The sequence below is a fragment of the Lampetra planeri genome, chromosome 21 (genome assembly GCF_965212315.1).
Source record: "Lampetra planeri chromosome 21, kcLamPlan1.2.h2, whole genome shotgun sequence".
NCBI classification, from domain to species: Eukaryota; Metazoa; Chordata; class Hyperoartia; order Petromyzontiformes; family Petromyzontidae; genus Lampetra; species Lampetra planeri.
The window spans coordinates 7,963,762-8,085,657 of record NC_136127.1 but is presented as its reverse complement, the minus strand read 5'-3'; the positions used below and the strand labels follow the sequence as shown (position 1 = coordinate 8,085,657).

Here is a 121,896-nt window from a genome sequence, read left to right as displayed (position 1 = left end):
CCACTGAACATACTTCCGATCAGATTTGCCATCACTTGTGACTGTTTTGAAGTTGTGTGCATATGGATCTGATTTGTTCACGTTTTACAACCAAAGAAAACATAATTTATGCTGAGCCCTGTTCATCCGTAACGGGGGTAGTGTGGGGTAATAACACTGTTCACAATGATCTCAACTGTTATATAAAGTTGTGTTGCCATGAAGGACGTACCCCATTTAAACCAGGCCAAATTGATAAAAGAAAACCCCACATTGGAATGCACTGGATATTCCACGAAAACTCAAAAAGAAACTTGTTTTTAAAGCAGTGTTATTGACAAATGTGTTGCGTTTATTATTTGTGCTTGTGCAACACTGCCAACGAATTTTCACCAAATGTTACATAATTCGCGAGTAACGCATGCTTATTCCTAACTTGTTTTCCTGTGCTATGATGGTTGCTTAGGGAGAAAATGCAATCCGCTACTTGGTTGGACTGCCCTACAGCAGCGCTTTCGCCAACTGGAAGACGTTGAACCTTCATGAACCAAGTAAGCTCCGATTAGCACGGCTGGCTACGCGTGGTGCGAAAGAAGTTGAACATACATACAAATAACAGCTGCTTTTTGCATTATTGTAAGCTACAGTATTGTTTACTTAAGTTTACTCCGCAATTTTTGTCATGTCATTTAACAAAAATGTTATTTCTAGACTTAATTTAGTAGAAGATAGCTTACGTTATAGAGTTCATAAGATTGAATCCAAGGCCACTAGAGCAATACATTTTAATTAATCTTGAACGTCCGATTAGACGTAACCAATTTTTTATTTTAAAAATGTACCCTTAGGACATTCCTTGTTCACGTATAACTGCAGGTTAACTGTAGAGTGAAGGGATGTCAGGTGACTCATTTGAAGGAAACTATGGATATACCAAAATGTTACTCTATGCCCTTGTACGGTTGCTGATGATCTTAAAATACCATTGTTTTCGAGGGTAACACTGCTGTTAGATGTTTCAGGTTTATTAAATAGCAGTCGTGTACGCCAAGTGAAGCAAATGAAGACTGCTACGTAATTAAACAAAAAAAAGTGATACCATGTTGGCAGTGGTACATAAGCACGGTAACAAAACGTGTCAATCACTGTCATGTAGAAGAAGAAAATCGAAAAGAGGTAACGTTTTGGGCAATGCCCCATATGCATAGCAGTGAGAATAGGTTTTCCCCTTTTTTATGGCAACAAAACAGGTGTTGAGATGTTAAAACACCAAACTGAAACCTTTTACAAGGAATCATGTCTGCATTAACCACTATACTTGTGGTCAGAATGCAAACACAAAAACAAACTCTGATAATATATGCATTGTCTTTGAAACTGATTGGTCCACACCAGAGACAGCTTTCTTTTGAGCCCAGTCCCAAACGGTGTTAGACCAGAGGACGCCAAAAGGCGAAAAGCACAAAGACAATGCACTATCAGAGTAATGAGGGCTCGGGGTCTAACACCGTTTGGGACTAAGACAATGCATATATTATCAGAGTATGTTTTTTGTTTGCATTCTGACCACAAGTATAGTGGTTAATGCAGACATGATTCCTTGTAAAAGGTTGCAGTTTGGTGTTTTAACATCTTAACACCTGTTTTGTTGCCAGAAAAAAGGAGAAAACCTATTCTCATATTTTGGTACTGGCAAAGGATGTCCCATGATGCAATAGCAGTGTTGTGTTTTTCTTCTTACTACTTTTATTGTGCTGCACTGTTGAGAAGACCTAATGATTGCACTACTCAAATTGATATATCTTTGTGTTGAACAGGGCCCTCTAAATTGCAATCGAGTGCTATTGCCAATAACATCTAACTCTGGCAAGGAGACCCAGGATGCTTAAACAAGTGCTGCTTGATGATATTAGTCTGAAAAGTAAATTAGGCTGAAGGACTAAAACATATTTGTATATTTGTATGGCGTTCATAACAGAATTCTGCTTGTGTAATAATTAATCATGGCTATTGCTACCTTTCTGTCCTTTGCAGGTGGTGGAGAATTATGGCAAGAGACAGCACAGGGGTCTGCTACCCAAAGCAAGCCATGAGTATAGTTTATAATAGCACACATTTGTCTGCCGAGGTTGGCAGTGGCAGAACTTCGTGGCTTGGTGGCCATTTTACCAAACAACCGCAGAGTTGGGAGGTAAAATGGCTGCCACGGCTGCGGGGATTCTGTTGGTGGGGCGCAGCCCTGTTTTTTTATTTTTTTTATTTTCAGATGTCTCTTGTTCACATATCTTTAAATACAAGTTCATGGAACATGCTGGTGCATCCCTGCCTATGTGGCGCAGAGGTAAATCTGGGAGCCAGCCATGTTTTTTTAATCTCACAAGTGCAAGAGGTCCAGGGTTCAAATCCAACACAGGCCAACAAATATATATTTCAAATTCAGTTTTTTATTGAAATCATGTTAAAAGATAACAATATTGAACAGTGATTACTTTCAAAATATGTAGCTAACATTTACCTTTGACATGAAACATCAAAACAAACATTGGCTTGTATTCAGCAGTATCGTTAGGATTATTCAAATACAATACAAACTGCACATAAGGTAAACGAAAATCACAAGCATAAGAAAACATTTTTTTATCATAGCACAGGAAATGTCATATGTTTCCAAAATTGATTTAGGCCATTTGAACTTCACTAGATGCGTATTTTATTTTAAAGTTGGCCTGATTAAAGCCAGGCATCCAAGCGGCTTGTGTTCTCCACGTCGCAACTTCAAGGGAAGAAGCTCATTATGCCCCCCCCCCCCATCCCATGATGGTCATCTTCCAGGACATCAGCGGAACTCGGTGCGAGGAGGCATCAAGAGAAGGGTCCAGCTCAAGCACGACTGGACAGAAATAACAGCACAAAGCATCGGACGCGTGATTTCCACTTTCACAGTCGCTCTGCTTACATTCTCACTTTCATTGCAGCTCCATTCACAGCACTCTCTGGTATTAAATGCTAAAGAATAATTCTCCAACACGAGCGAATGGTTCACAAATAAAAAAAGATGAGACACAGTAAAGTAGGGCGGACTGGGACGATATTGGAAACACGCACAACTCGGTTGTACTCGCGCAATGACTTCACTGCCACTCATGTCACCATTATTCATTCATTCCTTAGCGCCCTGTGTTTGTGCAAAAGAACAATTGCACCCCCCCCCCCCCCCCGAGTTCAATACTGGCCCTGTTTCTGCCGTTTTGTTACAGAGCTCTTTACCAGACAACAAAATGTCAATATATGCGAAATAATTTATTTTGCTTGAAGGTTATGGATGAAGTGCTGGGGGTAGCTGGGGAAAGCAGCAGCAGCAGCAGCATACATCTCCATGGACCCTGGGGTCACAAAGGGTCACCTCTATAGGGACGGCTAAAGGTCTCCACAGACCCACTCCCACCTCGCCCTCCATCCCATAATGCTAAATAATACGAACGAAAGCCCATGCATTATACAGCATTATAAATCCTATCTGTTTGCAGAGCACCTGACTGTGTGTAATTGTACGGCGTGACCTTGCTGCCTGATTTTTTTTCCTCTCTCTGTGTGTGCCTTTGTTGATTCAGATTTACAGTGCAGCGCCTCTTATAGATCAATAGTTATTCTGCCTTGAAATGTACACGTACTCCCTCCCAGTGTAAGGGTAATCATTAATCTGCCATGTTAAATTACAGAGAGTGGACGAGCGTCCTTATATTGAACGATGGCTGTAAGGAAACGGCGAGCGATAAATAGCATCAAACAGCTTTCATGCAATCCGTGTATTTTTTCATATGCCTTTCGGGCCGCAGCAGCATAACCAAATAGTTCAGCAATTGTAGCCCATCCAATACGAAAGGAATTTAAAAATTATACGCTGTAAAAACTTACGTGAAATATATTTGTTGAGACGTTAGTCTTTGCACACACACACAGTCTTGGTATGGTAAGGTCGGATGAGAGAAACATTTGGGAGGTATGCATACAGACAATGCAGTGCACGGTGTAGAATGTTTACAGCCCTGAGTGGAATTGCAATATAGGAAATGATTCCAATATTGAACATTATTTGGTGACACTGCGCTGGCAGTGGTGCACAAGCACAACAAAAATCACATTCGTCAAACGCTGTGGCCTTAAAAATTTTAAAGTGTAGAATATGTGACGTTTCAGGCATTGGCCCTTCACATCGCAGGCCAGAGAGGTGTGCTGTGAAGAATGGCCATTGCCCGGAAGGTCGCGTATATGTCTTCTATTTAAGGCCACAGTGTTATAGACAAAAGCGTTGGGAGTATGTGTTGCAGTATTGAAATTCGTCGCGAGTTTTACTCAAGAGCCTTGTTAAACAGTTGCGACAGCGTGCTAATCGGAGGCGCGGGAAAACCAAATTAAGTACAACTTTAAAGAGTGTCTTCTGCAAGCATTGGATGAAGGCATCCTAAAGCTGCCACCATCTCTCGCAACCCTGTGATATATTTCCATCTTGCAAATGACTTTTAAAAACTGGGTAGGGAATATTGTATTGATAATAATAACAATGTAGAGCCGTTTCTCAGTTGACTGTTGCATGATGGGTATATGATGAACTTTGGTAGCAAGTCACGTGTTTACATGTTTTAATATAATTACAATAAAGGAGAATGTGACAACTTGCAGGTGCAAATTTTGATGTCTATATGCGATATTAAGTACTGTAGTACTCTAACGTTGAGCAGTTGGTACGTAAATATTTATGTATATTTTGTTTAAATGAAAAACGAGACTTGTTTTAGTCACAAAATTATGTGCATTTGTTTAGATATAAACTTTTATAATGGATGCATCTTCAATATGAAAGAAATAAAATGAAAATATAAAGATTACATTTTTGGCCAAAATTGTTCATACTTTTTTTTCTGTTTCATTGTTGATAAAACAAAATTATGCTGCATCTCTGGAACACAAAATAAAATATGGAAAATATTATATTTTGAAAGCTGAGAATGAAAAACGGCTTGTGTTGTGTCGGCAAAACATAATTCCTCATTTAGTTTTTATCAATTTGAAATATAATGTAAATTTTAAACATTGAATACCTGCAGTGTCAATTAGCTTAAATAACGACTTAATGTTTGAGCAAGTTTTAAATTAATAATTTCGGCATGGAAAATGTGATCTTCGCAACTCATAGCTATTTCCTTTAAATTAGAACATCAAACTGCTCGTAATAGAATTGTAGCAACAACAAAAACCCCAAAGACGACATTTGCGAAAAAAACAAAAATATATTATACATTTGTGGGTACTCCCGAAGGAAATGTCAGGCACTTTGTTGATATTGCAAGGGCCAGGAGCAATCTTGAAAAGGTGTTAAGCAAAACTATACAAACCCCATTGAAAGCACAGCATGCATGGACCATTTTGCCACTATAATGATGTCACTGAATGAATTCTGAAACAGTCAAGACTTGGAATGCGCTCTGAACATTCACAGCCCAGACAAGCGAAGGTTCAGCGTTGTAATCTATTCTTTGCTAATGCCTGCCGACAAGAGTTCTCCTGTGCGGGCACGGCTTCCAAATTATTTCCGGGAAGAGGAAACTCGTTAAAAGGGTTGCTATTTTTAGACTCATTAATTTTCTGTGCATGGCGTGATTTGCGGTTGGTTGTGAGTGAGCATTAACGATGTACCTTCTGATGCTGCTGGTTGATGCTGCAGCTTGTGCTTCTGTTCGACGAAACCCCACGAGACCTTTTCGCTTTGCCATTCATTATCTGGAAAAAGGAAACACACGTTTGAGAGCATCACGTAATTGCGAACGTGTTGATAAACTGGTGCTAAAAACGGTAAAAGGTGCTGCCCTGCAATTTCTTACACATGCCGCTGTTGCCAGACGCGCCTTCACTCCCGCGAGCTCCGGAGAGCCTCCCGAGAGGGTATATTGCCACTACGATTCCACACGTGACCTGCAAATCAACTCGCTGTGGTGTACCCATTCACACCGCTGGATGGACAGACGGAGTGGGATTTTAAAACACCTGCACCGTTGTGGCAACCGCCGCGCAAGTAGATCAAAGTGGATTGCAAGTCCAGCATCCTCGCCGTTACACCAGGGGTCACATCCCAGCTTGATTACCGCGGTTTACTAAATACGGTTGCGAAATCAGTTCAACATGCGTGCATTTTGAGTGAAATGTATTTTTCATAAAATATTTAAATAACATACCATTACGTTGAGGGGCTTAGATGTCCGTAAAACATTTTTTTAAACAAAACTTCATGCAAAAATTGTCTTGCGGCCTTTGGGCGCATGCCAGTGATGAGCACCTGGACAGATGAAAACAAGGTCTCCTGCGCACGCACGGTACGGCGCGATGATGTTTGCACACAGGGTAACAACACAAGACAGCCGCAGCTGTAACTAAAACACGTCTAGACACTTCCAATTTAACGTGAAGGTGAAACCCAAAATACAATGCAGATAAAAGCTCTGTGATGTGCCGCAGTATTTTCAGTCGGTTTTATAAAAATTCCACAACGGCGGCTCCCATCGAAGTCAACAGCAGCATTTTGTTCATAATCAACGTTTTTGGGTTTAGACCGCGTTATTTATAAATGTGTCGTAACCCTCCACCACCCGACACGGCCAATCAGTAAAAAAGTGTCACGTTGACAAAAGACAAATAGTTCACTGCTTTAGCCCACCGGTGTGTTGAAGCGTGAAACCACAACATTTACAATTTGAGTACGACGTTTCGCTGGTAATTGCATCCAGCATCATCGGGCAATTCGCCAGAATGGTGAGGCTCTGCTGTGTCTCCCGTTCTTATATGGAGCAGCAGCAGGGTAACGTCATCATTAACTCATTAATTCGTCAGGTGCAAAGATTTGAGGGGGGGTTATTGTAATTATATACTAGATTAGTAATCAGGCTATTGTTACGATGCGAGTTGTAGATTAGTAATCATTTGGCATGTGCATTTTGTTGGCGGAACCGAATACGAAGAGCGCAGCACTTATTACATATTTTTTTTGGAGACGGGTGCCTACAAATATTTGCGTGCGCCACGCCACCTGACCCAGAATTCCCATCGCAATTTTGCACAAAAACGACAGCGCAGGAAGACCGTCAGTCAACCGCAAAGGCTTGCGCCGATGATTTTAATCTCAAACCTCACCTGCTCGCATCTTCGAAGGGATTTTTTTGTTGTTGCTACATATACACACACACCAAATCCTGGGCTCATGAGCATTCATGGAGATTATATTGGATAGAATAAGACAAGATATTTCATAGGCTGTTAAGACTGTAATACATTTCCAATATTGAGATGCAGTTGTATTAGAATGCGATATCAACCTGAATTGTATTTCTGCAATTTTTGATTGAGTAGAGTGGTGACATAATATAATAATTATTAAAAATAATGTATTTTTACGTGTTTATATAACGTATTTATCCAGGAGTTAAATGACTTTTTCAGAAGGATCCCACTCGATCAGGTTTTTATTTTACGATGTCTTCATACAAGTGGGAGGAATCATGATTTGAAGCTTTCGTGGAGGAAACCGGACAAGAAAATCCAAGCTCGCGATGAGGGGCGAGGGGGGGGGGAGCAACGCTCTATCCCCATACAGATGGCGATTAGTCCACTCGCTGTACCGCCTTCTCCTGGCGAGCCAGGTATGGCACCCCCCTCGACGCCCACGGGAAGGAAGTTGCGTAACATTTGTGCAGTCCACCAAACCCCCTCCACAGTGCTGGATTGCAGAACACGTGGATAGCTACGACCGCCCGGCATAGCGGTCAGCGCACCGCGATATGAACTCGGCTACGGACACTGCTAACATGATGCCTGATCCAATTCCGGGTCCCTAATCCCACCTTGTGTGGTGAAGTATAGTCAAAGAAAACCCATGACCGACTTGCCATTGGAAGGTTTTCATCCAGTAGTGGGATTTATAAGGGGACTCTAAATGAATGATATTGTCCTGCTGTGTAGTATTATTATTGTGTGGAAGAATGCAAAGTTATATCGAGGAAGTATTTTAATTAAATAGCCAGACATATAATTTAATTGCTTGCTTTATGCATGAGCCAAATTAAAATTGCAAATAGTGTCCTGTATGAATGTGAAAGCTGGACAATTACAAAGGCCCTGCAAAGCAAACTGGAAGCGACAGAAATTATTGTATTCAAGAAGGATGTCAAAAATTGGAAACGGATAGCAGGTACACGACAAGAAAATTACTGAGTTTTAATTAGAGAAAAGCCAGTTTGATTTCTTGGACACGTTAATGAGAAATTAAGGGACTGAATATGAATGTGTTTTGACTGGGACAATTCTAGGTACATGAAGCCGGGGTGAAGACAGCGAATTAAGTTAGTAACTTGAACAAGTGGGCTGCAATTGGGAGGAGTATCGAAAGCAGAATGCTCGAGTAATCTCACGGACAGAGCTAGACGGAAGACCGTGATCAGCCAACCACTTTTACTGGTAGGAACGAAGTGAACCAGCCTACAATAGATTATATCGTCCGTCCGTCCGATGTCCGATTAGGTGAAGCAACATCGCCCCCTACTGCAAACACTTGGCAGGACCCTACAAAAACCTTTAGACTCAGTGAGGCTTTCCTGGCTAAACAAGTGTAACATTCCCTTATAATTCCCTGAGATAGTTTTTTTTAATTCCCTGAGATAGTTTTTAACTAAAACATTTAAATTAAAAAAGTACTCATTCCCTGAGATAGTTTTTAATTAAAACATTTAAATTAAAAATTAACTCACAGCGGCCTAAAGCCTACAGCTAGGCCTAAAGCCTAGAACTAGGCCTCAAACTCACCCTTCGTATCGTATTTGTTCGTTCCTACCAGCCCACCCCGCAGGGACCTGTTTAAGAGAGGCCGTGGCACAAAGACTGGGAGGGAGGCGGCCGCTTGTAAAGCAACACGAGATTTCCGGCAGCACGTTCCGTTTCTGAAATTAAAATGTAGTGGGGCACAACGAGCGACGAACGTGGATGCATCAATTTAATATGGAACGCGGTTGCATTTCATTACATTTGTGATCCCGTCTCTGAGCCTTCACGAGCACCCGCCACACACAAGCCGTGCAAGACACTACAACTCGGGCAGCCGAGGAATTATATTAACGGTTAAGCTAGCCCAAGATAAATATTCTCCAAAATAGCTCTCACTCATTCAGACAGTAAAATATCACTGACAAGGCCTGAAATCGAATAACATGGTCCGACTTAAATAAGCATTTGAAGTATTTGATATTCTTTACAGGTTTACATTTTAACCCCAAAGGTAGAATAATTTACAATGTCACGCAAGGCAATGCTCGAGTAACAATTCTATGACGTATGGTTTTGTAAGAAAGTTACAAAACCAAACAAAACAAATACAGGATGAATGCCTCTGCACGCTATGGTGATACTTCACCACAATGGTCAGTGCGGGTTGGTGAAGGCTGGGGGGAGGTTTTGATATAAGTGGTTCCGAATTCAGTCGCCACTGATATTATCCATGGCCACAAACGCTACAGAAGCACAGTGCAGTGCGCTAACCACTGCACCACCAAAGGTGTCAGTTTTGTTGCCAGATAAAAGGATAAAAAAACAATTATCATATTTTTTACTGGCAAATGAGGTTCCAATGTTGTAAATGCTTACCCCGAGCTCTCATACTCTGATGGTGCATTGTCTTTGAGTTGTGCGCTTTTTGGCGTCATCTGGTCCAACACTATGTGAGACTAGGCTCTAAGGAAAGCTGTCTCGGGTGTGGACCAATCAACTTCAAGGACAGTGCATACATGATCAGAGTTATGTTTTTTTTGCATTATGACTGCAGGTATTGTGGTCTACGCAAAGGGTAAAACACCAATTATCACTGCACCACCAGTTTTTAATTGAATACATTATTTGTCAGTTGTACGATTTCACAGCAACAAAGACCAACAGACAGCGAAATGTGTTACGTTGTTTTCTGTACAAAAGGTCACCATTCACCACGAGGTGACAGCGACATGACGACAGCGTTTGTGCCAGGCTGGTTCCACTTCGTGGCGGTCACGTGGGGTGTCACTGAAGGCTCGCTGACGGGAGGTCACGGGGCAAACCCTGGCGTTTCGAGTTTAATATTTTCCAAACCTACCCATTTCAAAGTTTTTGGCTGCAAATTTTTGAAGCGAAAAATTCCATCCAAATTTGAAATTATTATAAAGCCATACGATAATTATCTTTGAAAATAGCCTTGTGACAAAAAGTGTTTAAAAGTCGACAGCGTATAAATGATGTGGTAAAAGTTTTGGCAACTGTGGAGCTCATAGGTTAACCTTACTCCGATGTCCCTTTGAATATATATAAAACTAGGCCACGTTTCTCAAACATCACACTTTATGTGGGTGGGTGTATATATACGGGAGCCCAAATCACAAGAAACACATGAGCAGTGGCAGGAAGACAGAGAAAAAAACCCTGCAATGTGAGGTCTTTCAAAGTGGGGGGTGGGTGGGGGGCATGCAAAGGGGTGGATGGGGCGCACGACACAGTAAATGTTACAACAGACTTTAAACAAATGTTAAACGCGAGAACAGAATGAGTAACGGTGCCATCCCGCTTTAGTCTCTCACGCCCTCTGCGTAGAAGAAGAGGCCTGGGGGACGCCCATCGTCGCTTCATGGACTGCAAGAAAACTCGTGTTATCCGTGACCCGCAATTACCCGTGGAAACTCCCGTTGTCCGTGGATGCCGTCGCAGAAACGTCCTGTTAAGCGGGCCCTCCTCTTCCCTCTCTCCGCAATTCATCGCGGAGGTGCTTTCTTTCATGCCCACATTTTTCACCGAAAGGAGGAATCGTCCATCAGATTGATCCAATTTTCCGCTGTTGTCCCCCCGGCCCACACCGGTACCCCCCCCTCCACCCCCACCGCGGATATGCGAGCAATTCTCGAATAAGATCCGCACCGCATCACCACGGATAAGAGGAGTTTTATGTTTGGGGGAGGGAGGGGGTGGCGCTGAGCTTTCAGACTTTCATCAGTTGGAGGGGGCCTCAGCTGGCTCCAACCCTCACCAGCCCCCCCCAACGCAACAGGAGAGATGCCACGGCTAACATCAGAGGCGCGTTCGCAATGCGCGTTCACGTGCGTGCGGGAGGAGGAACGGGGGTGGGTGGGTGGCGAAGAAGAGCTGCGCGCACGCAAAGGGTTAAGCACGAATTTCGATTTAAAGCTTTCGTGACTGCAGGGATTCATCTTCTTGGTTCTTTCGGTAAAGTCACGTAGAAGGGAAGTAATACAATAATAAAAATAAAACATAATAAAATAAAATATTTTAAAAATAAAACATAATAAAATAAAATATTTTATTATGTTTTTTTTTATTATTTTATTACTTCCCTTCTACGTGACTTTACCGAAAGAACCAAGAAGGTTAAGCACGAATTGTTGTCCATCACCGCCGACGGGCGCGTGGGGGACGTCTGGAGAGAGCGCGGGGCGTTAGCCACCGCCGCCGTCTGTGTCCCTCCGTTAACCCCGCCGGCTCAAAGCGGCGAGCGAGCGAGCGAGCCAAGCAGCCGAGTAAATAATTTGGCTGCTTTTTCTTTCAAAGGGACAGACAGAGACGTACGTGGGTGGTTGAGTTTGGTGGGTGGGCGGGCGGTTGGTGGGAGAACCCGCGCGATCTCGGACGAATGTGGTTCATCGGACATGGCTCCGGTCAACAAAAAGTAATGCGCACTTTGCATGTTTCTCAGAAAGGGAAAAAATTTTTGTTTTTGCTGTTCACCACAACTTTGTTGCGCGTCTACGGTGGGCGAGTGGCAGGGTAGTGGCGCTACAAATGCGGCGAGTTCGATTCCCCTCCAAGACCAACATCAGCGACCAATATCTGAACCGGTTTTGGGACCCTCCCACAGGTTAGCTTGGCTTCAGGCGATTCTTTTTGTTTCTTTCGGTAAAGTCACGTAGAATGGAAATAATAAAATAACAAAAATAAAACATAATTAAATATATTATTAGATCGTGTGCTGTTTCATTCAGACTCTGTCGCCTCGACGGACCTGGTTTTCACCTGAAGACGGCTGCTTGCGTTGTGGCCGAAACGTCGTGAGAATTATTTTAGTGTTTTATTTTTATTCTTTTATTACTTCCCTTCTACGTGACTTTACCGAAAGAACCAAGAAGATTATTAGATTATTTTATTATATTATTTTATGTTTTCTTTTTATTCTTTTATTATTTCCATTCTACGTGACTTTACAGAAAGAACCAAGAAGATGAATCCCTGCAGTCACGAAAGCTTCAAATCGAAACTTCAGGCGATTGTTTACCTGCTGCGGAGTGTAAACGTCAACACTGCTCGTGGCCCGTGTCGGCCTTCATCGGAGCTCGCTCACGGCACTCCTCCCGACAGCCGATTAAAGGCAACATTTTGTCATCGCTGGTCAATTTCGGAAGAAGGTTGCTGCGTCTGCCCGCGAGACAGGGCTTATTTTAGGATGGACTGCGTGCTTGCGATTTTAATGCACGTATCGATTAATTCCACCACCGTGAAATTGGGCCACGCTTTAAAATATCCTCTCGGCCGGCTTCTGCAGACCGCAAGCTCCCCCCGCTTTTACGCTTCGTGATGAGTGATGGTTGCTCCCCCCCCACCCTACCCACCTTTGTGTTCACTTAATGTCCGTCTGCACATTGTTATTGTGCTGTCTTGCGTTGCCATCGAGAAACAGGAGGCCCAACGCTGCTTGCGCCGCTCGCAATTGCTGGCCGCTGGGTTTTTCGGGGTTGTGCCACGTGTCGCTGTTCGGCAATGTCCGACGTTTCGCTCCGCATGCCGGGAGCTTCCTCAGCGACTGAATGACATCGTTCAGTTCCCACCCCCCCCCCGGAATGATTTATGTTGCTTCAAGAAACCAATATCGTTCTAAACGCTCCCTCCATCCCATCGCCAACTCGCACTGACCAGCGTGAAGTATGGATAAAATAAGACTGAAGTGGTGTGGGGGTGGATTTCATCCAGCGGTAGATTGAGAAAGGGGCTCTCCCATGTCCATAATACAAATATCATCAAAACACTCCGAGAAGCAACCTCGAGACTCAATGTAATAAAACAAAATGACAACTGTATATACACTGATAGGAATGATCACCATTGCAACATAGTGTTATACTGATAGTAGCATTGTGTACACATGATAAGCAGAGTGTTTCAGTATAACTTTCTGAAATGTAAAGTTGCTTATCATATGTCCAGAGAAGGCCCACTGGACTATATGCAGCTCTTTTTCAGAAGCGACGGGCCACAAATGATGGCTCAACGAAGTGGCTTATCACGTGGACATTTAAAGCAGCCAGATACTCTAAAACACACGTTGATTCTAAATATCGGAAAGAAACACCGGAGGACCCGGAGAAAAATCCAAACAGCCACGGGGAGAGAGACACGCAAACTCCAAATATACAGGCGACACGGTCGGGATCGAACCCACGTCCTCTTGTATACCAGGCGAGGGGGTTAAAATCTCAACACCGTGACGCTCCACTTAACCATCGACTTGCGAGAGGGGATATCGCCAGCTGTGTACGGCTCGCGTACAAACGTGATGTCCACAAGCTGCAGTGTTAAAGCTCTTGCGATATTCCCTTGCAAGGCCACCTAGGATGATGATTGATCAATGATGGAGATATTGATGATGATGATGACGACGATAACGACAATACATGACGATGGTGATGCTAGTTTGATCAAGAAAATATCACGACAAAGATTAGGGATGATGTAATGATGATGATAAAGACAATGGATGATGCTGATGTTGATGGCACAATAAAATTGACAGATTTATGGAGAAGGACACGGATGATGGTTATGATATCGATGGATTGATGATGGGAATAATAATTATGATTAGGAGAGAACACATTGCTCTTCAGTGGTAAATAAGAGAAAGCTATCATTTTCATAGTCTTCTCACAATCGTCTACTCAGAACACTAAAAGAAATAAAATTCCAAGATAATACGTAATGTGACGTTCTTTTTATATTCTCCAGGATTCGAGGACTATTCTGGTGACAAAAATTACATAAGTAGAACAAGTTGAACATTTACAGCAATTTCAAACGAACTGTGTCAATCTTCTGAATTCATATTCTTAGGTTTTTTCGGTAAAGTCACGTAGGTAAAACATCAAAATTAATGAAAATAAAATAAAACAAAAAATCACGACGTTTCGTTTCAGCTAATTAGCTGATGCAGCTAATTCGGCTGTGACGGTCCCACCTGATGACGGAGACTTGTGTTGCCTCCGAAACGTCGTGATTTTTTGTTTTATTTTATTTTCATTAATTTTGATGTTTTACCTACGTGACTTTACCGAAAAAAACTAAGAATATGATTCCTTGCAGTCACGAAAGCTTCAAATCTAGAACTTCTGAATTCATTATGGCCACCGCTTCAGTGTCACTCTCCATTCCCCGTCTTTAGAACTTCTTCCACCGTTTCAATTTTAATGCATTGTTTATATGTTACAGCGAGAAAAATCTAATAAATTTAGCCAGTTACCCAGCTAGTTTCGGTTGCAGCGGCCCGCAGCAGGCACTAACAGCAGCAGAGCTATAGTAGTAGGTAATTACCCTTTAAACTGGTACAAAACTGACACCTTTATACAAGGCATCATGTTTGCAATAACCGCAACACAAGCAGTCAAAATGCAAACAAAAAGAAACGACTCTGATAATGGTAATGATATGCACTGTCCTTGTAGTTGATTGGTCCACATTTTGACTGCTTGTGTTGCGGTTATTGCAAACATGATGCCTTGTATAAAGGTGTCAGTTTTGTACCAGTTTAAAGGGTAAAAACCTACTACTATATTTTGCCACTTGTAAAGGAGGTCTCATAGAGCTGCAGAGCTATCGTTGGGGTGGATAGAAACCCAGCCAGGATACTCGAGACCATAGATTATTTTAAATCGTCGCATGCTTGATTGACAATGATGATGATGATGATGCTGACAATTGCTCATGGTGATGACAAATATTTTAATTGAGAAGTTGCCTTTCAGTTCTTCCCATTAATTGCATCCAATTTACGGAGTTAATATCTCCGATTTAAAGCACTAAGGAAGAGCATCTTGGCAAGTATGGTGGCGCAGCTTGACGATTTAATTCAAACAGCGCTCATTTGTCGAGAACGTAGCCGAGGGAGCAACTAAAACCGAAATGCGATTTAAAAAAATACTTGCTCAATAAACCCTGAGCTGGCAACGTCAGATACTTGCCAATTTCGTCTGTACCACTCATTGTATGGCCAAGTCCTAAATGTGCCACTTCCGCACGCGTAGGTGTGAAGCGTGAACGAGATGATTGTGGAAATGTTTCTGATTAAGGGATCGTTGTGATTAATGTGTTAAAGCGTGTACAACAACTTGCAATGTCGTCGTCGTCTGCCGGCCGAGTGGCCCTTGAGACAGAGAGCCGCATAGGTCAATGAGGCTTTGCTCGGGAAACAAAACTCCTTAATTCTTCAGTGTGTCCAGTTGAGGGACGCACATAATCTCAACAAAACAAAGTCAAAGCGATCTTCTGCTCAAATAAGCATCGAGCCGTTGCTAATCTCTGTTTCACAGTCGTGCATAGCCAGTGGTGGAAATGCAGCGTTCCTATGGCAGGGTCGAGTCTCTCCATCGAACAGCCACTGACTGATGGCCTTCATCTAAGTTGTCTTGTGGTTGTTGTTGTTTGACTTGCATCCCACTGGGATTTTTGCACACAGTGTTGGTGTACGGTGCTTTTTCTGCAATATTTTGCTGTCTTTTCTTGGATTTTCTGTTTGCACATAGTCACTTTAAGATGTTTTCTTGTTCATGTTTTTGTTTTTTTGTTTGTTGCGATTGCACCCGATTCAAGAGCCGAATGGCTCGCAGGGCTATACCTAATAAATGAAACTTGAAACTTGAAGCTGGACTTCTTTGCAAAGCGGTGTTCATTTAATCGCCGCCGGAGGGGCAGTGAATGAATTCTCGAGCTTCCGTTTGTGAGCCGCTTGCTCTACAGCTGAGCCAATTGGCCAAAGGGCTTCTTCAAATCACAGCCAAACCCGGAATAAACACACCTGGCCGGTATTGCACAGCGGCGCCACGCTCGTTTTTTTCCCACGCAAACATATGTTGAACTTTACACTATGAGACCTCCTTTACCAGTGGCAAAATATAGTAGTAGGTTTTTACCCTTTAAACTGGTACAAAACTGACACCTTCATACAAGGCATCATGTTTGCAATAACCGCAACACAAGCAGTCAAATGCAAACAAAAAGAAACAACTCTGATAATGGTAATGATATGCACTGTCATATAATGGTAATGACAGTGCATATCATTACCATTTCAGAGTTGTTTCTTTTTGTTTGCATTTGACTGTTTGTGTTGCGGTTATTGCAAACATGATGCCTTGTATAAAGGTGTCAGTTTTGTACCAGTTTAAAGGGTAAAAACCTACTACTATGTTGAACTTCTTTCGCACCGTGCATAGCCAACTGTGCTAATAAAAAATAATAACTATAAACTATTTGTATTTGACCAGCTAAGGCCCATTGAGCGATATAGCTGTTTTTCAGAAACGACGTGGCAAAAAATGGCCTATCATGTGAAAATTTCCATCGGCCAAATTACTCTAAACGCATGTTTCTGACTGTGGAAGGAAAAACCGGAGGACCGAGAGAAAAATCCACACGACCACAGGAAGAACATGCAAACTCCAAATATACAGGCATCAGGGTCGGGATCGAGCCCATGACCTCCTGTACACCAGGCGAGGTAGTTAACATCTCGCCACTGCGGCTCCCATGGCTTAGCATGCTCCTAACCTGGCACTAGAACTCTCACAACATCGCTACCACTTATTGGCAAACGAAAACTGTTGTATTTGTGTGTGTACATACGTGCATGAGTGTATACAAAATATGTATGTCTGTCTATCTTCCTGTATGTATATCTGTATGTATGTGCATCTGTCTGAGCATCAGGCTAAGCATCAATTGCAACCTGCAATTGAATTGATGATGGGGGGGAGTGTGCAACTTCCACCAACGTTTAATGCTCCGCAGCCCTATTGGGGTCAACCGCTCATGCCCCAAAGTTTCTTCTCCAAGAACTCACAGAAAACCCAGCATTGTACCATATCTCGCCACCGCAATCGGAGGTGCGGGGATCTCAAAACATCGCGATTCGCGACAGCAGAGGGGTGACAACGGCACTCAAAACGTGCCCTCAAACGGGGCCCTGCCACCGTCGACCCCACCGCGGCTCAAGTCGGCCTTGAATCTTCAACCCCAAAAAAAAATTGCCCCTTCGTCTCGTCCTCCTCCTCCTCCTCTTCTCGTGCCGAGCAGCCGGCGTGGGCTTCGTGGAGCGTGTCACGTCGCCACGGAGACGGTTGCCATGACCGCCGGGTCCAGGCGGATGCGGAGAGGCTCAGGGCATCGGGGCTCATTCGGCAAAAAAAAAACGGGAGTCCACCCGGTCCGCACCGCGTGGCGGCGGCCATCAGGGCGGCTGTGGGCACGTGACGGCGGCCAGTGGCTCAGAGGGGCACCGCAGGTTGCCTGGAGGCCCCGGGGCAGAAAGTCACGAGGGGTTTCATCGTCCGCTATGCTCACACCTACATCCCAGGTTCGTTTTCGGCAAAAGGCCACTTAGTTGATATTTTGTTTTAAATATGCCTGAAATGCATGAGTGGAGTATTAAATATTAACTTAAAGCTTGCTTGTGTTGTGATCGAAACGTCGTGATGTTACTATTTTACTATATTTAAATTTTTATTTAATTTTCATTCTTTTTTCTATCTACGTGGCTTTACCGAAAGACCCAAAGAATATGAATTCCTACAGTCACGAAAGTTTTAAGTCAAAATCACGGAATGTCTTTTAAGCTGTCACCAACCCATCGACCACTATGAGTGGCCTAGTTACTTACACAAGCGGGGGGGGGGGGGGTGCAACATTGGTGCCTCATGGCCGTGTGGCTGGCAAGGGTAAATGTGCAGCGCCCTGGAATTACAGCGTTCTCAAGATTACAAAACGTTCTTGTAACTTAAGGCGCACACCAAACTGCGGGGTGAGGGTTCGTCATTACGCCCCCCGAGTGCCGAACGGTGACATCAGCATCATCACGAAATAAAAAATTAAAATCTGCAGCGTGTTCATTTACGAAGAGCTCGACGGCACAGGGTGCATCACCAGCGCCAGGCATGTGGTTTCCTCTCGTCCCCGGCGATGCGGGGGGTGGTGGAGGGGACGTTGCCAACGCGATAACGCGAACATACCCCACGGATCCTACTCCCGATACACAAAATGAACGCAACGTGAAAAATGTTCACGTCGATGATCACCAACGATTGCATAGGGGCTCCAGCGACGAGCTCCCCTCTATCCGCGAGTGTCTATCGGACATTCGCCGCCACCCCCACCGCCTCACACAATGCCCTGCCGAGAATTGTCTTCGGTGCCCCCCCACCGCTCATCCCGAGTCGAGGCGCAGGTAGGAGAGGCTCGTGAACGACCCGCTCCGCGCACTTTCTCGCGGCGCCGCGCCCTCGTCGTACTGCGTCGCAGGGACCACTCCCCTTGTCGTCGACTCGTTTCCGATTGAACCCAGTCGCTCCCCCCCCTCCACCTCCTCTCCCCTTTGCCGTCTCTTCCCCCAACTCTTCCCTTTCGCACGTTTCTGCCGGGCACGCGGACGCCGTGCGCCCCCGGCTCCGTGCGGATGATTACTTTGACAATGTAAAAGAAAAAAGAAAAAAATACAGGGCGCTTCAAAAAAATGTTAACACTTCAGAGAATTTGCAACAATGCCACGAGAAATGTGCCCCCGGGCTCTGGAGACCACGCGTTGACAATGATGGCGAACAAGTGGAGACTCTTTGACTTTTTGAAGCTATCAACATACGTTTGTTATCATGTTGCAGTGTATCATCCATTATTTTTCCATTAAAAACAATAGTCCTATGTAAGTGTTAACATTTTTATTGAAGCACCCCGTACATGGTCTTGTATGTGTGATGAACGTCTTTCGCAACGTACGTAGGCAAGTTGTCTTGCGGGGAGAGCAATTGCCCCCCACCCCCGCCCCCCAAAGCCTGCCACCGATGCTCCCTCTTACTCCGATGTAAAACTTCTTGCTCGTGCGCGGATGCAATTATCTCAAAAAGTGCAAACAGCTCGTGGTAGACGGGCTCGTAAGCCTTGCGAGGTGCATTTCACAAATCGTCCCCGTATCGTAGCAACGGCAGGAAGAGGCATGTTTTTCGGACGATTATTTGAACGTCTGCATCCGCAAATAACCATCTGAAGAGTGGCATTTTCTAAAGGTTGCCATGTTAGAGGCAATTCGGAGAAAGAAAAAAACCCGATTCATCTACGTTCTGTACGCGGCATTAGTTTTGCATCCCACGGTTGACCGCGGTTCAAGACCCCATGAAGTCGCTACCGTGAAGCTGCGTGGGACAGGGGACCCTTGAATTAAATAACACAACTCGGCTCGTGCTCAAGTGCTCCGATGGACTGTCGCATCGCAGGACCACGAGGGATGGTGGCAGCTAGGGGGAGGCCTTCGTGCAGCAGTGGAATGATCGTAGCAGCTGATGGCGGTGATGATCAAATTTACATGAGGGTGAACAGCAGGGCAGTACCGGAGCAATAGGCCAGCAGAGAGAGCGTGAGAGAGAGCGTGAGAGAGAGAGCAAAAGACAGCGGAAGAGAGCGGGAGAGAATGAACCAAAAACAATTTATTGAGTGTGCGACGTGTAGAGGTGAACGAGATGATGGGGGTGGAGGGGAGGGGGACGGGGTAGCAGAGGTGAAGGGGGTGGCAGAGAACAGGAGCGAGGGAGGGAAAACGTCGAGCCAACGCGCAGCTAAAAATACAGCGCACACGTTCATGCAAAAGTCTTGCGAGGGATACGGAGAAGCGCCAACAGGCAAATGTTTACCTTCAACCCCGCGCTTGGAGTGCTCGCAGTGTAACGTACCACGTTCGTATCACTCCTCGTGCAGCTGAACGTATTAATAATTTACATGGTTTGCTGCCACTGTGGTGTGATGACGAGCACACTGGGCTCGCAATCCAGAATCTAGAGGTCATCGGATTGATTCCATCTACCAGCGTGGCGGTTAAAACGGTGCAAGTTTCTTAAACCCACCGCCCCCATCACCACCTCCTTGCACGCAGCAGTGCATCAAGCGTCGTAAATGGGTATGGAACAACCACAGTTAGTCTGTGGTCGGCAGGTCACGTGTGGTGGTGGTGGGTTGCATTGAGCAGCGATCCTGAATCTTGACAACTCATCGAATAGTGGTGGCGGAGGTTGAGAGATAGGACATGAATAAGAAATAATTCCACGTCCTATCCCCTGAATCTCCAAGCAGGGCAAATAGGCGATGGTCTGCCCAAGGGCAGTCGGTTATCCTCGTTTGACATGGGTCGCTTAGGTCTCGTTCTGTCTCTTGACTCATAATGGCCAGCGGTAGGGACGCTTTGAAGCTGTGCTGCTGTGAATCCCCTGGTGAGCGTAGAGTAGAGCACGGCACCACCTGGCGTAACAGAGAACGTGAGCCTTTTGAAGGGGAATATATTTATAGCGCATGTAAATACTCGGCTGGTCACGCGTTGGTTGGGGGTAAACTGAGGGTGCTCCCACCTCTTCCAAGACATCTGACCAGCGTGGAAGAGTTGACCAGCGTGGAAGAGTAGGCCAACTATCGTCAGAAGCAGCTCTCTCGAGAGCTCTCTCGAGAGCTGCTTCTCGCGGAGGCCCTTCAGTCAGCAGTGGCACGAGCAGCAATTGCAGTGCTACGCCTTTAGCTTCATGAAGATGTCCAGCCCTTTGTCGGTGGCTGCGGAACAAAGGCCTCTTCCATGCCGCGCGGGTTAGTGAAGGGGGGGGGGAGGTGAGGGAGGGTGGGGGGGGTACCCATAACCAGGTGAGGTGTTAACGCTCGCCACTGATGTTGGTCGTGGCCGGGAATCGAACTCGGCTCACCGGGGAGTGGCGCTCACCACTGCGCCACCACTTCAGCCCTTGAAATTCATGATTAGGCGCAGTGTAACCACCAAGGCAATCAGCAGTTTAATTCAAGGGACATTTTAATCAGGAAGTGCTGCGACTAAAGGGCAATTTAATACACGCACAAAAGTGGCAGTCAAAATGGTGAAGAAACAAGATATTAAAACTCATAATTATAGTGTTACAGTTTTTCAAATACATTACTCATATCATGAATTCACTTATTTCCAGGATATGAATAATACATATCAGTTCAGATTGAAAATAAATGTGATATTTAGGTCAACGCGCCCTTAATAGTATCTCATTCTCTGTGATTAGACAGCTCCATGCGTCCACTTGATATTAAATTGAAGAACTGTGAGAGATCGCGGTGACTTGGGGAGGCCTTCAGCCAGCAGCGGATTGACCAAAGCTTCTGCTGAGAGTGTGAATATGTATTTTTCGATTTGATTGCAGGGATTCATCTTCTTGGTTCTTTCGGTAAAGTCACGTAGAAGGGAAATAATAAAATAATAAAAATAAAACATAATAAAATAATTCTCACTAAGTGAGGGAAATAATAAAATAATAAAAATAAAACATAATAAAATAATTCTCCCTTCTACGTGACTTTACCGAAAGAACCAAGAAGATGTGAATATGTACACAAGAATTGTATGTATGCTGCGAAAAACATGGATTTTAATTTAATCATGGAAAAGTGTCATACCATTGCGCCTGCATTGTAATATTCTACACGAGTGCCTATTCAGAATCAGAATATTTAGACGAGAGGAATCCGATGAGCTATGAAGCTCTTTTTCATGAATGTCCAATAAGGGCAGTTCATAACGTGACAACAAAAATACACATAAAACACGATAGGAGTGCAAAGTATATGAAAGATAAGCAAATCACGATTTAAAGCTTTCGTGACTGTAGGGATTCATCTTTTTGGTTCTTTCGGTAAAGTCACGTAGAAGGGAAATAATAAAATAATAAAAATAAAACGTAATAAAATAAAATTCTCACGACGTTTTGGCCACAACACAAGCAGCCGTCCTCAGGTGAAGAAACAGAGCTGTCGGAAAGACAGCGCTCCAATGAACACTGCTACGCTTGGCAGCGTATTTAAGCTGAGTGGGAGGAGAAGAGCACCTTGACAAAGGAGTTTACATATCAACAGAGGAATTTAGCATAGAAGTAGCTATGATAATGTGAGAGATTAGCATGATGTTAAAGTGAGAAATTAGCATGTAACTGCTTGTGTTGTGGCCGAAACGTCGTGAGAATTGTATTTTATTATGTTTTATTTTTATTATTTTATTATTTCCCTTCTACGTTACTTTACCAAAAGAACCAAGAAGATAAGCAAATCACTTTAAAATATACAAATACAACTAAAATATGTTTTTTTTAAATCCTTTATATTAAGTTCGCTTGCTTGCTTGCTTGCGTGCTTGCTTGCGTGCTTGCTTTCTTGCTTAGGACCGTGCAAATCTTTCGGTCGTTTTTTAACCCACTTCCCGTGATCCAATCGAGCTGACATTTTCCACACAGACTCGTTGTGCGAGACAATTAATGTTCGTGAAAAAAAATTCCCAAAATTTTACACTGTTTAGGGAAAACAAATTAAATATTTAATTACCAATTGCTTAATACTGGCAGACAATCATCTGACCCATAGGTGGCAGCCATCTCAAGCCAGAGAACGAGAAGACTCTAGCCGCCACGCATATAAAGGATTTATAGTGAAAAGCTTTGTTTTTACGGGTTTACTTGTTTTTTTATTTTACCAGGTAAGGCCCACTGAGCTATTATCGTCTTTTTCAGAAGCGACCTGGCCACAAACGACAGCTTTGACACACGAATCACGAACGCGGACAAACGACAAACAAACTTGAAAACAAACTGAAGAGCGCATGAAGTGATAACCCTTGGGAAGACACGGGGGGGGGGAGTGAAAGAGAGATGCATGTATCAGAAAACATGCAAATCAGAAGTTGTGATACTGACTGTTTAGAAACGCAAGTGGCTTAGGCAGGGCGCATCCATTGGCCTAGAAGGGATGGCAGGTGATCGACCAGACTCACTACCGTGTCACACATTTTCAGCGTGTAGACTCAAGTGGACTCAGGAGGACTCAGGGCCTTTCCTCCCTCCCCCACGCTGCTGATGAAGTTTCCGTTGCCTGACTCGGCAAGACGACCGTATAATAATAGTTATGATAATAAAACCTATATTCACACATCATTAACACCGAGGACTGAATTTCACTTAACGTAATTGCAATTTTTCGATTTAAAGCTTTCTTGACTGCAGGGATTCATCTTCTTGGTTCTTTCGGTAAAGTCTCGTAGAATGGAAATAATATGTTTAACACGTAGGCTTTCGCGACCAATATTATTCATAATCAACGTTTTTGGGTTTAGATCGCGTTATTTATAAATGTGTCGGGTGGTGGAGGGTTACGACACATTTATAAATAACGCGATCTAAACCCAAAAACGTTGATTATGGAAATAATATTTTTATTATTTTATCATTTCCATTCTACGTGACTTTACCGAAAGAACCAAGGGGTAATTGCAATTGCTATTTACAATTTAACCGCGGGTCTGCCAAGGTGGAATCTCAATGATACGCATATCCGACGAAGTGACCAACACCACCAGTATGACGTGAATCGTAGCTTGTACCCCCCCCACACACCCCCCCTCATACCCCCCAACCCCGCCGGGGTATGCGTACCACCGGATTTGAAGGCCGCTATTGTATTCGACAGATATCCATGTCCATTCACACATTCGTACAATCATCACCCGCGGTCTGCATCTCGAAGTTAAAATTGTACTCTGAACGTTTGTAAAGTAATTTGTCCGAAGCGAAATTGATTTCAGGAAATTTCTTTAAACTTAATATTGAGTTATATTTCTGCAGAATTTCCAATTTCCCTTGGAAGGCGTTTGTTGTTTTTGCTTACTCCAATTTAATTTGGTTGTTTCCACTCCGATATGTAATTGGTTGCTATTTATAAGATTTGCATCGGCCGTTTATGCTCCGATTTCAATTTGCTTCATCGTCGTACTTTTATGTCATTCTATCGCGACGCAGAATAAACCCCTCATTCGAGATCCAAACATTGCACCTCCCTGCTGTGACTTTCCTCATCCTCGCAGACACAGGTGGAACCTTCACATGCATCAGAACAACATCAACAGACCGGTGCGCGCATCTCCTTCATGAATGGAATGTTAAAGAAAATCCACAGTCGTGCGATTGTGGCCATGCGACCCAAACTATGGACCCTATGAGTAAACCCACTGTGTTCTGCGCTCCTCCTACGGAAGAGGAGGACGTGGAGGAACAGAAAAACGACGTGAACTCTCCCTCTCTGCTGAAGCCCTCTCGTCTCGACATTAGCATTGAGCTCCTGCACAGATTGCCATACGTTAATAGAATTTGATTGCTCTTTGGTACTTTCGGTAAAGTCGTTCTACGTGACTTTACCGAAAGAACCAAAGAGTCATTTTTGCAGTCACGAAAGCTTCGAATCTAGATAGAATTTGATTGCTTTGCCAGTTCGGTGGCCCAGGTCCATCTTGGCAAATCAGACTTTCCGCTGGTCTCCTCAGTGCTCACCTAGTTGAACAAAATACACCTGAAGCACTGTATGTGTGTACGTGTGTTGAACTTCTTTCGTACGTTAAGTCAAACACTGGCAATCAGAGTACAAATCTGCCCGCAACGAAAGATTCCATCTTCCCAGAGAGCCAGGATAGATTCCGACTTAAAACTTCCGTGACTGCAAGAATTCATATTCTTGGTTCTTTCGGTAAAGTCACGTAGATAGAAAAAAAAGGAATTAAATATAATAAAAAATAAATAATATAAGCAAAAAACCGACGTTTCTATCGCAACACAAGCGGTCTTCATCGGAACGTCGTGGGTTTTTTGCTTTTATTATTTTTATTATTTATTTTCTATGTTCTATCTCCGTGACTTTACCGAAAGAACCAAGAATAGGATAGATTCCGTGTCTAGGTTTCTGCGCGGCGTTCATCCCACACCAGCGCAAGCCCCACGGTCCCCCCCCCACCACTTCCATCGTTTCCACACAGCAGCTAAGGGAATAAATAACAGCGCAAGGCCCTCCGCCTGCCTTTGTGTAATTTCTCTTGCCGCCCCCCCCCCCCATGCACCGCCGCTAATCCCAACGCAATTACGATACGCGGGGCAAAAGAACCCACTTCGCGTCATGAATTCGTTTATAAAACTAAACTAGCCGAGGTGCCCTTGTGTGACGTGCCTCCAGGTAAAATATGCACGTTCAATAAAGGTCCGTCGCAGCTATTATGCCTCTTATGACCCTTAACCGCCCGTTCATTTCGTACTCGGGCTATCAGGGGAGCGCGCGAGGAGGGGGGGGGGCGGGGGACACTTGATGATTGCATCGGAGCGTTCAGGGCTTCTGCAGAGCATTACGCTTGTGACCATCTCGTCAAGAAGGCACCCAATCCTGCCAATACAGCTTGGCAAGCCCTAAGCAGTGTGTTGAGTTTGCATCGATGCTTGGATGGGTGATCGCCATGCATGACAGGCGTTGTCAGGCTGCTGCTGCTGCTGTACTTCTGTTGCTGACCTGCCTATACTGGACATCTGTGAAGAAGAGTTTCATAGCTCATCGGATTCCTACTTCAGTCGAAATAAAGTTTCAGATTCTCATTCTTCCGATACTATGCTCCGGCATCTACTTTCCCCCCCCCCCCGCTCCCCCCCCCACCACCACCGCCTTCTACGACCCACGCTGACGCGACTTACTTTTGCCTTAAAAGAGGCATTCCGCATCCATTCAATGCCACACTCATTGGGTGACCTCATCGGTTAACTTGTATTGCCGTGTGCACAGCTACGTTGAAGGCGTCCTGCAGAGAGACGGAGCGGTGAAATCCACTTGTGTGCAGGTGAAACCTCACACCATGGGACAGCGAGCGGTGGAAACGACTTGGAGAGGTCTTCGTCCAGCAGTGGACTGACCGTGGCTGACAATGATGCTATATTGCCCGGAGGCGGTGGTGGTGGCTACGCACGTGGCTGCCTGTAATCCAGTGCGGTGGAGGCAGCAGCGAGGGTTAGTAACACAAATGGCAATTAATTCTAGATTTGAAGCTTTCGTGAGTGCAAGGATTCATACTCTTAGGTCTTTTCGGTAAAGTCACGTAGGTAAAAAATAAATAATAAAAATAATATAAGAAAAAACATCATTTTATAATATTATTTTTATTATATTATCTCCAAATAATATAAGAAATAAAAAAAAATGTTATTTATTTGCATTTTTTATTTATTTCCTACGTGACTTTACCGAAAAGACCTAAGAGTATAAATGCCAATTAGTAACAAAATGCCAATTTGTTACGAGTTCAGCACTCCGGTGTGTTCGAGAGTAAACCCACCACATTTATGATTCGAGTGCGACATCTCGCCGGTAATTACAACCAGCTTCATCAGGCGACAGCCAGAATTGTGGAGCATTCCTCCTGTTTCGCTCTTAAATAGAGGGGTAAATGTGATGTCGTCACTGTGAGCTTATCAGGTGCGAAAACCCGAGGTCCGTTTGTAATTCGATTTGTCCGTAAGTCCATCTGCACCCCTGTCGATTCCAAACAAGTTGCAGGGCATGTACACTGAACACGGGGAATGGCTTTAAAAGTTGTAATATCTCCTGTAGATGCAGACGCCACTGGTAATTCACGTTCTGCAGATGTAGATGCCACCACCGCCATCTATTGCGCGGTGGTTGAACTTATGCCTCTCGATCCGAACAGGTAACTGGACAGGTTTGTTCGTATCTCTGAAAGTTCGTTAGTCGAATGTTCTTAAGTAGAGAAGTCCCCTATATATATCTTTAAATGTAGAGGCACAATTTGACCCTCGCAGAAGCCCTCTGTGGGAATTTTGCAACCGTGGGGGGCTCGGCGGAGGTTGTAGAGGGGGTCGGTATCGCGTGGTGTCACCACGAGTCACTGGCCGTGGGGGGCTCGGCGGGGGGGTGGAGGGGGTCGTTGTCACGTGGTGTCACCGCGAGTCACTGGCCGTGGGGGGCTCGGCGGGGGGGGTGGAGGGGGTCGGTGTCACGTGGTGTCACCGCGAGTCACTGGCCGTGGGGGGCTCGGCGGGGGGGTGGAGGGGGTCGGTGTCGCGTGGTGTCACCACGAGTCACTGGCCGTGGGGGGCTCGGCGGGGGGGTGGAGGGGGTCGGTGTCACGTGGTGTCACCACGAGTCACTGGCCGTGGGGGGCTCGGCGGGGGGGTGGAGGGGGTCGTTGTCACGTGGTGTCACCACGAGTCACTGGCCGTGGGGGGCTCGGCGGGGGGGGTGGAGGGGGTCGGTGTCGCGTGGTGTCACCACGAGTCACTGGCCGTGGGGGGCTCGGCGGGGGGGTGGAGGGGGTCGGTGTCACGTGGTGTCACCACGAGTCACTGGCCGTGGGGGGCTCGGCGGGGGGGTGGAGGGGGTCGTTGTCACGTGGTGTCACCACGAGTCACTGGCCGTGGGGGGCTCGGCGGGGGGGGTGGAGGGGGTCGGTGTCGCGTGGTGTCACCACGAGTCACTGGCCGTGGGGGGCTCGGCGGGGGGGGTGGAGGGGGTCGGTGTCGCGTGGTGTCACCACGAGTCACTGGCCGTGGGGGGCTCGGCGGGGGGGTGGAGGGGGTCGGTGTCACGTGGTGTCACCACGAGTCACTGGCCGTGGGGGGCTCGGCGGGGGGGTGGAGGGGGTCGTTGTCACGTGGTGTCACCGCGAGTCACTGGCCGTGGAGGGCTTGGCAGGGGGGGGGGGTTGGTCATGTGGCGGCACCGCGAGTCGCTGGCACCCCACGGCGACAATTGAACGGAGCTTTGATTGGCAAAACGAGCTGCAGTGGACGGTCTTAGGCCACCGCTCACCCGTGGTGGTGTGGCTATGATACGCAGAATTGAAAGATCGATCATCCGCCGTGCGGTTTACATTAACCCCCCCCCCCCCCCTACGGGTCACTTTTAGGAAAAAAGAAAAAAAATGAAGAGCCATGCTGACTCGATTTTCTAATGGCGGTAAAGGTGCAGCCCTGCAAACTGTCGGAAAGGCCTCCACTATATATGTACACGTATGTTGAACTTCTTTCGCACCATGTGAGGCCAACCGTGCTCATCGGGTCTTTTCTGGCCTATTCTTCTCCACACTGGCCAGCCGTCTTGGACAAAAAGCAGAAGCATCCCACGCATTACCCCTCCACACGCAGACCGGCCGATCGTAGACTAACCATGGAGTGAGCACCCGCTTACACCGCTGGCTGGGCAGAGACGGCGGAGGTCGGATTGAAGAAGAAACTTGCGTCATCGTGTCAACTTGCCACGCCGGGGAGATCGAATTGAACCGGCGACCTCCGGACCGCAGGCCCGGCGTGCAGCATCCCTCTCCCAACACGGGGAATCATCCACTTACAAACGAGTTAGGTTCCAGAGGTCTGTTTGTAAGTCGATTTGTTCGTAAGTCCAACTTTACTCCTGTCGACTCCAAACATTTTGTACAGCATGTACACTAAACACGGGGAATGGCTTTAAAAGTTGTTTAATCTCCTGTAGATGTAGATGGCACTGGTTCTTCATGTTCTGCAGATGTAGATGTCACTGGTTCTTCATGTTTTGCAGATGTAGATGCCACTGGTTCTTCATGTTCTGCAGATGTAGATGTCACTGGCTCTTTATGTTCTGCAGATGTTGATGCCACTGGTTCTTCATGTTCTGCAGATGTAGATTCCACTGGTTCTTCACGTTCTGCAGATGTAGATGCCACTGGTTCTTCATGTTCTGCAGATGTCGATGCGACTGGTTCTTCATGTTCCGCAGATGTAGATGTCACTGGTTCTTTATGTTCTGCAGATGTAGATGCTAATTCCCTTTGGTGTTCATGTTTCCTCTCGTCTCTCTTGAAAAACTTAACAAAAAATGTCTGCACAGTTTCTCTCTTCTTCTCTTCATAAATCAACTTGTAGCAGGCAACAGCATCGTGAACAGCTGCCATCACCTGAGTAAACCTTTCAGTGTTTGGGTCCCTAGAACCAAAACAAGCCAGTGCCATATCAATCATGCTGAAACCTTCAGCCGGCTGCTTGGTGTTGAACCCTTTCGGGTTTCTCAGCCTCCTGTCCCTTCTCAGTGACCTCATCGTCCACCCTGTGAGACTCCAGCTTACGACTCTCGGTCCGGACAGGCAACTGGACGTATGGACAGGTTTTTTGATATCTCTGAGAGTTCGTAAGTCGAATGTTTGCAAGTAGAGGAGTCCCTGTACAAAGATAATTGATATATATGGGACCTTTTTGCCAGTATCAAACATTATGAAAAATAAGAATAGGTTTGACCATTTCTGGAAATAAAACCGTTGTTAAGATGTTCAAAACCCCAAGTATCGGTCTGCGTGAACCGATACTTGCATCATCTTTGTACTGTTCGGACCTTTGGCGTTGTCTGCTCTAATACTGGTGAGGTAAGGCGATAAAGAAGGCGGTCGCGGGTGTAGGCCAATCAGTTTCAAAGACAATGCAGAAACTATCATATGCATTGGTTAATGCAGACTTGATGTCTTGCAAAAGGTATCTATGTGTCATTTGAACGTCTCAACACAACTCCTGTTTTATTGCCATGAAGGGTAAAACCTATTGTTGAAGAGAATGTAATTCGTCACTGGTGTGATGAGACAGGCCTTTACATATGCAAATGAAGCACCTATGGCAACGGCTTGCGCACGTCTGTGTACACACACATCGTATGCCCTGTGGCCTTTGGATAAAATAACCGTCATAATTATTGAGAGCACAATATTGCAGCGGCATATGGGTGTCACGAAACCCATGGTGGTCGCTGGGCATGGACAAAACAAGCAAAAGCTTAGGCCCCAAACAGCTAAAGGGGGGTGCTCTAACATTTGGGTCCACACACTCACATCTCAAGGGCTCTCGACTCACGACAATATATGGGTCCATGGACTAACGGCTGAAGCCCAAATCCTCATAAACATGACAAGATAATTAACTTTTAAAAAAATCTCTCTCATCGCTATGTTGAACCTATTTGGCACCGTATGTCGCCGACCGTGCTAATCGGAGGCGCGGTGTCAGCATCTCTCTTCTTTCATCTCACTTCCATATTTTGGTTTAAATTCTTCTCATCTCGCTACATTTATATCTTGTCTACACCTCGTCCGTCATCTCGCGAGGGGTTTTATAGACCCAAGAGGTAGGGCCACCCCACAGAACACTATCTTCTCAGGGCCCCCAATTGGCGAGCGCCGGGGCTGAGTTTCTCACTCGGTATTTTCCTAAACGCTACCCGGCTTGGCTTGGAGGAGAAATTATCGGCGTGAGGTACTACCACTCGAGCAAAACGTCTCTTTTATTCATAATAACCATGTTTAATTGTACCCTACATTACCAAACATTCTATGAACAGATACAAAAAAACATTCGGTGGGCAAATGAAGAAAGAATTCCCGGAACAGTGTTCCAGCTTGCTGTTCCGGGTGAAACCTAAGCACTGGGTATTGTCAAGGATCATAAACTATCACGCAAACTCCGGTCATCCTCACAGCAGCGCTTTTTGGCAAATCATCGAACAAAGACGGTCACTGCATGGCGCGCTTTCAGATGCGCTTTTAGTGGCCGTCTGGAACGGTCTTCCTGCCGATATTAGGAAGCCACTGGAGCTATGCACTTTTAAATCACCTTGATTGAAAACTAATTTCTTTAAAACTGCTTTTTGTTTAGTTTCTTGTCGTTCCCCCCACACCTCTGATTAGCACGGCTGGCTACGTACTGTGTGAAGAAAGTTCAACGTACTGTACATACATTCTCGCCCACCACACTGTACTGAGCGGGGAGTTTATCGGCAAAGCTGAAACTAGTGTGTGATTTAAAGCAAAAGGAAGAAGTTCAACATACATATGTACAATACTGCCCCAAAACATGCAGCGAGGGAGCGAGCGAGCGTGTGTGCGTCACGTGACAGCAAGGCAATATAAATAAAACGGTGAGCAATGAATAGCGGAGAGAGTTAAAATACGCGCGAAAGCAAAAGCGCGAGGAATTGTCACCAACTGGTGCGCATTTCGAGCGGATGAAACGTTTCCCGTGAATGCAATGAATGAACACGCCGTTGGTTTAATCTCATCCGGGAAGAGAGGGCACGAGGTGAGAGCCTGTCTGCCGGGGAACGCCCATCCATCACCTTCACGGCTTCTCAGAAGGAAACGTAAATTGTGGTCAGCAACTTACGAGAGAGAGAGACAGAGGGTGCTAGCGAGGTCCACTCGGCTTTCCCCCCGGGGCGACGCAATGCAACGTAACGGCGACGCACGTGCGATTGGAAGTGGAAGCACCCCCCCCCCGTCACCTCTATCTTACAGCTAACCACCGCTGGTCCAAGCGTTGCCAGAATGTTCCAAGCGTATTCAATTAAATCCAACGAGCTGCAGTCTCTAGAGAGGGGAGTGCCACTGGCAGGTGAAAGCAAAGCTGTCGCAGCCCCGGCAGCAGTTGTCAGACTGACAGCCCTTAGCACCACACAGCATTTGCCACCACGTGGCAAATGCTGTGTGTGTCCACCATTCGGCAATGCCCACCATGGGCCTCTCCAATTGGCACGGTCGGCTACGTACGGTGCAAAAGAAGTTCAACATAACATACGTAGGTCCACCACGGACATAGAGTAGCTTCCTATGTATTTTCTCATATTATTCGATGTTTTATAACACATAGCTTCTTTTTCCCAAACGATATTCTCTATCTAACACACTACGGTACAATCATTTTAATGGAATTTAACGATATGAACTTACCACAACGACCTCGCCAGCGTTCATTTACATTTGTGAAGTAGACATTAAACGTTTCATGGGCGGTACCAATAAAATCTATTTTTTGAGGCAATAGCTCAAGGAACAGCCACTCGAAAGCCTTGTGCACCTAGGGTGGCGACAGTTCGAGACCAGTGGCCACCCTGGTTAATACTGTAGGTGCATTAACTGTCCATAACGTGGCATCTGCTCCGCCGCGGATTTTAAAAGATCCCGTGACGGCATTCGACAAAAACAGCGGGCCATGTGCGCCGGTGTCACAGTTCGAAGTCGCCAAAAATTAGAACAAATCATTTGCCAATTTCATGCCGGAAGATTACTCGACGAGGGAGAGTTCGGCTCGGTCAGCAGGGTAACCACTCATCCAGGGGGGCGCTGCTTTCTGTGCGACTGTGCCACCCCCACTACACGCTGCTCGCATCTCCAAGCGGATCGGCCGCCCGATGAGTTTGTAACCGCGTCGGCTTTACTATTTCGTCATCACAAGGACCGTCAGGTTACCCGCGCGGTAGCGACATCGCCGGACATGCGAGCCTGTGCACTGGATTCACCATTACGCCTGCGTAGGGACAGCTGCCACTTAGTGTCCCCCTAAGCTAGACCGCCGCAGGGCGCCCCAAGGTCTACTGCATGGGAGGCACGGTGTAAATAATAAGCGATGATGATGAGAGGCTTTTGTTAATCCACTGCTGGATCAGGGTGTCTTCAGGCGATCGTGTGGGTCATTCATGGGGCCTTGAGTGAATATGCTCGATCAATATGAAATATGGGGGTTATTTGACCATATTTCACCACGCCTGTCAGGTGCGGATGGATGAAGGCAAAGAGCGGAAAACGTACACTCATAAAAGGAACTGGTCAAACATCCCAATGCATGACCCTCTTTAAAAAAAGTCTCGCGACTATTCCACGTGAATGCAAGTCCGCGGTTAAACATAAATAAGTGAAAGGTTGAGTTACATTGTTACTCAGTTACAAAAGGACGTCTCAATATAGTTCATTTATTGCCCACAAAGCCACAACCAAACGTACCCAAAATAAAAAGGCGGAATATTAAAATCCAGAACGGACACCTTCGCCGCGTACTTGGCCGACAGGCTTTTAGCAGGATTGATGAGTGGCCTGCTCGCTCTGACAGTCAAAGCATTTCCCTTCTCCGTTTTCAATTCAGGATTCATTATTTATATTCATCTTTTTTATTATTTTGCCACTCGTCCGACGTGGCCAAGTAAAATATTGTGAAAAAATTTTTTACACTGTATGCTAATTATCTTCTTGGTTCTTTCGGTAAAGTCACGTAGAATGGAAATAATAAAATAAAAAAAATAAAACATAATAAAATAATTCTCTGTTCTCCACCTGAGGACGGCTGCTTGCGTTGTGGCCGAAACGTCGTGAGAATTATTTTATTATGTTTTATTTTTATTATTTTATTATTTCCATTCTACGTGACTTTACCGAAATAACCAAGAAGATGAATCCCTGCAGTCACGAAAGCTTTAAATCAAAGTATGCTAATTAGTTTGCATATTTACCGATTTGGTACTTTAACCCCACATTCTTTTTATCCTAATCAGTCATGATTTATCCACTGCTGGATGAATGAAGCCCTATCTACATGAGCCATCATCACCCCTTTTTGCATGTGGAAGATCTATCACGTGAAGGGGTCTCAGAAGTGGTTCTGCAACATCTCAGAAAGCGGCCATTGTCCTGCGAGAGTTGTGAATGGAGATATTTCTTCATCGCATTGTGCACAGATGAAATGAGGAATGAGTGTGCATCCTATTTTCGGATTTATCTGAAAAATCTGAGAATCAGCCTCGGTATGAATAACCCGGATTAACTGGCAAAACATGACATCGTTTCGGATGAGAGTATGAATCAACGTCGCCTGCCAAACGTGGCATTCTTAAGCATCGTGTTGCGTTACTTTTTTGTCGGCACCAAGATACGTTTACATTCTTTCATAACGCAAACAATCTGTTAATCTGAAAAAAAGATCCAAAAGTTGCCTCAGAATCTTTTTTAAAATCTCAAAATCATTCCTATATGACAGCACAACTGGAATAAATTACAACGATTGTAAAATATAAATTCACGAGAGGACACAACTGGATCAAGGTCAGGCCTGGTCGCGTCAATTTAATTAGAGTGGTAGCACAAAAAGTACCACATCCGCCCGCCGAATAACACGTGCTGTTAAGGAAGTGCACTCCTTGGATATAATCAAATGAGAAGAGTGGAGCAAGCAATACAAAAAATGTGTCTGAGACCGTATGGCTTGGACAAGACAATCTGGATCTCTGTGGCTCACTGAAACACAGGAAGGAACACGCACTCGCGGTTCACTCAATGTGTTCCCTCGTTTTGCCGGCTTTGGGTGGAATTTAATACGCGACAAAGATCGGTGGCCAAGCGGTTTAAACGCTAGGGCGCTGGAGCCAGAACCGCTGAAATCCAGAATTCATATTCTTAGGTTTTTTTCGGTAAAGTCACGTAGGTAAAAAATAAAAATTAATAAAAGTAAAATTAAAATGAAATAAAAATAAAAATCACGACGTTTCGGAAGCAACACAAGCTTCCGTCTTCAGGTGGAACAGTCACAGCACGATAGCTGTATCAAGTGAGACTGTATTAAGTGAGACTCTCACTTGATACAGCTATCGTGCTGTGACTGTTCCACCTGAAGACGGAAGCTTGTGTTGCTTCCGAAACGTCGTGATTTTAATTTTAATTTTATTTTTATTTTACTTTTATTAATTTTAATTTTTTACCTACGTGACTTTACCGAAAAAACCTAAGAATATGAAACCTTGCAGTCACGAAAGCTGCAAATCCAGAATTCATATTTGGGTTTCAGCCGCCCGTGATTAAAGCACAGTGGAGTCGGTGATCCGAGCCCAGTCAGAATTAACTACACACAAAACTACAGGACGGCTGGCTACGTACGGATCTTTCATACCGTAGGCGCCACGATGGTGAGATGTTAACCACCTCGCCTGGTATACAGGTCGTGAGTTCAATCCCAACTCTGACGCCTGTATATTTGGAGTTTGCATGTCTCTCTCCCTGTGGTTGTGTGGGTTTTTCTCGGGGTCCTCCGGTTATTATCAACATCACGCGTTTACACTTTTTGGGTGCTATAAATATTAACACAAGTCACTTTGTTGAGCTATCATATGTGGCAAGGTCGCTTCTGAAATAAGAGCTATATAGCTTAGTGGGGCCTTACCTGGTAAAATAGTTTCGTTTTAATAATTTCGAAGTTCACCATACACACAACATACATACATCATGTTAATACAAATTTGCGCTGAATTTGGCTTCTGACAGGTGTCAGAAGCCGCCCCAGGTCTCCGCCCCCCCCCCCGGTCGCTCAATTACTCATCGCCCTCCTCACCGGCCTCACCTCACCACAATCACCTCACCACAATCAACGGCAGACGGCGGAAATCTCTAAACGAAGACTCCCAATAACGGTCCTGACGTTGCAAATTAGCGCTATAAATTAAGCACGTGGTAAACACCGTGGGGCGATTTGCATGGAAAACTAATGCATCGCTTAACCACTAACTAAAGGCCACGTGGATTGCAACTGATATTGTCGTTACTTTTGCTCCAATATGGCTTCATTCGCAATCATCCGATCTCTCCGTATCAACCGCAAATTCATTACTTGCAATTGAGGCCTAAATTCCTCACTGAATATTTTGCGGGTCGCTGGTAGACTAAAGTCGGTGTCACGTGACTGGCTGTAGACACAGCCATCGTGAGAGGTACACTTGGTGGCTGCGTGCCAGATGCGGGAATATTTTCGAGATCGCCGGACCTGGATTGACCCGTCTCAAATTAAGCCCCTGCGTATACACGTCACTTAGAAGGGTTGATGGCCAGGTCAAGGATAGTGACGGAATGGCAGCCATGGAATGGGACGCGTCTCGTGCACAAGTGCTGGGTCGCATTGTAGGATTATGGACGATGGCTCTGGCTTGAGGAAGCCTTCATTCAACAAAGGATTGACCGTGATTCATTACGATGACGATTCAGAGTCACTGATGAATCGACGCATTCATCGGGATCGCTGTACGCTGGGATAGCGGAATAATTAAGAATGTTACCTTCGCCACCCTTGCATCCATCTTGTCATCCTCCGAGGGGACACGCGCTGCAAACCGCAGGTGAGAAGAAAAAAAACACCACAGAGCTGCAATTAACGACATCGTTAGAGAGTGAATGAAATGATCCTGCATGCGAAATGAGACGCTGTCCTTCGGGAGCTTCTGTCTGGGTCTGTTCTCACAAGGAGATGGCCTGCACCAAGCGTGTTGCACCAGGCGGAGGGTGAGGATTTGCCTAACTGCCTCGGCATTTCAACACGCCTTGCCTCCCCCCATCTCGTCTCGACTATTTCGGTGCCCCATGGCGGTCCAGCATACGGGGGACCACCCAGTGGCTGCCGTCCGTACGCGGAATAACGGTGAAAGCAGCGCACGGGGGGGGGGGGCCTGCGAGTGGGCAATAAGTCCGGCAGGCACAACCGGCGATGGCGCCGCCTGCGCAGGCCTTCCCAAATAGTTCTAGATTTGAAGCTTTCGTGACTGCAAGGATTCATATTTTTAGGTTTTTTTGGTAAAGTCACGTAGATAAAAAAAATATATATAAATAATAATAAAAATAAAATAATAAATCACGACGTTTCGGAAGCAACACAAGTCTCCGTCATCAGGTGGGACCGTCACAGCTAGATTTACTCACTTGAGACAGTAAATCTGGCTGTGACGATCCCACCTGATGACGGAGACTTGTGTTGCCTTCCGGAACGTCGTGATTTATTATTTTATTTATATTATTATTTGTATTATTTATTTTTACCTACGTGACTTTACCGACAAAACCTAAGAGTATACTTCCCAAATAGGTTTTGCGAGTCCTTGTGATGATGAAATTGGAACGGCGACACGGTTGCAAACTCATCGGGAGGCCGATCCGCTTGGAGATGCGAGCGGCGTGGAGTGAGGGTGGCACAGCCGGACAGAGAGCAGCGGCGACCCTGCTGATCGAGCCGAGCGCAGCTCAACTCGGGGCCCAACGGAAAGCGAGGTTTTTTTTTTTGCCGTGGTTTGAACCCTGGCGCCCGCCCTGGTTAATACGGCGGGGCGAAGTAAACCGTAAAAACACTTTGCGCGCCGTCTGCCTCACACAGCTGGACGTGGCAAGTTCCCGTGACGTCATTCCCGATGGGTCGGCCATTGTGTTGCCGCCGTCATAGCCCGAATGCGCATAATCACCTGCGAATTACTCAATTGGCATTAAACACGAGCAGAAATCCTCGCCGCCCCCCCCCCCCCCACTGGCAGATAAATGTCCATACTCTTTGGTTCTTTCGGTAAAGTCACGAAGATAGAAAATTAATAGATCACGAGGTTTCGATCGCAACACAAGCAACCGTCATCAGGTGAGGCAAACACGGCAGGAGAACTGCTGACGTAGGAGCTGTGTTTGTCTCACCTGATGACGGTTGCTTGTGTTGCGATCGAAACGTCGTGATCTATTAATTTTCTACCTACGTGACTTTACCGAAAGAACCAAAGAGTATGGATTCCTGCAGTCACGAAAGCTTCAAATCAAGATTGAGACGAATGTCCGTTTACTTTTTTGTGTTTAGTTTGTCGTCTGTCCCCCACCCCGCACCTCAGATTAGCACGGTTGTTTACGTTCGGTGCGAAATAAGTTTAAAACATACATACTTAGTCACCTTGTGCCCCGCAGCGACAGCTGCCACTGGTGGGTACCCTTTGGAACGTGTTGAGTTTAGACGAGATGCGAGCCGCTTATTGCCTAGACGCCCCTGTATAAAGAGGAGGGCTGCTCCATCAAAAAACAAAATTCCTTTTTCAGTGGTATCATGAGCCACTTAATACGACCCACTGCCCCAGTCAGGCCCGCTCACTCACTCGACAAAGAGGGGACACGTTCGAAGAGCCAGCCTCCTGACAGGGAGAGCAGATCCAACAGCTAGGAGGGAGGGAAGAGGCAGGAGAGTGTGGAGGGGCGTAGAGTGAGATGAAAGGGGAGAGGCAGGAGCGTGTGTGGAGGGGCGTGGAGTGAGATGAAAAGGGAGAGGCAGGAGAGTGCGTGGAGGGGAGTGGGGTGAGATGAAAGGGGAGAGGTAGGAGAGTGCGTGGAGGGGAGTGGAGTGAGATGAAAGGGGAGAGGCAGGAGAGTGCGTGGAGGGGAGTGGAGTGAGATGAAAGGAGAGAGGCAGGAGAGTGTGTGGAGGGGAGTGGAGTGAGATGAAAGGGGAGAGGCAGGAAAGTGTGTGGAGGGGAGTGGATTGAGATGAAAGGGGAGAGGCAGGAGAGTGTGTGGAGGGGAGTGAAGTGAGATGAAAGGGGAGAGGCAGGAGAGTGCGTGGAGGGGAGTGGAGTGAGATGAAAGGAGAGAGGCAGGAGAGTGTGTGGAGGGGAGTGGAGTGAGATGAAAGGGGAGAGGCAGGAGAGTGTGTGGAGGGGAGTGGATTGAGATGAAAGGGGAGAGGCAGGAGAGTGTGTGGAGGGGAGTGAAGTGAGATGAAAGGGGAGAGGCAGGAGAGTGCGTGGAGGGGAGTGGAGTGAGATGAAAGGAGAGAGGCAGGAGAGTGTGTGGAGGGGAGTGGAGTGAGATGAAAGGGGAGAGGCAGGAGAGTGTGTGGAGGGGAGTGGAGTGAGATGAAAGGGGAGAGGCAGGAGAGTGTGTGGAGGGGAGTGGAGTGAGATGAAAGGGGAGAGGCAAGAGAGTGTGTGGAGGGGAGTGGAGTGAGATGAAAGGGGAGAGGCAGGAGAGTGCGTGGAGGGGAGTGGAGTGAGATGAAAGGAGAGAGGCAGGAGAGTGTGTGGAGGGGAGTGGAGTGAGATGAAAGGGGAGAGGCAGGAAAGTGTGTGGAGGGGAGTGGAGTGAGATGAAAGGGGAGAGGCAGGAGAGTGCGTGGAGGGGAGTGGAGTGAGATGAAAGGGGAGAGGCAGGAGAGTGTGTGGAGGGGAGTGGGGTGAGATGAAAGGGGAGAGGCAGGAGAGTGTGTGGAGGGGAGTGGGGTGAGATGAAAGGGGAGAGGCAGGAGAGTGTGTGGAGGGGAGTGGGGTGAGATGAAAGGGGAGAGGCAGGAGAGTGTGTGGAGGGGAGTGGGGTGAGATGAAAGGGGAGAGGTAGGAGAGTGTGTGGAGGGGAGTGGGGTGAGATGAAAGGGGAGAGGCAGGAGAGTGTGTGGAGGGGAGTGGGGTGAGATGAAAGGGGAGAGGCAGGAGAGTGTGTGGAGGGGAGTGGGGTGAGATGAAAGGGGAGAGGTAGGAGAGTGTGTGGAGGGGAGTGGGGTGAGATGAAAGGGGAGAGGCAGAAGAGTGTGTGGAGGGGAGTGGGGTGAGATGAAAGGGGAGAGGCAGGAGAGTGTGTGGAGGGGAGTGGGGTGAGATGAAAGGGGAGAGGCAGGAGAGTGCGTGGAGGGGAGTGGAGTGAAATGAAAAAAGAGAGGGAGGAGAGTGTGTGGAGGGGAGTGGAGTGAGATGAAAGGGGAGAGGCAGGAGAGTGTGTGGAGGGGAGTGGAGTGAGATGAAAGGGGAGAGGCAGGAGAGTGCGTGGAGGGGAGTGGAGTGAGATGAAAGGAGAGAGGCAGGAGAGTGTGTGGAGGGGAGTGGAGTGAGATGAAAGGGGAGAGGCAGGAAAGTGTGTGGAGGGGAGTGGAGTGAGATGAAAGGGGAGAGGCAGGAGAGTGTGTGGAGGGGAGTGGAGTGAGATGAAAGGGGAGAGGCAGGAGAGTGTGTGGAGGGGAGTGGAGTGAGATGAAAGGGGAGAAGCAGGAGAGTGCGTGGAGGGGAGTGGAGTGAGATGAAAGGAGAGAGGCAGGAGAGTGTGTGGAGGGGAGTGGAGTGAGATGAAAGGGGAGAGGCAGGAAAGTGTGTGGAGGGGAGTGGAGTGAGATGAAAGGGGAGAGGCAGGAGAGTGTGTGGAGGGGAGTGGAGTGAGATGAAAGGGGAGAGGCAGGAAAGTGTGTGGAGGGGAATGGAGTGAGATGAAAGGGGAGAAGCAGGAGAGTGTGTGTGGAGGGGCGTAAAGTGAGATGAAAGGGGAGAGGCAGGAGCCTGTGTGGAGGGGCGTGGAGTGAGATGAAAAGGGAGAGGCAGGAGAGTGCGTGGAGGGGAGTGGGGTGAGATGAAAGGGGAGAGGTAGGAGAGTGCGTGGAGGGGAGTGGAGTGAGATGAAAGGAGAGAGGCAGGAGCGTGTGTGGAGGGGCGTGGAGTGAGATGAAAAGGGAGAGGCAGGAGAGTGCGTGGAGGGGAGTGGGGTGAGATGAAAGGGGAGAGGCAGGAGAGTGCGTGGAGGGGAGTGGAGTGAGATGAAAGGAGAGAGGCAGGAGAGTGTGTGGAGGGAAGTGGACTGAGATGAAAGGGGAGAGGCAGGAAAGTGTGTAGAGGGGAGTGGAGTGAGATGAAAGGGGAGAGGCAGGAGAGTGCGTGGAGGGGAGTGGAGTGAGATGAAAGGAGAGAGGCAGGAGAGTGTGTGGAGGGGAGTGGAGTGAGATGAAAGGGGAGAGGCAGGAGAGTGTGTGGAGGGGAGTGGAGTGAGATGAAAGGGGAGAGGCAGGAGAGTGCGTGGAGGGGAGTGGAGTGAGATGAAAGGAGAGAGGCAGGAGAGTGTGTGGAGGGGAGTGGAGTGAGATGAAAGGGGAGAGGCAGGAAAGTGTGTGGAGGGGAGTGGAGTGAGATGAAAGGGGAGAGGCAGGAGAGTGTGTGGAGGGGAGTGGAGTGAGATGAAAGGGGAGAGGCAGGAGAGTGTGTGGAGGGGAGTGGAGTGAGATGAAAGGGGAGAGGCAGGAGAGTGCGTGGAGGGGAGTGGAGTGAGATGAAAGGAGAGAGGCAGGAGAGTGTGTGGAGGGGAGTGGAGTGAGATGAAAGGGGAGAGGCAGGAAAGTGTGTGGAGGGGAGTGGAGTGAGATGAAAGGGGAGAGGCAGGAGAGTGTGTGGAGGGGAGTGGAGTGAGATGAAAGGGGAGAGGCAGGAGAGTGTGTGGAGGGGAGTGGAGTGAGATGAAAGGGGAGAGGCAGGAGAGTGCGTGGAGGGGAGTGGAGTGAGATGAAAGGAGAGAGGCAGGAGAGTGTGTGGAGGGGAGTGGAGTGAGATGAAAGGGGAGAGGCAGGAAAGTGTGTGGAGGGGAGTGGAGTGAGATGAAAGGGGAGAGGCAGGAGAGTGTGTGGAGGGGAGTGGAGTGAGATGAAAGGGGAGAGGCAGGAAAGTGTGTGGAGGGGAATGGAGTGAGATGAAAGGGGAGAAGCAGGAGAGTGTGTGTGGAGGGGCGTAGAGTGAGATGAAAGGGGAGAAGCAGGAGAGTGCGTGGAGGGGCGTGGAGTGAGATGAAAAGGGAGAGGCAGGAGAGTGCGTGGAGGGGAGTGGGGTGAGATGAAAGGGGAGAGGTAGGAGAGTGCGTGGAGGGGAGTGGAGTGAGATGAAAGGAGAGAGGCAGGAGCGTGTGTGGAGGGGCGTGGAGTGAGATGAAAAGGGAGAGGCAGGAGAGTGCGTGGAGGGGAGTGGGGTGAGATGAAAGGGGAGAGGCAGGAGAGTGCGTGGAGGGGAGTGGAGTGAGATGAAAGGAGAGAGGCAGGAGAGTGTGTGGAGGGGAGTGGAGTGAGATGAAAGGGGAGAGGCAGGAAAGTGTGTAGAGGGGAGTGGAGTGAGATGAAAGGGGAGAGGCAGGAGAGTGCGTGGAGGGGAGTGGAGTGAGATGAAAGGAGAGAGGCAGGAGAGTGTGTGGAGGGGAGTGGAGTGAGATGAAAGGGGAGAGGCAGGAAAGTGTGTGGAGGGGAGTGGAGTGAGATGAAAGGGGAGAGGCAGGAGAGTGTGTGGAGGGGAGTGGAGTGAGATGAAAGGGGAGAGGCAGGAGAGTGTGTGGAGGGGAGTGGAGTGAGATGAAAGGGGAGAGGCAGGAGAGTGTGTGGAGGGGAGTGGAGTGAGATGAAAGGGGAGAGGCAGGAAAGTGTGTGGAGGGGAGTGGAGTGAGATGAAAGGAGAGAGGCAGGAAAGTGTGTGGAGGGGAGTGGAGTGAGATGAAAGGGGAGAGGCAGGAGAGTGTGTGGAGGGGAGTGGAGTGAGATGAAAGGGGAGAGGCAGGAAAGTGTGTGGAGGGGAGTGGAGTGAGATGAAAGGGGAGAGGCAGGAGAGTGTGTGGAGGGGAGTGGAGTGAGATGAAAGGGGAGAGGCAGGAGAGTGTGTGGAGGGGAGTGGAGTGAGATGAAAGGGGAGAGGCAGGAAAGTGGGTGGAGGGGAGTGGAGTGAGATGAAAGGGGAGAGGCAGGAGAGTGTGTGGAGGGGAGTGGAGTGAGATGAAAGGGGAGAGGCAGGAGAGTGCGTGGAGGGGAGTGGAGTGAGATGAAAGGAGAGAGGCAGGAGAGTGTGTGGAGGGGAGTGGAGTGAGATGAAAGGGGAGAGGCAGGAAAGTGTGTGGAGGGGAATGGAGTGAGATGAAAGGGGAGAAGCAGGAGAGTGTGTGTGGAGGGGCGTAGAGTGAGATGAAAGGGGAGAGGCAGGAGCGTGTGTGGAAGGGCGTGGAGTGAGATGAAAAGGGAGAGGCAGGAGAGTGCGTGGAGGGGAGTGGGGTGAGATGAAAGGGGGGAGGTAGGAGAGTGCGTGGAGGGGAGTGGAGTGAGATGAAAGGGGAGAGGCAGGAGAGTGCGTGGAGGGGAGTGGAGTGAGATGAAAGGAGAGAGGCAGGAGAGTGTGTGGAGGGGAGTGGAGTGAGATGAAAGGGGAGAGGCAGGAAAGTGTGTGGAGTGGAGTGGAGTGAGATGAAAGGGGAGAGGCAGGAGAGTGTGTGGAGGGGAGTGGAGTGAGATGAAAGGGGAGAGGCAGGAGAGTGCGTGGAGGGGAGTGGAGTGAGATGAAAGGAGAGAGGCAGGAGAGTGTGTGGAGGGGAGTGGAGTGAGATGAAAGGGGAGAGGCAGGAGAGTGTGTGGAGGGGAGTGGAGTGAGATGAAAGGAGAGAGGCAGGAGAGTGTGTGGAGGGGAGTGGAGTGAGATGAAAGGGGAGAGGCAGGAGAGTGCGTGGAGGGGAGTGGAGTGAGATGAAAGGGGAGAGGCAGGAGAGTGTGTGGAGGGGAGTGGAGTGAGATGAAAGGGGAGAGGCAGGAGAGTGTGTGGAGGGGAGTGGGGTGAGATGAAAGGAGAGAGGCAGGAGAGTGTGTGGAGGGGAGTGGAGTGAGATGAAAGGGGAGATGCAGGAGAGTGCGTGGAGGGGAGTGGAGTGAGATAAAAGGGAAGAGGCAGGAGAGTGTGTGGAGGGGAGTGGAGTGAGATGAAAGGGGAGAGGCAGGAGAGTGTGTGGAGGGGAGTGGAGTGAGATGAAAGGGGAGAGGCAGGAGAGTGCGTGGAGGGGAGTGGAGTGAGATGAAAGGGGAGAGGCAGGAGAGTGTGTGGAGGGGAGTGGAGTGAGATGAAAGGGGAGAGGCAGGAGAGTGTGTGGAGGGGAGTGGGGTGAGATGAAAGGAGAGAGGCAGGAGAGTGTGTGGGGGGGAGTGGAGTGAGATGAAAGGGGAGAGGCAGGAAAGTGTGTGGAGGGGAGTGGAGTGAGATGAAAGGGGAGAGGCAGGAGAGTGTGTGGAGGGGAGTGGAGTGAGATGAAAGGAGAGAGGCAGGAGAGTGCGTGGAGGGGAGTGGAGTGAGATGAAAGGGGAGAGGCAGGAGAGTGTGTGGAGGGGAGTGGAGTGAGATGAAAGGGGAGAGGCAGGAGAGTGCGTGGAGGGGAGTGGAGTGAGATGAAAGGGGAGAGGCAGGAGAGTGTGTGGAGGGGAGTGGGGTGAGATGAAAGGGGAGAGGCAGGAGAGTGTGTGGAGGGGAGTGGAGTGAGATGAAAGGGGAGAGGCAGGAGAGTGCGTGGAGGGGAGTGGAGTGAGATGAAAGGGGAGAGGCAGGAGAGTGCGTGGAGGGGAGTGGGGTGAGATGAAAGGGGAGAGGCAGGAGAGTGCGTGGAGGGGAGTGCTGTGAGATGAAAGGGGAGAGGCAGGAGAGTGCGTGGAGGGGAGTGGGGTGAGATGAAAGGGGAGAGGCAGGAGAGTGCGTGGAGGGGAGTGGAGTGAGATGAAAGGGGAGAGGCAGGAGAGTGTGTGGAGGGGAGTGGGGTGAGATGAAAGGGGAGAGGCAGGAGAGTGCGTGGAGGGGAGTAGAGTGAGATGAGAGGGGAGAGGCAGGAGAGTGTGTGGAGGGGAGTAGAGTGAGATGAGAAGTGAGAGGTTGGAGAGTGCGTGGAGGGGAGTGGAGTGAGATGAGAGGGGAGAGGCAGGAGAGTGTGTGGAGGGGAGTGGGGTGAGATGAAAGGGGAGAGGCATGAGAGTGCGTGGAGGGGAGTGGGGTGAGATAAAAGGGAAGAGGCAGCAGAGTGTGTGGAGGGGAGTGGGGTGAGATGAAATGGGAGAGGCAGGAGAGTGCGTGGAGGGGAGTGGAGTGAGATGAAAGGGGAGAGGTAGGAGAGTGCATTGAGGGATGTGGAGTGAGATGAGAGAGGCAGGATAATGTGTGGAGGGGAGTGGAGTAAGATGAGAGGGCAGAGGTAGGTAGGGACGAGTGTGTAGACCGGTGGGAGATGCTCGCCATGACGAGAGAAAGCGAGAGGGTGAGAAGGATGCACACCGAGTCGCGTTGCCCCCGTGCACTTCCCAAGCCACATCACAGCACCGCTAACGTAATGAAAATTCTAATGCCTTACTGAGTGAATTGCAGCGTGAATCGATGGGACCCAGAAATAGCAAGAGACAGCCATTAACAGGAAGATATACTTTGCTGGATATCAAAGGCCAGAAGGCTTTTAAATACTGCCTGCATTATACCCTAAAGACGTATGAGTGCACGCATACAAATGGGATTTTTTTTTTGTCTGAATGGACGAGGCTTTCAAAACATTTATTTAGGAGAAATATCGCTCTCTCAATCCTCGGTCTCCCTTGGAGAAGAAACAAAAGACAGAGTGTGCGATACCACGCTGGCTGGCAGTGATGCACATACACAACTGAAAATTTAGCACCATGGTGGCGAGATGCTAACTTTGTCGCCTGGTATACAGGAGGGCGTAGGTTTAATCCCAACCCTGAAGCTGCATATTTGGAGTTTGCATGTTCTCCAATTGGTCCCGTGAATTTTTCTCCGGGTTCTCTGTTTTTTTAATTCCTTTATATTAAGTTCATTTGCTTGCTTGCTTGCGCGCTTACGACCGTGCAAATCTTTCGTCGTTTTTTAACCCACTTCCCGTGATCCAATCGAGCTGACATTTTGCACACAGACTCGTTGTGCGTGACAATTTATTTTCGTGGAAAATGTTTTCCAAAATTTTCCACTTTTTAGGAAAATGTTTTTTTCATATTTAATTTAAAATACCAATGTGATAAAAAATGAAACTCTTACTCAAGAAAAACAAATGAATAATAAAATAAAACCGATGCCACGCATATAAAGGATTTATAGTGAAAAACTTTGTTTTAACGGGTTAATTTTTTCCCTCCACATTTAGAAACACGCGTTTCGAGTATTTGGCTGTTCTAAATATCCATAAGATAAGCCACTTTGTTGAGCTATCTTTGTGACGAAGTCACTTTTTAAAAAGAGCTACATATCTCAGTGGGCCTTAACTGGTAAAATGAAGAGTTTAGTTTAGATATAGAAAATGCTCAAAACGTTTCGGCCACCATCCCAGCATCTCGGCCTCTGAGAGACGAGTCAGCTCGACCGAGCGTCCCTTGGAAGAACTGGCAACGTTCCCGGGCAAATCAGGAGGGCCCTCTCTGTTCTCGTTTTCATTCCCACAGGGCGAGGGCTGCAAACTCCGGGGCATTCCTGCGGCCAACGAGCGGCATCTGTGAACAGCAACGCTGAGGGTGAACACAAGGACTCGGGACTGTTGCCGACGGGTTTCCAAGTCTAATTGGTGACTTTGCTTGTTTTCCTACGAGAGCTGTTGTTGAGCTTATGTTTTCCTGGCCGAAATATTGTTGACCTTATTTATTTGTTACATATCTGTTGAGCAAGACGTACACAAAAACACATGGCGATGTGTGTTTTTGGTTTTTTAAACAACCAATTTAAAAGTCGATATGTATTTGCGCTCTCCTGTCGATCGGCTAAATGCCCAACGCTCTTCCATCTGCTTTAATTCACGGGCGCAACGACATCAAAGAGCCGGAAACGTCATCACCGCCATCGCCGGAATGCGACCGCCACGGAGCCCCAGCTCTTCCAGGGCAATGAAATCCGCTGTGAATTCCGATAAGCAGCAGGAATGGTGGCGCAAATGCAAGGAAAGTAAACTGGATGAAAATGCGATTTTTTTTTTTTTACAAAGTCCTGTTCAGTCACAAATACAATTTCAGTTTTGAAAACACAAACCATCAACGCGCTCCGTTACGACGCGTGAACAGAGCCCGCGCGGTTTTGGCTCTGCGCGCAACGCGCGTTATGTAAGGGGGGGGGGGGGGGGAAACGCCACGCGTATTTTCAATTTGCCCAATTTTATCAGTTTCAATTTCCAGCATCCCACGCAAATGGACAGACGCCGGGCAACAGTAGAACACAGCGCAGACAGGAAAATCATAACGATGGCGCAACGGCCGCCGTGGTAATGGCCCTGTTTGCACCGCTGGCGTATACAATCCGACACTTTTTCCCCCCTTCCCAGCCCAGTACCACTCAATCTCAGCGGCAGCAGCAGGATCCACAGGCCTCTCCCAGCGCACGATCTCGACTTGTAACCCTAAACTGAACGATAAACTGTTTCTATTTTACCAGGTAAGGCCCACTGAGCTCGGGAGAGCTTTTTTTTCAGATGCAACCAGGTCGCAACTTGAAAGCTCAACTCTGTGGATTATCAAGTGGAAATGTATCGTAGCCAAATACTCTAAATGTAGAGGGAAAAACCGGAGGGCCCGGAGAAATCGTTATTATCATTATCAATCCACTGGTGGATGAAGGCCTCCCCAATCCGTTTCCACCTCTCACAACCCTGAGATGTAATAATCCACCTGTACACAGGATTATTTCATCGTCCGATCGCACCGTGACCTACATCATCATCATGGTCATCGTGATCATTCGAACAACTGCGGTCAACCCATCAATACCGCGAGGTGAACAGAGGCAGGAGATCGCATCGAGGCAATAAACTCTGGATTGCGAGTCCCGGTGATCTATTACACCACGGCATCGTCACAAAAACCTGTGCGTTCGAATACGGAACACAACAAAAGAATAACACGCACGGACAGGTGGCATTAACTGACCTCTTGTCATCTCTCACCACTTTCCACTCTCTAGTCCACGACAATCATGGGACGACGTCACAGGCAGCCCCACGTGGCGTGCTGGAATTCGAGCCTATTCATCGCCACACATTCCTTGGCAAGTGCCTTTACCCACACAGCCTAAATCGGCTACATTTTATATCCACCGTTCCTGCACAATGTAAAAAACATGCGAACAATAAAATCAATTACCGAGAAATGTATTCTTCAATTCTGTTCTGCGGCAGTACAATGCGGGGGTAACGTGAAAGTCATTGCGAGGTTTGCGGGCGGGGGCAGTGGAGGGGGGGGGTTTAGGAGTATGCTTACAACAAAAGATAGCGGTCAATGTCCACCAATTGTACAGCTGTGATTCATCGCGCAAAATTGCACGCGCGGGCCAGTCTTATATTGTATGTCACTTCCCCCCCCCATGTTTATCGCGATTAAGCTCTCGACGTGAACATCAGGAGACGACGAATCAATTCACAACTTTTAAAATAATGAAAATAAAACATAATAAAATAATTCTCACGACGTTTCGATAACTGCACGCAGACCTGGTTTTCACCTGAAGACGGCCGCTTGCGTTGTGGCCGAAACGTCGTGAGAATTATTTTAGAATGTTTTATTTTTATTATTTTATTACTTCCCTTCTACGTGACTTTACCGAAAGAACCAAGAAGACAATTCACAACTCTCGCAGAGCAGACCAGCGTGGCTCTCTGCGTCAGAGAACGGCCCCACATAAGCGGATATCATGGAGCTACATCCGAGATCCCTTCAAGTGACCTCTGGTCCACACAATAGTGGGGGGGAGAGGGGGCAGCACTTTCCAACCAGACCCTGCTCCTGGCAGTAAGTGCCCATAGCGTGACGGGTAAGCCAACGATCATAATTCACAGAGATGGAATTGAGCCAACTTAAATGCAGAGCCAGATTTAATGAGTCTTGTTTGTGTACCAAGAACCCACTTCTAAAGTCTGAGGCATCTGTCTCTCTCTCTCTCTCCTCTCAATCCCCCTCTCTTCCAGATCCTGCGAAGGCTGCGTGCAGTTATCGTGTTGGCAGGTCCATATTTCCGACTGCTCTGGCCCAAATGTGACATGTCACACAGCCAAGACCTCCCGGGGGTCCCACGCAACTGCACAGCATCAGGGCTTCTCTGCCACAAAGCCATTGTTGCCAGGTACGATGCACAAATAAACCGAGACATGACCATGGGAAGATGAATAACTCCGGAATACCGGAAGAGGTGCATTCATTAGGCAACTGACAACAACAAAAACGGCACCGTTAATGCCCTGGGAAGACTCACAGATTCCCCAGGATAGCAGCCATCTCCTCAACAAGAGGACGATGCCTGAACAACAACAAAAAAGACCAGGACTGGTGGCAATCCAAATCACAGCTCATGATGAGCCCAGGGCTGAACCTAGAGCCGAGCTGGCACTGTCCATTAGCACCAGCTCACCCATCTGGTGGCAATTTAGCCGGGGTTGTGAATAACCAGTCCGTGAATAGTCGATGACAACCTGGGGAATATCAGCCAAGTCCCACTCCGTAGATTTCATCCGCTCATTCTGTTGGTTTCGTTGACTTAAAGCAGTCAACTATTTTTAGCTATGCAATATTGGGGGAGGGGGGGGTGATGGGTCTGTGGTTTCTACTGACACCCTGGGGAATATCAGCCAAGTCCCAGTCCGTGTATTTCATCCCCTCATTCTGTTGGTTTCGTTCACTTAAAGCAGTCAACTATTTTTAGTTATGCAATATTGGGGGAGGGGGTGATGGGTCTGTGGTTTCTACTGACACCCTGGGGAATATCAGCCAAGTCCCAGTCCGTGTATTTCATCCCCTCATTCTGTTGGTTTCGTTCACTTAAAGCAGTCAACTATTTTTAGTTATTCAATATTGGGGGGGGGGTGATGGGTCTGTGGTTTCTACTGCCTGGCTCTTGTCAGGTCAAACCAATCGATGAGCTAAAGTTAAATCTTGTCACATACATAAAAAGTCAATTAACTTGTCAAGTCTTCCTGAGTACACTCGCAGCCTCCAAAAACCAAATTATCTCAGTCGGAGTCTTCATTCAGCCTCGTTAGTTTTGTCCGGTCATGGTCAGTCATGCCCCAAGTCTCTGGTGCGTAGTCAGTCATCGCCTTGCACAAAGCCATCATCATCCTCAAAGTCATCGTCAGCCATGGCCGATCCGTTGCTGGATGAAGTTCCTCCCCAAGCCACTGCCTCACGATCTTGCAAAGTAACAATTCACCTCGGCCCCTGCACGTGGGAGTGCTCTCAACGCTCCATCTCCTTGCGGGAAGGCCTCCCCGACGAGTTCCCTCCCTCGGCTGCCACTCCGTCGTTATTAGTAGTATTATTAATCTCACCGTCATAGTCGACTATAAAACAAAAACAACACATGAGTGACGAACACTTTCGCGACCAATTCCGCGAAACAAATTGACAAACCCCGTTACCCAGCAGCCCGAGCAGGACTCTTGCTTCGTTGCTCATCCCGCCCCCCCCGGGACTGGACTGGGGGGCCCCAGAGGGGTGAGTGACAGTGCAAGCCACTGGCCAGACAGAGGGCCCCCTTTTGGGGGGCTGCGACTGTAACCGAGCGCAGTGCCCGACTCGAGCGACGGGACCCCCCCCGGGACCACCCCCCCCCCCCCCGTGTGCATTTCAGAGGAGGCGAGCTCCTGCACTTTAATGGTGGGAAATCATGTCGTGTCGATAGTTCGATTAAACATGAGAAATTGCGATTTAATTGAGGGACTGCGTGTTCTCTTCTTTGTGTGATCCGAGACTGTGTTTTGTTGCTGTTGTTGTTGCTGCCTTGGCCACCTCCGATTAGCACGGTTGGCTACGCACGGTGAGAACTAATTTCAACATGCACGGTTATAAAATGTATGTATTTTCGTACTTGCTTGCCTTTTCTATATTTTGCACTCCTATCGTTTTGTATTGTTTGTTGTTGTAGCTTGCTGACCCGGGCCTACTGGACATCATTAAAAAAGAGCTTTATAGCTCATCGGATTCCTCCAGCCTAGATACAGATTCTGATTGTGAGTGAGAGAGGATCAGGTTATAAAAATAAAAAAATTTACTCGTTCATCAAGCGTGCCAGCTGAAGGCTTGTACAGACACCTAGTGGCCAAGGCAGGAAGCGTGCCTCGACCTTGCCAGAGCGAATTCCTGCTCAAATGCGCATCGACGAGGAAGTTCTCACCTACCACCAGAGGTCGCAACCGGGTACCCGATACCCGTACCCTACCCGATACCCGGCTACCCGTACCCGACTGGGTACGGGTACCTGCTTGCGACCCTGGTGCGGCCGGGTACGGGTACGGGTAGGCCGTGAGTCACTGGTGAGTAACTGTTTGTCACTCATTTCCCAACGTCTCTTCTCAAAATTCAAGTTCCTAGAATCAACCCACCCGCGCCTGCAACATTGCTTCATCCCAGAGGTCGCAATCAGGTACCCGATACCCGTACCCTACCCGTACCCGGCCGGGTACGGGTAGGGTGCGGGTACAGCCGGGTACGGGTACCCGTTTGCGACCCTGGTGCGGCTGGGTACGGGTAAGGAATCAAAACCCGTTTGCGACCTCTGCCTACCACGTAGAAGGGAAATAATAAAATAAAACATAATAAAATAAAATTCTCACGACGTTTCGGCCACAACGCAAGCAGCCGTCCTCAGGTGAAGAAACTGAGCTGTCGGAAAGACAGCGTCCTAATGAACACTACTAAGCGTGGCAGTGTATTTCAGCTGGGTGGGAGGAGGAGAGAGCCTTGACAAAGGAGTTTGCATATGAACAGAACATTTTTACATATTGATGACAAATGCAGATATGGGGTTAGTCACTCCTTGCGGAATGTGTTGGCGGTGGGGGGTCTCAAAGTCATATTATGATAGTGTATTATTATTTCCCTTTTATTATTTCCCTTCTACGTGACTTTACCGAAAGAACCAAGAATATGAATCCCTGCAGTCACGAAAGCTTTATATCGAAATTTCTCACCTACCGTTAACAGCCCCCCTGAGTCAGTGTTGGAAATTCCACATTACTATGGCAGGAAATGGAAATTGGTACTCTCTTCTAGATCAACCACTGTTCACTTTCTCCCAAAGCGGGTATCTATTTTAGCGGCCCTGGTGGAATGATGGGCTGAGTCAACCACCCAATCAGGATTTGAAATCGCAAATCTTAGGATTGCAAGCCGCCAGTTTCTACCTGTCAGCCGCCTCGCAGGTGAACCTTGACCTTTGCATCATCTCCTGTCCTGACGATCATTCCTGAATGCTCATGGGTTAAAGGGCTGGCCTGACCCATCCGTAATTGCCCACCAAGGTCAGAAACTGCTGCAATCGTGGTTGCGCTGCTTTGTAAAAACCCCGACACGAGCTCTCGTGTTAAGCGGACACTTTTTTTTATTACCACCAACCACCCCCCTCCCTCACCCCCCCCCCGAGAAAAATAATTGTTTCAGTTCAATGAGATTTAAAGGCTGGATTTATGACATTCATTATATGTATCCACATAATCAGAATCTTAATTCGTCCTTCTGTGAGTGAAGCATCGCATTCGTACACGAGATATTTGAATTTTGGTTCAGCGGTAGGAATCTTATTATGAGACTCTCCAGAAAGTAAGATGCACCAGAAAGTAAGCCGCGTAAGCTGCAGTGGCTTCCTCATATCGGATGAGCGTTAACAGATGGCCGCAGAAGCGCATCTGCAAGCACGCGATGCAGTGACTATCTTTGTGGAATGGTTAGCCAAAAACTGCTGCGGAGATGACCGGAGTTTGCATGATAGTTTATGCTCCTTGACGAGATCAACCAAGGTATTGTGTTTCATATAACGGTAACGAGCGTGTTCGCTGGCGAGTTAAACACAGCCACGTAGAAGAGGACCTGTGAATAGTGCCAGAATGCACAGTCCCACGTGGAATGGGTGAACACTGCCCACAGTACTATACAATTTGGTAGTTACAAAGTGCCGAAATGTGACTATTTATTACATTACTATACATTATATGTAAAAAAGCAAATTATAATAATAATGTATTCGTAGTTAATGATATTATATTAACAGTGCCAGAACGCAGTCCATTAGTAGTAGTATTTTTGGTAATATGTTTAATAGTTACTTATTTACGCAGGAAAGCCATACCGAGTTCAATGACTCCCGTTCAGGAAGGGCCCTGATACTTCGGGGTTTTGAATTTTAAGATGCTCTTAGCCAATTAACAACGCGTGTTTATTATACAAGTCGGAGGAAACCGGCACACCCAGAGAAAGGCCACGTGAGCGATGAGGAGCAACGCTCTGTCCCCATACAGATGGCGATGAGTCCACTCGCTGGACCACCGGGAATGGAGTTTCGCATCAGTACACTGACACATTGTACATGTTGTGGCTTTGCTCTCCAAACACACCGCTGTACTTATCACGAATTGGCATGTTCTGTTCATGTGACAAACCTTACTAATTGGCTGTCGGGTGGTGCCGGGTGGTGCCGGGTGGTGCTGGGTGGTGCCGGGTGGTGCCGGGTGGTGCCGGGTGGTGCCGGGTGGTGCCGGGTGGTGCCGGATGGTGCCGGATGGTGCTGGATTGAACAACACATGCGCGATCTAACCCAAAAAAACAGTATTATACACTGACACATGGGTGGGGAGGCGGAAGGGAAGAGGGGGTCAATATTTCTCGGGAGATTGAAGAGTGGTTTTACTTTTTTCAAAGTAATTTTTCAGACAGAAGAGAGGGGGCAAATCAGACACCATCCATGCAATTCGCTGCACTTAGCCACCGCTATCTCCCTTTCTGCCAGACCCCGTAGTAATTTGCTGTTTGTTGTCGCCAGGCCTCCGATGCAATACTCAGGCTCCTCGCGAATCAGACACCAGCTCAGAGCGAATTGCGTTAGAAAAAAATAGTAAACTCTACTAAGTTACATTTATTTTATACTCTTTGGTTCTTTCGGTAAAGTCACGTAGGTAGAAAAAATAATAGAGCACGACGTTTCGATCGCAACGCAAGCAATCGTCATCAGGCGGAAGAAAGAGGGAAGTTGCTGATGCAGGCTGCTTTTAAAGGTTCGAGATGGGCATAGCCCCAGAGTCATAAACGAAGTGGGGGGGGAGGGCTAGTGATGTTAAAGTGAGAAATGTGCATGTAAATGTACTGTGTAAATGTGATTGGCATGTGAATGTAAGATCGCAGCGCGCCATCACATCGAGGCCTGCATGTAAATGTAAAATCGGAAAAATATCGGAAAGGACCAGAGCCACATCGGAGCAAGCAAACGACGGTGGCTGTGTTAGTGAATGTAACTCAGAGAGTCGCAAATAACTGCTAACTTGGGCAGGTAGGAAGGGAACATCACCGCCAGTTAATAACGTCCTTATTTTACCAGGTAAGGCCCACTGAGCTATATAGCTCTTTTTCAGAAGTGACCTGGCCACAAATGATAGCTCGACGCAGTGGCTTATCATGTGAATAGTTATAGCAGCCAAATACTCTAAACACCTTCGTCAATAATTATTCTGTGGCCTTAAAAAGAAACAAATATTTATAACAGGTGACGTTTTGAGAAACAGCCCTTCTTCGCAGCACACAAAATACGAGATATTACCATGATAATGGAATAAAGGAAATGTTAGTGAGGAATCAAACATTTAAACAAGATTAAAATCACAAATAGAATAACTTCTAATGATTCAGCCCGTGAATTTATGATTAACGATGTTATCTATTCTTTCACACTGGTCGTTAACTTGACGAGATTATATGAAAGGACTTAGATGTATTGTTCATCCATCCTTATCAAGGCTACAAGCAATTGTCCAAACAACACTCACATGAATAATACTCCCATTGAAAAAACGTGAATTATAAACACTGCCGCGTGTTTCTGATCGGTGGTTTGCATCCTGCTCATCCACGCGGCCAACATGCCTGTACTGGACACTAATGTTGTTAAAATCATCAGAACATCATCAAGAACAGGCCACATGCCACACAAATCCTTCCTAATTGGGAACTTAAAAGACACAAAGCCACAGTAGTGCGATTGTGGCCATTAAACACAAATTATGGACAAAACAGTAATCTCATTGAGGACATGAGTAAAAACATACCCAGATATATTGTAAATACATAGGAGACCCATGTAGATACATACTCACATAAATACGTAGAGACACATCGATAGACCCATTAGACACATAGACAGTCGGGTCCAGATGTCTTGTGACGCCCTCAATTAATTGACCCCTACATTTTTGTTTTCCTTTACTTACTCACTTGTTTTCACATCCATTGGTATTGTATCAAAAATATTACGTTTTAACAGAATTAAATGGTAAATGGTGGCGGTCGGGGGGAGGCGGTAGTCACGGGACATCTGGATCACTCTGTCCATTAAAGAGCCACCTTAGTGAGATTGTGGTCATGCGAGCCAAACTATGGACCACACACGAGTAAAACTAAAAATAGGTACAAACGAAGCTTTTCAATGCAAACACTTGTATTTGCACTCAAAAGGAGAAAATCAATTATTTTAACCCCACAATTCATCAAATTTGATGTGCTCAATAAAAGTGGATTTAAACATGCTTTCGCGACCAATATTATCCAGGTTTTTTGAGGGGGAGTTAGATCTCGTAAATATAAACGTGTCATTAAACCTGCCGTAAATGTTGAAGGGTTTACTCTCCAAGACACCGCTGTGTGCTCTACTAGTAACGAATTGGCCACGTTTTACGTGAGAAGCCTTACTTAATTGGCTGCATCGGGTGGTTTCGGGTTTAACGACATATTTATGCGATCTAACCCACCCACTCCCCCCCAAAAAAACCTCTTATCATGGACTAAAGTGGGTGGCTTGCACAAAAGATAATTAAAACATATCAAAGGGAAGGTCACCCACTTTTATTCAACACATCAACATTTGATTCAATTCCGGCACTGGGGAGAGGGTCATAAGAATGTATTTATATTCTAGATTTGAAGCTTTCGTGACTGCAAGGATTCATACTCTTGAGTTTTTTTCCGGTAAAGTCACGTAGGAAAGGAAGCTTGTGTTGCCTCCGAAACGTGGCAATTTATTATTTTCTATTATTATTTCTATTATTTTTAATTATTATTTATTCATTTATTTCCCCCTACGTGGCTTTACCGAAAAAACTTAAGAGAATGTATTTCTAACTGTTGAGTGCAAATAAAGGTGTGTGCGTTGCTGAAGCCTGTGTGTGTTTTTGTATTACCTAGCAACAGAGGTGTGGACTCGAGTCATGTGACTTGGACTCGAGTCAGACTCGAGTCATGAATTTGATGACTTGCGACTCGACTTGGACTTGCATAACAATGACTTTGTCCCACCTATGAGATGTGGACTCGAGTCATGTGACTTGGACTCGAGTCAGACTCGAGTCATGAATTTGATGACTTGCGACTCGACTTGGACTTGCATAACAATGACTTTGTCCCACCTCTGAGATGTGGACTCGAGTCATGTGACTTGGACTCGAGTCAGACTCGAGTCATGAATTTGATGACTTGCGACTCGACTTGGACTTGCATAACAATGACTTTGTCCCACCTATGAGATGTGGACTCGAGTCATGTGACTTGGACTCGAGTCAGACTCGAGTCATGAATTTGATGACTTGCGACTCGACTTGGACTTGCATAACAATGACTTTGTCCCACCTCAGCGGCCGCTCCTGCGCCATGTCAAGCGCCGCCTCCCATTGGTCAGAGGCTGGCCCAGCAACAGGCGCTGTGATTGGACCCAGACCGTTTGCAGTCGTGGGGTGGGCGAGACCAATCGTAGCCGCTCATGCGCCATGTCAAGCGCCGCCTCCCATTGGTCAGAGGCTGGCCCAGCAACAAGCGCTGTGATTGGACCCAGACCGTTTGCAGTCGTGGGGTGGGCGAGACCATTCGTGGTTTCAAAAAGAGGGGGGAGGGGGTGTGGAATGTGCGATTATTAATTAGTAAAAACATTGTTAAAATATTTTTTTCATTAAATCTTTAATTTTCACACGAGTCTATTTTGAAAATGTCAGCTCGTTAGGATTCGTAGATTCGAAGATATATTTAGCGTTGAAGGTTCCAAAGATTGTAAGCCGTCGAAAGTGGGCGCGACCATTCGTGATTTAAAAAAGGGGGGGGTGGTGGTATGTAAGATTATTCATTGGTAGCATATATACTCTTTGGGTCTTTCGGTGACTTTACCGAAAGACCTGCAGTCACGAAAGCTTTAAGTCAAGTGGTAACATTTAGTAAAAAAACGATTATTAATCATTACATTTTGTAAAAAAAAAAAATACACGATGTCCGGGAACCTGGACAGATCTCTATTTTTTTTAATGAAATCTCGAATTGTCACGCGAGACGGCGAGTCTGTGTTGAAAAGTCCAGCTCATTGATCCGAACATATATTGAGCGTCGAAGTTTCCGAAGAATATGAACAGGCGGCATGGCAAGTTGAATAAAATTGTGTGTGAAAATAAAAGTGCGTGAATAATACAACGCACACCGGTTGATCTGCGCCCCTTCAACGGAGGCGTAAGGGGCCGTCCATAAATGACGTCACTCGATTTTGGACGATTTTTGACCCCCCCCCCCCCCCATTCGTCACACGGCGTCACAAAAAGTCAGGCCCCCCCCCTCAAATATGACATCACAAAGCTCTGCCCCCCCCCTCCCCAATATAAAATATTCTTCAAATCGCTTTAAACTATTGTCATTGTAGTGCGTATTTAATGTGGCGCTGCACTCTGATGTTGTAGGAGAAAACATGTATTAAAAAGTCAATTTAAGTAGAACGTGTTGTCTATATTTATTTAAAGTTGCGCATTTAGATGTGACGTCACATTTCTCAACCCCCCCCCCCCCCACTCGTCACACATCGTCACAAATGTCTGACCCCCCCCCCCCCCCACTAGGTGCGTGACGTCATTTATAGACGGCCCCTAAGAGCGAAACGACACCAACTTTTTATTTAAAGCTTTCGTGACTGCAGGGATTCATATTCTTGGTTCTTTCGGTAAAGTCGCGTAGCAGGGAAATAATAAAATAATACAAATATAAAACTATAAAAATTCTCACGACGTTTCGACTGCAACACAAGCAATCATCATCAGGTGTGAAATCCACAGCAAGAAAATTTGATGAAAGTGTTGCACCGTGAATATTATCGGCGTGCAACGGCGACGCACACGCACACACACGACCGGTATAATATCAACTTGGACCTCTCACTCGATCGGGTCAGTTTAACACGTAGGAGGCTTTCGCGACCAATATCCATAATACGGTTTTTTTTTTTCGGTGAGATCGTGTAAATATATAAATGTGTCGTTAAACCCGCCACCACCCGACACAGTAAGGTTTATCACGTAAACAGAACGTTCCAATTCGTCACTAGTACAGCACTAACCGGTGTGTTGGAGAGCCAATCCACAACATTTACAATCTGAGTACGACGTTTCGCCAGTAATTACAACTAGCTTCATCAGGCGACAGCCAGATTTGTGGAGAAGTCCACCTGTCTCGTTCCTTATATGGAGGCGTAGATGTGGTGACCACGCTTCTGTGCTAGGGTCCCCTGCTCCTTCTTGTATGGTTACCAACTTGCGAGTTAACTTTGCTTGATACTACTATTGTTGTAGGAACTACGACGTTTTACAAGTTACACATGTCCATATTGGGGGGGAGGAGGTTACAATGTGCCAAGATTGGTCTGCAATGCAGCGGGTGCTGCAGTGTTGGCCAGTGATTTCTCAGCTGATTGGAAAATCACGAACTCTGATCCGGTCATTGCTTTCCTCCTGGTACTGTGGCAGTCGGGGGCTCTTTGTTTAACCCCCCCCTCCCCCCACTTATCTTTCTATCGTATGGCCGATGATGTAGATGGCAGAGCAACAACTACAATTTCACATTGAGGTGGTAAAGGCAGCAGCAGCTAACCGCGTTAGGAGAAGCGAGCGGAATGGTATCGCTGTGATGTCCCCTTTGTATTTGTGGATCGGGGGGCATTGCGTCGTTACACGTTGAAAGGTCTGTTCTGGATTACCACAGTCACACACTAATGGAGAGTTTTTGTTTTTATTTTATCCCTAATGCTACCCCCCGCCACCTCATTCGATGTATAACCTTCATAGTTCAGTGCTTTGGAAACTTTTTAGGTCTGCAGATCACTCATCCGATGCCATAGAATATGAATTCCTGCAATCACGTAAGTTTTAAGTCTAAATTACGGAGTCTTTTAAGCTGTCACCAAGCCCTCGACCGCTAGGTGGCAGTAAGCATCCAAACAAATGCCCATAGAAATAACTTTTTGACTGATTAATTATTGTTATTCTTGCCACGAGGCAACACTAATGGGTCCCCAAAGTGCAGAAGTGGGTTCTTAGAGGCAGACTTGGCAGCAGTGAGCATTGGTGATCGTACTGATGAGTCCTAATGAAGATGAAACGGGCATGCAGTTGTCCGTCTCACTGCTGCCCAGTTGGTTCGGCGCAGTTGCTCAATGTATTGATGTTCACTTAAGACAAGTGGCCCACAATGCAGTTCTTCGGGAGCTGGTGGTTTTTTTAATCGTGCTAACACTGCAACGTATTGTTGAACATCTTCTTGGTTCTTTCGGTAAAGTCACGTAGAAGGGAAATAATAAAATAATACAAATTAAACATAATAAAATACAATTCTCGCGACATTTCGGCCACAACGCAAGCAGCCGTCCTCAGGTGAAGAACAGGTCTGTCGGAAAGACAGTGTCTTTCCGACAGACCTCCCCCCCCCCCAAAATTTTTTTAACATGCTTCAAATCGCTTTAAACTATTGTCATTGTAGTGCGTATTTAATGTGGCGCTGCACTCTGATGTTGTAGGAGAAAACATGTATTAAAAAGTCTATTTAATTAAGTAGAACGTGTTGTCTATATTTATTTAAAGTTGCGCAATTTTACGTGACGTCACATTTCTTACCCCCCCGCCCTCGTCACACATCGTCACAAATGTCTGACCCCGCCCCCCCCCCAGGTGCGTGACGTCATTTATGGACGCCCCCTTAACCACTGCCCCAGAATCCCTTAATGTCCATTTAATCATCAACAGTGACAACCTTTGCCCGATCGAGCATTGGAGGCGGTACAGATCACTAATTTACAGCAATTCCACATTCATATGACAGAGACGAGCGTTTCCATTGGACAACCACTGTTTTTTTTTTACTTACAAAGCGATACTCATGTTTAGCGATCCCCTCTCCAGGGAGGGATGATGAGCTGAGTCAACCCAATTCCCACCTGCCCCCACCCCTCCCAACCGCGATTATAATTCACATCCTTCCGACTGCGAACCGCTCGCTCCCCCGCTGAGCAGCAATATCAAGGAAATTGGAATTGGCCACAGTCGCCCGGTGACACGCAGCCCTGGCCACGACCCCACGGTGTAATTGTGCCGATGATGCAGATGTCATTATTGGGGGGAAGCGGGTGTGGGGGGAGGTGTTGGAAGAGGCTGCATTGCCTCGCTCGCCTTCGCCACCGGAGGAAAATTACGAGGCAGCCGTGACTAAACGGTGATGCCGTGTCCAGATGTTTCCACGCTCCCGGTTTCTCCCGAGGAGTCAAACTCGAATCCCCGTTGCACACGCAATGACGTTATAGGTTTTGTCGTTTGCTTCCCAAGCCTCTGGTTGTATAGCACATGTTATTAGTAGGGTCACCGCCTGGGCCTGGGTCTCTCCTTGTTAACATCTCGATAGGCAAAGGGATTATTGCTGCTCTGCGCGGCGAAAACGGCTCGTGTTATTGCCCTCGCAAGGACGCTTTAAGGAGCAAGCGCACATATACAGCAGCAAGTTTGTGTCAATCCACTGCTGGATTGGGGTGGAGGGAGACCTCCCCATACTTCACCATTCCGGAGTGCAGAACAAGAACGGGTGGATTTTATTTTCTCTCTCCACTGCACTCAACAGCCAACAAAACACATTCAGCGCTTGTCTTTTGAATCTGCCGGTCACCAAATCCAAGTGCTATCCAGGCTCAACACCCGCTTAGCTTCCCGAGATCGGATGAGTTCGGGTGCATTCCGGGCGAATGAGTCGTATGCAACTCACAGTGCAATGTCAATTTAATGCCCCGGGAAGCCTCACTGAGTCTCAAGACTAATTTAAGGAGGGTCATGCTATGTCTGGATGTTTGGCCAAATGAGATGAATAAGTATCTGGGATGAAAGTGGAGGACCCGGAGAAAACCCTGCATCATAAGAGGGGGGTGATACTGGCTACACCTCATAGCCCCACTGGGGCTGTGAAGCTATCGAGCTGAGTTCAATTCCCCTTGATTATTTACATCGGCGGTGTCATCCAAACCGCTCATGGGCATTTCCACTTCACCATGCAGCACTGACCAGTGACCAGCGTGGTGAAGTATGGTCAAACAACCGCTTTGGCCCGCATGACCTCGGGGTAGGCAACCAGCAGTGCCTTTACACATAAACTAATCATATATGTATGCGTTTTTAAGACATTTCACACATAATGTATGAACACGTGCAAAATGAATGAATGAAATAAATTGCGTCCCATAGACATCTTACACGGCCACAAAACGGAATTATATACGACCGGAAACAATGGCGCACGTGACCACAAACGTATATTCACAAGCACACCCGTACGAGACAATGCTTGTACACACACACGCACACGGCCACTTGAAATACGAGAAGCCATTACGAACAGATCACCGTAGCCAACATTTGGCGAGACATTACAACAGCCAACTTTCGACCGCGAGATGGATCGCCTACATTTGTGCGCAATTGGCCAGAAGATGGCAGTATATCAATGGGTCGTTGAATCTTAACTGTGCAGATCGTTTACATGGTATCCCCCTCGTATCTGCCGGTGGTGGTTTTTTCCTGGTTCTCTGTTGGTTGTTTTAGTCCTCCACGAAGTCAAACACTCATTGATGAAATTGGCCAAACATCTCAATGGAGCCGAACCTTGACAAAAATGACTCTTGAGGTTTCGAGCTTTAAGCTTTCGTGACTCCAGGGATTCATCTTCTTGGTTCTTTCGGTAAAGTCACGTAGAAGGGAAGTAATTTAGACGCTGTCGCCTCGACAGACCTGGTCTTCACCTGAGGACGGCTGCTTGTGTTGTGGCCGAAACGTCGTGAGAATTATTTTATTATGTTTATTTTTATTATTTTATTACTTCCCTTCTACGTGACTTTACCGAAAGAACCAAGAAGATGACTCTTGAGGCTTTGTTGGGTAAAGAAGGGACATCATTTACATCGACTCCTCTGAACAAGGCCAATGGTGCTTCATATTATTCGCTTTGCAACTAAATGAGCTCAAACCTCCCGTAAGTCACGTGACTTCCGTGTGGCCACTCCCACTTTGAATCCTCCCCATCGCTCCGCCCCCCGTGAAAACAGACGCCGCTCCTCCGTGCAGTAGCAGCACGGTCGAGGCCATCACGTTTAGCCTCTTCCTCCCTCATCCTCATCTCTCCTGACCCTTTTTGCTCCAATTTCTCCGTTCCTTGCCCGTAATTTTCCTTTTACTCGTAATAAAGATTTTTGAGTTAGATTGCGTAAGTATAAATGTGTCGTAACCCCACTTAAAGAACGCGGCAATTCGTTACTATTTCAGCCCACCGGTGTGTTGGAGAGTAAATCCACAACGTTTGCGAAACGTCGTTCTCAAAATCCAGCTGGGTGTAATTAGCAGCGAAACGTCGTACAACTCAAATTGTAAATGTTGTGGATTTCCTCTCCAACACACCGGTGGGCTGAAGTAGTAACTAATTACCGCGTTTTGTTTACGTGACAAACCTTACTGGCAGTGTCGGGTGGTGGAGAGTTACGACACATTTATACTTGCGCGATCTAACCCAAAAACTTTTATTATGAATAATATTGGTCGCGAAAGCCTACGTGTTAAACTTAATTTTTATTTTTATTCCCCATTCTTTCTCTTCTCTCTTTTCCCTTTCCTATTTCCCCCATTCATTATAACTTTGACTCTTCTCCCCCATCTCGTGGGGTGTCACAGCTACAAAGTGTTATAATTAGATCAATCATCATCAGCCATGGTCTATCCAAAGCTGGATAACCCACCTCCCCTCCAAACGCTGTCGCTCACCTTCGTCCTGGATTGTCACGACTCACAAATCATCTCACCAGTGGCGTAGCTAGGATATTTTGCGCCCGGGGACGAACTATAACATTGGCGCCCCCCCCCCCCCCCCGTTTAATCACGTACCAAAATGTAATTACATGACATGTAGGCTGTGTGTGGCGGGATATATAAACTTTTAGGTTGAGGTGTAGATGTGTGCAGTAGTTTCAGGCTGCCGCGCCCGCCGCAATAAGTTATAATGTGACGTTGTAAGCCTCATTTTGGCGCCCCTTTACCTTGGTGCCCGGGGACATATGTACCCCCCTGCCCACCCCCCCCTAGCTACGCCTCTGCATCTCACCCGTACACAATAACTCATCGTAGAGTTACTCTTATTTTACTTTAAATAACGTCGGTTAAGTTCTACAATAAACTTACACACCATGGAAACACAAGTGTCACTTTTCCGAGAAGCTATACCAAACACAGTGCCGGGATATCCGAGCAGTAAAATAAGCTACATATGTAGCTACGGGCCCCGCACTTTCAAGGGCCCCGCGTTAAATGCTTTCAATCTATCAATTCTGGTTCAGTGCTTCTGCACTTGCTCTATAACTATAGTACTATACTGCCTTCAACTTTTATGAACAACTGGCTGTTTAAGGTTAGCGATTTGTCGTATTATTTTGTCGTATTATCTGGCCGTAAAAGCAAATGAAAAAAATACAATTACTTTACGATGCAAGTTAAAAATATGTGTGTTTTAATATTGATGTGTGTTTCATGTTTTATTTAGGGTCCCTTCATAACATGTGCTACAGGCCCCGGCACTCGCTTAATCCGGCACTGACCCAACACTCTATAAAGCACGTGTTTTCAGAACTGCGGATTGCATGTTTACAACTATTTGTGCATGTGTGTGCACGCTGCTTTGTATAGCGTAGGTGTGTCTGTGTTTGTGTGTGTGTCTCTCTCTCTGTCTGTGCGTTGCGTGCATCTGCGCGAAGTGTAGTGGTTAGCGGGGAGTGGCCGCGTGGTGGTTAGGGTACTGCGCTACGAACCCGGCGACCCGAGTTCGTTCGATTCCCGCTCACAGCCAACATCGGTGGCGAATTTCGGAACGGGTTATGCCTCCCACCCCATCCCCTCCCTCGGTCGACTCAGCCTTGAATTAAGTGGCTGGTACGGTGTGTGTAAGCGTCAACGTTGGGGTAACAAAGGTGGCCAGGCCGTGGTGCTGGACACACCATCTCTTCGTACGCCGTCCCGACCTTCATAGGTTCTTGCTAACAGCACTTGCCACTTACAGCCTACTTAGGATAGACGGGGGGATTTATGTTTCTGTGCGAGAGGTGTTAATCTGTGTGTACGTGTGTATGTGTATCTGCGTGCTGTGCATATCAGTGTGTGTCTACACTCAGATGAGTAGCTGGTGTGGTGTTTAATATGGCCACGAGGGAGACAAAGGCGGCCAGGCGTGGTGCTGGCCACACACCACCCCACTCGCGTGCTGTTCCGGCCTTCATATGTGCTCGCTAATAGCACTTTCCCCAACATCCTCTCGAGGCTATACGGGTGATATTTATCTTTGTGCGGCTATAAACACGGGAACTGAATAATCCGTGCTCTCGTTTCCGCCGTTGTATTCTCAACCAGCACACACACACACCTCCGGTTGGCACGGTTGGCGACGTACGGTGCGAAAGAAGTTCAACAAACTAACACACCAACAGCAATCTGAAGTGTAACTCCGTCGGGTTGCATGTGTGGGAAGGGGCGATGGCGCAGCGGTTCGTCTTCACTGCCTAAGTTCGATTCCAAGTCACAGGCAACATCAGCGGCGAGCGATATTCCATATTCATGAAGCGGTACTGGGGCCTCAATCGTACCCCCCCCCCCCACCACTTCACTGGCTAGAGTGGTGAAGTATGGTCAACCCCCCCTACCACCACTTCACTGACCAGCGTGGTGAAGTATGGTCAACCCCCCCCCCACCACTTCACTGGCTAGAGTGGTGAAGTATGGTCAACCCCCCCTACCACCACTTCACTGACCAGCGTGGTGAAGTATGGTCAACCCCCCCCCCCCACCACTTCACTGGCCAGAGTGGTGAAGTATGGTCACCCTCCCCCACCACCACTTCACTGGCCAGAGTGGTGAAATATGGTCACCCCCCTCCCCCACCACTTCACTGTCCAGAGTGGTGAAGTATGGTCAACCCCCCCACCCACCACTTCACTGGCCAGCGTGGTGAAGTATGGTCACTCCCCCCCCCCTCCACTTCACTGGCCAGAGTGGTGAAATATGGTCACCCCCCCCCCCCCCCCCCAAATAAACACGGCGTAGGGAGGCCTCCACCTAGGAGTGGATTACATATGAAGGCCATGGATTACCTTAACAATGGCAATGATTAACAATGATTACATTACATTAACAATGCTAACGTTACGTAGTGCCTGGCGTTAGTCCATGTTTAGCAATGAGTGCCGGCTGCTGTATGACGATCGTGTGTAGAAAACAGGCGTCGTGTTAACAAAGCACATGCAGGCTTGATGGTGGTGCTGTTCACCCCGAGCTCTCAATGTCCTGAAAGTGGCATTGTCTTTGCGCTGTTCGCCTTTGGGCGCCGTCCTCTTGTCTAACACTGTTTGAGACAAGGCTCTAAAGAAAGCTGTCTCTGGTGTGGACCAATCAGTTTCAAAGGCAATGCATCACACACTACCAGAGCACGTGTTTTTTTCTGTTTGCACGTTCAACTCAAGTATATGTGATTCATGCAGACGTGATTCCTTTGCAAAAGGTTTCAGTTTGGTGTTTTAACATCTTAACACAACTGTGTTATTGCCAGAGAGGGCATAACCACTTCTCGTAGGCGTGATGATTGCCGACGGACGAGACTGGCGACGGAATGGCAGCTGACGGAGCAGGGATCGCGTCCACCGCGAACACGGCCACTTGCCGTGACGGGATGAGCTGATGCGCAGCAGGAGAGTGATGAATGATCGGGACACGGCGCTGCATTGCAAGGGATGGCGACGGCGTGGGTTGTCAATCATCCGGCAGCGGATTGTGCGGCTGATGATAATGCGGTAACAAGATGATGATCGAGATGGAGATAGATTTGATTGCGTATTTGATTTGCTACTTATATTCTCGACAACGACGCGAATTTCTGTTCGGTGTTACGTGTAATTTCCTTTCGCGTCGAACTAAGGCATATCTTTAAGAGGGAGGGCCCTTACCTCTAAACATCTGGCTGTTTATCAGCAGTTCATCAGCATCAGAAACAGGCAATTAAGCCTGTTTCTGATGATGAGGCCTTGTATGTCAAAACCGGTCCGGAGTTATTTCTTGTATTACCACGATAATTTGCTGATCTCGTCGAGAAACTTAAACCATCATCACGCGAAATCCGGTCATCCTCACAGCAGCGGCTTTTGGCTGCTGGCCATCGAACAAAGACGGTGGCCACTGCATCGCGCGCTTTCAGATGCGCTACTTCCGCGGCCGTCTGGAACTCTCTTCCTTCCGATATTAAGAAGCCCGTGAGAGCTATGCACGTTTAAAGCATCGAGATTTAAAACTCATTTCTTTGGAACTGCTTTTTGTGCTTAGTCTGTTGTCCTTCCCCCGCACCTCCGATTAGCTCGATTGGCAACGTACTGTACGAAAGAAGTTCAACACACACCCACTGTATTGCACCAATGTTGCTGAAATTACGCACTTGCGGAAGGCCTTGTGGTGGAAGCGATGTTTAAACACAAAATACTTTTGTTTTGCAATCACGTGGTGGGGAAGATGTACACGTCCGCTCATCCTAGTTGTTTACTGTGGTAAGTTAACGACGCAAGTGTATAGAGCCACCTTCCCAATCGGTCTGCGTGAGTCTCCACGCAACGCGAACCGTAGCCAAATAAGGTCACACCGCATACCTCGCGAAGCCCTCACTTCACTCAGCAGAGCACGTCGACTGCAGCGCTCACCTGGTTTCAATTACCGCCTACAGATCCAACGTTACCGCCTGATAAATGACCGCCAAAAATACAATAAAAAAACCCCCCACGGAACGATATCCCTTCGAGTCGGTCAGCATGGTGTCCCCCCTCCACTCTCCTCCTTCTGGAGTTACGTACCGCTTATACACACTGCCCCCCCCCCACCCCCCGTCATCAACAACATCGTGGATGTAAAAAAACAACACATTTCATTTGTTTAAAATTTAGTATTGCTACACAATGATCCTGCTGCTGCTGCCGCTGGGGGAAAGTGATGGCTGGCGCACGTGTAGAGGCAGAGGCAGAGAGAGATTGACGGTTTGATTCAATTCTCTGCCGGCGCCGCAGCTGAAACAACGGCCGGGATTTATTACCTGAGGAATCCCCCGTCTCTCCGTGACGGGCAGATTGCGTGTGGCAAAGGTGAGCGGGAGCGGTGGTGCAGCGGTTATCGCGCTGCGCTACGAACCCAGCGACCCGAGTTCGATTCCCCGCTCACGTCACAACACCGGTGACGAATATTTGAACCGGTCCGGAGTCTCCCCTAGGTCGACTCAACCTCAAAATGAGTACATGGTTGCGGCGCGCAAACATCGCCACTCGGGAGACAAAGGCGGCCGAGCGTGATGCTGGCAAACCCACCACCTCGTGTGCCGTGCCGGCCTTCATAAATGCCACTCGCGAACAGCACTTGCTCCAACAGTCTGGCAGGGCTACACGGGGGGATCCTTTGTCTTGTGTAACTCACACCTCCTCCGAGGTGTTTGGTCAGCGTGGAAGAGTAGGCCAAATGCCCTCGAGATGCGCTCTCTAAAACACCCTCGACCAGCGCGCAGAAGGATCTTCCGCAGACTATTGAGTGAGCAAGCAATGGCAGGGCTACGCCTTTGCCTTTGTATTCCACACCGGGCGTGAGACTGCACGCAAAGCTGTACCGGGCACTGGATGTCGGCTGCGAGGTGGACAAGGAGATGGCAGCGCTGAGCGTCACCCCTCGAATCCAGTCACGGGTTCTTAAACGTTACCATAACATCCCCCAGTGTAGCAGGAGCCTCCTTAAACATAATCTTGAGACTCGGTGAGGGTTTCGCTGCAGCGCAGCAATTGATTCTTGAAGCCATCTTTACGGAGTTGTCGGTTGTTGTTGTTCTTTTCCATCAGGCTTTTTTGGCTTTCTCCGACACTATCAATAGAATTGGCCAAACATCCCCAAGCGTAGCATGAGCCTCCTTAAAACGAGTCTTGAGACTCAAGAGATCCTTTCCCGGGTCTTATTGTTTTGACAACGCGTAGAACCTATACACATACACACGTGACCCGAGAATTAAGAACATCCCACAATGCAACTGCGGGCATCGATCTCAAACCATGGACCACGTAATATACACGACTGTACGTGAGTCCATGCGTCTCTATGTGAGTCTTTGGGCGTCTATGTGAGTCTACGGGGCTCAATGCGAGGACAAATCACAGCGTAGACCACACAGCAAAGCCCAATTCTACCATTCACACAGCAAACATTCACCAAGCTAGTCGTGAAGCCTGGTCTATTCAAGTATATGGGTCTCTATGTATAACATCTGTGGACCAATAATCCATTGCAGTTTGTGCTCCTTCGACGTATGAATAGCAACGCTACACCAACGCTCACCAGAAGGCCTCTCGTGCCCAGCAGACCGTGACATTGGCATCGAGCTCTTGAACAAATTGCCACACTCAAGAACAGAATTGGTAAGTCTACGAGGTCTCTATTGTGTCTATGAATCTCAATATAAGTCTATATATATATCTGAAACCATATGTACCACAAGGTAACTATGTCTATGAATCTCAATATAAGTCGGTGTTTACATCTGAAACCATATGGACCACAAGATAACTATGTATATGAATCTCAATATGAGTCGGTGTTAACATCTGAAACCACATGGACCACACGGTAACACCACTGCCCCCCTTTCTATCATTCACTGGCAGAATCTTGAGGATAAGTCACGGGGGGTACCCCTGATCGCGACCACTTGGCTCAACTCAGCCAACCTCGACAGGAACTTTGTACTCCACTGCCGGCAACGTCCTTAACACACGAACGAACAACAAACGCCACGGATCGTCGTTAGCGACGCAATGCTCGAACGTCGCAAACAACTGGGCAGTTGACAGCACTTGGAAGACGCCGTGCACGGGAGAGGCAATAAACTAAACTTTTTTGTTCGTTAAACTAAACTATTTGTATTTTAGCAGGTAAGGCCCACTGAGCTATATGGGTCTTTTTTTCCAGAAGCGACCTGGCCTCAAATGACAGCTCAACGAAGTGGCTTATCACGTGGAAACGTATATCGGCCAGATACTCTGAACGCGTGTTTCTAAATGTGGAGTGAAAAACCGGAGGACCCGGAGCAAAATCCACGCGATCACCGGGAGCGAGAGACACGCAAACTCCAAATATACAGCAGCAGGCGTCAGGGTCGTGACCGAACCCACGACCTCCTGTATACCAGGCGAGGTAGTTAACATCTCGCCACCGCGGCACAATAGACATGGGCATCGGGCACTCTGTGAGGTCTTGCGTATTCAATCGAGAATTCGAGAATCGAGAATGCTGCGCCGACAGGGTGAATTGGACTTGCGATACAGAGAGGTCGCTCGTCCGATCTCCCGTCGCGGCAGTCGAGACAATGGGCAGGCCTCGGATATCCCCGCATGCCCGTCCCACCGCGTCTGCCCGACCAGCAGCATACATCCGCACGTCGCGTTCAGGCGATCGGCTCGTCACGTGTGTGGTGGGGTAAAGTGCGGGTACCCCCTAACTTCTTCCAATGCGGTCCATCCAGCGTGAAAGAGCGCGCCAAATACCCTTTGACCGACGGCTCTCCGAAGCTCCGTCTACAGCAGCGGAGGCCCTCTCCGCCGGCAGTGTCGCGAGCAATACATTGCAGGGCTACGCTTTTACCTATTCACCTTTTTATAAAATCAAAATAAGGGCACTTATTGGGGGTAACTATGTGGGCTTGAGGTCTTGTGTTTCCACGGAAGAAGCCCGAGATCGGCGGAGATAAGTCTCATCGCCGTGTGACGTCGTCTCACCCGCCTCGCCTCGCCCTGCGCACTGCGCTGGGGCTGCTATATAGCCCGCGTACAAAGCGAGACCCCCCCCCCCCCCCGTGGAGGAACATGACCCCACAGTCAATCAGTCGGTGACTGCTGCTGCTGCTGGCCACCCTGGACTCCTGGCACCGTGGAACGAAGCGGCCAAACGAGCACAGGCGCAGCGGAGCGCAGCGGAGCGAAACGCCGGAGTCTTAGAGTTGTTATTGATTTAATTGTTGTTGTTGTTGTAAGCGAAGTGTGATCTCTTCTTAATTTCTTAATTCACACTTCCCCCCCTCACCTCCTCAACACACAAGCCCGACCCCCACCCCTAACACCCAGCCCCCCCCCCCTACCATCACCACCCAACGCCCCCACCAGCCTAACACGCGTGCGTCACTCTGTTGATCAAACAACGCTGTCGGCAACTTGCGCCGTCACACGCTGGTCGCACACGCACGCGAGCGCGCTGCCTCTACTCCGAGCTCGGCGGGACTATGACGGGCGGCTTCGACCAGCAGCAGTTGCGGAACTTCCACGCCGCCGCCTCTTCCTCTTCTTTCCATGGCATGCACCCGCTGCACCAGCAGGATCAGCAGCAGCAGCAGCAGCACCTGCAGCAGCAGCAGCAGCAGCAGCAGCAGCGGCAGCAGCAACAGCAGCTACAGCCCGAGAGCGCAGCGACAACGGGCGCTGGATTTTACGCATCAGCGCCGTACGCCGCTTACCAGCAGCCATCCCCAGCCGCCTTCTACGGACCGCCACCTCCGCAGGGCCAGCCGGCTATCTACAGCGAAGGGAGCTACTTGAACCATAGCCACCACCACCACCAACACCACCAGCAGCAGCAGCAGCACGCGCACCATCATCATCATCAGCAGCAGCAGCAGCACCAACAGCAGCAGCAGCAGCAACAGCAGCAGCAGCTGAGTGCGTATTACGCGGCTGCCGAGGCACTGGATGCGCCCTATGACGCCAAGGAGAACGGCGACTACCCCGGGTATAACTCGACTGCCGGAGATGCGCAAGACGGCAAAGCTTTTGACAGAGGTAATGATCATCATCATCATCATCGACATCATTTATCGTCGGTTTCCATTGCACGGTGATCCGTAAATGCGCTTGTGGTAGTGTCAACAACCCCCTTTCATATCCTCTGTGTTGTGTAACCTGAATTGTTTTGTTAATACGTACAAAAAAATAATTTTGGGGGGAAACAAATAAGACATCATTATAGTCATCTGCAGCAGAATCAACATAATCGGCAATAATGTCAACAACATGGTGATCATCATCAACATAATCAGCGGTAATATGATTACTGCCAGAAGCATCAGCGTCAGCAGCAACATCAACGTCGTGATCATCATCAGCAATAGGAGAATGAACAACATGATCAAGAGCACTATCATCATCATTAACATCACCAACATTTTTATGATCATCAACATCGTTCATCGTAATGGCCATCATCAGCTGCGCGTACATTGATATCCGTTGTAATCACAGATGGATTAACTTTTGTATTAAATATCTGACAATGTGTTTGGCTGGGGGAGCATTAATTCATTAATCATCACGTTAAATTCGTCGTCATCAGCAGCAGCAGCGCCTCGTACATTGGAATATAACTATACATGGCTTTTTGTTATTCGTTTGCTAAAAGTTATCGTTTTTGTAACTGGCTGGTTGGTATTAATACACTCATCATAGTTAACTTACTTTCACCACCACCACCAACATCATCATCCTCCTCCTATACCATGGTATACAGTATAGCCATACATATCTAAACTTTTTATGAGTATTATTAAATATTGCAGAGTGGTTGTAACTGGCTGCAGAGCATACATTCACCACCATGAGTTGTATGGACTGGGAGCTGAACCTCTTTCGCACCGTACGTAGCCAACCGTGCTCATCGGAGGTGCAGAGAGTCAATTAACTTCATCATCATCAACAACGCACCATTACCATCATCGCTCTCAGCCATACATTAGTATTGTTATTATTATGACTATCATCATTAACTGTAACCCACCAGGCAGGCTCCCCTTGAGAGACACCGACCCACCGAGGGTGTGTGAGGGTAGCCGGGCCCGGCCTGCCTCTGTGTGGGGCTCATCTCTATGCTCGCAGCAGCAACAACAGCGGCGGCTTTTGGCCGCTAATCCATCGAACAAAGACGACGGCGGTCACCGCATCGCGCGCTTTCAGATGCGCTTCTGCGGCCGTCTGGAACGCTCTTCCTGCCCATATTAGGAAGCCACTGGAAGCTGTGCACTTTTAAGTCATCTAGATTGAAAACTCATTTCTTTAGAACTGCTTTTTTGCGTTTAGCTTGTCCCCCCCCCCACTCACGCACCTCCGATTAGGCTACGTACGGCGCGAAAGAAGTTCAACATGAGGGTGAGCGAGCTACGGTAAATGCAAGAGCGTGCAGTAAATCGTTCTACCAAACTCCCGAATTGCCATCGTCCTCCCTCCATTGAAATTTTTGTTGCTTTTTTTTTAACCGACAAGAGTTTTTGGAAATAGTGTTGTTACACACATCATGTGTGTGGCCAGCTGTTCTCCCTCTCTCCCTGTCTCGCACATGCGAATGACGACAGAGGACGCCAAATCGAAAACACGCTCCCATCGCTCTGGGCATTCGCCCCAACATTTTTTAGAAGTCGTTGGCGATTGAGACTTCGGCGCGGGTTGACGCCAAGAATCGCACGGAATGGAACATCGGCCAAAGAAATGTGAAGGAGGGTCTCAGTGATTTTTAAATAATAATAATAATAATGTAACTCGTAGGCTTTTGCAAGCAATGATATAATAAAGGAACCCGGTTACACGAGTTCCTTACCCCACCTCCACCCGACACAGCCTTTGAGTAAGTTTTTTTTTAGAAAGGTTTATCACGTAAACAAAACGTGCAAATTAGTTACTGCATCAGCACACCGGTGTTCAAAATAAGAAATATCTATTCATGTTAATAGAAACCATTTATTAAACCCTTCTCGCCAATGCGACGTCTTTATAACATTTGCGCACAACTTCAAATGAATATTCAACAGCAACAATGAATCATTGAACACATTCGTCAATAAAACTCTGTGGTCTTAAAAAGAAGTATATATGTGGCGACGTATCGGGCAATGCCCCTTCTTAATAGCAGTTGTTGATAATAATAATCGTTAGAGACTATTATCAACTATTCAGATAATCGTCACTGGTGTTGGCCGTAAGCGAGAATCGAACTCGGGTATTCGGGTCCGTAGTGCAGCGCGCTAAACCGCTACACAGGGTAAACAAAGACAAAGATCCCCCGTATAGTCCGTAACAGACTGTTGGGGCAAGTGCTGGTAGCAAGCGCCTAAAAACGCCGGCACGGCACACTAGGGGGTGGGTGGCCAGCACCACGCCCGACCTCCTTTGCCTCCCCGCACCAGATACTAATTTGAGGCTGAGTTGACCTAGGGGAGGCCCAAAACAGGCTCAGATAATCGTCACCGGTGTTGGCCGTGAGAGGGAATCGAACTCGGGCCGCCGGGTTCGTAGCGCAGCGCGCTAAAAGGTTAAGACAAAAATCCCCCGTATAGCCTGGACAGACTGTAGGGGCAAGTGCTGTTAGCGAGCACCTATGAAGGCCGGAACGGTACACGAGGGGGCGGGTGGCCAGCACCACGCCCGACCGCCTTTGTCTCCCCCGTGGGCATGTTTACACATCGCACCTAGTACTCATTTGAGGCCGAGTCGACCTAGGGGAGGCGCAGTACCGGTTCAGATAGTCGTCACTGGTCGTGGCCGTGAGCGGGAATCGAACCCGGGTCGCCGGGTTCGTAGCACTAACCGCTGCGCCAACCGCTCCCTAAGGGGTAAACAGACACACGTGCACGCACACTGCGCCACGCGAGTGCTTTGTTGTTTGACAAACGCGATGGGCATCAATAATTTAACTCCGAGCTGTTCTCCGAAGTGTTTTCGGGCTTGTACCGCGTGGTGTTCTACACGGTGTCTAACGTTTCGCTCCACGGTGCTGGGAGAGAGAGGGGGGGGACACGTGGAAGAGTGGTGATGAAGCCACGTGATAGAACCCCGCTGCACAGATGCATTTGAATCTTCAACTCGACAACTTTTTTTTAAATAAATATATATTTTGAATAATAATAACAGCGTGTTTATATAACCTCGTGAACAAAATTTCAGGAGGGTCGTCCAACTGGATTGCCTAGTCATTTTATGTTCAATCTGACATGGTGTCGTAAGTTCATGTTGCCTATAAATACTTTCATATTTAATTAATCTTATTCTGGAAGTTGCTATAATTATCCAATATAGTGATGTTGAACGAACAACAATTTAGAGCATTTAATCAATGCGCTACCGGATGAAGGCTTCCCCATGCAAGTGTAGGCCGTTGAGTTTGTTTGACCATACTTCAAGTGCGCTAACCACTGCGCCACCGCTCCCCAAAAGGAAGGCTGAGCATGATGTAATTTATCATAAGCGATGTTTTTGCAATTACATTTAATTTATTTGATCAGGGAAGTCAACTACATTATCGAATATTTTGACGTTTCATTATTTCACTTAACTGCGTTTCCAAACCACAAATATGTAATTAATGTCACTTTCACATTGGCTTAAGTACTTAGAGGAATTATGTTAACGTAATTAACTGCACATATACAACATTCCGCATTACTATATAGGTACGTAGACCCATAAAAATAAACGTACGTTTACATATGACGTCACGTTACATATCGTTAATGCGTAATATACATATTCTGTTTTAGAATTTAGCAAAATTTCGTAGAATCATAGCGAAACGCTTGGTTTAAGAAGTCACATCCCCAAATTGTTTATCTAAAGACTGCCGAGACTCAAGACTCACTCGCAGGAGAGTCCTGCATTGGCACGTTTAGGCCAATTCCCGAATCAATGTACGTATAATATAATAAATTTTACATATTTTACAACACGTTGGACGCACCAACGCTGATAAAAAAAAACATAACTGCTCCACCGGATTATATCCATTTTTTGTTTTTAAAAAATCCGGATAGGAAGACGCACCCCCAACTTTTGCTTTAAATTACGGATAAAATGTGCGCCTTATAATCTGGATAATACCTCATCGCAGTCATCGGTGCATACAAATGTACCCAGTTGTCCTTGCTGCTAAATGCATTGCACACACACAACACACACACAACGCACGTACATTATACGCGTTCATAAGCGGCTCATGTGCACATCTCAAAAACAAGATCCCTCTGCATAGCCGTGCAGACTGTTGGCGCGAGTGCTGTTAGCGAGCACCTATTAAGGCAGGCCGTCGTGGCCTACGATGGGGGTGGTGGCGTTGTGGTGTGGCCAGCACCACGCACTGCCCGGGTGCCATCGTCTCAAGAGCTCGGCTATGCCGTTTGCAACGCACCATTTTGCCAGGTGCTCGTTTAATGCTGAGTCAACCTAGGGGGAGAGTGGTGGTGGTCGGGTGAATGGAACTCGGCTCTGCCGGATTAGTAACGTGGTTTTACGGGCTGAGCGCACGGAGACGGGCGTCACCGATTGAAAGGGATTCTGACGATGTTCTAAAAGGGCTGGGCAGCTGAACTCGTTAATGCACATCGCAGAAGCTTCGCGCACAACAACAACTACAATAACATCAATAAACTGAGACTCGTAACTTTTACTCCACGGTGGTTGATTCGTTTCACGCCAAGTCGTCCCATTTGCTTGGCTACCACTCCGCCACTGTTCTTGTTGGCTACGTACGGTGCGAAAGAGGTTCAACGTACGTGCATATCCTTGGCGCGTCCTGCCCACGTGCCCAGTTTGATTGATGCCTTTAACCGGAGTGCGCTTTCAAATGCGTTTCTAGTTTTGTTGTTGTTGCCATTACAAAATAATTCATATCCTTTGGTTCTTTCGGTAAAGTCACGTAGAAAAAAAAAAACGCACGACGTTTCGATCGCAACACAATCGCTCGTCATCTGGCGCCTGATGACGATCGATAGAACCAAACGATATCTATTCCAAAAGAGTTTGCGTCTTCTCTCCATGCTCCATTGTAGCACTCTCTCCAGTTTTCGTTTCGTGAGAGTAGCGACCGCGCACGTGCTAAAGTGGCGTGTTGACAGCAGCAGGCGCGGTAGGATCGGCACTGCCCATCACCACGTCTGCATTGCCACTCCATATCACCATACCGCGTGTGTACTGTGTGTGTACTGTGTGTGTGTACTGTGTGTGTGTACTGTGTATGTGTGTGTTTACTGTGTGTGTGTACTGTGTGTGTGTACTGTGTGTGTGTACTGTGTGTGTGTGTACTGTGTGTGTGTGTACTGTGTGTGTGTACTGTGTGTGTGTGTACTGTGTGTGTGTACTGTGTGTGTGTACTGTGTGTGTGTGTACTGTGTGTGTGTGTACTGTGTGTGTGTGTGTACTGTGTGTGTGTGTACTGTGTGTGTGTACTGTGTGTGTGTGTACTGTGTGTGTGTGTACTGTGTGTGTGTACTGTGTGTGTGTGTACTGTGTGTGTGTACTGTGTGTGTGTACTGTGTGTGTGTGTACTGTGTGTGTGTGTGTGTACTGTGTGTGTGTGTACTGTGTGTGTGTACTGTGTGTGTGTGTACTGTGTGTGTGTGTACTGTGTGTGTGTGTACTGTGTGTGTGTGTGTACTGTATGTGTGTGTACTGTGTGTGTGTGTACTGTGTGTGTGTGTACTGTGTGTGTGTGTACTGTGTGTGTGTGTACTGTGTGTGTGTACTGTGTGTGTGTACTGTGTGTGTGTGTACTGTGTGTGTGTACTGTGTGTGTACTGTGTGTGTGTGTACTGTGTATGTGTGTGTGTTTACTGTGTATGTGTGTGTACTGTGTATGTGTGTACTGTGTGTGTGTGTACTGTGTGTGTATGTGTGTGTACTGTGTGTGTACTGTGTATGTGTGTGTACTGTGTGTGTGTGTACTGTGTATGTGTGTGTGTTTACTGTGTGTGTACTGTGTATGTGTGTGTACTGTGTATGTGTGTACTGTGTATGTGTATGTGTGCTGTGTATGTGTATGTACTGTGTGTGTTCTGTGTATGTGTATGTGTACTGTGTATGTGTGTACTGTGTATGTGTGTGTAATGTGTGTGTGTATGTGTGTGTACTGTGTATGTGTGTACTATGTGTGTGTATGTGTGTGTGTGTAATGTGTGTGTGTACTGTGTATGTGTGTGTACTGTGTATGTGTGTGTGTACTGTGTATGTGTGTACTGTGTATGTGTGTGTACTGTGTATGTGTGTACTGTGTATGTGTGTGTACTGTGTATGTGTGTACTGTGTATGTGTGTGTACTGTGTATGTGTGTGTACTGTGTGTGTGTGTACTGTATGTGTGTGTACTGTGTATGTGTGTGTAATGTGTATGTGTGTACTGTGTATGTGTGTACTGTGTATGTGTGTACTGTGTATGTGTGTGTACTGTGTGTGTGTGTGTACTGTGTATGTGTGTGTACTGTGTATGTGTGTACTGTGTATGTGTGTACTGTGTATGTGTGTGTAATGTGTATGTGTGTACTGTGTATGTGTGTACTGTGTATGTGTGTGTACTGTGTGTGTGTGTACTGTGTATGTGTGTGTACTGTGTATGTGTGTGTACTGTGTATGTGTGTACTGTGTATGTGTGTGTACTGTGTATGTGTGTACTGTGTATGTGTGTACTGTGTATGTGTGTGTGTACTGTGTATGTGTGTGTACTGTGTGTGTGTGTACTGTGTATGTGTGTGTACTGTGTATGTGTGTGTGTACTGTGTATGTGTGTACTGTGTATGTGTGTGTGTACTGTGTATGTGTGTGTACTGTATGTGTGTGTACTGTGTATGTGTGTGTACTGTGGGGAGCGGTGGTGCGGCGGTTAGCGCGCTGCGCCACGAACCCAGCGACCCGAGTTTGAATCTCGCTCACGGCCAACACCGGTCCCGGGCCTCCCCTAGGTCGACTCAGCCTCAAATGAGTACCCGGTGCGGTGTGTAAACATCGACCACTGGGGAGACAAAGGCGGTCGGGCGTGGTTGCTGACCACCCACCCCGTTAGTGTGCCGTGCCGGCCTTCATAGGTGCTGCTCGCTAACAGCTCTTGCACCCAACAGTCTGTTAGAGGCTATCCGGGGGCTCTTTGTCTTTGTACATACAAAACGAATTGTGAGTCTGCGTTTTGCACAAGCACTCAAGACAAACACTCGACGCATGCGTCAGGTAGCGCTTGTCGCTAAAGACGACGAAATACGACCTAAATAGCCGACGTTTCGGGCAATGGCCCTTCTTCACAGCAGGCCCATTTCTCGAAACGACGCATTTTGTTGTCGTACGACAACCACCTTCGTGTCGCACGCATTTATCCTGAGCACAACTAGGCAGCGCTATACATAGCACGCGTACGCATGGCACGCATACACGTTGTCACAAAGTTCAGGTGGGAAACAAGGTAGAGAGAGGCCAGCCAGCCACGGGAGCAAGCGGAGTTTTGGAAAGGTTTCTCTACACATATGGGCGACGTTTCAGGAAATGACCCTTCTCCATAGCTGGGCCATTTCTCGAAATGTCACGTGTCATGTTTATATATTCCGTGCTGTGTATATACGGTGTGTGTGCTACGATTCGAGGAATTGTCATTAATTATTGAAGCGTCAGTGCGCAGAACGTCACTTATTGTATGCTTATAACGTTTTACATATGTGTGTGTGTGCAACGTTTCGGGCAATTAACCTTATTCATAGCAGGACAATACAAAATAAAATAGACGACGTTTCGAGCAATGACCCTCCTTCAAATGTAGGGTCAAGGCTCAAAACGTGGCCTATTCCATTGTGTATCCTCCACAGGGTCTCCCCCACCCCCCCCCCCCCCCCGTTTTACGTCGTTTTGCAAATACGTCACTGCTTTATGATTAACATCGCGACCCCATTGACGTCGCTTCAACCGACCCCCCCCCCCCCAACACTTAACGTCGCTGACAACATCGTCCGTCTGTCCGTCCTCGTCTCGTGTATCCGTCGCCTCCTCAGCCTTCGTCACCACCACTACCACCACCACTACTACCACTACCACCACTACCACCACCACTATCACCACCACTACCACCACCACTACCACTACCACCACTACCACCACCACTATCACCACCACTACCACCACCACTATCACCACCACTACCACCACCACTACCACTACCACCACTACCACCACCACTATCACCACTACCACCACCACTATCACCACCACTACCACCACCACTACCACCACCACTACCACCACCACTACCACCACCACTACCACCACTACCACCACCACTACCATCACCACCACCACTACCACCACTACCACCACCACCACTACCACCACCCTCTAGATCGGTGGTCTCTTAACCGGGGGGGGGGGGGGGGGGCGCGAGGTGTCCTTTCTGGGGGGTGCGAGACATGGGCAAAACATTTTTTTCTTTCAGAAGGTAAATGATCGAAAACACACATTAAGCACGGACACGCAAGCACAACTTACTTAGTTGCATCAAACCTGTGTGAGTATTAACATTATTACATTTGTTGACGATTGAAAACAAAAGGTGTGCAAAGCTGCAGTCAAAGTCCAGGACCACTGATGTGCACGAACTACAGGTTGTGCGTTGCGCATCGAGAAATGCACGTCCTGTAGAGCACAATGTATAATGTACGTACATTCACGTGTTTTGGTGATTCGGGAAAACAATTGCTCTGGTTTGCTGTGCGTCGTTTCGGTAGTCATCGTGAGTCTTCGTTGCACCCTTTCAGGAACGCATCCCCGAAGTCAACCGGCCTACCGCTGTATCTCTTGCTTGACTAACTCATCTTGTTTCGGGTCGAGTGTTGGGCATTTGCACGCGCAGCACAGCGCTCCGACCCCTGCAAATCGCTTTGATTTAACGTCGTTTCGATATGCGTCGAACGTCGCGCCTTGCAGCAACGCATCCTCGACGTAAATCTTCTCCCCATCCCCTACAACATGAATGCACCAACAATGGCCATGTGGCTGAGCATTGCCTCCACCGTGCGCGCGTCTTGACCGTCAGATAGGGACGACTCCGAGCCGGAGGCGCGCCTCGTGAACGGCAAGCCCAAGAAAGTGCGCAAGCCCCGAACGATCTACTCGAGTTTCCAGCTCGCAGCCCTGCAGAGGCGCTTCGAAAGGACTCAGTACCTCGCCCTGCCCGAGCGAGCCGAGCTTGCGGCCTCTCTGGGACTCACCCAGACACAGGTAAGCCTCCCTCCATACCCCCCCCCCATCGTCGCCACCCTCCTCCCGGCCCTCTCTCCTCCCCGGGGCGCATGCTTAGGCAGGGAGTGGATGGATGAGTTGGTGTGGAAGTGGGGTGGGTGGAGGGGTGGTGTGGGTTGGTGTGGTGAGTGGGGGATGGTGTGAGTGGGGTGGATTGGGGTGGTGAATGGGGGGTGGTGTGGGTGGGGTGGTGAGTGGGGGATGGTGTGGGTGGGGTGGTGAGTGGGGGATGGTGTGGGTGGGGTGGTGAGTGGGGGTGGTGTGGGTTGGTGTGGTGTGGGTGGGGTGGTGAGTGGAGGATGGTGTGGGTGGGGTGGTGAGTGGGGGTGGTGTGGGTTGGTGTGGTGTGGGTTGGTGTGGTGAGTGGGGGATGGTGTGAGTGGGGTGGATTGGGGTGGTGAATGGGGGGTGGTGTGGGTGGGGTGGTGAGTGGGGGGGGTGGTGTGGGTTGGTGTGGTGAGTGGGGCTGGTGTGGGTGCGGTGGTGAGTGGGGGTGGTGTGGGTTGGTGTGGTGAGTGGGGGATGGTGTGGGTTGGTGTGGTGAGTGGGGGTGGTGTGAGTGGTGTGGGTTGGTGTGGTGAGTGAGGGTGGTGTGGGTGGGGTAGTGAGTGGGGGTGGTGTGGGTTGGTGTGGTGAGTGAGGGATGGTGTGGGTTGGTGTGATGAGTGGGGGTGGTGTGAGTGGTGTGGGTTGGTGTGGTGAGTGAGGGTGGTGTGGGTGGGGTAGTGAGTGGGGGTGAGCGGTAGTATAGCGGTTAGCGTTGCTGTGCTACGAACTCGGTCGACCCAAGTTCGATTCCCGATCACAGACAACACCAGTGACGATTATCTGAACCGGTGCTGGTCCTCCCCTAGGTCGACTAAGCCTCAAATCAGTACCCTGTGCAGAGTGTAAAAATCGACATTGGGGAGACAAATGCGACCGGGCGTGGTGCTTGCCACCCACCTCCTCGTGTGCCATTTCGGTCTTCAAATGTGCCATTCGCTAACAGCACTTGCCCCAACAGCCTGTTCAGACTATACGGGGGATCTTTGTCTTCGTGGTGAGAGGAGACGAGGGTAAAACGTGGGTTTGGGGTGGTGTCAGATAGTGGTGAGGTGGTGGTGCTGTTGGCGGTGGTGGTTGAGGTGGTGGTAGTGCTGCGTTGAAGTGATTGTTGTTTTGGTGGTGGTGTTGTTTTCTACGATTGTGGTAGCAGTGATAGTTGTGGTAGTGTTGTGATGATGACGATGGTGGTAGTGGCGTATTTGCTGTGGTTGTGATGGTGGTGGTGCTGGTGGTGGTAGTGGCGATCCTTGTGATTGTCGTGCTTGTGGTAGTGAAGCTGCTGATGATTGTTGCGGAAGTGGTGGTGATGTTTGCGCTGACAATAGCGCTGATTATGGTGGGTGGTGTTGCTGTTAGTTGTAGCAGCTGCGGTAGTCGTGTTGGTAGCGGTTGTGACAGCGGTGGTGGTGGTGGTGATAGTCGTGGTGCTAGTAATTCTCAAACAACACGCGGACACGTGTTTAAAAAATATTCAGCCTTAGTGCATTATGCAAAAAAACATCAACAGTTCCTGCAGAACTGCATTGAGGCTTTACCGTCGTACGTAGGTCACCCTCAACATAAATTGATACAAATGCAAATATCAGTCGGTCACGATTCCTCAAGTTCATTTCGCTGGTTACATTACAAAATAAGAGGACCACAATGCAGTTCGTCGTGAACTGTTGATGGTTTTTCGCACAATGCACAGAAGCCGAGTTTCAATGTGTACACGTCCCTCTGTGCGTCGTGTTTATACGTACGTTGTGATTCCGTAGTAATGATGATGTCGATGATGAGTTTTCTCGTCACTTACATATTTTGATTGGTGTTAGTAAATGATGTCGGTGCTGGCAGTGGTGGTAGTGGTGATGTTGGACATGGTGGGGGGGGGCGTTGGTGGTAAAAGTGCAGTGGTGGTGATCAAATATATGTATTTTATAACTGGAAGCCCGAACGTCCTTTGAAAGTGACCATCCATCGGCCCCTCCAGCCAGCCATGAACCCAGCCAGCCAGCAAAACTTTTTCTCTCATATCGTATGATGAGCGCATTAACGGTGGTTAGGTGTGAGTGATCAAATATATCTGTTTTATAACTGGAAGCCCAAACGTCCTATGGATGTGACCATCCGTCTGCCCCTCCAGCCAGCCAGCAAATCTTTTTTTTATCATATCGTATGATGAGCGCATTAACGGTGGTTAGGTGTGAGTGATCAAATATATTTATTTTATAACTGAAAGCCCGAACGTCCTGTGGACGTGAACATCCGTCCATCCCTCCCTCCAGCCAGCCGGCCAGGAACCCAGCCAGCCAGCCAAGCAAAACTTTTTTTTATCACGTAGTATGATGAGTGCATTAACGGACACTTAACCGAGCCACCGAATGTGGAAGCCGCGATACTTCCCGTGGCTAAGAGGCTAAGAGCCAAGTAATTAAACCCCCCTTTGCTGCTAATAATCAGTAGCAGTCTGGCACTATATACATATCCACAACACGGCAAGGTCTACCGACTTCCATCCGTGCGCTGCCCTCGTATGTGCATGGGATATCACTTAAGGGGCTCGCAAGCGATCATGGTTTCTCGCTGTTCGTTTATCCCAATGACACTTTGCCGGCTGACTTTCCATCCAATTACGCGGGCAACAATGAAATGACAACATTCACGTGAACAACAATCGTAGAACATATCAACATCACGACATCGATTTGACGTGTCAACGTGAACGACGGTGTTATTGTCCGTTTCAACAGCACCGACAACAATGTGCCACACCAGTGATGTTAGCGTGAATATCGTCAACATGCACGTGCATTCATTCAGAGCGGTTGCTTTGCCACCGACGAGATGGAGTGGCAAAATCAGTCCTTGTGCAGGTGCTCAGTGGAGTATTGCATTGCCAGTTTAACACGGAGGCTTTCGCGAACAATATCATCCGAATTGGCCACGTTCTGTTTACGTGACAACCCTTACTAGTTGGCTGTGTTCGGGTGGTGGCGCGGTTTTAACGACACATTTATATATTTACGCGATCTAACCCAAAACAAATCTCTATTATGGATGCATTGCCAGGATTGCGAGAGGTTGGGAGGGAGATCTTCATCCAGCAGTGTATATGTACACGTATGTTGAACGTCCTTCTCACCGTGCTAATCGGAGGCGCGTGGGGGGGGGAAGGTCAAAAAAACTCACCATGGCTGATGATGTAGTCGCATTTGCAAATACACGATGATGATGATGATGATCAGAAATGTGTCATTCCACTGCTGGATGAAGGCCTCCCCACGTCGTGTCGGTCATGATGCGCTCTTGTTTAAACCACATTTCATCACCTTGGTCAACGCGGGGCTTTGCCGGAGAATCGTTGGGCCCAACGCCGGTTCTGAAATCACTCCTCACTCACGTTAGTCGTGACCGGGAACTGAACCCACGTGCCCTGCATCGTAGCGCAGTGCGCAATCCACCACGTCACGAATTCTATGACAGTGCACCATACATTTATATATAATCATCCGCTCGGTCTGCCCTCTCTAATTAAATTGTGTAAGGCCTCCATAATAGGGGTTAGATCGCGATCTAACCCAAAAGACCTCTATTATGGATGCTATTGGTCGCGAAAGCCTTCGTGTTAAACTGTTTAAGGCCCATTACTCTAAATGTGCAAGACTACACACAGGATGGTAGTGTGGCCTAGCGGCAGCGCGTATCGTTGAGCAGGTTCGCGGTTCGACTTCCAGCAGCCGTCCTGGTCAATACTCGCGCGTGGATTAAAACACGTGATACAATCCTATGACGTCAACGTTCTGCTGACGTCATTCACAAAAGCACGCCATTTTTTGTGTGCTGGCGTCTTCGTCCGAATTTGACAATTAGTTAAAGCATTTACACCATTGGAACCTCATTTGCCAATGGTGTAAATGCTTACCCCGAGCTCTCATACTCTGATGGTGCATTGTCTTTGAGTTGTGCGCCTTTTGGCGTCATCTGGTCCAACACCATGTGAGACTAGGCTCTAAGGAAAGCTGTCTCGGGTGTGGACCAATCAACTTCAAGGACAGTGCACACATTATCAGAGTTATGTTTTTTTTGCATTATGACTGCAGGTATTGTGGTCTACGCAAACATGACTCCTTGTAAAAAAAGGTGTCAGTTTTGTTGCCAGATAAAAGGGTAAAAAAAACTATTATCATGCTTCAACGTGTGAAGTTTAAGCTGAAATAATAATTGTTTTTGGTCAATCAGCCATCCAGATAAATGTTTTCCTCAGCAGCAAACTCCGAACTGGTTTTGCCTTCTCTAAGTCTCATCAGCAGTGCCGTGGCCTGCTCAAACAAAAAGGGGCCATCATATTTCAGAAGCTTATAAATATTTCAACCTCCTAATCCACCGCAAAGTTCAACGTGAAAGGGAATCTCAGGGCAGTAGTAGCTCTGTAATACCCACTTCCGTGGGCCATTCAGTTTTCCCACTCCTCTGCGAGGGTTTCCTACGTGCTATGACGCCAGTAGCACGATCGGAAGCCAATTCATGAAAACATTACCACAAATATATAACATCTACATATATATTTGCGTGTACATGTATAAATAAAAGAAACCCATCATCACTAAGCAACAACACACCTTACTATTTTAAACATCTCAAAATGTTCTCGGCTGGGTTAGAACATTCGTGTCTTGGGGGCATTTGTATTCAGTATTAATATATATTTAAAAAAAGATCACACCCTAAGGCTGGTCGCAGTGGAACATCTCAATTCAATGAGCAGTATGGAGAGCACAGACTCTCCCAACTTGACTCAGATTGTCAGCTCGGCTAATCCTGGGGAATTACAGAGGCTCGCGGTAGGCTGGAACGCGCTGAACGCCAATAACATATATCCATCAGTATCACGGTGACCATGATCATGATGATCATAATCATCGCTATTATCAGCCACAGTCTATCCACTGCTAGATGAAAGCCTCCCAATGTACATACATCAAGCGGAAGAAACGTGAGAGTGAAAAGGATCTATTGTATTTGAGAGGAAGTGATATCCCGTTGAGGCTATTCAGTCTCTTTCTCAATCTTGATTTGAAGCTTTCGTGACTGCAGGAATCCATACGCTCTGGTTCTTTCGGTAAAGTCACGTAGGTAGAAGGTAATACATGATATACTACTGGACATCTGTGAAAAAAATTGCTTCATTAGTCATCGGACTTCGCCAGGATAAATGAAGATGCTGATTCTAAAAAAGAGTCTGTATTTACACCGTATCTCAACGTAAATATGCAATGTCTCTTTAGCCTCTCGGCCGAACGCTGCACTTTCAGGGTAACGTGAACCATCAGCAATGATGGTTAAATGGACTAACGCTATTCCGGCTTCTTCCCTCTTCAGTTTCATCAGCAGTCATACCTGTGGCTTCAAGAATGTATTTACGAACGACCAAAAAAATGTCTCGTTGAAACGCAACTGGTTGTACAAAAACTACCGGAATGTACTGTAAATTAAATTATATATTTAACAGCTAAATGCAATGCGCATTACTATTCGTAATGTATATTGGTCAGAGCACTGTAATTTGAAGTGCACATTCATGTGTTTAAATATATAATAAAAACAAAGATCCCCCGTATAGCATGAACAGACTGTCGGGGCAAGTGCTGTTAGTGAGCACATATGAAGAGGGCGACACACGAGGGGGTGAGTGGCCAGCATCACGCCCGACTGCCTTTGTCTCCCCAGTGGCGATGTTTACACACCGCACCAGGTACTCACATGAGGCTGAGTCGACCTAGGGGAGGCCCAGATACCGGTTCAGATAATCGTCGCCGGTGTTGGCCGTGAACGGGAATCGAACTCGGGGTCGCCGGGTTTCGTAGCGCAGCGCGCTAACCACTACTGCTGTTATTATTATCAATTTATTTTTTATTTGTAAGTGTATTTTTTCCTATTTTTATTGTGGGTTTTTTGCTTTTATTATTTTCAATTTATTATTATTTTACTTTAATTATTTTTTTATTTTCTATCTACAGTGACTTTACCGAAAGAACCAAGAATACACTACCCTCCCGTCAATATCAAATCACACACACGCGCGCGCGCGGGTACACCCTCGGTCGGGTTGAGGCCTGTACAGCTTAACCCGGTCGTATAGGCGTTGTCGCTATACCGGGGCAGTTGCGCCGAGTTCAAGCCGGGGTGTTCCGGCTGTAGGGACTCGAAAACGGGTGATGAATTACTTTGAGAGACAGGGAGAGGAACGTTTCTAAGGGTAATGACATCGCTCAAACCGTGGGGGGAAAAAGGACTGAATTTTGGCTTGGGCGGGATACGTCGCTTGTAAGTCGGGATGATGGACGATGGTCAAGAATAATAACGGAGTGGCAGCCGAGGGATGGAACCGCATCGCCAGAGAGCTCGGAGCTGCCGACGTGATGGAGCAATGAGATCAGTCCGTATGGAGGCGCTGGGTGGATCGTTAACGTCGCAGGGCCGTGAAGGGTGACGGTGGCTGACGGAGGCCTTCATCCAGCAGTGGAACGACCATGGCTGCTGTTTGTGTTTAGTTTGTTGTCCTTTCCCCGCACCTCCGATGAGCACGGTTGGCTACTTACGGGTGCGAAAGAGGTTCAACGAACAGAAATGGCAGATGATGTTGGTGGTGGTGGTGATGGGTAATCATTTACAGTCATTTGTCAATGCAAATCCCTTTTTCTTTAATGGTTAATACGACGTAGTTTCCATATTTAATACGACGTAGTTTACCATATTTAATGTAAGTCATTTAGAGAGGCCGACGTAATTATATAATAATGATACATAATTAAATAAAATCAGCGGCTGTATAAGGTTTGCAATTATTTAATTCGTTTAACAAAAACGGTTATTTGCGAGCCTGGGATGTAACAATTCACCCGGTATGAATTGATTTCATTGCTCCGTCTCCCTCTGATGCGTTCCATTCCTTGGGTATCATCCCGTTATTATTCTGGACCATCGGCTAACATCTCTCCCTTCTATGATCGTGAATTATTGTTAGGAAGAAAATGTGTTTTTTATGATACATACAGTGTACCGTACACAGGCAAGACACACAAAGACAAAGATTCCCCGTATAGCCTTAACAGACTGTTGGGGCAAGTACTGTTGGCGAAAACCAATGAAGGCCCGTACGGCACGCGGGTGGGTGTGGCCAGCACCACACACGTCCGGGCCGCCTTTGTCTCCCCAGTGCCGATGCTTTATACACAGCACCCAACCCAGGCACTCAGTTAAAGCTGAGTCGACATGAGCAAAGATAATTATCGTCACTTGGGTGTTCGCCGTGAACGGGAATCGAACTCGGGTCGCCGGGTTCGTAGCGCAACACGGTAACCACTAGACTACCGCTACCCATGTAGGGCACAAACAAACAAAGATCCCCCGTATAGCCTTAGCAGACTGTTGGGGCAAGTGCTGTTAGCGAGCACCTTTGAATGTCGGCATGGCATGTTAGGGGGTGGGTGGCCAGCACCACACCCGGCCGCCTTTGTCTCCATAGTGGCCATGTTTTACACACCGCACCAGGTACTTATTTGAGGCCGACTTGACCTAGCGGAGGCCCAGAACCGGTTCAGATAATGACCAGTGGCGTTGGCCGTGAGCGGGAATCGAACCCGAGTCACCAGGTTCGTAGCGCAGCGCACTAACCGCTACACTACCGCTCCCCAGATAGAGCACACGACACACGCGCCCACGTGAATCTCTAGATCCCACTGCTCGCGATGTTGGCGAATGTTTCCTCTGCGTCCGATTTTTCGCCCTTTTCTCGCGGAAGCGCGCGACACCCGAATAAAAATCGGACACTAATTAACACAGCGATTAAACCCGCAATTAATTACACACGGGACAATTCGCCAAGTCGATCAAATGTCGGCCGTTTCATTGCGCGCGTGGGACCCGCGAGCGAATGGGTTCCCAAAACTACCACTCGGGTGTCGAGTGAGATTTTTTTGTTGTTTGAAAATTAATGTATACATCAAACGTCGCGCTTTCAGGACTGTAATTCATTAGGGGACGATATTAATTAGTGCGTTTCCATTCGGGACACGAACGATGTCCTTTGCATGTGTTTTTTAATGGAAGACGGATTCTTTTTTTTCATAATCGAGTCAATTATATTGCCTTGTGGAATACGTCCATGCGTATATACTGTATTGTATTATATAATACACGCACACACGCAATTCCCAACGAACACCTGGTGAGAGGTGGCGGAGACTTGGCGAGAGGTCTTCATTCAGCAATGGATTGACCATGGCTGCTGATGTGTATTTGCTAACGCTAACGCAAATGCGTGATGAGTATAATTGTGATCATTTACAATCCTTTTGTCAATCCACTGCTGGATGAAGGCCGCCCCCATTGTCCAACTGCCCCGCAGGGACGACGGACGAATTAAAAAGGGTGTTAAAAAAGTGGTTTAATAAAGTGTGTAGTTTTAAAGTCAAGGGTGTATCGTATATCGCATTTAACATGCCATCCCACGCGATGGAGGAAGGGACGTTGTCAACGAATCTAACATACGAAGGATCTTGATAGATGAGTGAAAGATGTGCTATTGTGTGTATATATATACTGGCTGAATGTCCACCAGTGGCGTGTACACGCGGGGACACGGGCAGCAGTAGATTAATGGGTTTGTACTCGATGGGGTGGTAAACGTAACTCTGTTGGTAGAAAAATGTCGAGCGCTCGACAGAGAGTCCCATTCAAGTACACCTATGCAGTATAAGTACGGCTATATATTGTCAACAAAACTACTAAACTGTTCAATTTGACCAGGCGAGGCTCAGAAGTGACCTGGCTATCACAAATGAGAGCTCAACGAAGTGGGCTCATCTTCTTGGTTCTTTCGGTGAAGTCACGTAGAAGGGAAATAATAAAATAATAAAAATAAAACGTAATGAAATAAATGAAACCATTCAGACGCTGTATTTCCGAGAGACCTGTTCTTTACCTGAGGACGGCTGCTTGCGTTGTGGCCGAATCGTCGTGAGAATTATTTTATTATGTTTTATTTTTATTATTTTATTATTTCCCTTCTACGTGACTTTACCGAAAGAACCAAGAAGATGAATCCCTGCAGTCACGAAAGTTTTAAATCTAGAAGTGGGCTTAACGTGTGGAAATTTACAGCAGAAAAATGCTCTAAACGCGTGTTTATAAACGTGGAGGAAAAACTCGCAGGACCCGGAGAAAAATCCGCACGATCACGGGGAGAGAGAGAGAGACGCGCAAACTCCAAACATACAGCAGCAGGCGTCAGGGTCAGGATCGAACCCACGACCTCCTGTAGACCAGGCAAGGTAGTTAACATCTCCGAGCCACCGTGGCGCTTCCGTTGTATATATAAGCGTCGTCTTTATAATCTGATATCGCATAGAACGGACCATTACAAACACACACAAAGCTAAAGATCCCCCCGTGTAGCCTTATAAACTGTTGGGGCAAGTACTGTTAGCGAGCACCTATTAAGGTTCGAACTGCGCGCGAAAGGGGTTTTGTTTGTCGTCTTTGTCTTCCCCAGTGTGCTGCGTTGACCCACCGCACACCAGGTACACATTTAAGGTTGAGTAGACCTAGGAGGCCTAGCGCAGGCTCAAGATTTAAACTTGTCACTGATGTGAGCCACGGCCTAAATATGAAATCGTGGTTTTCAAAATCTGTTGTTGTTGTTGTCGGTATAGACCAGGGGTCGGAAACCGAAATAACAAGAAGAGCCATTTTTTGTTCTTTGAATTCGGTCAAAATTGAAAACGCATACGTTGATATATTTCAAGAGTCGCAAATGCTGCAATGTGAATGCGAGACGCTGGCCCTTAACAGACAACGGTCACGGAGCCGCTCGCCGCTGACTCCCTGTGACTATTAGACGACCACTCGACTACAATTTGTGGTAAATTGCCAGAACGCTCTCTCTCTCTCTATCTCGCTCTCTTCACTAAAACGTACATCAGGAGTCATCGCCGTTGACTTTACGCACGCGTTTGGCAATACACGTCAAAGCTGTCAGCCTCAAATGGTATATAAAGTATGGGTTTTGGGTCAGGTTTGATTGATTGCTGCAGATGGATAGGCTGGTGTTAGTTTAATTACCAATTGATACGCAGAACATAGCCCCAGAGCTTAGGAACGTCACGCTACGAATGATTACAGCCACCACCACCACATCGGCCCCACGTCGACGAGCAAATATATTTAGACGCGCTACTTTCAGAAGGCAATGTTTTGCTATCGGCTGTGAGTTTCCATATTGTATATAGAGACACAGAGGGCAGTGCTTACGCTACACAACACACGCATCTTCTTGGTTCTTTCGGTAAAGTCGCGTGACTTTACCGAAAGAACTAAGAGGATGAATCTCTGCAGTCACGAAAGCTTTAAATCGAAATACCACACGCAACATACGAATGGGAGCGGTGGCGCAGCGGTTAGCGCATTACGGTTGACATCAATGCGGCGTGAGGAGGGCCTTCATCTGTCAGTGGATTGACAAAGAGCCGAAACGTTACTAGAACGTTTATAAAACGTACGGTAATTACACAAGTACGTAAATAGTGAACTACTACCTCACATAAATATATATGTATATAGGCCTGCTGTGTGTATGTGTATATATACATAAGTACAACATAAATGGCTGCACTACTACAACACCTTTTATATTCCTTACACTTAACCATAATATTTTACATGACCTTTTTACAAATCCGTTGTTCGATGAAGGCCTCCTCACGCGACTAAGGCAATGGGGGGGGGGGGGGGTTGTTTGACCATACTTCACCGCGCTGGTCAATGCGGATTTCGTGAGGTCTTTGGCGGGGGGAGGAGGAGGGAGTTCAGACACCTCACGACCAGTTCAGACGCAGCTCGCCACTGATGGTAGCCGGGAATGGAACTCATGCGGCCGTGAGCATGCTGCAGTTGCGCTAACCACGGCGTCACTCTGTGATATGTGTCCTACAAGAATAAAAATAATGATAATAATCGTGCTGGCATTAGGACCCACACTTCATTCGCATACACGCACAAAGACAAAGATCCCCCGTATAGCCTGAGCAGACTGTTGGGGCAAGTGCTGTTAGCGAGTTGCACCTATGAAGGCCGGCACAGACAATGCGGTGGGCGGGGGAGGGGGGGGGCTGATCAGCACCACGCCCGGCCGCCTTTGTCTCCCCACTCAGCGTACCAGGTACTCATTTGAGAATGAGTCGACCTCGGGGGAGTTCCAGGACCGGTTCAGAATAATCGCCACTGACGTTGTACGTAAGTGGGAATCGAACTCGGGGGGGGGGGGGGGCGGGTTTCGTCACGCTAACCGCTGCACCACCGCTCCCCCACTCACACACCTACACGCGTGTGTATATATACACACAGACGCGTAGACAGAGTTCACGCGCTAACAGAGAAAGAGTTACCACTGTCGCTTAATGCACAACGGATCCTTGTTCAGCGCACGCGTAAAGCGCAGCTACATTATAGCTATTCACGCTGGCACGTGGAGCGAAACGTCAGACATCGTATCGAACAGCGGGCGTTGCAACCCGCAAATACATTGGAGGTGGGGGGGGCTATATCTTACAGCACAACGTAGTGGTACAACAGCAATCTGTTTTCTATATATTGTAGGTGAAATGATGTTGACTTTCGATATAATTTACTGGTGTGTTCATTGAATGATAGTTTTTGTTGTTGTATTCCAATGTTGGTAAATATCGATGGGATTTTGTATATGCCAATGAACGTGCCCCTTACACAGGGGATGTGCAAGATCAATGTTCATGTATGGACGGTAATCTACTTTTAAATGTAGAAAAATTCATGATGGAATTGGTTAATAGTGATGGGCAATAGATATACGCACATACATAAACAGACACATATTAGCACATGAAAAATATGGCGCAAATACACACACACACAAATACACACATATACAAGCACGCACGCACACATATATATACATACACACAATCACAAACATACACAAACACGCGTACACACAACTCACATACTCACAACACACAAATTATATACAAAGGTCGGTACCGTCATCACAGCAATTGTGCCAGGCTAGGTGCACAGCCACGCTCACACACACACAAGATTAAGAGCCCCCGGATAACCTCAACAGACTGTTGGGGCAAGTGCTGTTAGCGTGTAGCACTTACAAAGGCCCAATTAGTACAATATACACGCGTACTCATAAACACACACACACATACGTCCGTGCTTTCTTATATATACTGTATTTTTGCTACGTTTAAAATACTTCTAGCTGTTAATACATTGTTTGTGTGGTAACGTTTTAAATCGTATCAATGGTTTACAGCTCTTTATATATATATGATCATTATGGCGGTACCACGGGGTTTCAAATAATACAAAATTGCCGAGGCAATTAAATACTTTATTTCTGGGACACTATTTTTCCCCAGGGGTGTACTTAACTCCGTGACTGGGGTACCAATCAATCCGACATCAGTGCCACACTCCGCGATGTCGAAACGCAGCGAGGACGATTGCGCCGAAACCCTGAACGCTCGTACGTGGCACCGTAGTGGTGGTGCATCGTGAGTACAGCTCCTCGAGATGAGTCGATTGCCGCATCGCCGACCATCAACAGACTAAGAGTGACTGCATCACGGACATTATGCGAGAGCCGGGGTACTATGGTAGTCCGGGGTACCGCCATGAGGTTAATGTACACAAACACGCATTGGATATTGTGTTATGGTAATGTCGCGTTACGATAACGATGACAACAATGCCCTTCGTTTTAGCCAGCCGTGCCTCATTGAGTTCATTCTCAAGCCACTTTTGCAGTAAGGTCCATGCGATGCGATGTTTGGCAAATGTTATTTTTTTTTCAATAAGGCGCTTATGATAAGCCACTTCGTTGAGCTATTAATATTTGTGGCCAGGACGCTTCCAAAAAAGATCTATACTGTATAGCTCAGTGAGCCTTACTTGGCAAACTAATGATTAAAAATGTGTTTAGTTTAGTTCGCTTGAGTGTGTGGAGAACTCATAGAGAAGTGGAGAAACTTGATGTCGCATACGAGGATATACCAATCACAAGTTCGCTCAGACGGGTTCGCGAGCGCGCTTGCTCGACTCGAAACTCGTGGCCACCTCGCAGCACGGCTGGACGGGTGGGTGGGTTTGGGAGTTCCATAAATCTCCACGTGATCCACCAACTCTTACCTCCGAAGCGCTGGATCGCAACGATGGCTATGATCATAATGAGGATGGTGATGAATATGATAATGACGATGACTGGAGTGATGACGATGGTTATGATGATGATGAGAACTCACGATGATGAATCCAGCGGATGACGTGTGTGTGTGTGTCGAACTTCTTTCGCACCGTACGTGTCCAACCGTGCTCATCGGAGGTGTGGGAGAAGGACCATCGACATGATTATAACGTCGAGGGTAACATTGATAACCATGGCCAATAAGATGATGATGGTGATGATGATCACGACGACGACGATGATGATGATGACGACTATCACGACGACGTACCCAGAGTGCGCATTCCATCAACGAGCATCTGCGCGCGCGTCTCATCCGCCCCCCCTCCCCCCCATCTCGCAGGTCAAGATCTGGTTCCAAAACCGGCGCTCCAAGTTCAAGCGCCTCGTCAAGAGCGGCGAACTCGGCTCGGAGCACAGCCCCGGAGCCAGCGACTCCATGACCTGCGACTCGCCTCCCTCGCCGGCCCCCTGGTCCGACGCGATCCCGCACGGAGCCCCCGCTCCACCGGGACACCCAACCGGGGGTCTCCAGGCCCCGTCGACGACGCTCATCGGCCTGCGCACCCCATCGCCGACGCGGGCGCACCACGACGCGCCGCTGATGCAAGTCCACGTGGCGCCGTCGTCGACTCCGACGACATCTTCCACGTCGTCGTTGTCGTCCTCGTCGTCGTCATCGTCGTCATCGTCGTCGTCGTCCTCTTCGTCGACGTACCAGCCGTGGTACCGGCCGCCCCACGACTCGAACTTTGCTCCTCCGTCCTCGACTGTCGTCGCCGCGGCCATGCAGCCTCTGTGCGGTGGAGCCGCAGTCAGCGCCGGGGTCATTTATTGATCCGACACTGATCAACGTCGATGATGATGATGATGATGGTGGTGGATCAATACCGATCGATGTTGAGCCATTCTAATCTTCATCGGTATCACTGTCAAGTGCCCTGTTCAGTACTACTACGACTACCGCATCACCATCGTCAATTTAAACAGCCACGATTACTCCGCTGCTGCATGAAGTGCTCGCCATCAATCACGGTCCATTGCTGCGACGGTGCAAGCAACAATGCGTGCATCTCCCGCGGCAGCACCTGCAACGCGGGTCGATATTCGTCACTCCGTCTCCTGCGGCACCGCGCGTGCTAATGGACGTTGACTGCCTGCCAAAACAGACGATGCTCCAAGAAGAGGAAACGTAGAGAGATCGCCGTCGTTACAAAAAAATCTTGAGGCCACATTTTTTTTGCGATGCATGGGCCGAAAATTCACGTCTCTTCCGAATTTAAAAAAAAAGGTCCTAATAAGTCGTAAACACAGCGACTTCGTTGGCGATTTCACCCATGGTGTGGTTACTGTGCACAGTAAACACTAGCAAACAAAAAACGGACGAGAAAAAAACACGATATCGTCAACAACGAGTAATCGTCTTCCTATACATTCAAGTTGGTGTGTGTGTGTGTGAATGTGCGTGAGTGCACCTAGCCTGGCACAATTGCTGTGGTGATGTCAGTATTACGGCAGCAGCTGTTGTTGAGTGCCTTATCAATGAATATATATCCTGTATATATATACACACAGAGGCCAGTAATTAAATATATTGTACATAAAATTTGCGACGGTTATAAGGAAGGGTTAATGACTATAAGATTATATCCAAGGGTATATATAAAAACTACGATCTCGTATACACCATTTGCGTGTGTGTGTGTAATCGCGTAGTGTAACCTATGTTGATTGATTAATGTTCTCGAAGGCTCTAGAGAGTGTGCAGGAGACAATGGCTCACACGACTGTGGCGTGCGTGAGTGTGTATCGAACTGTTGATGTTGTTGGTGGTGCATGTTTGGAATGAAGTTATTTTTTCATAGCCGGTAGGGAGAATCAAAGATGCAAATATTTATAAGCCATTTGTTTATCTTCGTTGTGTAACTGTTTTTTTTCCCCACTCGTAAAGCTTGCTGTGTGCCTACAATCAATGCCGTGATTTCATAGACACCACTTTTAACCAAGTTAAATAAATCAAAACCAACCTCTGGATCTCAAAGTCATTTTTTTTTTGTGAGTCCATCGCCCCAGCGAGCGACCTTCATCGTGAACACTAAAACCAGCACGTTTTTTTTGTTTCAAATGGACAAACTCTGGACTGGTTTCGCCCTTCTTGAGACTCATCAGCAAGCGTCAGACGTGCTAAACAAATACTTTCGAATTACCGAATCGCTGTTGGGACTCTGCTGATGAGACCCAGAAGGGCAAAGCCGGTGCGCGTTATCAACAAATACCGCTGGTTGGCGGGTGAAGTTACGTCTCAGAGAGGCCAATAGGTGGATAGACTGAATCAACGATCGTATGTTCTGCGGCGGAGTTACGCAAAATATTCTTGTGTACATGTATTTATTTTTCTATCCATAATGCTCCACTCACAGCTTGCTGAGTACAGTTAGCCGGTCGTCAGCTAATCGCGCTGCAAGGAGGTAGAAGAGGGCGGTGGGGTGGGGGGTGACTTTCTCCTCCCTCTTTCTCTCTCCGGAGATCCCCTCGAGTGGAGGGAGCTTCTGTCAGCAGGGGCGTGACCGGCGATTGCAGGGCCTGCACCTTTAACCCCTTTGCGTGCGCGCTCGGCGCAGAGTGTGACAACTCTTAACGCTGGCGTTCGGTTCATCCTCGCGCCTGTCGATTTATAGAGAGAGAAAGCGAGGGGTGTGGGGGGGAAACACAAATTTGGTTACACAGAATTTGGTTAATGGGGGGTGTGGTGGGTAGGGACAAACGACTCGGCTATTTTTTTCCCTTCCCACTCACCCCCCGTAAAAAGGAGAGCTTTTCGCAAGTGTAATCGAATTCCGCAAGGATTGCGTAAAAACTTCCAAAAGGAGTTGCGCACGAGTTCACCCACCGCAATTAGATGACACACAGCAACGCACCAGGAATATGCCATCGAATTCCTCTGCCGTTACATTTGTTTCTCCCATCGATTCCAAGACGTCTTGGTCAAGCAGGGCCACTCACAGTTGGAGGTGGGGGGGGGGGGGAGAGACTTGGGGGGACTCCCACGTGGCGTTCTGCCCCGGGACCTCCAGCAACCTCTGGGTGGCCTTGCTGATCAGCGCAGGAAGGAGGGAGAATAGGCCAAAGTGCGTTCTCTAGAGAGGCCTCTCATGGGAAACCCATCCACTAGCAGCAGTGGGAGCTAGCAATTGCAGGGCTGCACCTTCGCCTTACTGGGGTGGTTTGATTATTATGATTCATATAGTGCGGCCACACGCGTGATTGTTTTACCAGAATCAGAAATGTGAAGTCGGGAAAAATTGGGTCAAATACGGTAACTTACAACTGTCTCCAGCACGATTGCCAAGCCAGCGGTATCCATTTATCTCCCGTATTCTGCGGATTATATGACGCCCTTTCCCGTTGCCCTGTATGTAAACTGAAATGTTTTGGGGTGCGTATTAAAATCCGGAGAATACGGTATATACCAGTATTTGTGTGTGTGTGTGTGGTGGGGATGAGAGGGCCTGTATGTGTATGTATGTGTCTGTGTATATGTATGTGGTGTTGGCCACCTACCCCCTCGTGTGCCGTGCCGTCCTTCATATAAGTGCTCGCTAAGAGCCCTTGCCCCAATAGTCCGTCAAGGCTATACGCATGTGGGTATCTGTGCCGCAGTGGTTAGCGCACTGTGCTGCAAACCCAGCGAACAGAGTCCTGCTCACGGTCAACACAAGCGATGAATATTGGAACCGGTTCTGGGGCCTCCCCGAGGTCGACTAAGCCACTAACAGCCTCATGTGCTGCGCCGTACTTCATAGGTGCTCGCTAGCAGCACTTGCCCCAGCAGTCTGTGAAGGCTATACGGGGGTCTTTGCCTTGATGTATGTGGGTGTGTGTTCATCGCGGGTGAGTGTGTAGCAAGCATAGTTGTTTGCGCACTGTGCTACGTACCCTGCGACACTGGTTCAATTCCAGTCTACGACTGACCTCGGTGGCAAAATTGACATCTGAACCCGATTCCCTGCGTCTACCCGAGTTCGACTCAGCCTGCTGCGGTGTGTAAACGTCAGCATTGGGAGGGAGACAAAGGCGGCAGGGCGAGGCTCTGACCATACCACCACCTCGTGTGCCTATTATAAATGTACCTCCTCTAAAAAGGTGCTCGCTAACAGCACTTTCCGCAACAGTCTGTAGGAGCTTTGTCTTCAGTGTGCGCGAGCGTGGCCGCATTTTGTGCATCATGTACGGCATGTGAGTGTGTGTACTGGGAACGCGTTGCGGGGAGCGGTAGTGTAGTGGTTAGCGCGCTGCGCTACAAACCCGGCGACCCGAGTTCGTATTCCCGCTCACGGTTATTTGAATCGGTGCTGGGCCTCCCCTCGGTCGACTCAGCTTCACATGAGTATCTGGTGCGGTGTATTGAATCATCGCCACTAGGGAAACAAAGGCGGTCGGGCGTGGTGCTGGTCACCCACCCCTTCGTGTGCCGTGTCGGCCTTCATAGGTGCTCGCTAACATCACTTGCCCCAAAAGTCTCTGCGAAGGATCTTTGTCTTTGGGAGCGTGATGTGTTGTACGCGTGTGTGTGATGTGGTGTGTGTGACCAAGCAGAGTTGTGAGTGACTCTCACGTGGAAAGCACAAATGCCCTTCTAACCGAGGAGTGAAAGACCTCGCCAGTGGTGGTGGTGGTGGTGGGAGGAGGGGGTCACACGGAGGGCAGCACAAAAAATACGCACGAAAAACGACCACAATACCGCTGTTGTGAACTCCCTTTTTTTCTGATTACAACTAATGGCTGTGTCAAGAACGAGTCCAGCGTTCTATTTGAACCGTCCCTGGTGTGTTTAAATCTATACACATTTATACATCGTGCGCAATGTGTTGTGGCCAACTTACCTTGTGGGCTCCCACCCCATTTCCCTGCCCCTTCCCCTAACAAAGAATGACGTTTTGCACGGCAGCCCAGCGCCCGCGTGCGCAACGTTCCAGATCATTCTCTCCAATACACCTGGCATCTCGATTTAAAGCTTTCGTGACTGCAGGGATTCATCTTCTTGGTTCTTTCGGTAAAGTCACGTAGAAGGAAAATAATTAAATAATAAAAATAAAACATTATAAAATAATTCTCACGACGTTTCGGCCACAACGCAAGCAGCTGTCTTCTCGACAGACCTGTTCTCCATCTGAAGACGGCTGCTTGCATTGTGGCCGAAACGTCGTAAGAATTATTTTATTATGTTTTATTTTTATTATTTTATTATTTTCCTTCTACGTGACTTTACCGAAAGTACCAATAAGATGAACACCTGGCATCGTGATCCATTCTGCTGGACCTCGACGCGCCCTGCCATCCACCGGAACTGCTTTTTGTTGTTGTCTGTGTTTAGTTTGTTGTCTCTCCCCCGCCCGCCGCCGCCGCCGCCCAGTCGCACCTCCGATTAGCACGGTTGTGCTACGCACGGTGCGAAAGAAGTTCCACATAAATGCATACACCAGGACCGACCAGAAAGCCACACACAATGAGCCGGATGATTTAACCCTGTAATGTACTGTGCTGTAAAATACACTGAAGTGCTCGCGCCGTATATTGATTTTGTTTTACGCATTCATTCTTAAATCGGGGGATTTGTTTTTTTTATTTGCCGTCAGCCGTAAAGAGAACTATCTTTATTTATGTGTGTGTGCTTATGTTAGAGGCGTTTTTTTTCATTGCGATTTGTCCTGAGATCCACAATTTAAAGAAGACAATCTCCCAGCGATCATCCACGTCCTGGGTCTCGGCAAAAGGTAAAATCACAACTCATGGGGGGGTCTCGACGTTTCTCGTTGAATTGCACCCGTGCCAAGCTTCGTCATCATACTCCAAGCTCAATCCACGTCTGGTTGTTTCTCCGTGAATTGTGCCCGTCCCAAGCTTCGTCAACATGCTCCAAGCTCAATCCACGTCTGGATTAAAGGAGCTTGCCCCCCCCCCACCCATTCCCCACCACCACCTCCCCACCGCCACCTCCGACGATGTAATGATAATTCACCTAAGTGCCTCGACATGAGATGATTTTGTCGGCTGACGTCCTCTCTCGCAGACGCGTGCCAATTCCGTTCTTTTTTAAATCCTTTATATTAAGTTCACTTGCTTGCTTGCTTGCGCGCTTACGACCGTGCAAATCTTTCGGTCGTTTTTGAACCCACTTCCCGTGATCCAATCGAGCTGACATTTTGCACACAGACTCGTTGTGCGTGACCATTTCTTTTCGTGAAAAAAAATTCCAAAATGTTCCACTTTTTACGAAAAAAATTTTTTCACATTTTATTTAAAATACCAATGTGATAAAAATGAAACTCTTACTCAAGAAAAACAGAAATGAATAATAAAATAAAACCGATGCCACGCATATAAATGATTTATAGTGAAAAACTTTGTTTTTACGGGTTAATTTTTTTCACCCCTTGGTCATCCGGCTGCTGTCACCCCTTCTGGCCATGATGGCGTGTCCCTGTCCTGTCTCTTGAGTTCCAATACCGACGAAGCTTGCGTCTCTCCACGTGCTTTGTGCCCTCCATCGCTTAGCCGATGTAAATGTCCGTTAAGTTATGATTGACGTCATTTGACGCAAGGTGTTGTGTGTGTTTATGTTTGCCGAAGATTATTATATATTGTGTGTGTGTGTATATATATGCATGCATGGTGAACAATGTATAGATACCCCACTGGCTTATGGAATATTGTTACGTGAAAGTGATGGCCTCCGTAATCTCGCAGGGGAGAGTGTTCTTTGATGTAATAATACAAGCGGACTGTGTTGGAGATTGGTGGGAGGCCGGTGTAGGTTGTGAACGTGTTGGCTTACAGTAATTACTCGACCCGTTCATTTTAGTGAGGGTATCTACAAGCGGATCACCCTGTACTAATGTAATGTGGACACATTAAGTCCTACCCGGTGAACGTGGAGCGTCGGGCCAACGTTGAACCAACGTTGGGCAAACGGTGCCTCGCCACGTGCCAACACTGGCCCAACATTGGCATGTTTACTGGGTTGTGGATTGCACTCTCGCCTTCATTTAATCCATTCTTGAGAAACAACTGTCCTGTACTGGAGATGGTGCAAGGTGTGTTCCCTCGAGAGTAAGCTCCCTTTGTCTTTTGTTCCGCAGATAATCGTCAAAGTAACTGACAATGTGGCTGTCCAGAGGTTTTTTGGTTTCTTTTTCTCCCAGTGCTATCGATTACATCAGGCAAACGGTTCAGGTTCATGCCATCACGTCTACGCAAAGCAATGCGGTGATGCGGGGAGAGGTGGGGGGGCAAATGTTGCATCTTGCTGTTGGTGCAATGGCGATGCTATCCCAAAGGTAAAAGGCGCAGCCCTGAAACGCCCCGTTCACGCCACTGCTGGCGGTAGGTCCTCCACCGCAGGCAACTTTGTAGTAACGGCTAGCACAGTTGGCTACGTACGGTGCGAAAGAAGTTCAACGTACAATACCCCCCCCCCCTCCTCCTCCTCCCCCATAACCATCCTCCATTCCCCCAAGCGTACTTTGGCCTACTCTTCCACCCCCGAGGACCAAGAGATCAGGTTTACCTTGACCGACCCCTTTGTCCCGTCTTGCCACGAACACCGACGACGCCTGTACGTGACTGTAACTTGCATTTGATGTCACGAATATTTGTAAAATAAATCAAATAAACCCACCATGTAATCCCTACAAAAGGCGAGGTTGTATGATTTGAGTGGCTTTCTTCCAGTTGTGATTGCATTGAGTGTTTATATATACTGCGTATGGGCCAAAGAGGGGAAGTGATTCATTATATATTTATATATTTATTTATATATATATACATGTGTTGCTCTCACGAGCATTCTTGTTGCTTTACATCATTGGAATGACGCAAACATGGGAATTGGAAACGCGAGTAAACAAGAGGGAAATAATATAAAACGTTAAGAATAACAATTACTATTATAATAATAATAAAAAGAGTGTTAACACTTTGTCAATATGGCGAGACTGGAGGCGTCTCCGCACTTTGCCGGTCCATTGGGGTCGTTTGACCATACTTCACCAAAACAAAGACAAAGATCACCCGTATAGCCTTTAACAGACTGTTGGGGCAAGTGCTGTTAGCGATCACCTATGAAGGCCGGCAAGGCAAACGAAGGGGTGGGTGGTCAGCACCACCCACGGCCGCGTTTGTTTCTCCAGTGGTGATGTTTACACACCAAATACTCACTTGAGGCTGAGTCGACCTAGGGGAGGCCCGGTGCAGTGCACACACAATAACGAGGACAGCCTCCATTTGATACGAAGTGACGTCGACAGAGCCACAGCGCTAGTGCCAGGCTAGGTGCACTTCGAGGCCACGTGAAATGTCAGACTCGCTTGTATGTGTGTGTGTGTGCATGTGTAGTGGTGATACGCGCTGGGTGTATATGTCGTGTGCCAGCGCGTATGTACGGGTGTGTGTGTGGTGACGCGCGCTGACGGGGAGGAGCAGGCGTCAGTGCGCGGGTGGGGGTAGTGCTGCTGATTGGCTGTGTGCCGGTGACGCGCCCAGAGGGAGTGATCGGGTAGCAACGCGGTGTGATTGGTCGGGGAGTGGAAACACGCGCTGAGCGGAACCGGATCGTAGGGATAGCGCGTGGGGATTGGGTAACTGAGGAGCGGTGCCGACGTTGAGGTCCGCATCCGCTCCGTCTCCCGGGAAGAAGGGGTATATAAGGTGATGCACAGAGGAACAGGGGCAGAAGTGGAACCATCTAAGAATGAAGACGAAGGTGCAGAGATAGAGCCCGGAGAGGAGAGTAATGGAGAGTAAAAGGAGAGTAATGGAGAGTAATGGAGAGTAGAGGAGAGTAAGGTATAAGTGTGTAGCCAGCGAGAGAGAACGGTCTACACGAGCTGAGTAATGTATAGTGTGTAGCCAGCGAGAGAGAACGGTCTACACGAGCTGAGTAATGTATAGTGTGTAGCCAGCGAGAGAGAACGGTCTACACGAGCTGAGTAATGTATAGTGTGTAGCCAGCGAGAGAGAACGGTCTACACGAGCTGAGTAATGTATAGTGTGTAGCCAGCGAGAGAGAACGGTCTACACGAGCCGAGTATGCATACGGTGTAGCCAGAGAGAGAGGAAGGTCTACACGAGCCGAGTATGCATACGGTGTAGCCAGAGAGAGAGATGCAAAGTCTACACGAGGCGAGTGGAGAGTGTAGCAGAGGCGCAGAGTCTACACGAGGCGAGAGAGGAGTGTAGCCGAGGCGCGGAGTCTACACGAGGCACAGAGAGCCGGCAGCACAGAATCCAGAGTCAAGAGAAGCGCATTGTGAAGAAGAGAGGCCACGCGTTGTATTGTTACAAGTCAAGATTTAATAAAAGAAGTGTGTTCCCGTCAAGGAGTTTCCTGCCGTCATTTTCCAATACTTCATCTGGTGTCAGAAGTGGGGTAAGCGCCGGTGGTACGTTCACCCCTCCCGACTGAAACCGTTCTCGCCTCCATATGGCCTCCCCTTGTGTCGTGATGGCCGGGCGTGTGACGTGACCGGCGACCCAGAGGGGGAAATGTCTCTGCCTGATCCACACGTATTTTCGCCTGATCTGCTCCCAGGTGTCTCGGAACTGACAGCTGCCGATCACCGGCGGCCGGATCTCCGCGGCGGGGCCGGCCCTTTCAGGCCCGTTCCGCGCCATCTGGAGCAGCCGGAACCGCCGGACGGTCGTCAGTGTCCCGCCCCATACGATGGACCAGCCAGACGGACTCGCGCCAGGTCGTGCTACTTTGCATGACCTGCCTCGTGAGGAGTCGGGGCAGTTGGAGCGCCTCGTCAATGCGTGTAGTCGCAGGGACGTGGGGCGCGTTCGTTTCGAATTTGCTCGTATCGTGTTATTGTTGACTTTTCGGGTTCATTGTCAATCTGTACATAGTTATTCTTGTTGTTGTTGTTGTTGTGTTATGTTACGGGGCACACTCGGGGGGTTACGGGGTTTTTTTTGTTGGTTGTCGTTTTATCGTCGCGGTTGGTTGTTGTTAGCAGCTGGGCCGGCTGCGAGCTATGTGGGAAGGGGTGATGTAGTGGTGATACGCGCTGGGTGTATATGTCGTGTGCCAGCGCGTATGTACGGGTGTGTGTGTGGTGACGCGCGCTGACGGGGAGGAGCAGGCGTCAGTGCGCGGGTGGGGGTAGTGCTGCTGATTGGCTGTGTGCCGGTGACGCGCCCAGAGGGAGTGATCGGGTAGCAGCGCGGTGTGATTGGTCGGGGAGTGGAAACACGCGCTGAGCGGAACCGAATCGTAGGGATAGCGCGTGGGGATTGGGTAACTGAGGAGCGGTGCCGACGTTGAGGTCCGCATCCGCTCCGTCTCCCGGGAAGAAGGGGTATATAAGGTGATGCACAGAGGAGCAGGGGCAGAAGTGGAACCACCTAAGAATGAAGACGAAGGTGCAGAGATAGAGCCCGGAGAGGAGAGTAATGGAGAGTAAAAGGAGAGTAATGGAGAGTAATGGAGAGTAGAGGAGAGTAAGGTATAAGTGTGTAGCCAGCGAGAGAGAACGGTCTACACGAGCTGAGTAATGTATAGTGTGTAGCCAGCGAGAGAGAACGGTCTACACGAGCTGAGTAATGTATAGTGTGTAGCCAGCGAGAGAGAACGGTCTACACGAGCTGAGTAATGTATAGTGTGTAGCCAGCGAGAGAGAACGGTCTACACGAGCTGAGTAATGTATAGTGTGTAGCCAGCGAGAGAGAACGGTCTACACGAGCCGAGTGTGCATACGGTGTAGCCAGAGAGAGAGGAAGGTCTACACGAGCCGAGTATGCATACGGTGTAGCCAGAGAGAGAGATGCAAAGTCTACACGAGGCGAGTGGAGAGTGTAGCAGAGGCGCAGAGTCTACACGAGGCGAGAGAGGAGTGTAGCCGAGGCGCGGAGTCTACACGAGGCACAGAGAGCCGGCAGCACAGAATCCAGAGTCAAGAGAAGCGCATTGTGAAGAAGAGAGGCCACGCGTTGTATTGTTACAAGTCAAGATTTAATAAAAGAAGTGTGTTCCCGTCAAGGAGTTTCCTGCCGTCATTTTCCAATACTTCACATGTAACCGGGTTGGTTAGGTACAAAGCTTCAGCGTCCTAAAAATAACACAACACAATGCACGTAAACACATATATATTACTATTTACACACAGTTACACATCCACACGCTCTACACATATGTTCCAGATATTGTGATGAATTGTGTTGTTGGTTGTGCCTTTCGTTTTAATGTAATTTCTTTATTTGTTGATTAATTGGCAGTAGGGTTTTTATATTCATGGTGCTTTCGGTGAAGTCACATAGATAGAAAATAAAAATAAAAGACCGCTTGTATTGCGATCGGAACGTCATGTGTTTTTTGCTTTTTATTTAATTTAATTTTTTCTACGTAACTTTACCGAAAGAACCAAGAATATGACGTCCTGCAGTCACGAAAGTTTTAAGTAGGGTTTTCATTTGCTGAGTAGTAGCTGCATATAAGATTTGGTCATTATACATTAAATAATTAATGCACAGCGTTATGGGATGCAATTAACATGAATGACGCGATATGAAATGGAAGTATTATTATATTAAACGGAGTCATTGGGGAATGGGAAACTTTAAATACCACGGGCATTCGTTAATTACCATTATTAATAATTCCCAGCCCTTTCTCGATCCACTGCTGAACGAAGGCCTCCCCGCAGTCGGTCATGGAGGCTTTTAACCATACTTCACCAGGCTGGTCAGTACGGGTTGATGATAGGGGAGGGGGGGCAGGGAGTGGAGGATCAAATCAGATAACACTCGCCACTGATGTTCGCCGTGGCCGGGAATCTCCGTCTCTTTATCGAAACTGATCAAACATGAAAACTAATACTAATAGGGGGTTTTCCCCTTTTTTCTGGCAACAAACTGACACCTTTTGCAAGGAATCATGTTTACATTAACCACAATACTTGCAGTCAAATGCAAACAAAAAACAATACTCTGATAATGTATGCATTGTCTTTGAAACTGATTGGTCCACACCAGAGACAGCTTTCTTTGGAGCCTCGTCTCATATGGTGTTCGACCTTTTGGCGTCATCTGGTCGAACACCATATGAGACGAGGCTCCAAAGAAAGCTGTCTCTGGTGTGGACCAATCAGTTTCAAGGACAATGCATACATTATCAGAGTATTGTTTTTTGTTTGCATTTGACTGCAAGTATTGTGGTTAATGTAAACATGATTCCTTGCAAAAGGTGTCAGATTTGTTGCCAGAAAAAGGGGAAAACCCCCTATTAGTATATTTTGGTACTGGCAAAAGAGGTCCCATGATGTAGATGAAAACTAATTTCTGCTTTTTTTCTTCTGTTTAGTTTTCTGTCCTTCCCGCGCACCTCCCATCAGCGCGGTTGGCTATGTAGGGTGCGAAAGAAGTTCAACGTACGTACATAGAAACGCGCGCCCGTTGACTCCAGTCGCTCGCTCACCTGCGGTCAGTCGCATTCGTATAACTCACATCACGCTACTGCCACGGTTACTTCGCCCGAGCACTTCGCTCTTTGATTCCTCTATCCATGTTGAAAAGTGCCTATCAGACTGACTTGTTTCATCCCGTATGTGGAATTCGCTCACATTTTAATTTTTAAATATAACCTTGCTCAATCCAAAAATTAAGAATTTCCTCTTATCTATCACGGTGTGTTGCTCACCGCTCGGTCTGATGGGCCCGTCCTCAGAAACCGTGATAAATAAATGTATCAACAACTCAACATATTCGTCAATAACACGGCGTGGCCTTAAAATGAAAATAAATATAGACACGTGTCGGACATGGTCCTTCTACATAGCACATATTTATAGCAGGCGACGTTTCGGGCAATGGCCTTTCATAGCACGTGCACGAAGAAGAGCCATTGCCAAACCGGTGCCTTTTATACGTTACGTTGTAAGGTAAGAGTGTTAATGACGATTGCATTAATTTGTTAACTGTGCCGACGCAACAGCAGCAGGAGCAGCCTCGCCAACAAAATAGAACTCGTTTAAAACAAACATACGTCTCGTTAAAAAAAGAAATACTCGCTGTGTGGAACGTCCAGCTTATTTCCTTTCCCTGGTGATGATGATGATGATAACAGTAATGATATTAAAGCAACTAAAACTTTTGAATGTTGGCCGCCTTCCTGCCCGCAGCCACAAGCGATGGGTTTGTGTGCACACTCAGACATCGTCGAGACGCGGGGTCGGCCGCGTGGCGTAGGGGTCACGGCGAGGTCGCGGCGAGGTCGCCTCGGGCCGGACTAAGGGGTCACGACTTCCACGCTAGGTCACGAGTTCCTGGGTTAGGGTTCGGGTCAAGGTTCGCTACCGGTTCGGGGTTTGTCCCCAACAGTCCGGGAGAATGGGCATCGGTTGTTCGAGTGGCGGCCGGAAATTGATTAGTGCCGATGTCCGTCTGGCACCGGCTATCGCGCTGTGTTGAACTTTATCGCAGACAAAACTTGCACGGTTTTGAGAAGAGACTTCGCCTGAATGAGAACTTATATCGGGGTTTGGTTGATCACCGTTGGTTAACCCTATGATGCGAATGAAGTTCAACAGACATAGAACGTTCAGAGGAAAGCTCGAATCCCGTGAGTCTGGAGTTAGTCGGATTTGCGATGCAACGAACCATCTCACCCCTCTGCACGTTAAACTGATCTCATCGCTCCATCTCCACGGAGATTGTACTCTATAGGTAACGTGCAGACGAAGAGGATAAGGGATACATCGCGTGTTCGTATGTATAACTTCTTTCGCACCGTACGTAGCCAACCGTACAATCATCCCACCGAAAGATATACTGTATACGGTACTTTAATCAGTGTGGGATACTAAAACTATAAATGAAACTATTTTTAGTCTTAGGATTTTTTCGGTAAAGTCACGTAGGTGACTTAATATTAATTTAAATTTTTTACCTACGTGACTTTACCGAAAAAACCTAAGAATATTAATCCTTGCAGTCACGAAAGCTTCAAATCTAAAACTATTTTTACTTTACCAGCTAAGGCCTACTGAGCTTTCTCGCTATTTTTTCAGACGTGACCTGGCCACTCAACGAAGTGGCATATCACGTGGAAATCTATAGCGGCCAAATACTCTAAACGCATGATGTTGATTCTAAATGTGGAGGGGAATACCTGAAGACCCGGACAAAAATCCACGCGACCACGCGGAGAGAGAGAAAGAGACGCGAAAACTCCAAATATACAGCAGGCAGCAGGGTCGGGATCGAACCCACGACCTCCTGCATACCGGGCGAGGGATTTGACATCTCCTAGCCACCGTGATGATGATGAGAGAGAAACAGACGCGCAAACTCCAAAAATACAGCAGGCGTCAGGGTCGGGATCGAACCCACGACCTCCTGCATACCGGGCGAGGGAGTTAACATCTCCTAGCCACCGTGATGATGATGAGAGAGAAACAGACGCGCAAACTCCAAATATACAGCAGGCGTCAGGGTCGGGATCGGAATCACGACCTCCTGCACACGAGGCGAGGGAGACGTCTGCTAGAAACCGTGGCGCACCTGGAGAATTTGCTCACGCAACTGGCTTCTGGCGGAATGAAGAGGCACAGGCCAGTGCCTCTTCATTGCAAGGCATGCGAGCCACTGCCGGCCCCTGATGGCCTTTAGTGCGGCCCCTGACAATACACAGAGAGGGAAAACACTCCCACACCCCACCCTATCGTGCTGCTGTCAAACCCCCAATGGTTCCAAATGTGTGGCGGCCCTCACACTTGACGATGTCTTATCGGCGAAAAAGTGCCCCCTCCCACCCTCCCACCCCCCTTTGAAAATTTGTTTAAAAAAATAACAACCCTGCTGTTGGGAGCTCTGGGAGAATACAACTGGAGGGTACATTGGTCTACTCTTCCACTGTGGCGACACTTTACCCCACTCCGAGCTGCCCGCCGATCGCCTGGCGTCGTCCTGCCTGTTTACACAACGCCACCTATAAACAGAAAGTCGGGGAAAACAACAACAACAACACGTCCGGGTGGGCAGGCGCAAGTGCGGTGGTGGAGTTTGGGGAGTTTCAGAATCTGCGCGCCCCGTTGCTTTCAACTGCCGCTGCGCCGAGAGATGTGACCCCACGGGTGTCGCCGTGCGGGAGGAACGTGCCATGATCCATAGCTAGCCGGTGAGACCTCGGCAGGAGCAGGAGGGGTGCTAAGAGAGTTTCCATCAATGCCGCGTGATTGACGACGGTATTTCGCGTCTCGACAAGAGTGTCCATTGGACGCACTCATTCACTCGCACGTCCGGGGGAGAGACGCGCCGAGTCACATGGCTCTCTTTCAGGAGGGTCCTGCCGTCGCGGCCACCACCGCTGCATTGGGATTTTGTTGAAAGATGTTTTCAGCCAATTAATGACGAGATGGATCGTGGCCGTTTTTTTTGGCGGTATCAAAGTATGAGAAATACATTTTGACTTAAAACTTTCGTGACTGCATTCATTCATATTCTTGGTTCTTTCGGTAAAGTCACGTAGATAGAAAATAAAAAAATATAAAATCTAAATTAAAAATAACTTACATTTTGTTATCTACGTGACTTTACTGAAAGAACCAAGAATATGAGAAACAAGATTAGGTTTTACCCTTTCTGGCGATACAACAAGTGTTAAGATGTTCAACCACCAAATAAAAACCTTTTGCAAGGACTAAAGTCTGCATTAACCACACGTACTTGTGGTAAGGTACGGCCCATTGTCACCACAAGCACGTGGTTAATGCAGCCTCGATTCCTTGCAAAAGTGATCTATTTGGTGGTTTAACATCTTAACCCTCTTGTATTGGTTCAATGACACATTTATATATTTACGAGATCTAACCCAAAAAAGCCTTGTATTATGAACCTCTTTTATTGTCAGAAAGGCTAAAACATATTCTTATTTCTCAATGACGAATTGTGTTTGTTATTGACTCGTGGGAGGAAACCGGAGCACCCGGAGGCAACCCACGACGTGTGCGAGGGGGAAACACTCTATCCCCGTACACATGGAAACGGATGACGATTAGTCCACTTTCTGTACTGCGTTCTCCCTTTAGAGTTTACTCATTTTGTCACACGGATGATGGTCCCGTTTAGCCAGCTGCCCGGCTATTTTACAAGGCAGATCCGTGGTGCATAAACACAGCGACAACAAGACAGAGACAAACACATTCCTGCGGAGGGAGCTGGTAGGAACGTTGGGTTGCTCGGTCAATGGCCAGGGTCAACGGCGGCGTGGTGTATTCCGCAAATATGGCCGACTGTGAGGGCGGGCACAAGCCTGCGTGAGTAGGTTAAACGTTGAGTTTTATAAGGGCACCACGGAGTGACCAGTCCCTCCCCACCCAGCCCCACCCCCCACCCAGCCCCTCCCCACCCTCCCCACCCAGCCCATCCCCACCCTCCCCACCCAGCACCTCCCCACCCAGCCCCTTCCCACCCAGCCCCTCCCCACCCAGCCCCACCCCTCCCATTTTTGGATGCACGACGGACGGACGGACGGACACAATAATCCCCTGTGGGCTGGTGGAACCAGGTGGTTCCTACCACTAAAACATTCATATTTCAGCGAGCGAGTACCGGATCCTTAAGGGATATTGCACCATTAACGAGTTATTTAACGACTATGAACCAAACACGCGAATACAAAAAACAGTGCCAACACATAGCACCTCCGTGACTCCCACGCGAAGGGAGTTTCACAGCATTCGCGTGTTGTGTCATCCACAAACCCTCGCTGCGGCCTCTTCACTTGTGGATTATCAGCGGTAAGTCCACGCTTAACGTGCGGTGTTCACACAACGCGATTTCGCTATAACGCGGTTCTTCCATTCGAAAACACTTTGCAGAACTCGGAACGCACACCGTTATAACGCGTGACACGCTCCGTTATAACGCGGTTTCTGAGCGGTCGACGACGAACTACTTTCTTGAGCTGCTCGGCTGAGTGGTACAGTAATACTGCACGCGTAATGATACAGTAACGCCGCGGCGAAAACCCTCAGTTATTCGTCATTGCACTGTGCACGCGTGTGTGTGTGTGTGCGGCGTATCTCGCCAGACGTTATCGTCACGTTCTTTTTTTTTGTCGCCTGACGCGTTTTTCGCTCAACGTCGCACGTTTCAGGAACGCATCTATCGCATTAAACGAGGACCTGCCCGCGCGGGTGAGCCACGCGCAGCCAAAGCCGCAACCGCCACCCGGCTACCCGGAGCGAGGGTTCGGCATAGGCGAGCTCTTAGGCAGGCACGAGACGCACTGCATTGTATGGCAGGATTTCAATGAAATACGACCGCCGAGTCGCGTGCCACGGTGAAGAGGCCCTCTGTCGGGTGCCCAACAATAACAGCGCTCCAGCCGTCGAGCACCGCGCCTCCGCGTGCAGAGCCAGCGATGACACGCGGACAGACGCGTATCGGTTGTCGTCGCGAGCGCGCGCGCGTGTGTTTATGGGGAGCGGTAGTGTAGCGGGTAACAAGCTGCGCTACGAACCCGGCGACCCGAGTTCGATTCCCGCTCACGTGCCAACACCGGTGACGATTGACTGAACCGGACCTCCGCCTCAAAATGAGTACCTGGCGCGGTGTGTAAACATCGCCACGATGGTGACAAAGGCGGCCGGGTGCGGTGTTGGCAACCCACCCCCTCGTGTGCCGTGCCGGCCTTCTTAGGAGCTCGCTCACAGCACTTGCCCCAACAGTCTGTGACCAACTATACGGGAGATCTTTGTGTTTCTGTCGCTGAGTTCGAAGATTAATTCGTGGTGGTCGTACAATTAGCCACGTGCCCGTAGATGTTGAACGTCATCATGATCAGCAGCAGCAGACATTGTCTTCATAATAATTAGCAATTATCATTCGTTAATGATGGTACGTGCTATTAATTAACAATGACGATTATTATCGCCAACACCTATATTATCATTACCTCCATCGGCCGTCCCATTATTCACAATTAATTGTCTTAATACCATCGTTTCTTTCTCTCTCTTGTCTACCCATGGTTGGGGGAAGTCCTCTCTCATCATCCATTACACGATGTAACACGATTTTTGTCCCTGGGTAATAAGTGTTATTTTTAATTGCTTATGCCTAAAAAGCATATAAAATGGCTATTATTCCCCACAAACTTTGCTTTTGTGAACAGGATTCTATGTGAAGGAATTACGTTTCTCATTGAAAAAATATAAATTGCTAAATATCACTGTCCTGGTCACAAAGGCTAAGTTAGTGGGGAATAACAGCCCTTGTCTGCACTTTTGAGGCATAAGCAATTATGAAATACACTTACTCCCCAGGTACAAGAAAATACATTTTTGTTACACAGTGAATTATCGACCGTCTGTTGGACAAATTCACCTGCGTCACCACCACCACCATCCACCAGCGCCACCACCACCACGACCATCCATTGTCAATCCACCGCTAGATTATGTTGCTGCTATACATGTCCACGTGATAAGCCAATTTGTTGAGCTATCATTCGTGGCCAAGTCGCTTCTGAAAGAAGAAGTTAATAGCTCCGAGGGCTTTACCTGGTAAGATGAACAAAAAAAATGTTTAGTTTTATTTGTATATATTTTAAATGATTGTTTTACCTTTCCTATACTTTGCACTCCTACCGCGTTTTTTTTGCATCGTTTGCTGTTGGGACGTTCTGACTCGCCCCTACTGTACGTTGGTGAAAACAAATAAAACGCTTTATAGCTCATCGGATTCCTCCCGTACAAAATAAATATTCTGATTCTCAGATAAATGAATGACGCGCCATGCCACGTCTCCTGCAAGCGAACACGGTATCTTTGCCCAAAGCTGCCATCGCCACGTTCCAAAGATCCATGGGGGGGCGGACCTCTGCTATAGAGAACAAACTTTGAGACAACTTTGTGCGGCAGCATTCGCCGCAAACTTTTCGACGCCACGGCCGCCGGTCACTCAGCGTGTTGAGAGTTGCTTTCGAACACTTTTAACAGTGCCATGTTAAGTCGCTTTCAAAAACCTAACGCATTCGTCAGTAACACTGTGGCCTTAGAATAATAATAATTAAACAAATGCATGCAATAGGTGACGTTTCGGGCAACGACCCTTTTTCATAGGATCCTTTGGGGGTGGGGGGTGGGGGGCGGGTCCGTTAAAAATCGGTCATCTTCAACGCACATTTCGCAGCTGTTATCTTAACGATTCAACACGATTTGGTGGTGATGTTGATGCAGCGTTTGCAGTGGTGTACAAGCACAATTAACAAAGAGCTCGCTGTAGGACCGTTTCTGGGATCGTTTTCTTCGTGCGGCCCATGTAGATGTTTAGAGCAACTACTATACTATCACAACGAGGTGGTTGAGCCAGATAATTGCGTCAGGAGTAGCAGAGTGCATCGCCGTGATGACGATTGAGTCATTCTCTGTTCCGCGGCTCCGTTCTTGGGTGGTGACCACAGTATCCGCACGCTGCCGGAAAGTTTTATGTTTTTGTGCCACACATGTGCATCATCGTCGTCGTCGCGATCAAGTATCCACATTTGCTACCGTGGTTTGTGCGGATGCGGTTCATCGCACAAAACTCTGGATCGCTTCGACTATTCATCGCTGGCTCGGTCAAGTTACGGGGCGGTTGCTACTGGATCCTCAAAAAACCACTTCAAAAAGGCAGCAGCAAGCAGCAGCAACAACAACAATAACAACAACGCCACATGCTGGGTCTGGCTGGCTTGCTGGCCGTAGTGCAACCACGCACGAACTCAGCTGGCTGGATCACTCACAAACCCGCGCACCCCACCACCAACACCACCACCACCACCCCCTTCCCCATGCGTTGGCTGATAAAGAGGCGTGAGCCAGTCCCCCCGGTGCCCGCCTTGGGGGCGTGCGCGGCGCATATAATGGATGCCGTTGAGAAATCCGTCTACAAAAGCGCAGTTTGCCCCCGGGCGCGGAATGTAAATTGCCGAGTGTATGCGCGCGCTGGGGTCCGCCCGGGCACGCGGCCCAACAAAGCGCCCTTGAGGGCTGGCGCCTGATCCGTCCCGCCGCAGACAGGCGAGCCAGTCCCCCCCCCTCCGCCCCCGGGTCAGAGCGGGCGGGCGGGCGGGTGGGAGGGGGGGTGAGGGCTGCCTTGGGGTGGCGGGGCGGTTGGGTGTGGGGAGGGTGTTGTGGGCAAGGGAGGGGTTGAGATGATGAGTTGGGCTGGGTTGAGTTGGGTTAAGCCGGGCTGGGCTGGATGGGAGGATATGGAGGTGGGGAGGGGGGAATGGAGGAAGAGGGGAGAAGGGTGGAGGAGGGAAGAGGAAGGGAGAAACTGGGTTCGTGAGCTACCGACCCAAATTTGACTTTGCCCCGTGCGTAAAAGCGCGTGGTTTAGTACGGGGCCGATCCAGCTATTATTACTCGCAATTGTGTGCGCGAGTGTGTGTATGTATGTATGTATGCGCCGTTCATCTTTTCATCGGCTGCATAACGCTGTGTGGAAGCTACCTGGTCTGTCGCTCCATACAAAGCTCCGGGTCTTCTCGGCCACAAGTTTTGCCCTCCATTCTTTCCGCTTGCGGAACGGGGATCCCTCTGAAGTCCAAACGAACATATGCGCCGGTTTGAAACATCCAGGCTAGCCTGCCTGGTTTAACCAGACTGGACTGTGTGAGTTCACATAGCCTTGAAAGATGTGGACACGCTCCCATCAATAAGCTCCTCCGCAAAGCGAGGCTGTGTTGGCTGGGTCATGTAGCCCGCATGCCCAGCCACCGCATGCCCAAGCAGCTTCTGTTCGGCCAAATATATGGGGGCGAAACGGGCGCGGCAAGGGCCAGAGAAGAGATGGTTGTTGCTGATGTGGTACAGAAGGATGTTGGAGCTGAGTAGACTTGCCGATGACTGATACCAGCGGTGTCCAGATCGGCCTCTGTGGAGGAGGTTCGTGAAGGACGCCGCTGGGGCAGTCGCCCTCCTATCAGTCCGTCAACCCATGGCCCCTTGGGGTCTATCCCGTGACCTGTCAGCAAGCCATCGACACGTGGTCTCGAGAGTACACCTAGCATGGCACAAGCGCCGTTGTGACGTCACCGCCGCGGATTGAACGGCGGTTGTGTTGTGTATGAGCGCGGCCGTGTGTGTGAGAGCGTGGTTTAGCATCAGTGTGAGAGAGAGAGTGTGCGCGAGTTTGTGTGAGTGCGAGCCTGTGTGCGAGTGTAAGAGAGCACGTTGTGTGTGTAAGTCTGAGTGTTTTCTTGTGTATGTGTAGCTGGTATGTGCGTGCTCACGTGTGTGTGTGTGAGTTTGCGTGTCCGTGCTCGGCCTGTCATCTCACTCAGTCGACCCACAGCACCTGGGTCTGTCCCGTGACCTCCTGCCAGCGGGCGTTCGACACTTCACGTGGCCTTGACGTGCACGTCGCCTGGCACAATCGCCGTGGTGACATCACCGCCTCTTCGTGTTCAATGGAGGTTGTTGTTGTTATTGCCGTGTTCGTGTGCCCATGGCACTGTGAGTGCACCTAGCGTGGCACGGACGCCGCTCTTAACGTCACCTGCATTCATTCCGCGTCGCGTGGCGGTTGTTGTTTGCTGGGTTGTTATGACGCTCCTTGTGTTCGTGTGCAAGGAGCGGTGGGAGCAGTGGTTTGCGCACTTGCGTCCATTGATGGCAAGCGGCGTCCGAATCTCCACGCATTCTAGGTATTTCCGAAGTCGGTTCACCATGATGACGAGTAGCTGTGCACGGCAGAAGTCGCGAGAGACGACGGCGGCCAGGTGCCGGTCGGGCCTTTATAGCTGCTAACTAACATTGCATATCACAATATAAATACTGTGTACATAACGCCACGTAGGGAGGGGGATGTCAGCTCATTTGCAGGAGCGCGCCGTGAGAGGTGGCGAAGGCTTGGGGGGGGGGGGGAGACCATCCAGCAAAGGATAGATCATGGTAAATGATTTTAATGATGAATATTCCAATTCGCGATTTAAACCACAGGCAGTGTGACATGAAGGTGTTTGATTTGAACAATTAACTTCTATTATAGATGGGTTTTTTGGGGGGTTAGATCGCGTAAATATATAAATGTGTCGTTAAACCCGCCACCACCCGACACAGCCAACTAGTAAGGTTTGTCACGTAAACAGAACGTGGCCAATTCGTCACTAGTACAGCACTAACCGGTGTGTTGGAGAGTAAACCCACAACATTTACAATTCGAGTACGAAGTTTCGCCTGATGATGCTAGCTGTACTAGTAACGAATTGGCACGTACTGTTTACGTGACAAACCTTACTAGTTGGCTGTGTCGGGTGGTGGCGGGTTTAACGACACATTTATATATTTACGCGATCTACCCCCAAAAAACCTATATTATGGATAATGTTGGTCACGAAAACCTACTGCGTGTTAAATTTACTGAAATGTTGTCATTTAAGACGCTGCATTTAGAACGCTTACACATGCGCCAGTCAATATTAGCTGTACCGACGTGTCTATTAATCGATAAATACAATCGATTATTCTCACGATACATGCGTCGAGTCGCGCGTGTCTAAGAATCGATTATTTTTGTTGCGCGGGGAAGGTTGTTAATCGGGTTCACGCGAATTTCCTCCAGCCACCGGAGGCCGCTTACATTGACCGCGATGTTTACAACAACAACAAAATAATAATAATAATAATCAATCGAACTCTAATCGAAAACTCGAGCGGGGGGGGGGGTGAATCATTTACAGGTTTACACCCTTACCAATCAACCAAGACTCACCACCACCACCACCACAGCTCCGAGTCCCAAACAATCGCCCCACGTGTGCGACCATAGCAAATTGCTCACACATGTTTAGTTGCAGGCCACGTGCTGCTGTTCAGTGTCACGAATATGTGTGTGTGTGCACGCCCGTGTATACAAAGGCTATACACAATCACACAGATCCATATACCCCCCACCCACCACCCACCCACGGTCTCCACACCCTGCAGGCATACAGACTGTGTTGTTAGCGAGCACCTATGGAGGCTCGCTCGGGCACACCAGGGGGTTGTGTTGGTGGGCAGCAACCACGCCCGTCTGCACGTGTCTCCCCAGTGCTGATGGTAATCATTTGAGGCTGAGTCGACCTTAGGGCGCAGGCCCCGGGACTGATTAAGATGTTCGGTCACTCAACGTTCGTCTGCGATCGGGAATCGAACTCGGGTGGTCGGTTTAATCGCTACAGCCCCCCCCCGCCCGCCCCCACTTAATTACAAAGATAAAGATCCCCCCCCCCCCCCGATATTCTCAAGGCTCTTGCACGGGACGAGTGCTGTTTGCGAGTGCCCATCACGGCAGACGCGGCACACGAGGGGGTTGAGTGGGGTGGGCCAGCGCCGCGCCCGGCGGCCTTTGTATTCATTACACAAGCCCACACACAGCCAAACAAGGTTTTTATATTCTTAGGTTTTTTCGGTAAAGTCACGTAGGTAAAATTTTTTTTAATTAATACAAGTAAAATAAAAATAAAATCACGACGTTTCGGAGGCAACACAAGCTTCCGTCTTCAGGTGGAACAGTCACAGCACGATAGCTGTATCAAGTGATACAGCTATCATATCAAGTGATACAGCTATCGTGCTGTGACTGTTCCACCTGAAGACGGAAGCTTGTGTTGCCTCCGAAACGTCGTGATTTTTATTTTATTTGTATTTTACTTTTATTAATTTTAATTTTTTTACCTACGTGACTTTACCGAAAAAACCTAAGAATATGAATCCTTGCAGTCACGAAAGCTTCAAATCTAGAATTAAGGTTTTGATATTGAGATCTACTGCCGTATTAAACTTGAACAGCCGACCGTTTTAATCCGGCAATCGATTGGCATTGACTCATGATGAGGATCACACTGAACAGTAACACGTCCGGAACGTGAAGCTCATTTTAAAGAATCGCCCGCATTCAAACGGCTATGAGAAAGGTGTGAACTTGTCAACGTGTTGATTATTATACTTGTTTGGCGAGGGGTTAATTGACCACACCTTCAACAAGTTGGTCAATGCGGGCTGGAGATGTAGCACAGCCTGACAATGGCTTCACTGCTTTGCCCACTACCGCACCTCCGATTTGCGCGGTTAGCCACGTACGGTGCGAAAGAAGTGAAACGTACGTACGTTTATACAACAAAGCCCAGCATTGTTCGTACAAAATGCCGAATTTAAAACGTTACGCACGGTCTACCTTAGAAACCTCCTCAATAATTGCAATTCATTGTAAATGTCCGAGGCATCAGAGGTTCCGACGCCAAAAACTCAACTCTGACAGCCCTCCCAAGACCGATGACGCAGCGCCTATTATGAAACAAAACACCGACCGACGCGTTACCGGCAGAGAAACACCACCGGTGGTTTCGCCATTCGATAAATGAACCTTATGGCGGGACCCCGGGGTCCCATAAGCCCCCGGCTCTCGCATAAACTGCGTTGCGACGTCATTTTACGTCTGTTGACGGCGAACGAAACTTCGATCTATTCCTCTCGACGAGCTCTACACGATGCGCTAATGAAAGTTTCAAAGTTTTGTTTATGATTACGGTAATTTTGGCGACGACGGGTGCTTGGTGAAGAACGGTTGGACGGAGTCGCCAAAAATAAATACATTAACTACGATTTTGACTTCCGTTTATTCGGGACCACGGGGTCCCGCCATAAGGTTCAAATCCTCAGTTCACAAAATTTCATTTTCATCTCTTTCACCCACCCCCTTCGCCACCCTGTGGGAGTCTGTCAAGGGCCACATCTTGCCACTGTCAAGCCCCCCGAAGTGTGAGATTGATGATGACGCAGTCGCGTTATCGTTTGACGCTGACACGCGTGTCCTTGTGAAATGAGAATAATGCCGACAGTGAATATACCCCCCCCCCTTCCCCTGGCCCGTTGAGCGCCTGTGCAGTTGCACCGCCTGCACACTTCATAGCTATGCAATCAGGCGATCGTTTTTTTTAAATATACAACTTGGCTTGCACGTTCTGCGCACCCCCCCCCCCCCCCCCAAAAAAAAAAAACCTAATAATAGTCCAGTAATAATGCTATTTGCCCAGAAAAAGACTCACCGAGTCTCAAGCACTCTCTCTCTCTCAGGAGGGTGCTGCCACATTGGGATGTTTGACCAATGCCACAAATGTGCGTTTTTTTTTTGGGGGGGGGGGTCCTTAGCATGGAAGGAAACCGGAGAGCCCGGGAGAAAACCCACCGCGCAGAGAGGGAGCTAACACTCACAGCACGGCCACCTCCTAGCCACACGCCTACAACACCTGGCAAGCCCTGGTTGGTGGACGCCCATCCAAATACTGCTCGGGGCTTTACACCGCTTTAGCCTCAGTCTCAGTCGCTCACACATGCACTACAGTACTGTATTTTCCAGAATATAAGACACTCTGGAAACACAAGACGCGCCCACGAAACCTGTGTGCAGTGTGAATAAATGTACACAAATGCGATCTGACACACACACACACACATTGGATTGGAACGCATTCTAACCTGTGCTTTAAAATATATGGAGCGAGGGCGGTGGGGTTCAGTGCGTCCGATGATCCGGATAATATGGTAATTGAGTGGAGAATGAGGCTTGGGGCACGTGGGGAACGAGGAAATGAGCAACCCATCGAATCGCTACAAGAAACTCAACACATTCGCCAGTAACGCAGCGTGGCCTTAAAATAAAAGAAAAATATATAATCGGCGACGTTTTGGGCAGTGGCCCCTTCTTCAGATGTTATCGTTACAGACATTCCCTGACGTTACCCAGCATGGAATAATCAACACGGTGTCCTTTTTAGATTACGCATGTAAGTGGACGCCAAGGTATAATCAGGGCTTAATCTATCACTCGATATTTCCCGAAAATTGTTGCCGGGCTGGCTTGGAGTAGGGGATTATTGGTGTAGAGGCACTGCCACTCGAATACACGACACGCCGATCCATAATAATCCAGTCCGATAATCCTCTCGGCAGGTTTTATACATTTCAGGGCAATATTAGTCGAGATCGATTGTGGCGTACAGACAATTACAGGAACAGCGTTCCGGACTTTCCCAGCTGCAATGAGACCCTGGATATCTTGCAGGGATATCCTAAAACATCAGTCCACGCGATCCTCCGCGGAACACCTTCCCACGGCTTCAAGTCTCCTCCGTTCAAATGGGAATTAAGGCGGTGCACGCTGCACTTGCCTGATGATTGCTAAACAAGTGTCACGTGTCACAGAGAGCGTTGATTCAAATGAAGATAGAGATTACGTGCGTGCGCGTGCGCCGATATCACGTGACCTAAAAAAAGTCAACACATTCGTCAATAACTCTGTGGTCTTAAAAGCAAAACACTTGGAATAGGCGACGTTTCGGGCAATGACCCATCTTCATAGCACATATACTGAGAGGCCAGATAAATAGAGTGGATAATAAGAGTTGGAGACTGCGCTTTACACCATGGGGCCTGATGAGAATTACATTTTAATGTTTTCTGATGAACAGTTTTTTAAATAGACATATGAATAGATACACTATTAGTGGATATTGAGTAACTGACAAACCGTTTGTCATCAAAAAACGTATTACTCCACGAACCTATTTGTATTAAATGTGAAATTACTAAATGTTCCTGGCACATCGTAGTGTGGTGTCGATGTCCAACGCATTTTGACGTCGATGCATAATCGATTATTGTGGAAACAATCGATTCTTGAATCTTAACGCCATCGGCAAATCTCAGATCTGCAAATAACGAGGAAACTCCATCATGACAAAATAATAGTGCACGCCAGAAAGCCAGAGCGTTTCAAACAAGACACAAAACCGTGCAAAAGGGAACACATCCATTTGTACTTCTGCAAAGAATACCTAATACTGGTAGGAACCTCCTGGTTACACCAGCCCACAGGGAATTATTGTGTCCGTCGTGCAGGGAGGGGCTGGGTAGGGAGGGGCTGGGTGGGGAGGGGAGGGGAGGGGAGGGTGGGGAGGGGCTGGGTGGGGAGGGTGGGGAGGGGCTGGGTGGGGAGGGTGGGGCTGGGTGGGAGGTGGGAGGGGTGGGGCTGGGTGGGAGGGGCTGGTCACCCCGTGGTGCCCTTATAAAACTCAACGTTTAACCTACTCACGCCGACTTGTGCCCGCCCTCACAGTCGGACATATTTGCGGAATACACCACGCCGTCGTTGACCCTGGCCATTGACCGAGCAACCCAACGTTCCTACCAGCTCCCTCCGCAGGACAATGTGTTTGGGGATTTCTTGTCCTTAACTCGAACCGCTCCAATGTGTGTGGCTTTCACTGCATCACTGACGCTGTCCGTCGTTTACATTTGATCCCATTTATTTCGATGTACGCATGTTGAACTTCTTTCGCACCGTACGTACACAACCGTGCTAATCGGAGGTGCTGGGGGAGGACGACTAAACGCACAAAAAAATTAACCCGTAAAAACAAAGTTTTTCACTATAAATCCTTTATATGCGTGGCGGCTAGAGTCCTCTCGTCCTCTGGCTTGAGATGGCTGCCACCTATGGGTCAGATGATTGCATGCCAGCATTAAGCAATTGGTAATTAAATATAATATTTTTGTCCAAAAAAGTGTAAAATTTTGGGAAAAAATTTTCACGAAAAGTAATCGTCACGCACAACGATTGGATCACGGGAAGTGGGTTAAAAAACGACCAAACGATTTGCACGGTCGTAAGCAAGCAAGCAAGCGCGCAAGTGAACTTAATATAAAGGATGTAAAAATGAAGGAGATCTCAGACAACATTACCCACAACGCAACAATTTTTTCGGTGTTTCTTGATGAATATTTATTTTTACCGGAGGAATCCGATGAGCTATAAAGCTCTTTTTCACAGATGTCCAGTAGTGTGGAGAGGCGCTTATGACGTCACGTTGGTGAGGTCAAGGGGAGGGGTTGATTGGACTGCTGTGGAAGGGGGGGGGGCTGATGACCTCACAGACACTGGGATGATGTGAGGAAGAGGGGGGGTGATGACGTCACGCGACACTGGTGAGTTGTGAGCAGAGGGGGTCATGACGTCACGCTAGATTTGGGGGTGCGTTGGTGAGGAGAGGGAGTGACGTCACCAGGCTCGGGAGTGGTGAGGGGTCGATGTCATCACGCAACACAGGTGAGTTGTGAGCAGAGGGGGACATGACGTCACGCTAGATTTGGGGTGCGTTGGTGAGGAGAGGGGGGTGACGTTACCAGGCGCGGGGGGTGTTGAGGGGAGGGGTCGATGACATCACGCGACACAGGCGAGGTGCACGGCAGGGATTGATGAGGTCAAGAGACGCGGGAGTTGTGAAGGGAGATGGAGCGGGTTATGACGTCACCCGACATTGGTGAAGTGCAGGTGAGGTGTAGGAGAAGGAAGTGATGATCAACAAAAAAAAATAACCGCAAATCTTCGCCCAGACTTTCTTTCTTTTTTTTCCGCGGAAGTTGCGCGCGACCCTGGGAAGCAGTGCTTTCTTGGCTGTGTACTCGTTACGCATTTTTTAATCCTTTATATTAAGTTCACTTGCTTGCTTGCTTGCGCGCTTACGACCGTGCAAATCTTTCGGTCGTTTTTTTTAACCCACTTCCCGTGATCCAATCAAGCTGACATTTTGCACACAGACTCGTTGTGCGTGACAATTTATTTTCGTGAAAAACAATTTTCCAAAATTTTCCACTTTTTAGGAATTTTTTTTTTCATATTTAATTTAAAATACCAATGTGATAACAATGAAACTCTTACTCAAGAAAAACAGAAATGAATAATAAAATAAAACCGATGCCACGCATATAAAGGATTTATAGTGAAAAACTTTGTTTTTTT

The 121,896-nt window shown here is 48.1% G+C and overlaps 1 protein-coding gene and 1 long non-coding RNA gene across 3 annotated transcripts; one reads left to right on the top strand and one right to left on the bottom strand.

Annotated features, from left to right (window-relative positions):
- Positions 1-2,403: 2,403 nt before the first annotated feature.
- On the bottom strand, positions 2,404-55,615 carry LOC144724627 (uncharacterized). 2 transcript variants are annotated; one of them, XR_013586547.1, is made up of 4 exons: positions 55,499-55,615; positions 36,058-36,104; positions 5,674-5,757; positions 2,404-2,869 (listed from the first exon to the last, which is right to left on the bottom strand). It is a non-coding gene; the product is annotated as an uncharacterized LOC144724627 (long non-coding RNA). The 2 variants fall into 2 exon arrangements; XR_013586548.1 differs by lacking the exon at positions 55,499-55,615 and adding an exon at positions 52,720-52,810.
- Positions 55,616-69,846: 14,231 nt separating this feature from the next.
- LOC144724625 (uncharacterized) lies at positions 69,847-96,534 on the top strand. Its single transcript, XM_078603906.1, has 3 exons — positions 69,847-70,512; positions 79,546-79,730; positions 93,413-96,534. The coding sequence occupies exons 1-3, from the start codon at positions 69,960-69,962 to the stop codon at positions 93,905-93,907; spliced, it is 1,233 nt and encodes a 410-aa protein (XP_078460032.1). The 5' UTR covers positions 69,847-69,959; the 3' UTR covers positions 93,908-96,534.
- The last annotated feature ends 25,362 nt before the right edge of the window (positions 96,535-121,896 follow it).

Coding starts and splice junctions, on each gene's coding strand:
- LOC144724625 (XM_078603906.1), top strand. CDS start 69,960: ATGACGGGCGGCTTCGACCAGCAGCAGTTGCGGAACTTCCACGCCGCC. Junction 70,513..79,545: donor CGGCAAAGCTTTTGACAGAG/GTAATGATCATC, acceptor CTTGACCGTCAG/ATAGGGACGACTCCGAGCCG. Junction 79,731..93,412: donor TGGGACTCACCCAGACACAG/GTAAGCCTCCCT, acceptor CCCATCTCGCAG/GTCAAGATCTGGTTCCAAAA.